Here is a 132,602-nt window from a genome sequence, read left to right as displayed (position 1 = left end):
CTTTTGAGTAGCCATCAAACTGTCACCATAATGGTCCTGCATTCCCATTTGTGTCCTTTAGGGTTTGTCTGGCCTAGATTATAAACCCATAAAGGACCATTGTAGTCATCTAGTTTGATTTAAAAGTGTGTTGTTAGAACATAGAATCATATAGGACTGCAAGGGACCTCAAGAGGTCATTTAGTCCAGTCCCCTGCACTCCTGGTAGGACTAAGTATTATCTGGACCAGGGGGGGGGTCTCAAACTCAATTTGGGATAGCTCAGTGGTTTGAGTATTGGCCTGCTAAACCCAGGGTTGTGAGTTCAATCCTTGAGAAGGCTACTTAGGGATCTGGGGCAAAAATTGGTCCTGCCTAGTGAAGGCAGGGGGGTGGACTTGATGACCTTTCAAGGTCCCTTCCAGTTCTAGGAGACTAGTATATCTCCAATTATTACCTTAGGACCGGTGCCAGTCCTCAAATCCTCCCAGTGGGCCAATAATGTCACTCATGCTACCCAGAACCTACTCCACCCCCCACCTGGTTCTGGGATAGGGTGACCAAATGTCCCATTTTTATAGGGACAGTCCTGTTTTTTGGGACTTTTTTTTCTATAGGCACCTATTACCCCCAACCCCTGTCCCATTTTTTCACAGTTGCTATCTGGTCACCCTACTCTGGGAGTGAGTTTGGGTTGGGGAGGAGGTCTGGGGTAGGGGATTGGGGTGCAGGGTTCAGGCTCTGGGAGGGAGTTTGGGTCTGGGTGGGGGAGGGGGCCTGGGGTGCAGGCTCTGGGAGGGAGTTTGGGTGCTGGGTGCAGGCTCTGTGATGGGGCAGGGGGTGCAGGAGGAGGATGGGGTGGGGTTGCAGGCTCTGGGAGGGAGTTTAGGAGCAGGAGGGGTGCAGGCTCTGGGAGGGAATCTGGGGGCTGGAGGGGGTGTGTGGGAAAGGGGAGGAGGTGCAGGCTCCTGGAGGGGGTCAGGGTGTGTGGCATTTACCTGGGGCTCCAAGGCAGGGTGGGCCAGGCTGGGGGGCCTCCGCAAGCTGCTGCCCCCAAACACCACCCCCACAGCTTCCCATTGGCCGCAGAGGCACTCAGGGTGGGGGCAGCACACAGAGGCGCAGCCTCAGGGCCGCAGGGAAGGGCTGGCAGATACGTGCAGTGAGCAGGCAGAAGCCACTCAGCTCCGCTGCGCTGCGGGTGGTGAGTGGGGCCCTGGGCCATTTTAAATCACTGAGGGAGCGCCCCGGGATGGCAGGTGGGGCCAAGGGAGAGACCTGGCCCCAAAATTGCTGGAGCCCTGCAGGCCACATTGGGGGTTCTCAGGCCACAGATGGCCCACGGGCCGGGAGTTTGAGACCTCTGATTTAGACCATCCCTGTTTGTCTAATCTGCTCTTAAAAATCACCAATGATGGAGATTCCACAACCTCCCTAGGCAATTTATTACATTGCTTAACTACCCTGACAGGAAGTTTTTCCTAGTGTCCAACCTAAACCTCCCATGCTAGCTAATGTGTTATAGGATAGTTTAATGGTTGAAGCACAAGCACAAGCCTAAGGCTTGAAAGACTTGGGATCAATTCTCTGCTCCATCAGAGACTTCCTGTGTAACCTTGAGCAAGTCACTTAGCCTATCTGTGCCTCAGTTCCCCATTTGTAAATGGGGATAATAATACTCCTCTATTTCATGGTGGTGGTGTGAGGATAAAGATGATGAAGTTCTCAGATACTGTAATAATAGGAGCCAGCCTTAGAAAAAAGCCTACTATAAACAAGGCAGAGAAAACTTTAACAGGTGGTAAATTGGTTGCCTTAAAACCAAAGAAGTTGTTTCGGCATATTAGCTAACATACATCTTTAAATCCTAGTTAGACAAAGTCTAGCATTCATACACTGGTAAACTGAGGAGAGTCTAGAGCAGGGGTCGGCAACCTTTCAGAAGTGGTGTGCCGAGTTTTCATTTATTCACTCTAATTTAAGGTTTCGCGTGCCAGTAATACATTTTAACGTTTTTAGAAAGTCTCTTTCTCTAAATCTATAATATATAACTAAACTATTGTTGTGTGAAAAGTAAATACAGTTTTTAAAATGTTTGAGAAGCTTCATTTAAAATTAAATTAAAATGCAAAGCCCCCCAGACCGGTGGCCAAGACCCAGGCAGTGTGAGTGCCACTGAAAATCAGTTTGTGTGCCGCCTTTGGCATACTTGCCATAGGTTGCCTACCCCTGGTCTAGAGGTTGTTTTAGGAGTTGTGCCAATAAGTCCATTTGTATTAAGTCCACTTTCTTCTTTTGGCATTAAATGGACAAGTGAAAATTTTTCAGCCTCTCCTCATTGCCTTGGTCTCCTTGTCTGTTTCCTTCACTCTGATTTTTCTCTCTAGAACCCCAATCTCCCTTCCCCTTCTTTAGGATTTTTTCCCCTTCAGATTAATTCTCAATAAATATTTATCTTCTGTATTTGGGATAAAAAAAAGATGATGCTGTCTCATCATATGGTGATAACACTCTTTCCATTCCACTAGTATTTCTGGAGGGTGTTAAACAGAGGTTAGACATTTTAAAATCTGCAGGTCCAGATAACTTGCTTCCAAGAGTTTTAAAGGTGCTTGCTGAGGAGCTCGCTGGACCAGTACTGATGATTTTCAATCAGTCTGTGAGCACTGAAGAAGTTCCAGATGACTGGAAGAAAGCTAATTTTGTAAAAGGGTCAATGGGATGACCCAGGTAATTAGAGACTGTCAGCCTGACAAGATAATGGAGTGTCTGATACAGGACTTGATTGATAGAGAACTAAGGGAGGGTAATGCTCTGTGTCAGATCCTGCAGAAATTATGAGCTGTATGCTATTCACAGGGGGTGCTCCTGTAACAACCCCACCTGTTGATTCCGTTCTTCCCCCAGCCTTTCTGGGCTACCGTAGCATTGTCCCCCCACTTGTGTGATGAAGTAATAAAGAATGCAGGAATAAGACATGGTGACTTGTTAGTGAGAAATGAGTGGAAGGCAGCCTCCAGCTGCTATGATAGTCCAGACAGGACATTAAGCAGTGTGTAGGAGAGAAGCCCAGCATCCCTCTGCTAGTCCAGGGGCAACTGAATCTTTTCTTTACACATGAAGGGTGGGGGCTGATGGAGCTCAGCCCCCTGTTGCTATGATGACGATGGTTACCAGCCATATTCCACCATCCACCAGAAAAAATTAGGGCCAGGCGCCCTTGATTGACCTGATGGATGCTAGTCAGCATGGTTACTGCCCCATGTGCCAATAGGCTGATGACGAGGACGGTTACCAGTCCTTTTGTACCATCAGCCACCCATGGCAGGGGGGGAGTGAGGATGTTGGTGTTGACGGCTGCAGCATCGTGTCTATCTGCAGCATTCAGTAAAGATAGGGTGACATGTAAAAGAGTCAGAGGATTGTTTTCCCTTTCGCTTCTGGGGGTGGGTGGGGGGGGTGAGTAGATTGCCAAGCTATGCCCTGACCCACCGCGGACACTGTGTTTGACCCTAGAAGCATTTGGAGCTCAGCCAAGAATGCAAATACTTTTCGGAGGCTGCAGGAACTGTGGGATAGCTTCAGTCCTCCAGTCCATGAGCGTCCATTTGATTCTTTGGCTTTCCGTTACGCTTGTCACGCTGCAGTGCGCTGAGTCCCTGCTATGGCGTCTGTCAGGAGATTTTTTAAAAAGGATTCTGAATTTCATCTTCTGTAATGGAGCGCTGATAGAACGGATTTGCCTGCCCTTACAGCGATCACATCCGCATGGTCCGTGCTGGAGCTCTTTTTTTATTTTGATTTCGGACTGCATCGCCACCCATGCTGATCGGAGCTCCACGCTGGGCAAACAGGAAATATTCAAAAGTTCGCGGGGCTTTTCCTGTCTACCTGACCACTGCATCCGAGTTCAGATTGTGGTCCAGAGCGGTCACTGGTGCACTGTGGGATAGCTCCCGGAGGCCAATACCGTCGATCAGCGTCCACACTAACCCTAATCCGATATGTTAATACCGATACTAGCGTTACTCCTCTCGTTAGGGAGGAGTACAGAAACCGGTTTAAAGAGCCATTAAAATCGATATAAGGTGCTTCCTAGTGTGGACGGTTGTGGCGTTAAATCGGTTTTACGCTCCTAAAACCGGTTTAAATGCCTAGTGTAGACCAGGCTTAGGGGAATTTTGAGTAGGGGTAGAGAGGTTATTTTATGTCTGTATTTGGCACTAGTACGACCACTATTAGAATTTTGTGTCCCTTTCTGGTGCCCACAATTCAAGAAGGATGTTAATAAATTGGAGTGAGTTCAGAGAAGAACCATGACAATGATTAAAGGAGTAAAAACATGCCTCATAGTTATAGATTCAAGGAACTCAATCTATTTATCTTAACAAACAGAAAGCTAATTACAGTCTAAGTATGGAGCTCTATCATATATGGATAACAGATATTTAACAATGCGCTCTTCAGTCTATCAGAGAAAGGCATACCATGATCCAATGGCCAGACGTTAAAGATAAACAAATTTAGACTGGAAATAAGGCATACATTTTTAACAATTAAATCCAAAGCAGATTGTGAAGAGTTACAAAGGGATCTCATAAAACTGGGTGACTGGGCAACAAAATGGCAGATTAAATTCAATATTCATAAATGGAAAGTAATGCACATTGGAAAACAATCTCAACTATACATACAAAATTATGGGGTCTAAATGAGATATCACCCAAGAGAAAGATCTTGGGGTCATTTATGATAGTTCTCTGAAAATATCTGCTCAATTTGCAATAGTAGTCAAAAAAGCTAACAGAATCCTAGAAACCATTAGGAGAGAGATAACAAGCCAGAAAATATCATAATACCACTATATAAATCCACTGTACTCCCACATCTTGAATAAGGCACGTAGTTCTGTTCGCCCCATCTCAAAAAATATATATTAGAATTGGAAAAAAGTTTAGAGAAGGGCAACAAAAATGATTAGCAGCATAGATCAGCTTCTCAATTAGGAGAGATTAAAAAGACTTGGACTGTTCAGTTTGGAAAAGATGACTGAGGTGATATATTATAGAGCTCTATAAAACCATGACCGGTGTGGAGAAAGTAAATAAGGAAGTGTTATTTACCCCTTCACATAACACAAGAACCAGGTGTCATCCAATGAAATAAATAGGCTGGGTTAAAACAAATGGAAGTACTTCTTTATACAACACACAGGCCTGGTCTACACTAGGACTTTAAATCGAATTTAGCAGCATTAATTCGAACTAACCGCTCAACCGTCCACACCAGGAAGCCATTTAATTCGAACTAGAGGGCTCTTTAGTTCGAATTTGGTACTCCACCCCGACAGGTGGAGTAACGCTAAATTCGACATGGCTAGTTCGAATTAGGCTAGGTGTGGATGGAAATCGAACTTAGTAGCTCCGGGAGCTATCCCACAGTGCACCACTCTGTTGACGCTCTGGACAGCAGTCCGAGCTTTGATGCTCTGACCAGCCACACAGGAAACGACCCGGGAAAATTTGAATTCCTTTTCCTTTCTGGACAGTTAGAATCTCATTTTGTGGTTGGACATCGGGGCGAGCTCAGCAGCACCGGCAGCAATGCAGAGCTCTCCAGCAGAGGAGTTCATGTAATCTCTGAATAGAAAGAGGGACCCGGCATAGACTGACCGGGAACTCTTCGATCTGATCGGTGTGGGGGGCGAGTAGTCTGTGCTTTCGGAGCTGCGCTCCAACAAACGGAATGCAAAGACCTACGAGAAGGTCTCCAAAGCCATGATACAGACAGAGGATACAGCCGTCATGCAACGCAGTGCCGCGTGAAAATCAAGGACCCCAGACAAGCCTACCAAAAAATCAAAGCGGCCAACGGATGCTACGGAGCCTGCCACCACTGCCCCACCAGTGACCATGGACTCTGATGATGGGACAGTGTCGACGGACAGTTCCTCGACGATGTTCACGGACGGGGAAGATGAGGAAGGGTTTGTGGAGGACGAGGCAGGCGACAGCGCTTACAACGCTGGTGTCCCCGACAGCCAGGATCTCTTCATCACCGTCACGGAGATCCCCTACCAACCCTCCCCGGCCATGAACCCGGATCCTGAATCAGGGGTAGGAGCAGTCGGTAAGTGCTTTAACCATGTTAACTTTTATTCTTAATATAACAGCAATCTGAAGTGTGTGAAAAGGAGGTCTCTGTATATATGGTGATAGAACAGAAATCCTCCTGGGAGATCTCCACGAAGCTCTCCTGCCGTTAATCGATAAGCATCAGCAGAAGGTTCCTGGGGAGAGCTGCCTTATTGGGTGCTCCGTGATAGCACACTTTTCCGTGCGAGGCTTTCATGCGGTATTCAGGGAGCACTGCCTCCCAGAGCACGGCTGCATAGGTCCGTGGTTCGTGCTAGATTTCACGCAGCATGCGCTCTCTATCTCCTTCAGTGCCCGTCCTCACGGTTATCTCGCTCGGAGACTCCTGCATCTAAGTAGGGGAATTACTGTAATGTTACGCCTGGTCCAAAGTATTTTTAAAATATCTCCGGACAGACGGCATAGCACAGACTCAGCACGCAGCTGCGTGACGAGCGTAACGGAAAGCCAAAGAATCAAATGGACGCTCATGGAGGGAGGGGGGAACGAGGACGCAAGGTATCCCACAGTTCCTGCTGTCTCCGAAAAGCATTTGCATTCTTGGCTGATCTCCAAATGCTTCTAGGGTCAAACACAGTGTCCGCGGTGGGTCGGGGCATAGCTCGGCAATTTACGCACCCCCCCCGACCCCCAGAAGTTAAAGGGAAAACAATCCTCTGTTGACTCTTTTACATGTCACCGTATCTGTACTGAATGCTGCAGATAGACGCGCTGCTGCAGCACTCAACAACAACATCCTTCCTCCCACCCCGCCATGGGTGGCTGATGGTACAATAGGACTGCTACCCGTCCTCATCATCAGCCTATTGGCACATGGGGCAGTGCAAAAAGACTGGTAACCATACCAACTTGCTTGGGACAGGTCGATCAAGGTCGCCTGGTCCTAATTTTTCATGGTAGATGGTGCAGTATGGCTGGTAACCGTCCTCATCATTGCAACAGGGGGCTGAGCTCCATCAGCCCCCACCCTTCATTGTAAAGAAAAGATTCAATTGCCCCTGGACTAGCAGAGGGATGATTGGCTCCCTCCTCCACACCCCTTAATGTCATCTCTGGACTATCATTGCAGCTGGAGGCTTCCTTCCACTCATTTCTCACAAACGACTACCTGTGTCTTATTCATGCATTCTATATTACTTCATCACACAAGTGGGGGGACAATGGTATTGGAACCAAGGAAGGCTGGGGGAAGAACGGAATGAACAGCTGGGGTTGTTTCAGGAGCACACCCTGTGAATAGCATTCAGCTCAAAATTTATGCATGATTGGCTAGAGAGCAGCTGTGCTCTCTGGTTCTATGATACAGTGGTTCTCTAGTACAGTTGCCCATATTCTAGGCAGGACTGATTCTATTTTTAGATACCCAAAAAGGAGGGATTGACTCGGGGAATCATTCCCAAATTTTGCTTTTGCGCCCCTGGCTGATCGGCCAGGGGCACTTATGACAGCACCAAATGGCGCAGTGCAAAAGGACAGGTAACCATGACCATCTTATTACCGTCTTCTTACCAGTTCATGGTATGGTAGACGGTGCAGTATGCCTGGTAACCATCGCTGCTGTCATGCAAAAGCAAAAGCATGCTGCTGTGTAGCGCTGCTGGTCCGCCTCTGTCAGCGGCATCTAGTACACATACGGTGACATACACAAAAGGCAAAATAGGGTCCATTGTTGCCACGCTATGGCGTGTGCCAGGGCATTTCATGGAAAACGTGCTCGAAATGATTGTCTGCCGTTGCTTTCCCGGAGGAAGGAATGACTGGCGACATTTACCCAGAATCCACCGCGCAAATGATTTGTGCAACAGCAGGCACAGGGGTCTCAACAAAAAATTACAGAGACAGCCTAGACTCAGTTAATTGTTCGCAAAAAAGTATCTTTGCAAGGAATTCACTAACTGTTTCCCATCTCACAGCTTCCACTGTCTCCAGACCTTCCACAGCATCCCCCTCGCAGAGGCTGGCGAAGATTAGGCGGCGAAAGAAAAAGACAAGGGACACGATTTTCGATGAATGTGTGGGCTGCTACCTAGCCGAGGCGGACCAGCAGAGGCAGTGGAGGGAGAAAGTCTCTCTGTACCAGCGCTCACACAGCGAATGGGAGGAGAGGTGGCGTGAGGAACACAAGCAGGCGACTCAAGCAATGCTTGTACTAGTGAGGGAGCAAACGGACACGCTCCGGCGACTTGTGTATGTTCTGCAGGACCGCTGCAGGACAGAGCCCCCGGCAGTATCTCTGCAACCGCCCTCCCCCGCCACAAAGTCACATACCCCCCTCACCCTAAATAACCAGGAGGATGCCCGCCCTGGGCCGTGAATACTGTCACTGCACCCCAGCAGAGTGCTCAAGTAACCAAAAGCTCTCATACCCTACGTTTGCATAAGTCCTTCCCTTCCGGACTCAAACAAGTCCCAATCCCAGTCCCATCCCATAACTGTGTACTTAAGTAATAAAAATACTTTGCTGTTAAGTACTGTTTCCGTCATGTTTTTTCACTGAAGACTGTGTTTGAATGGGGTGCGTGGGGAAGTGCGTTGCTAATTGCATAGGACAGGCACCTTTCCCAGGGTACAGACACGGGGGCCGGATCAGCAGCGGGTCACACACACAGTGCAGTCAGTAGGCACCGTGGTCGGTATGGGAGGCGGTTTCCAGGATCTGTGTGGGCGGGGGAGATGTGAGTTTGCAGCGGGGGAGGGCGGTTACAGATCTTATACAGCGGTCCTTGTCCTGGACCGCTGAGTCACGCAGCAGAGGAATCTGTATCCGTCCTCCTCCGCCACAAGGCCACATAGCCCCCCGCACACAGAATCCCAAAAAGGAGGGATGGCAGGCTCCGTTGAAACAAGCAGTCCGGCAATGCGGACCGCTGTAGGAGCAGGAGCCTGTCATTCCTTGAGTTTAGAGGCGGTCTTTACATCAGCGCACACCCTACCCACCACATTCTGCGTTCCAGTTTCAACCCTTTAACGAAAAGTCATGAATAAAGAAACCTCTCCTCAGTAACAGTGTGACATGTATTTTATTTTTACACGTGTCTTGGAAGTGGGGGAGGGGAAACGGGGAGAACGGGGTATTTAACCGAAGAGGAGAGTCAACAGTAACTGGGTAAAGAAACAGGGGCAGGTTCAGCTTCTCTGTAAAGAAACTGAACAGTCACAGGTCACGCTGCTCGCTGGTATTTGAAGAGTTCCTTGTCGCTGTCCCAGGCGCCTGTATAGGGCTTCATGAGCAAGTGCATTAGCGGGCAGGCTGGGTCACCGAGGATCACTATAGGCAAATGCACATCCACAACAGTTATTTCGTGGTACGGGAAGAAACTACCTTCCAGCAGGCGTCTGAGCAGCCCACAGTTCCTGAGAACACACGCATCAGGAACCTTGCCCGGCCATCCGACGTTCATGTTGGTAAAACGTCCCCTATGGTCCCCCAGTGCTTGCAGAACCATTGAAAAGTAGCCCAATTTCTCAGCAGCTGAATGTGGAAGAGGTGGACGATAAAGTGCGAGGAGGAGAAAACGGCGAGGATCGCAGCGGGCTCCATGCTTGCAGTGCTGTGGCGTCCATGCTGTCACTGACCAGAAAAGTGCACGAACAGATTGCCCGCAGGCGCTTTCAGGGAGGGAGGGAGTGAGGGCGTGATTGACGGTTCAATGACGACAGTTACCCAAAACCACCCTCGACACATTTTTTCCCCCAGCAGGCATTGGGGGCTCTACCCAGCATTCCAATGGGCAGCGGGGACTGCGGGAACTGTGGGATAGCTTCCCACGGTGCACCGCTTCCAAAGTCGACACTGGCCCCGTGAATGTGGACTCAGAAATTCGAATTAGTGTATTTAGTATGGATACACAAATTCGACTTCATAAGGTCGAATCCACAAATTCGAACTAAGTTGATTCGAAATAGTCTTGTAGTGTAGACAAGGCCACAGTCAACCTGTGGAACTCATTGCCAGGAGATGTTGTTAAGGGCAAAAGTATAACTGAGTTAAAAAAAAAATAGATACATTATAGAGGATAAGTCCAACAGTGGCTACTAGCCAAGATGGTCAAGGATGTAATCCATGCTCTGGGTGTCCATAAACCTCGGACTGCTAGAAGCAGGGACTGGATGATGGGGGTTGATCACTCAATAAATTGCCCTGTTCTGTTCACTCCCTCTGAAGTGTCTGGTACCCGGCATGGGCATCCTCAGAAGACAGGATACTGGTCTAGCTGGACCATCAGTCTGACGTGGTATGGTCGTTCTTATGTCGATGATCACAATGATCCGTTTTGGCCTTAGAATCTTTGAACAAATTTGTCCTTCTCTCCCCTTTCTGCGTTAACCCCTGTCCTCCCCTGATCTTTCATGGAATTCCGCCTTCCCTTTCCTCTCAGGTCTTTCTTCCCCGTCCCTAATCTCACCTTCCTGTCCTCCCTCTTTCCACAGGTAGCGCACACTCGTGGCCAATAAAACCACCAGACACCCTTGCATTCAAGGGCCCCAGCTACTCGTGCACCCGCTGGATGGGTTACCCCACCCCCAACACACGCACACTCGCCGTGCCGCCTACTCCCTGCTCCCACACGGCACACACCCCTCACAAAGGGCGGTCAGGACCCTGCTGCCCATCGCAGGCTGCCGCGCTGGGAGGCGACAGGGGGTTCGCGGGGCTGCGTGGCCGCGCCGGGAGGCTCTTGGGAGAAGGCCCGTGGGCTGGGCAGTGCGGGGGTGGGCGAGGACGCGATGCCGTGCTGGGGGAGCCAGCCCGGGAGCGAGTCACTTTCTTTCCCGAGCCCCGCCCCGGCGCTTACACTCCGCTCCCGCCCGGCAGCGCTTTTCGATCTGCTCCGGAAGCGGAAGGGGCATTAGCAAGATGGCGGCGGCGGCGGCAGCCGAGGTGGCGCCGGCAGGAGCCGGCCCCGAGTCTCCGGCCCCGCCGGTGTGCGTGCTGGTGCTGGGCATGGCGGGCTCTGGGAAAACCACCCTGGTGCAGGTGATGAGCTTAGACCCGGGGGAGGGGCCCCCTCTCGGGCCCGGGGGGCAGGTGTCTGCGGGGGGGGAGGGGAAGCGAGGTCTCCTCCTCTTCTTTACTTTCTCCTCTTCTCCTCAGCGGCTCACTGCTCACTTGCACAGCCAGAATTCCCCGCCCTACGTCATCAACCTGGACCCCGCTGTGCACGAGCTCCCCTTTCCAGCCAACATCGGTGAGTAGCTCGCGCTGCGCTGCGCTCTCTGGCCCGTGCGGCAGATGCGCTTCTGTGACTCTCTGGTGATTCCCTTTCATGCGACCCTGAGTCAGGGCTAATAATTGCTGGCTGAATATACAGACTCCTCTGACTACTGAGCCCATTTGTTCATCCCAGTCACGTTTCTAAGGCAAGTCTAGCACCTCGCAGTTCATAATGTCACATGCAGTTGAGGGCTGAGCAGAATGAGCTCTTTCTCTTTCTTTCCTTACCCATGAAAGACTTATCTAGTAGTGCTGTCTCTGTGCCTGGTCCGATTGAGAGGGCGCTGGGTTGTAGGCAGGTTGTGATGAATACTGAGTTTGCTAGTTAAAAACATAGATACAAAACTTACTAGATGTGTAATTCACTGTAGTCTCTATGGATCAGAGGGGTAGCCGTGTTAGTCTGGATCTGTAAAAGCAGCAAAGAATCCTGTGGCACCTTATAGACTAACAGACATTTGTTTGTCTGTTAGTCTATAAGGTGCCACAGGATTCTTTGCTGTATTCTCTATACTTTTGTAGTTTTTGTATATCTTTGTTCAGAAATGGGAAGTTGGATGCTGTGAGGTAGTTGGCTAGGTGGGTTGTATCTCCTGTTGGAAGAGTCTGAATGCTAACGTGGGGGTTTATTTAGGGTAGACTAACGGGGTATAACTAGGGAGAAAAGGGTTGGTTTATTTTTTACATTCCACTAGCAACTAAAGGCTCTAGTTAGGATTGGAGTCCCATTGTTCTGGGCATGGTACAGATGCTTAGGTAAACAGCCCCTGATTTGGAAAGTTTGCTGTCTAATTTGGAAGATGCTGCAACAAACAATGGAGAGAATGAGGAATGAAGGATAAGAGTAGTAGTAATATGAGGTGGTTCTGAAGCATTTGAAAGCTTTCTCCTTTATTTATAAATATTAGCTATTGGCAGTTGCCACTTAGTCTAGCCATTTTCAATTTGTGACTTCCTTTGTGGATCACAGAAGGAGACTTGATAGAGGAAGCTGAAGGACAAGACTAATACCCTTTCAGAATAGTTCAAAGAAGAGCATTCTATTTTTAAGGGATGGCATGGAAGGAATTGCAGAAGGGGACAAATTAGTGAACAAGATTTTCAACTTTGAAACTGGAAAAGCAAAAAATATAAACTGCCTATCAAGAAGCACTTGATGAGAGGAGGTTATTTCAGAGTTTGGTATGCCCTTCATTTGTGATATTCAGATTGGACTAAACAGCATTGGAGGATATTTAATCCCAGGTTGCCCTCTACAGTGTAAGGGAGTGAAGTTTTCAGACTTCCCTTTCCTGGTTTGAGTAAGGGAATACTACATACCAGCTCTCCCTTCTATTTCAGTCTGTTTTAATCACTGGGAACAGCCATGTTCTATCTTAGGCATATGGACTAGATGTTGTTTCCATAGCACTCAGAACCCAGAGATATAATAGATGTTGCTGGCTTGAAGAATTTAAAATCTAAATAGGTTTAAGTGAACCAAAGAAACCACATAAGTTATTAAAAAAAAAAAATGTAGGTGGGTGGGGGAAGGATGCCCATGGTTCCAGTAAAAGCAAGTGGCTGCTTAGATAGTTGTCTTGACCGATTGTGTTGTATCGTATTCACTTATTTAAAAAGTAAATTTTTGGGTGGCTCTTGGGGTTTAATTTTTACTTTCTGCACAGCACATAGCCTCAAAAATATTTTGTGTCAAAGAGTTTAATAGATTAGGATTAATTAAAAAAAGGATTATATCTATATGAATAATGTGCACATTCAAAATCATACTAGGACAAAAAAGGGATAGAAACTTTCCTACTTCAGGGCATAAAACAACCACCAGCTGCCTGAGGTTAGGAAGAAACTTCCCCCTGTGCATATTATTCCATAACTGTCAACTATGGGGTGTCGTGTATATTTCTGTAAAGTATTTGGCATTGACTACAGGCAGATGTGGGTGACTGGACTAAAATAAACTATTGGTCTGATCCATCCTGGTAATTCCTATATTTCTGTGAAATGGGGAAGGGATGATATTGTGGTAACAAAAGAATGTGAACAGGAGAGTACAGGGGGTGGATGATGGATGGCTGAAAAATGAAAAGAGAGGTTAGAAAAAGAGAGTGAGAAATAGTGGGCAAAGGGAGGGAGCGTTGATAGCAAAGGGTTTGCAGTGCTAGATGACAGGTGGATTTAGAGGATTACAAGCGAACAGTGCAGTAGAGAAATATAAATTATTGCTTTCCAGCAATGGTTCTCAAACTGTGGGTCGGGACCCCGTTTTAATGGGGTCACCAGGACTGGCTTAGACTTTCTGGGGTCTGGGGCTAAAGCCGAAGCCCAAGCCCCACTGCCCGGGGCTGAAGCCAAAACTCAAATACTTCAGCCCTGGGTCTCAGGTTACAGTCTCCCTGCCTGGGGCTGAAGCCTCTGGGCGTTGCCCCCCACCCCCACAGAGGTGGCAGCGGAGCTTGGTTGGGCTCAAGCTTTAGTTCCTTCTCCTGGTGTTGTGTAGTAGTTTTTGTTGTCAGAAGGGGGTTATGGTGCAATGAAGTTTGAGAACCCCGCTTTACAGCTCTCAAGAGTGTTGGAGTTGCAGCTAGCCGGAGATGTTAGGAGTAACAAGAAGGGTTTCTTTAGGTATGTTAGCAACAGGAAGAAAGTCAAGGAAAGTGTGGGCCCCTTGCTGAATGAGGGAGGGAACCTAGTGACAGAGGATGTGGAGAAAGCTAGTGTACTCAATGCTTTTTTTGCCTCTGTCTTCACAGACAAGGTCAGCTCCCAGACAACTGCACTCTGCAGCACGGTATGGGGAGGAGGTGACCAGCTCTCTGTGGAGAAAGAAGTAGTTCGGGGCTATTTAGGAAAGCTGGACGAGCACAAGTCCATGGGGCCGGATGCGCTGCATCCGAGGGTGCTAAAGGAGTTGGCCGATGAGATTGCAGAGCCATTGGCCGTTATCTTTGAAAACTCATGGCGATCGGGGGAGGTCCCGGATGACTGGAAAAAAGCTAATGTAGTGCCCATCTTTAAAAAAGGGAAGAAGGAAGATCCAGGGAACTACAGGCCAGTCAGTCTCACCTCAGTCCCTGGAAAAATCATGGAACAGGTCCTCAAGGAATCAATCCTGAACCACTTAAAGGAGGGGAAAGTGATCAGGAACAGTCAGCATGGATTCACCAAGGGCAAGTCATGCCTGACTAACCTAATTGCCTTCTATGACGAGATAACCGGCTCTGTGGATGAGGGGAAAGCAGTGGATGTACTATTTCTGGATTTTAGCAAAGCTTTTGATACAGTCTCCCACAGTATTCTTGCCAGCAAGTTAAAGAAGTCTGGGCTGGATGAATGGACGGTAAGGTGGATAGAAAACTGGCTAGATGGTCGGGCTCAACGGGTAGTGATCAATGGTTCCATGTCTAGATGGCAGCCGGTATCAAGTGGAGTGCCCCAAGGGTCGGTGCTGGGGCCGGTTTTGTTCAATATCTTCATTAACGATCTGGAGGATGGTGTGGACTGCACCCTTAGCAAGTTTGCAGATGACACTAAACTGGGAGGAGTGGTTGATACGCTGGAGGGTAGGGATAGGATACAGAGGGACCTAGACAAATTAGAGGATTGGGCCAAAAGAAATATGATGAGGTTCAACAAGGACAAGTGCAGAGTCCTGCACTTAGGACGGAAGAATCCCATGCACTGCTACAGACTAGGGACCGAATGGCTGGGTAGCAGTTCTGCAGAAAAGGACCTAGGGGTTACGGTGGACGAAAAGCTGAATATGAGTCAACAGTGTGCCCTTGTTGCCAAGAAGGCTAATGGCATTTTGGGTTGTATAAGTAGGGGCATTTCCAGCAGATCAAGGGATGTGATCATCCCCCTCTACTCAGCACTGGTGAGGCCTCATTTGGAGTACTGTGTCCAGTTTTGGGCCCCACACTACAAGAAGGATGTGGATAAATTGGAGAGAGTCCAGTGGAGGGCAACAAAAATGATTAGGGGGCTGGAGCACATGACTTATGAGGAGAGGCTGAGGGAACTGGGATTGTTTAGTCTGCAGAAGAGAAGAATGAGGGGGGATTTGATAGCTGCTTTCAACTACCTGAAAGGGGGTTCCAAAGAGGATGGATCTAGACTGTTCTCAGTGGTAGAAGATGACAGAACAAGGAGTAATGGTCTCAAGTTGCAGAGGGGGAGGTTTAGGTTGGATATTAGGAAAAACTTTTTCACTAGTAGGGTGGTGAAGCACTGAAATGGGTTACCTAGGGAGGTAGTGGAATCTCCTTCCTTAGAGGTTTTTAAGGTCAGGCTTGACAAAGCCCTGGCTGGGATGATTTAGTTGGGTTTGGTCCTGCTTTGAGCAGGGGGTTGGACTAGATGACCTCCTGAGGTCCCTTCCAACCCTGAGATTCTATGATTCTATGATTCTATGATCCCTCACTGTTCAGATAAATACAATGGTGAACAAAACGTGCATCTGGATCTAGCCCTGCTGATAGCAAATCTAATCCAAACAGTGATTATCAAACATGTAAACTATTTGAAGGTCTCGTGTATCGATCTGATGTTTTACAGGTATGGTGGGGGTGGCTAGTGTTGATGAAGCATTAAAGTCCTCTATGAAACTAGTCCCACATGTACTGGCTTCCTTCATTGAGGCAGGGAGGGTAGGAGGAATTCTTACACCTGGGGAGCTGTCTTTCCCCGCTCATCAAATTACTATAATTTATTCAGTTGTGACTGTATCACTTTATTCTTTTCTAGATATCAGAGACACAGTGAAGTACAAAGAAGTCATGAAACAGTATCCTTTTCCTTTGCTTAAGATCACCTCTTCATACTCAACTCCTACAGACTACCATCTCTGTACACTGGGGAAAACAGAGAGGGTTGCTCATGGGTAAAATGTAGCCAGAGACAGTGAGAATTTAAGCCAGGATACTGGTTGGCCTGGGTAGGTTGGAAAACAAGGGCTTTGGTTTGCTTGTTGGCTGCTCCTGTGATGGAATAGGTTCAGAAAAAGACAACAAAAATTATAAGGGGTATTGAACAGCTTCCATATGAGAGAGATTAATAAGAATGGGACTTCTCATCTTGGAAAAGAGATGAGTAAGGGAGGATATGATAGATGTCTATAAAATCATGACTGGTGTGGAGAAAGTAAATAAGGAAGTGTTATTTGCTGCTTCTCGTAACACAAGAACTAGGGTCACCAAGTGAAATTAATAGGCAACAGGTTTAAAACAAACAAGAGGAAGTATTTTTTCACCCAACACACAGTCAACCTATGGAACTCCAGAGGATGTAGGCCAGGGGTAGGCAACCTATGGCACATGTGCTGAAGGCAGCACGCAAGCTGATTTTCAGTGGCACTCACACTGCCCAGGTAATAAAGGTAATAATTGGAGATATACCAATCTCCTAGAGCTGGAAGGAACCTTGAAAGGTCATCAAGTCCAGCCCCCTGCCTTCACTAGCAGGACCAGTTTTTGCCCCAGATCCCTAAGTGGCCCCCTCAAGGATTGAACTCTCAACCCTGGGTTTAGCAGGCCAATGCTCAAACCACTGAGCTATCCCTCCCCCTGGCCACTGGTCCAGGGGGCTGTACATTTTAATTTAATTTTAAATGAAGCTTCTTAAACATTTTAAAAACCTTATTTACTTTACATACAAGAATAGTTTAGTTATATATTATAGACTTATAGAAAGAGACCTTCTAAAAATGTTAAAATGTATGACTGGCACGCAAAACCTTAAATTTACTTGTTACTGTTAGTCCAAGAGTATGCCAGACATCTATGTAAACAAGCAAGTAGTACCAGGTTTGGGGGAAAAAGCCTATTAACATTTCTGTAACCTGCTTTCCTGAGCTGTGTGTCCAGATATGGTCTGGGCCCAAATGGTGGAATAGTGACTTCTCTCAATCTCTTTGCCACAAGATTTGATCAGGTACCAAGCTCTTTGTGCTTATTATATGAGCCTGTGCTGTATGTTAGTAAGAGGCAGCATGTAACTTACAAGCCATTTTCACACACTTCCACATGTGGAATTGCAGAGGGCATATTTTCACTGAGAAGAAAAATTAGAAGCTGCAGTAAAAAGTAATTGCTTTGAGGCAGGGCAAGTGCAGTCTGCTGCATTGAACCACATACCTAGTAAATTGACTGAGTAATGTTAAATTGAGTTTGATCCAGGGATTTGCTGCTGTGAGAGTAAAATGTCTCAGGGATACAGAGTGGAAGGGCGCAAGCAAATGGCACCTCTCCCTGCTCCACTTGGCAAATAGAAAGCAACAATACTGCCAGCAATGTGTTTCTCCCTAACTTTTGATGACCTGGTTTAAAGTAGGAGGGGAAAACGTTATGGAGAGATAATAGTTGCATTTGCAGCCATGTCCTCTGATTATTATGGTGGTTATGGTTATCATTAATGATGTTTATTATGGTAATGCCAAAGTGCTAATCGAGAATGGGAGCTCATAATGCTAGGCACTGTACAAACACAGAGTAGCAGACAGTCTAAGCCCTGCATTCTCTTATCTTGTAACTTTACCTGGGAAATGTATTTTTGTGCTTGCTCCCTTTTAAAATTATTTTTTGGATGTTTGAAGGCAATTCACCTAACCATATTTGTTTGGTTAAAAATTCTACCATTTTCAAAATTTTCCTTGAAGAGTCTTTGAATCCTGTAGCTAAAACAATGTGAAGTTTTGAATGTTTACAGTAATACAGTTAAACATGATTAATATCTGGAACATGGGCTAATAAAACAAGAATTGTCTTTATTTAGTAAAGAGAAAGTTGCCTTATGAAGTTTGAATGGTTTGACAAGTACTTCATAAATTCTATGCAGAGTAAGAAAAACAGGAGAAATGAGAACACTGCTGTTTGTATATAAATTCTACAAAGCAATATGAAGCAGAGGAAAATTGGGGATACTGCAGCTCATTAGCTTCGTAGGGCTGTGTGGTCTAGCAAGAGCCAGGATAGGGTGGCACTCCTAAGCCTTGAATTTTTTTTTTAACCTCCAACAAAATACTACCTTTAAGTTAAAGATCTTTATGATGTTGCTATATCACAATGAACTTCATTAAGATGAAGTTAAGTTTGCAGGCATATATCAGTGGTTTGAGTTTATTACCTTTCCAGAATGTTGGGTACATTCTAACTCTAACATTTAGAAACCCAGGATATTCAGAGTTAAGACTAAAGATACAAAAACCCCAAACTTTTGAAAATGTGGAGGTTCCATGGTAAAGTAGCCAGTCTGCCTTAGCTCTACTCCCGTAGAGATGCCAGCTTCTTGTTGTGTGTAGAGTATTGAAAATGTGCACCACAGAACATCAGTTGTGTCATTTTTCATACATACTTGTCTTTGATATTATGTGTTCTGCTTTGACACCATTCTGATTTCTGTCCTTTTCATGTATGTGCTCTGATTTCTGGGCATCTGAGGCTTGTATATGGAGACTTGCTAGCTCTGTCTAATGACACTTGAAAACTGGCTTCCGTCTGGAATCACAGGGCCTGATCTAGTGAAATGCTGAGGACCTTTGATGAGGCATTGAACCAAACCACATCACACAAGATGAGACTCTTCATGAAGAGTGGGAAATTATTGCCTTCCTTGTACAATTTCTCTAATCAGGATATGGGCAGAGTTAAGGTTGACTTTATTATATGCAATGATTGAGTACTTACCCAATTTCTCTTAACAGTTAATTTCTATATTTTTTTAAATGCTTGGGTTTTTAACTTTAGCATTCCTTGGTGTACATATATAGTAAAAAAAAAAAAAAAAATTGAAGTTAAAGCTTATCCCTTAATAAAGAGCATAGTCTTTGCTTTGTACTGGATCTAAATAAAAAGTCTATTATTGATTCCTTTTCTTTCCAATCAGGTGATGAAGTTTATTGAAAAGCGACAGAACACATCTCAGTGAGTAAATTCCAGAAGAATATACTATTCTGAAATCCCTCTAGGAAAGCCACTTGAAAGAGTTCCAGTACAGGGTCTTTACTTGAGCAAAGCTGTCTGAAATTACCAGTCTTGTGCTGGGAAAGATTTGTATATATCCAGTTGTAGGAACTGTCTGCTACTTAGATGTGTGGTGCTTGAGAAAAGAGCTACAGCTGGAAGCAGAACCACAAGTTTCCAGTAACTAGAGCAGAGTAATTTGGAGACACAAATGCAAGAAGCCTGGGGAACAAGCAGGGAGAACTAGAAGTCCTGGCACAGTCAAGGAATTATGATGTAATTGGAATAACAGAGACTTGGTGGGATTATTCACATGATTGGAGTACTGTCATGGATAGATATAAACTGTTCAGGATGGATAGGCAGGGCAGAAAAGGTGGGGGAGTTGTGTTGTATGTAAGAGAGCAGTATGACTGCTCAGAGCTCCAGTATGAAACTGCAGAAAAACCTGAGAGTCTCTGGATTAAATTTAGAAGTATGAACAACAAGGGTGATGTCGTGGTGGGAGTCTGCTACAGACCACCAGACCAGGGGGATGAGGTGGACGAGGCTTTCTTCCAGCAACTAACAGAAGTTGCTAGATCACAGGCCCTGGTTCTCATGGGTGACTTTAATCACCCTGATATCTGCTGGGAGAGCAATACAGCAGTGCACAGACAATCCAGGAAGTTTCTGGAAAGTGTAGGGGACAATTTCCTGGTGCAAGTGCTGGAGGAACCAACTAGGGGAAAAGCTCTTCTTGACCTGCTGCTCACAAACAGGGAAGAAATAGTAGAGGAAGCAATAGTGGATGGGAACCTGGGAGGCAGTGACCATGAGATGGTCGAGTTCAGGATCCTGACACAAGGAAGAAAGGAGAGCAGTAGAACAGAGACCCTGGACTTCAGAAAAGCAGACTTCGACTCCCTCAGGGAACTGATGGGCAAGGTCCCCTGGGAGAATAACATGACGGGGAAAGGAGTCGAGGAAAGCTGGCTGTATTTTAAAGAATTGTTATTGAGGTTGCAGGAACAAACCATCCCGATGTGTAGGAAGAAAAGTAAATATGGCAGGCGACCAGCTTGGTTTAACAGTGAAATCCTTGCTCGTCTTAAACACAAAAAAACAGCTTACAAGAAGTGGAAGATTGGACAAATAACCAGGGAGGAGTATAAAAGTATTGCTCAGGCATGCAGGAGTGAAATTAGGAAGGCCAAATCACACTTGGAGTTGCAGTTAGCTGGAGATGTTAGGAGTAACAAGGAGGGTTTCTTCAGGTATGTTAGCAACAAGAAGAAAGTCAAGGAAAGTGTGGGCCCCTTGCTGAATGAGGGAGGGAACCTAGTGACAGAGGATGTGGAGAAAGCTAGTGTACTCAATGCTTTTTTTGCCTCTGTCTTCACAGACAAGGTCAGCTCCCAGACAGCTGCACTCTGCAGCACGGTATGGGGAGGAGGTGACCAGCTCTCTGTGGAGAAAGAAGTAGTTCGGGACTATTTAGAAAAGCTGGACGAGCACAAGTCCATGGGGCCGGATGCACTGCATCCGAGGGTGCTAAAGGAGTTGGCTGATGAGATTGCAGAGCCATTGGCCATTATCTTTGAAAACTCATGGCGATCGGGGGAGGTCCCGGATGACTGGAAAAAGGCTAATGTAGTGCCCATCTTTAAAAAAGGGAAGAAGGAAGATCCAGGGAACTACAGGCCAGTCAGTCTCACCTCAGTCCCTGGAAAAATCATGGAACAGGTCCTCAAGGAATCAATTCTGAACCACTTAAAGGAGGGGAAAGTGATCAGGAACAGTCAGCATGGATTCACCAAGGGCAAGTCATGCCTGACTAACCTAATTGCCTTCTATGATGAGATAACCGGCTCTGTGGATGAGGGGAAAGCAGTGGATGTGCTATTTCTGGACTTTAGCAAAGCTTTTGATACAGTCTCCCACAGTATTCTTGCCAGCAAGTTAAAGAAGTTTGGGCTGGATGAATGGACGGTAAGGTGGATAGAAAACTGGCTAGATGGTCGGGCTCAACGGGTAGTGATCAATGGTTCCGTGTCTAGTTGGCAGCCGGTATCAAGTGGAGTGCCCCAAGGGTCGGTGCTGGGGCCGGTTTTATTCAATATCTTCATTAACGATCTGGAGGATGGTGTGGACTGCACCCTTAGCAAGTTTGCAGATGACACTAAACTGGGAGGAGCGGTTGATACACTGGAGGGTAGGGCTAGGATACAGAGGGACCTAGACAAATTAGAGGATTGGGCCAAAAGAAATATGATGAGGTTCAACAAGGACAAGTGCAGAGTCCTGCATTTAGGATGGAAGAATCCCATGCACTGCTATAGACTAGGGACCAAATGGCTGGGCAGCAGTTCTGCAGAAAGGGACCTAGGGGTTACAGTGGACGAAAAGCTGAATATGAGTCAACTGTGTGCCCTTGTTGCCAAGAAGGCTAATGGCATTTTGGGTTGTATAAGTAGGGGCATTTCCAGCAGATCGAGGGATGTGATCATTCCCCTCTATTCAGCACTGGTGAGGCCTCATTTGGAGTACTGTGTCCAGTTTTGGGCCCCACACTACAAGAAGGATGTGGATAAATTGGAGAGAGTCCAGCGGAGGGCAACAAAAATGATTAGGGGGCTGGAGCACATGACTTATGAGGAGTGGCTGAGGGAACTGGGATTGTTTAGTCTGCAGAAGAGAAGAATGAGGGGGGATTTGATAGCTGCTTTCAACTACCTGAAAGGGGGTTCCAAAGAGGATGGATCTAGGCTGTTCTCAGTGGTAGAAGATGACAGAACAAGGAGTAATGGTCTCAAGTTGCAGAGGGGGAGGTTTAGGTTGGACATTAGGAAAAACTTTTTCACTGGTAGGGTGGTGAAGAACTGGAATGGGTTACCTAGGGAGGTGGTGGAATCTCCTTCCTTAGAGGTTTTTAAGGTCAGTCTTGACAAAGCCCTGGCTGGGATGATTTAGTTGGGTTTGGTCCTGCTTTGAGCAGGGGGTTGGACTAGATGACCTCCTGAGGTCCCTTCCAACCCTGAGATTCTATGATTCTATGATTCTGACTCATTCTCCTGGTCTCACACCTCTCTTGTGCTTTTCCAATACAAGACTGGTGATTTTATCTATTTTTCTTCTGTAAGGTTCATGGGGCGGGAGGGGAGTTTAGTGCCACCTACTTGTTGGTTTTTCCCTTAGCCTCAATATTGACGATATCTAAACAGAAGACTTGGAATTTGATGGATAATTAAATTAATGTCCTCTATGATATAGTCCAAATGCTAACAGTTTGAAGTTGTTAGAGGATGGGTCTGTTGATTGCAAAGCTCCCTTAATACAATTCATATAAACCCCATTGTTTTATGTGAGGTGTAAAAACTGATTCACTGTGTTTGTTCTAAAGAGCTTACAGTCTAAGTCAGGGGTCTCAAACTCAAATGACCATGAGGGCCATATGAGAGCTAGTTCATTGGCCCGAGGGCCGCATCATTGACACCCCCCCACCTTGCTGCCCCGGCCCTGCCCCCATTCCACCCCTTCCATGAGGCCCTGCCTCTTCCCACCCCTTCCCTGCCCCCATTCCAACTCCTTCCCTGAAGTCCCCACCCCAACTCCACCCTCTCCTTGCCCCCAGAGGGTGCATGAGGGGCGTGGCAGGGGCTCAGGGCAGGGAGGTGAGGTGCAGCAGGGGGCTCGGTGCAGAAGGGGTGTGCGGAGCAGCAGGGGGCTCAGGGCAGGGAGTTGGGGTGCAAAGGAGTGTGGGATGCAGCAGGGGGCTCAGGGCAGGGAGTTGGGGTGCAAAGGAGTGTGGGATGCAGCAGGGGGCTCAGGGCAGGGGGTTGAGGTGCAGGCAGAGGGCTCAGGGCAGGGGGTTGAGGTGTGGGGTGCAGCAGGGGCTCAGGCAGAGGATTGGGGTGCAGAAGGGGTATGGGGTGCAGCAGAGGACTCAGGGCACGGGGTTGGGGTGTGGGGTGCAGCAGGGGGCTCAGAGCACGGGGTTGGGGTGTGGGGTGCAGCAGGGGGCTCAGGGCATGGGGTTGGGGTGCGGGGTGCTGGAGGGCTCCGGGGTGGCAGCGGTGCACACTGGGGCCAGGGCAGGCTGCCGGCCCCAGCCCTGGCTCCACTGCGCTCTGGGAAGTAGCTGGAACTATGTCCCTGCGGCCGCTGGGGGAGGGGGATGCAGGGCTCTGCGCACTGCTTGCCGCGCCTCCAGGCACCTCATCCAAAGCTCCCATTGGCCACAGTTCCCTGTTCCTGGCCAGTGGGAGCTGCGGGGGATGTGTGTGCCTGGAACCAGGGCAACACATGGACGGAGCTCTCTGCTGCAGACACACCCCCACCCCCTGGCCGCAGGGACATGATGCCAGCTGCTTCAGGGGGTGGTGTGGGGCTCGAGGGGAGGCAATCCTGCAGCTGTAGTTTGCCCACCCCTGGCCTGGAGGTAGGCCAGGGGGGCGGATGCGGGCCGCTTGGCAAGCCTCAGGAAATAGCCCCACAGGCCACTGTGGGACGCGTTTTTGAGAACCCTGGTCTAAGTAGCTGCTATGTCGATGCTTTTGACTTTATCATTTAAATGTAATCTGCAGAGAACAGTAATGACCTTTTACTGGCACCTTCAGTGCAGGAGATTTTCAGGTCCTTGCCTAAGGGTATATCTACACTGGCAAGCTTCTTGCGCCTCAAGTTACACCACTTTTATTAAAACGCTGGAATTAAACCGCTGTTGCATGTCCATGCTGTGCTCCTTGTGACGCTAGAGCGCATCCACATTAGCAGCTCTTGCAAAGGCAAAGAGCAGTGCATTGTGGTAGCTATCCCACTGTGCAGGGTGCTTTGGAAAGGGTTTGCAATGCCTCATGAGGCAGGCATAGTATCACATGGTGCAGGTTTCCCAATCCCATTGTTCCATGGTGTGATGAAGTGGGTTTTTTTTTTCATCTTGCCATGTTGCATGAGAGTCTTACACTGTGTACTCCACCAATACTTAGGTGGTGGGAATTGAGTGTGTGATTTTGCTGAGGCCCTCAGGGCAGGTGAGACTGCCCAGCTATTTGCAGCTATTTAACCTGAGACCCAAGATGGGGGTGCGTCCACCTTTGGCCTGGAAAGTGAGAGAAGGAGGAGGGGCTGGAGGCTGGCAGTCTGCTTGGGGGAACTGGAAGAGAGGGAATCCAGGGCATCTGGCCCAGGATTCCCAAGATGGACTTGGCTGAAAGTCACTGATGTCTGTAATAGGAAGCTCTGTTCTATGTTGTGGTCCCAGGGGAGGGATAGCTCAGTGGTTTGAGCATTGGCCTTCTAAACAAAGGGTTGTGAGTTCAATCCTTGGGGGGGCCACTAAGGGATCTGGGGCGAAATCAGCACTTGGTCCTGCTAGTGAAGGCAGGGGGCTGGACTCAATGATCTTTTGGGGTCCCTTTCAGTTCTATGAGATAAGTGTGTGTGTGTGTGTATATATTTATTTTTGAAAATGTAGAAAACATCCAAAAATATGTAAATAAATAGTATTCCATTGTTTAACTGTGTGATTAATCTCACTATTAATCACAACTAATTTTTTAAATCTCTTGACAGCCCTACTTTTGACTAATTTTTTCTTTGTTTGTGGGGGTTTTCTTCTTCACAGATATGTTCTTATTGATACACCAGGACAGATTGAGGTGTTCACCTGGTCGGCCTCAGGCACTATCATCACTGAGGCACTGGTAAGTGTGTTTTGCAGGACATCAGAGTGAGGCTGGCTGGTTGCAGAATGGCATGTTTTACTTAATTAAAACTTGTTTCATCCTATTCTTTCAGGCTTCCACTTTTCCTTCAGTTGTCGTTTATGTGATGGACACATCTCGCAGCACCAGCCCTATCACCTTTATGTCTAACATGTTGTATGCTTGCAGGTAAGAAATTGTAGGTTCAGAAATCAAATATATATCTTTTCAAAATGCTGTCTGTCTTATCCTCACAAAGAAATGAGAGAGCCCACGTTTCTTGAAAAGATCTTTAAATTGGAACAAAGTTATTGGATTTGGTTGAGAGGTGCTACATGAAATCAGTTGTTTGCAGTGTTGTAATATCTGTGTTGGTCCCAGGATATGAGAGACACAAGGTAGGTGAGGTAATATCTTTTGTTGGACCAGCTTCTGTTGATGGAAGGGATAAGCTTTCAAGCTACACAGAGCTTTTCCTCACATCTGGAGAACGTACTCAGAGTGTCTGATGAAATCAGTGCAGTTTGAGAGTTCTTAATGTCTGCAAGATCAGTATCTTGATGAAGAGCAAACTCAGCCCAGGCAAGAGTCCTATACTAATGGTGGGAGGGCAGAAATATTTTGTTTGCTAGCCAGGATACTGAGTAGATCTTTCATTAAAGGCATCTGCTCTGCCTTTTGTCAAGGTCATTGATATTTGAGTATTACTGGTAATCTTGGACAAAGTGGCAAAGAAATTGTTGCATCTACAGACATCTTGTCAGGATGCTTCATTTTTGCCCCTTGGAGGAGTATGTAGCTATAGCAGTTCACACATTTGTCACCTCCTGGAGGAGCTATTTGAAATACCATGTTGTCTTCCTCTTTAGTTCCAGACACAGGAAAGTTCGGTTTGTGCAGGATCCCGTCTGCTTAGCTACATAAGCCACCAAGAGCACATCACAGTGGCATGCTGCACCCTCCACTGAGTCCTGTTTTCTTCAACACAAATTCAGTTTCTGTTCTGACCTTTTTTTAAATTAATGGAGATATCCTATCTCCTAGAACTGGAAGGGACCTTGAAAGGTCATTGAGTCCAGCCCCCCTGCCTTTACTAGCAGGATCAAGTGCTGTTTTTGCCCCAGATCCCTAAGTGGCCCCCTCAAGGATTGAACTCACAATCCTGGGTTTAGCAGGCCAATGCTCAAACCACTGAGCTATCTCCTCCTCCCTTTGCAGCTTGGGTTTTCCAGGTTTTTATACACAGGCTAGCACTTTCTTAGCCTGGGACCATCACTTCTCCCTGTTTAGTCTTTATTTCTCCGATATTTTCAGCTGTGTTGTAGGGAGAGCAAGGTCCCTTTTATGATGTCGTTTTTTCCCTTTTATATCTTTTATTCACTTGTTGGAAAGCTCTTTTGCTGTGACCTGGGTCAAACAGTTCCCATTGTGTAGTGCTATCTCAGAGAGGTTTTTATTGTTCTTGTGTGCATTTCCTTAATAAGCCATTAACATTGTTTGGCCTTTTTACGGTTGTACCTGAAAGGCTGCTTGTGGGTGTTTTCAACCTCACAACGTGTTTTAGTAACACATACACAGCCAAACTTTATAACTTCACATACAATGATAGCACATACAATTCAATGACATATTGATGTCTAGCAGATTAAGACTTTTTTAGAATGATACCTCACAAGGCATACTTTGTACAAAAACAGGTTTCAGAGTAGCAGCCATGTTAGTCTGTATCCGCAAAAAGAACAGGAGTACTTGTGGCACCTTAGAGACTAACAAATTTATTTCAGCATGAGCTTTCGTGAGCTACAGCTCACTTCTTCGGATGCATAGAATGGAACACACAGACAGGATATATTTATACATACAGAGAACATGAAAAGGTGGAAGTATGCATACCAACAGGAAGAGTCTAATCAATTGAGATGAGCTATCATCAGCAGGAGAAAAAAAAACTTTTGAAGTGATAATTAAGATGACCCATAGAAGGTGTGAGGAGAACTTAACATAGGGAAATAGGTTCAATTAGTGTAATGACCCAACCATTCCCAGTCTCTGTTTAGGCCTGAGTTAATTGTGTCTAATTTGCATATTAATTCAAGTTCAGCAGTCTGTCTTTGGAGTCTGTTTTTGAAGTTTTTTTGTTGCAAAATTGCCACCTTCAAGTCTGTCACTGAATGGTTAGAGAGGTTGAAGTGTTCTCCCACAAGTACTCCTGTTCTTTTTGTACAAAAAATGTCACACCCACCTTTTTCTGAACATGTTGCAAGATTCCCCTTTTTGCAAAAGTTTTTCTTGTAATGACTGAAAATAAGACATTAACATGGAAATAAAAATCAAACAACCACAGTAAACAGAAGTTGCTGAACCTGGAATCCAAAGCAGATTCCATTAAGGACAACTCTAAACAAATCTTACATGAGAACCATAGACTTATTAGGGGGGCTGGTTTGTCTTTTAGGTTAACTGGCTGATATCCACTCCAGGGCTACTTTTGCATGCAACATGTAATCAAGCTGTGTAGCTTACTGCTAGAGGAAGTCATTGAGGCTAAGAATTTAACAACATTCAAAAAGGGATTGGTTATTTATATGGATAATAAGAATATTCAGAATTTTTGTTATAACAATACAAATTTTGAAAGGAATATTAAACCTTGTTTTTCAGGTCTTAAGCCAATCTCTAACTATTAGAGATGAGGATGAGTTTTATATGGGGGATAGATTATTCTATCCACATAAGCCTGCTGCACTGTTCTTATGTCATCCTCTGAAGTGTCTGGTTCTGGCCACTGTTGGAGACAGTATATTAAACTGGGTAGACCTGAGGTGTGATGCAGTTTAGCAATTCTGTATTCCTAAACAGAGAACTTACCCTTTCTAGTAACTATACCTCAAAGTTCATGGATCCAAAAATATGTCTGGTTGGGTCTGCAGGTCTGTATGTATTTTGAGGTCATAGGTCAGTCCACAGATATCATCTCAACCATGCTAAAAGTCCTGAGTCAAAATAGAAAAAAAAGAAAAAAGGAAGGTTAATAACAAGTAGAGCTGAAATAATAGAAAAACATCAGTCAAGCTCAGCTATGCACACAGGACAATTGCTGTTCTACAGAGAGATGCTTATAACCTCTTTTTATATTTTGGCCCTTAGTGATCTGAGCGAAAGATTACACTTTAATTTGGTCAGAGTAAAATGTCCTTTCCTACTAAAATCACAATTTTGGGGTTTGTTTTTTATATGCAGGCCTATCTGTCTCATGCTTAATGTGGAAAGATGTTAATCTATGTCTTATTGAAGTCTAGGTGACTTTTCTGACTGCTCCTCTTCTCTCCTTTCAGTATCCTGTACAAAACAAAACTACCTTTTATTTTGGCCATGAACAAGGTAAGTAGAATCTGTTGTCAGTGTCCAAGTGAACAAAATGCTTGTTAGACTTCTCTTATAATAGTGTCATCACCTCTCCTCAGCAAGAACATCATTGCCTCGGAGATGGATGAAGGAATACTGGCTACTAAAGGGCTCTAATTTAGTGGAGAATGGCATAACAAGAACCAATGGCCAGAAGTCAAAGCCAGATAAATTCTAATTAGAAATAAGGCACAGATTTTTAACAGTGAGGGCAATTAACCATTGGAAAGCAGGGATGTGGTGAATTCTCTATCACTTGGAGTGTGTAAATCAAAACTAGATGCATTTCTGGAAGATCTATTTTAGCCAAACACAAGCAATTTGGCCTCAATACAAGGTAATCGGGTGAAATTCTGTGACCTCTGTTATACAGAAAGTCAAACTAGATAATCAAGTGGTTGCTTCTGTTCTTAAAAATCTATGAATAGGAGGCTTATTTTTGATGTGGAAAAGATAAAGGCAGTGAAGCTTAGCCATAAGGTAACTGACAGGAGTGATCAAATCTAGGAAAGTGAAGGTAGCATTTCAATTTGATAACCCATTAAATATTTTTGAAGGATGCTAGTTGTGTCATCATGTCTGGTATCAAAATGGAAGAGTAGGACTGAGGAATAGAGAAGAGCTTTGTTCTACAGAAAAGCGACAAAGAATCGCATGCGTCTGACGAAGTGGGTATTCACCCACGAAAGCTCATGCTCCAATACTTCTGTTAGTCTATAAGGTGCCACAGGACTCTTTGTCGCTTTTCACAGATCCAGACTAACACGGCTACCCCCCTCTGATACATTCTACAGAAAATTGTCTCTAAATTGGAGAAACTGCCAGACTCCTTCCTTTTCCTCTTATGTTTCCCTCTCTTTCTTATATCAAGCTGTCAAACTTTGCTGTGAAACCTCAGTCTAGAGAGACCCTAATTTTGTGGGGTTCTGCCTGGATGCTAGGTTTTCAAAAGCATGTATGTGACTTAGAACCACAAATCCCATTGAGAGTGACCTATGCTCCTAAATCACTTAAAATTTAAAAAATGACCCTTGCCTCACAGAGGTTAGAATCTAAATATAAGATGAGACACAACAGGCAAGTTTGACGAGCAACAGGAGGGAGAAAGGGGAAGGCAGGGCCAGGGTAACACAGCTAAGACTCTTCAGCTACGGAGGTAGCTAGTGCACAACGTGATTTTTGATTCAGATGAAAAGTTCTGCCATTTAAAAAAATACTTTTAAAACTTTCTGTTGCTGTTCTTGTGTATGCCCACACACAAATGATCACCCTCAATTCTGCCCTCCCCGTGCCCTTTCCAGGGTTTAAGGGCTGCCATCTCCAGCAGACAGCTTTGCCTTTAAAAAAAAACAAATCATTGGGGCTTCTGAGGGAATGAAGATCTTTGCCCCTGCTGCTCCTCCTCACTTCTCTGGACCTGCCAGGAGAACTAGCTTCACATGCCTGGATGAGGGCCCCAGTTAGTCTCTCCTCATCTGCAGAGAGTTGCAGGGCTACTCTAGTTGGGACTTCCTGTTTCCAGCTGCTACACCTTTCCTTTGACTCCAGTCTTCTCCTTTTTACACTGATTTTACATGCCATCTTCACTGACAAAGACCACATTTCTGCCATCTTTCACTTATACTGGATACCTTAACCCTTCAACTAGAGGTGTGGTTTAGTACCTATGTTCATATCTACCCCCATAGTCTTGCCCTGCCCTAGTAAGGTAGGGAGAATTTTCTAAACCTACCACTTCTCAATAATGGGCTGAGTTTCCTTGCCCAACAGAAAAAGCACAAATGGAGTCCTGTAAACAAATTCCTTTCTATTGCCCAAGTTCCTTTTTCTTAAGGCGAGAGTCCTCTGTGCTGTAATGGGCATCCTTTGGCAAAGCCTGTTGGTGTCGATAGTTGACACTACTAAACTGGACACTTGGCAGATACCAGTCATCCTAAGGATGTGTTTCCATTCCTTTTTATGTATACTCTTAAAGGAATGCTGTCAGCTTGAAGCCTAGTCCACTTTTACAAATGTGATAGTTATTTCAGATGCCAACAAAAGTACAGTGTAGACATAGCCTGAGTTAGGCCTTTTTTACACTACAGTTTCATCATCAAAAGGTAGCTTTTCTCAATAAAATAGTGGAGGTGTACACACGACATTGTTCCTCCCACCAATGTTACTCCTGCTTTGCTGACAAAATAAAACTACCATGCCAAGAGGCACAGAGCTTGTTGCGGCAAAGTTAGATCAACAAAGTGTCCGTTTAGACACAGCGTTTATTACATCGCCGTAACTGGCCTCCGGGGGTATCGCACAATGCTCCACTGTCCTGCATCCAGCTACACAGGCATTTGCCCCTCTCCTTTCAAAGCCCCAGGAAATTTTGGAATTCCTCAGTGTGGAGAGCTCACATGGCACACTCAGCTGGGCAGTAACTGGCTCCCGCATCACACACACTTCTGCTTGCACTACAGGGAAAGGGATTGATCTCCTTGGGCTGTGGGGAGAGGAGGCTGTGGGAGAATATGTTGAACAGCACAGGTCCAGTATAGATCTTTGGGGTACCCTGCTATTTACCCCTCTCCATTGTGAAGACTGGCCACTTATTCCTACCCTTTGTTTCCTGTCTTTTAACCAGTTACTGATTCATAGATTTTAAGGTCAGAAGGGACCATTATGATCATCTAGTCTGACCTCCTGCACAATGCAGGCCACAGAATCTCACCCCCCACTCCTGTAACAAACCCCTAACCTATGTCTGAGTTATTAAAGTCCTCAAATCGTGGCTTAAGGACCTCAAGGTGCAGAGAATCCTCCAGCAAGTGACCTGTGCACCACGCTGCAGAAAAAGGCAAAAAACCTCCAGGGCCTCTGCCAATCTGCCCTGGAGGAAAGTTCCTTCCCGACCCCAAATATGGCGATCAGTTAAACCCTGAGCATGTGGGCAAGACTCACCAGCCAGCACCCAGGAAAGAATTCTCTATAGTAACTCAGATCCCACCCCATCTAACATCCCATCACAGACCATTGGGCATATTTACCTGCTAATAAAGATAAATTAATTGCCAAAATTAAGCTATCCCATCATACCATCCCCTCCATAAACTTATCAAGCTTAGTCTTGAAGCCAAATATGTCTTTTGCCCCCACTGCTCCCCTTGGAAGGCTGTTCCAGAACTTCACTCCTCTAATGGTTAGAGTACCTTCCCTCTAATCCCATGACTGCCTTGTTTGTTTAAAAGCCTGTGGTGAGGGACCTTGTCAAAGGCTTTCTGAAAGTCCAAGAATACTTCAGCCACTCGATTACCCTTGTCCACGTGCTTGTTGACACCCTCAAATAATTCTAATAGACTGGTGAGGCATGATTTTCCTTTACAAAAGCCCTGTTGACTCTTCCCCAACAAATTATGTCCATCTATGTGCCTGATAATTCTGTTCTTTTCTATAGTTCCAACCAATTTGCCTGTTACTGAAGTTAGGCTTACTGGCCTGGAAGTGCCAGGACTGCCTCTGGAGCCTCTTTTTTTTTTTTTTTAAATCAGCATTAAATTAGCTACCCTTCTGATATAGAGGCTGATTTAAGTGATAGGTTGCATACTACAACAGCAGTTCAATTTAGTATGAATTCCTTCAGAACATTTGGGTGAATACCATGTGGTCTTATTGACTTATTACTGTTTGTATCAATCTGTTCCAAAGCCTCCTCTATGGACACCTCAATCTGGAACAGTTCCTCAGATTTGACAACTAAAAAGAATGACTCTGGTGCTGGAATCTCCCCCCACATCTTCTGCAGTGAAGACCAATGCAAAGAATTCATTTAGCTTCTCCCCAATGGCCTTGTCTTCCTTGAGTGCTCTCGGTATAATAAACTATATACTCCCCACTTCGCTGCTGGACTTCTGTCTGCATTATTTTTACTCTTGCAGGTTTTCTTTTTGGCTGGGGCCGGTGAGTGATTAAAATGGCCCAAGTTTAGAGTATTTTTGTTAGGTGTATCTGCTTCACTCACTCCCTCACAAAACTCCTGTTTGCTGCTGTATTCGCTGCTTTCTCTGGCTGCTTAGGAGCTGGCTTTTTAAGCCCCCATTTTTCCTGAGTTATCCCTGCCTCTTGTCAAGGGACCCAAAAGGATTTAAGTATCAAAGGATAGTAGGCTAGAGCCTCATTAGTTAACTCTCAGCCTAGCCTAGCACTTGGCTTAGCACGCAACCCCCAAAACAGACCACACTATAATCTTCACTATAAGGAATCACACAGCAGGCAGGCAAGCAAGCACAGAACAAACTGACAGACAGGCTCACCCAGTCTTTCCTCCTTCACTTGTAAAAGTCCCTTGCAAATCTCCCCTTTACTGCTCCTGTTCTTTTGTTTTCCCTATTCTCCCCCAAATCAATTTATCTTGCATTAAAAATTATATTGTAAGTTCTATGGGGGCAGGGAGTGCTGTACTATATGTTTGCATAGCTCTTATTGCTGTGGTGCTCGGTGAGTAGTGTTTAGTCACTAATTAAAAAACTAAAGTTTTTCAAGCCAACCAACAGTGTGTGAGGTCATAAGTGAGGACTCAACTTGCCTAGATCCCAATAGTGCAATCTCATACACACTGGCAGGGCCCCATTGGCCTCAGTGGGACTGCACGCAGACCTACGAGTCCTCCCGTGTTGATCAAATTGCAGTAGCAATGCCTTAAACTCTAAACATGCCTTTTAAAAATTGAAATAGTGTTGGAGTTTGTACCTTTTTCAAATTGAAACAGCTGAACTGACAAAACAAAGCATGGGATATTTCAGGCCAAGGAGTGAATGTTTTGGAAAGTTATGAGCATTTGATAATGGAGTTAGAATGAAAACTGTTTACTAGCCTTAACTCTCAGGTACTATTGAGTGCCCATGCTAATACAGAACCAACCAACCACCATCATCTCTGAAAACTGACTTCTCATTTCCTTATACATTCCAGACAGATATCATTGATCACAGTTTTGCAGTAGAATGGATGCAGGATTTTGAGATCTTCCAAGATGCCTTGAATCAAGAGACAACATATGTTAGTAACCTGACTCGTTCCATGAGCCTGGTGTTGGATGAGTTTTACAGCTCACTCAAGGTAAGCCTCCTCCCCTATTCACTACCCCCTACAGAGGGATCTCTCTTCACTGCTCTCAGCCTTGATTCCCTTGCTGAGTCCTGCACTCTGGGGCATAGAGGGGACTGATTTCTCTGCGTCATTCTTCAGAGAATAAGGGGCAAATGCTTTGGATTACATTATCCTGCCTCAGGGGAGGAGGGGTGTGCAAGCTGGCAGAGGGAGTAATTTTAAAATTAAATTGCAAATAAATCACCAGAGAAAGCAAAGAATGAAGTAGTCGTGTTCCTAAGAAAGCAGTGGAGTGGATGGTGTCATTTCAGAGTCTCTCATTTGAAATGCCTTGTACTCTAGCAGGGTCAGCTAAGCCCTTCATTCTTTTTAAAGGAGTCCGATTCAGCTCTGTACCACTTACTGAAGGAGGTTGTTTTGGTCATGACCATAGAAACAAAGATCTAGCCCATATGGTAAATGGGAAGATATCTTTTCCTACCCCAGTGGGATTGGGAGGCTAAACCCATTACTATAAAGAACTTAAATAATCCAGTAATGAGTGCCATTGAAAAGTCTATATAACAGGGAGTGCAAGTGATCCCATAGCTATTTCACTGGGGTTTGCATGGTATCCCTCCCGTAATGTCCCCTTGCTGCAGAATTGTGCTCCCCATTAGCTTTCAGTTTTAAAAAAGTGTTAAAATTTTTAATTTTTACCATTGTGCTTTCACCCATGTTGCCCCACACGCTTGGCAGATGTTTCCTGTAAACATCCACAAAGGTACCTCATTATCCACCTTGAACTACCTCTTCAAAACTGTCCTTTGCCACAGTGCCTACAAAAAACTTGACAATAGTTAGGCTGTTGGTGTGCAAAGACTATTGCCTATAATGCAGAACCATACTGTCTCCTTGTTCACTTGTACCCCTCCATCTGCCCATATCCATCTGTAGTCTCTTGCCTCATACTTGATTTTAATCTCTGTGGTTCAGGTACTGTCTTTTTGCCCTGTATCTGTATAGCAGGGGTCGGCAACCTACTGGGTCCCGGCTGCCGGCCCCACTCAGCCTGCTACCGGATGAGCGACTGGAACCCCAGGCCGGCAGGAGGCTGAGCGGGACCAGCGGCCGGGACCCCAGACCGGCGGCAGGTGCGCCCCCCGGTTCCCCCTCACCGTGCTTGGGTTCTGCGGCTCCCGGAAGTGTGAGCCGCCAGGGCACGGGACCCTGAGCCTGCTGCAGGAGGGGCAGCGGCGGCTCTCACTCCTGGGAGCCGCAGAGCCTGAGCGTGGCGAGTGGGGAGCCAGGGGGCGCACAGGGACCGCCGCCCGCATGCATCCGCTCCCTGGCTCCTCCCTCACCACGCTCAGGTTCTGCGGCTCCTGGGAGGGGGAGGGTTGTATGGGTCAGGAGTCCCAGGGGTCTGTCTGGGGGTAGGGGTGTGGATAAGGGTTGGGGCAGTCAGGGAACAGGTAGTGGGCAGTGTCCTAGGGGGGCAGTTAGGGTGGGGGGGTCTCAGGAGGGGGCAGTCAGGGGACAAGGAGCAGGGGGGGTTGGGGGTTCTGACCGGGGCAATCGGGGTGGGAAGTGGGAGGGAGTGGATGGGGGCGGGGCTAGGGCAGGGCTCGCCCCTCTTTTTTGATTGTTGAAATATGGTAACCCTAGGCAGTGGGGGAGCCGGGGGGGGCGCATAGGGGCTGGCGCCTGCATACATCCACTGCAGCCTGCAGGAGCCCCTGGGGGGGCACTGGACCACAGCCTGGGCGGGGGGGGGGGGCGGGGCACAGCTGCTCCCTGCTAGCAGCACTGCCGCCTTTGCAGGGCTGCTGTCCCCCTGCACCGTGCTGCCTCCTCCATGGCTGGGGCTTGCTGCTGCTGCAAGCGGGACACTCTGGCTCTGATGCCTCCGGAATGCAGCTGCTCCCTGCTGAGCTGCTGCAGCGGCCCAAGCCCGGCAAAGCCAGTGAGTGGACTCGGGACAGGGGCCACTGGGGTTGGGTGGGGAGGGCTCGCGGGCAGGGGGACGCTGTGCACCCTCCAGGGGAGTTCAGGGGGTGGGGAGAGGGGAACCTGGTCTGGGGAGCAGCCCCTGGGCATGGCTGGCCCCTGGGGTCTATAAAGGCTCATTGGGATTTGCCCTTCAGTGAACCGATGGGGGGCGGGGGGAGGGCAGAGCAAGGTAGAAGTTTCACCTAGGGCATAAAATATCCTTGTACCGGCCCTGCCCCAGGGGGTGTGTGCACCCCAGGTTAAGAACCACTGCACTAAACTGATAAGATCTGCATTTTAATTTAATTTTAAATGAAGCTTCTTAAACATTTTTAAAAACTTGTTTACTTTACATACAACAATAGTTTATAGACTTAGATAGAGAGACCTTCTAAAAACGTTAAAATGTATTACCGGCACGCGAAACCTTAAATTAGAGTGAATAAATGAAGACTCGGCACACCACGTCTGAAAGGTTGCTGACCTCTGCTGTTTAGCATCCAGCACGATCAGGTCCTGGCACCTAGGCATGGTGGTAAAGCTACAGATGATAATGATTAAGTGGACAGAGTGTAAGCTGTTGCTGTATTTTCTTCCTGAAACATTAGCTCTGTGTGAACTGCCCCATTCATCGTAACACGATGGTGACTTTGAGACATAATTTAAAATGTCAACTCAAGTGTTTCACTGATAATTTTAGTAGAAACATCCAGCTAATGAGTTTATTCCATAATTCCAAATGGCTTCCTCTGTCTCCCTAGCTGCTAAAAGTATCAGCAGCCTGCTCCCACTATGTAGCTGTAAAAACCCTTCTGCTTTCCTCCCTGAGAGTTCTGTGATGCAGTTAGGCGTTGTCAGTACGCAAATCTACACATGTTGACATCTGAAAATGTGTGGACAACAACGCTGAATTCAATATCAAAATAAATAACACCAGCTGCTGAATCAATAATGTTATTTCTTATATAGCACTTGTCATCAGTATATCCCAAAGTGCTTCCTAATCTTTAATGAAGTTGTCCTCACAACATCTTGTTGTCAGTAGCTACCGGTGTGGTGCTCTGCTCTTGTTCGATGATAACAGTCAGCTGCGTGCATGTTCCCTCTGTGTGCTGCCCCAGTTCTGCACAGATAGCTGATACAGCAAACCCTGAGAGAACCCCCAAAGACCATTGTCAAACGAAGCACGGTAGTAGTTTCCTATAGACTCTACAGGACATACTACGAATTTGTGCCCCTTGGCAATGGACCGGCTCAGTCAGTGGTGGGACTTTCTACTCCCCCCTAGGCTGGACAAAGATGCGCACTCCGGGACCTACTTTTATACAGTTACAGGACAGATTACTCATCCCTACTGACATATTGAAGTACAGCCCCTTGACTCATTGGGGTCTGTCTCCCTCTTTGATCATGTCGGTTCAAACAAATCTATCCATCATGTTGTCTTTTTAACCCTGTCTTTAATATGCACCTGCCTGTTCCTTGTTATCTCTGTGGAGTGTTCTGATGCTATCTTGGCACAAGTTCCTCTTATTAGCACTTATATGTGGATGCACCTGCTTCTAGCAGCCCTCTTCTTGCCAACTTCTGTGAGTGGGGCCTGCCCCTGGCTCACAGCCCAGCTTTTGCTTAGCAATGGCTGGAAGTACTTTGGTTCAGGCTTCAGGCCTCAGACTGGACCTCTGACACAAGAGTTTGTTTCAGGGCCTCATCTTACTACACACCTGTTGTTTAGGGAGGGGTGCTATCCCCATTTTACAGATGGAGAACTGAAACAGAGAGAGGCTAAGTAACTTTCCCAAGGTCATACAGGAAGTCTGTGGTGGAGAAGGGAATTGAACCCAGTTTTCCCATGTCTTAAACCAGTGTCCTGCATGGATCCTTTGGCCAGAGCATGACTTACAAATATACTCTGCTGATTGCATGATTTGTTTTCATACCTAATTCAATAAAATTCTGCTGTTTTGTATGTAAACAAATGAGTGTCTCAGATTTTCTGGTCTGTATCACTAGAGAACCACAGAAATCAGGTGGGTTTTACCACATACTTTAGGCCTTGATTATATTGCAAATGTTCTTGTACTTTATAAAAATTACTGCATACCCTGGATGTTTGTTATTTGTATTATGGTAGCATCAAAAGGCCCACGGTCTGGGCTGCATTGTGCTACACAGACAGAGGAAGACACTGCCCCTGCTCCAAAAGCCTTGTAATCTCAAGACCAAAATTAGATGAGATGGCACAACATATAAACAAAGTGATCAGGGTCATGACAGGCCATGTCTTGTATTTCTATCCAGGGAAATGGTGCACGGGGTCTAAATGACTTGCCCAAGGTCACACAGTAAGTCTGTAGCAGACCACAGAATTGAACCCCAGTTTCCCAAGTTCCAGGCTAGCCCCTGGCCTATCCTCCCTTTCTAGAAAGCTCTGGGATGCTTTGTTTTCCATTGTTATCTGTAAGCTCCTCAGGACAGGGACCTTGTTATCTGTCCTGTCTATAACCTTGTGCTCCTGCTCAGTTGTCTCATCATTCCTTCTGCTTGCCCTTTCATTCGCACCATCCCCCTTTCCGATTCACTTCTCCACTCCATGCAGCACCCCAAATTATGATAAGCCTTAGATTTAAAAAAAAAAGGCTGTTTAGGTCAGAGCAGGGACTATGTCTTCTTTGTTTTTAAAGCCCCTTGAATCATAGAAATGTAGGACTGAAAGGGAGCCCAAGAGGTTATCTAGTCCACCCTACTTCCCTGTTCTGAGTCGGGATCAGTTAAACCTAGATTGTCCTTGACAGCTATTTATCCAACCTGTTCATAAAAAATCTCCAGTAATGAAAATTCCACAACCTCCCTTAGTAACCTATTCCACAACGTAACTAACTTTATAGTTAGAAAGTTTTTCTTAATATCTAACCTAAATCTCCCTTGTTCCAGATTAAGACAATTCCTGTCCTACCTTCAGTGGACATGGAGATCAGTTGATAATTATCTTCTTTGTAACAGCCCTTAATGCATTTAAAGACTATCATCAGGCCCCTCTTCCCTTCTACTGACTAAAAAGGCCCAGTTTTTTAACTCTTCCTCATAGGTCAGGCTTTCTGAACCTTTTATAATTTTTCTTGTTCTCTTCTGCACTCCCTCTGATTTGTCCACAATTTTCATAGTGTGGCACCCAGAACTGGACACAGTACTCCTGCCGAGGGCTCACCAGTACCATATAGAGCGGAACAGTGGCCTTCCATGTCTCACATATGACATCCCTGTTAATACATCCCAGAATATTGGTCTTTGTTGGCTCATATTCAGTTTGCCATCCACTGTAACACCCAGATCCTTTTCAGCAGTACTACCACCTTGCAGTTATTCTCTATTTTGTAGTTGTGCATTTGATTTTTTCCTTTTTAAGTGTAGTACTTTGCACTTGTCTTTACTGAATTTAATCTTGTTAAATTCAGACCAGTTCTCTAATTTGTCAAGATCACTTTGAATTTTAATTGGCATCACATTAGCTATCTGCCAGTCATCTAGTACAGAAGCTGATTTAAGTGAGAGGTTATATACCACAGTTAGTAGTTCTTCAGTTTCAGATTAGAGTTCCTTCAGAACCATTGAGTGAATGTCATCTGGTCCTGGTGATTTATTACTGTTTAATTTATCAATTTGTTCCAAAACCTCCTCTAATGACACCTCAATCTGGGACAGTTTTCAGAATGGAGAGAGGTAAGTAAGTGTCCCCCCAGCGATCTGTACTGGGACCTGTGCTGATCAACATGTTCGCAGATTATCTGGAAAGAGGGGTAAACAGTGAAGTGGCAAAGTTTGCAGATACAAAATTGCTCGAGATAGTTAAGTCCAACACAGACTGCGAAGGGTTACAAAGGATTTCACAAAACTGGTTCACAAAATGGCAAATGAAATTATATTTATATATAAAATAAAAAGCCATAATCCCAACTGTACATACAAAATGATGGGGTCTAAATTAGCTTTTAGCACTCAGGAAAGAGATCTGAGAGCCATAGCAAGTAGTTCTCTGAAAACATCTGTTCAATGTGCTGTGGCAGTCAAAAAAGCTAACAGTGTTAAGAACCATTAGGAAAGAGGAAATAAGACAAACTCTCCATCTTAATGGTACTCCCACACCTTGAATACTGTGTGAAGTTCTGGTCGCCCCATCTCAAAAGAGAGATTTTGGAAAAAGAACAGAAAGATCAACAAAAATGATTAAGGATATGGAACATCTTCCCTATGAGGAGAGATTAAAAAGATTGGTACTATTTAGCTTGGAAAAGAGACTACTTGGGGGGGAATGTGATAGAGGTCTATAAAACCATGAATGGTGTGGACAGAGTTAATAGGGAAGTGTGGTTTACCAATCACATAACTCAACAACCAGAGCTCACTCAATTAAATTAATAGGTGGCAGGTTTAAAACAAACAAAAGGAGGTACTACTTCACACAATGCACAGTCAACCTGTGGAACGCATTGCCTGGGGACGTTGTGAAGGCCAAAAATATAACTGGATTAAAACAAGAATTAGATAAATTCATGGAGAATAGGTCCATCAATGGCTATTAGCCAAGATGGTCAGGGATTCAATCCCTGCCTTGGGTGTCCCTAAGTCTCTGAATGCCAGACACGGGATGGATCACTTGATTACCCTGTTTTGTTCTTTCCCTTTGAAGCATCTGGCATTGGTTGCTGCCAGAAGACAAGATACTGGACTCGGTGGACCATATGATCGTACCCATATGGCCATTCTTATGTATTAGGAAACAAAGGGTAGGAATAAATAGTCAGGGAGAGAGGTAAATAGTGATGTCTCCAGGGGGTCTGTACTGGGACCAGTCCTATTCAGCATATTCATAAATGATTTGCAGATGTCGTTACCCCATCTCAAAAAAGATATATTGGACTTGGAAAAGGTACAGAGAAGGGCAACCAAACTGATTAGGGGTATGGAACAGCTTCTGTATGAGGAGAGATTAATAAGATTGTGACTTTTCAGCTTGGAAAATAGACGACTATGGGGGGATATAATAGAGGTTTATAAAATCATGATTGGTGTGGAGAAGGTAAATAAAGAAGTGTTATTTACTCACAAGAACTAGAGGTCACCAAATGAAATTAATAGGCAGCAGGTTTAAAACAAACAAAAGGAAGTATTTCTTCACACAACACAGTTATCCGGTGGAACTCTTTGCCAGGGGATGTTGTGTAGGCCAAGACTCACAGGGTTCAAAAAAGAACTAGATAAATTCATGGAGGATAGGTCCATCAATGGCTGTTAGCCAGGATGGGCAGGGATGGTGTCCTTAGCCTCTGCCAGAAGCTGGGAATGGGTGACGGGGATGGATCGCTTGATGATTCCCTGTTCTGTCCATTCCCTCTGGGGCAACTGGCATTGGCCACTGTCAGGATGGAAGACAGGATACTGGGCTAGATGGACCTTTGGTCTGACCCAATATGGCTGTTCTTATGTTTAATCCTGTCCTCCAAAGTGCTTGCAACCCATCCCAGTTTGGTGTCATCCACACATTTTATAAGTATGCTCTCCACTCCATTATGCAAATTATTAATGAAAATATGAATAGTACCTAGACCCAGGGCTGACCCCTGCGGGACCCCACTAGATATGCCCACTCTTTGACAGTAAAGCCACTTTATAGTAATTTCATCTAGACTACATTTCCCTGGTTTGTATATCATAATGTCAAGTAGGAATGTTGTCAGATGTCACTGGTGTGGTGCTCTGCTCTGTTCAATTATAACAGTTGTCTGCGTGCGTGTGTTCCCTCTGTGTGCTGCCCCAGCTCTGTGCAGATAGCTGACACAGTAGACCCCGAAAAAACCCCAAATGACCACAGACTCTAATAAGGTACGAAGGCACCCAGCCAGGTTTATTTCAAAATGAAACACAGTCTTTGCCTCCCCGGATCAGATGTCTACAGTTCTGCTAGTATGTATGTGCTCCCTGACGATGGACCAGCTTACTCAGTAGCGGGATTTGCCACTGCCCCCTAGGCCAGACCAAGACATCCACTCAGGGTGCATTCTTATACACAGGTACAAACAGGTTACACATCACTCCTGACATATTGAGGTACAACCCCTCTACGCATTAGCGTGCTGCCTCTCCCCTGGTACAGGTTGGTTCAAATAAACAAGTCTATCCCTCATATTGTCCTTCTGACCCTGTCTTTAGGATGGGTCTGCTTATTCCTTGTTATCTCTGAGGAGTGTGTTCATACCGGGATGTTCTGGTGCCATCCTGGCACACGTTCATCTTATTAGTGCTTATATGTGTATACGTGCTTTTAGCAGCCGCCTTCTTGCCAACTTTGTGAGCAGGGCCTGCCTCTGGCTCACAGCTTAACTTTACTTTATGTTAGCAAAGTCTTGACCATTACTTCAGTTCAGGCCTCAGGCCTCATACCGGGCCTCTGATACCAAGGGTTTATGTCTCAGGGCCTGTCATAAACAGGTAGTTAAGGGTTAAGGTATTTGTCTACCTGTAAAGGGTTAACAAGCAGTACCTGTGGACACCTGACCAGAGGACCAATCAGGGACAAGATATTTTCAAATCCCTGTGGAGGTTTTTTTTTTCTGTTCTTTGTTTTCTTAGAGTCTCTCTTGGGTATTAAGAGAGTCCAGACATCTTAATCAAGTCCTCCCAGGTTTCTGCAACAAATTCTTCTATTCAAGCTAGTGAGTATTAGCAAGGAACTAGTATTCTTATACTTTTACTTCTGTATTTGCAATTCTGTGGTTTGCTATAGAATTTCTTTAAGTCTGTACTGTGATTGCTTTTACTGAGAAAGAAAGGAGGAGGAATTATCTCCAGAGATTGATAAGTTTAGACCCTGTATTGTTTCATTTGGTTACAGAGAGTGACTTTTCTTTTTATTCTTTAATAAATTCTTTTCTTTGGACTTGGTTAATTCCTTCTCTTGCGGAAATTCAGGGGAAGGGGAGGGGGGAAGAGAGAGTTCCTCCTGGGTTTGATTCAAGCAGTTTGAATCAGGTATCTCTTTCCAGGACTAGGGAAGGGGAGGGGGAGGTAAGTCCCTCTTTGTGTTGAGTCAAGGATTTGACTCGGTGTATATCTCTCCAGAGTGGCTAGGAGAGAGGGAGGGGGGAAGTGGGCTGCTTCCCTGTGTGTAGAGATTCAGGGACATTGAATCTGTGTTCCCCAGGGAAAGTTGGGGGAACAGGCAGTGTGTCAGACACTTGAATCTGACTGGTGGCAGCGTAGTAGATCTAAACTAGGATTTTAGTTTAGAGGGAAACTAAGGCAGGTCCCCACATTGGAACCCAACAGCTCCAAGTGGGGGTGAGACCTATGACAGGGCCTCATCTTACTATAGGGTCTATGTCAAAAGCCTACTAAAAGCAAGATATATTACACCTAATGCTTCCCCTCTTTCTACTAGGCCAGTAACCTTGTCAAAGAAGGAAATTAAATTGGCTTGGCATGATTTGCTCTTGACTATCCATGCTGGGTATTTCTTATTACCCTATTGTCCTTTAGGTGCTTAAAAATTGATTGTTTAATCATTTGTTCCAGTATTTTCCAGATGTTGAGGTCAGGCTGACTGGTCAATAATTCCCTGGGTTCTCTTTTTAAAGATGGATACTATGTTTGCCCTTCTCCAGCCCTGCAGGGCATCACCCGTCCTCCATGAGTTCCTGAATGTAATCGGCAAAGGGTCCAAGATTGCTTCAGCTATTTTCTTAAGTACCTTAGGGTGAATTTCATTCTGATTTATCTAAATATTCTTTATTCCCTATTCTGGCTTGTGTTTCTTCCCCCTTGTCAATTTTAATTGTGTTAAGCATCTGGCAAATCATGGCATCATATAAATCATTAAAATAGTGCTATGCATACTTATCATGCTAAATAATTAATTGTACTGAGCTGCTTTATAATACAAGACCTAAACTCTGAATGGTAACTTTCTGCATAGATTTTGAGGCCAGGAGAGACCAATAGACAGTTCCATGACTAAAGTGTGGATGCCCTTTGGTGTAACAGAGGGTATTGAGTATCAGAGGGGTAGCCTTGTTAGTCTGGATCTGTAAAAGCAGCAAAGAGTCCTGTGGCACCTTATAGACTAACAGATGTTTTGGAGCATGAGCTTTCGTGGGTGATCCGACGAAGTGGGTATTCACCCACGAAAGCTCATGCTCCAAAACGTCTGTTAGTCTATAAGGTGCCACAGGACTCTTTGCTGCTTTTACAGAGGGTATTGAGGTGCAAGGTAGGCTCCACCAGGGGTCAATGCTTAGTCCCTCACTATTCATAATTGTGATGAATTTCATCAAGAAAATAAAAAATGGAATATTTTACTAAGTTGATCTGTGTAGACAATATTGCTCTAATGCCCACTGCTGAGGAAGATTTGGTCCAAGCAACTGATGCCTGGAACAGGGAACTAACAAATTGTAACCTCAGAATGAGTAAAGCAAAGACTAAAATCGTGTGGGTGGCTTGGGTGGAACCAAGATAGACGAATACCAACATTGAGAGCCAGCACCTAACTCAGGCTTCTGCGTGTAAGTTTCTTTTGGGCTGATTAACGGCAAATAGCAAAATCAACCGAGAACTACAGGCAAGGCTGTTGAGTGCAGGAGAAGTCTGGTGCAGCGGAAGTGTAGTGTTTTATGATAAATGGATGTCCTTGCAACTTAAGGGACAACTACACAAACCATGGTAAAATCAGCTCTTCTGTACAGATCAAAGACGTGGGTGACCAAAGAGAGGCACTTGAGAAGACTTGGAGCTATTGAAGTGACATGTTTGAAGGCATTGAAGGAGTGACATTGCTGGATCTCATGTGGAATGAAGTTCTCAGGAGTGAGACCAAGATCTGTGTTGTTGGAGCTGAGATGTTTGGGCATGTACGAAGGATGAATGAAGAGAATCCTGTTAGGGAGATGTTTGAAACTAGAGTTCATAGGCAGAGAATAAGAGGACCCCCGAGAAAATTTTGGATAGATTGTGTATAGGCTCACAAAGTGGGTATGGATTGAGCATTGGACTGGCAATCCTGTCACAGACTGATCCAGCGACTCAACTCCAGCTAGCTGGGAAAACAGAAAGAAGAAGAGACACCAATAGTACTAGTCTTACCTGTATAAATACAAGGTTCCCTTCTGGCCTTAGGAATGTATGCATTTGCCTCAGTATCCCTCTAGGAGCCCATAACATATATGTTTAAAAGATGAGTTTTTAGTTTCTGTCCCAGAATGAGAGGGTTGCTCTATGCCCCACGATAACCCATCTTTTCTTTAATTAGAAAACAGCCTTGATATTTTTTCCCCTGCACTTGCCCATCTTCTCTACTATATACAAGGAATTCATTATTTTCATGCATTGGATTGTGTTGCCCATGTTTTTTTACTAGGATTCAGCTGAACATTATGAATGTAAAGATACTATATTCTCAGTGTCGCATTGTCTTTATTTATGCTGTGGCAGTGCTTAAAAGCCCCAATGAGGACTGGAGCCCTGTTGTGCCAGGCACTACACACATGTATAGGAAGGAGCCAGTCTTTGCCCCCAAAGAACTTAGTCTAAAGACAAGACAAAATAAGTGAGGCCTTGTCTACACTACAAGACTATTTCGAATCAACTTAGTTCGAATTTGTGGATTCGACCTTATGAAGTCGAATTTGTGTATCCATACTAAATACACTAATTCGAATTTCTGAGTCCACATTCACGGGGCCAGCGTCGACTTTGGAAGCGGTGCACTGTGGGAAGCTATCCCACAGTTCCCGCAGTCCCCGCTGCCCATTGGAATGCTGGGTAGAGCCCCCAATGCCTGCTGGGGGGAGAAATGTGTCGAGGGTGGTTTTGGGTAAGTGTCGTCATTGAACCGTCAATCACAACCTCCCTCCCTCCCTCCTTGAAAGCGCCTGCGGGCAATCTGTTCGTGCACGTTTCTGGTCAGTGACAGCGCGGACGCCACAGCACTGCAAGCATGGAGCCCGCTGCGATCATCGCCGTTTTCTCCTCCTCGCACTTTATCGTCCACCTCTTCCACAGTCAGCTGATGAGAAATTGGGCTACTTTACAATGGTGCTGCAAGCACTGGGGGACCATAGGGGACGTTTTGCAAACATCAACGTCGGGTGGCCGGGCAAGGTTCATGATGCGTGTGTTTTCAGGAACTGTGGGCTGCTCAGACGCCTGCAGGAAGGTAGTTTCTTCCCGGACCACGAAATAACTGTTGTGGATGAGCAGATTCCTAAAGTCATCCTCGGGGACCCAGCCTGCCCGCTAATGCACTTGCTCATGAAGCCCTATACAGGCGCCTGGGACAGCGACAAGGAACTCTTCAAATACCAGCGAGCAGCGTGACCTGTGACTGTTCAGTTTCTTTACAGAGAAGCTGAACCTGCCCCTGTTTCTTTACCCACTGACTGTTGACTCTCCTCTTCGGTTACATACCCCGTTCACCCCGTTTCCCCCACTTCCAACACACGTGTAAAAATAAAATACATGTCCCATTGTTACTGAAGAAAGGTTTCTTTATTCATGACTTTGCGTTAAAGGGTTGAAACTGGGAGGCAGACTGTGCTAGGTAGGGTGTGCGGTGATGTAAAGACCGCCTCTAAACTCAACGAATGACAGGCTCCTGCTCCTAGAGCGGTCCGCAGTGCCGGAATGCTTCTTTCAACGGAGCCTGCCATCCCTCTTTTTCGAATTCTGTGTGCAGGGGGATATGTGACCTTGTGGCGGAGGAGTACGGATACAGATTCCTCTGCTGCGTGACTCAGCGGTCCAGGACAAGGACCGCTGTATAAGATCTGTAACCGCCCTCCCCCGCTACAAAGTCACATCCCCCCCGCCCACACAGAATCTGGAAACCACCTCCCATACCGACCATGGTGCCTACTGACTGCACTGTGTGTGTGACCCGCTGCTGATCCTGCCCCCGTGTCTGTACCCTGGGAAAGGTGACTGTCCTATGCAATTAACAACCCCCTTCCCCACGCCCCCCATTCAAACACAGTCTTCTTTGAAAAAACATGACGGAAACAGTAATTAACAGCAAAGTATTTTTATTACTTAAGTAGACACTTAGGGGATGGAACTGGGATTGGGACTTGTGTGAGTCCGGAAGGGAACGACTTCTGCAAATGTAGGGTATCAGAGCTTTTGGGTACTTGAGCACTCTGCTGGGGTGCAGTGACAGTTTACACGGCCTCTGGCGCCCCTCCTTCTGGTTATTTTGGGTGAGGGGGGTATGGGACTTTGTGGCGGGGGAGGGCGGTTGCAGATACACTGCAGGGGGGCTCTGTCCTCCTGCGGTCCTGCAGAACATCCACAAGGCGCCTGAGCGTGTCTGTTTGCTCCCTCACTAGTCCAAACATTGTTTGAGTCGCCTGCTTGTCTTCCTCACGCCACCTCTCCTCCCGTTCGCTGTGTGAGCGCTGGTACAGAGAGACGGTCTCCCTCCACTGGCTCTGCTGGTCCGCCTCGGCTAAGTAGCAGCCCCTACGTTCATCGAACATCTTGTCCCTTGTCTTTTTCTTTCTCCGCCTAATCTTTGCCAGCCTCTGCGAGGGGGATGCTGTGGCAGGTCTGGAGACAGTGGAAGCTGTGAGATGGGAAACGGAGTGAATTCCTTGCAAAGATACATTTTTGCGAACAATTAACTGAGTCTAGGCTGTCTCTGTGAATTCTGGGTTGAGACCCCTGTGCCTGCTGGGGCAGAAATCATTTTCGCGGTGGATTCTGGGTAAATGTCGCCAGTCATTCCTTCCTCCGGGAAAGCAACGGCAGACAATCATTTCAAGCCCGTTTTCCCAGAATTGCCCTGGCATACGCCATAGCGTGGCAACCATGGACACTGTTTTGCCTTTTGTGTATGTCACCGTATGTGTACTAGATGCCGCTGACAGAGGCGGTCCAGCAGCGCTACACAGCAGCATGCTTTTGCTTTTGCATGACAGCAGAGATGGTTACCAGCCATATTGTACCATCTACCATACCATAAATTGGTAATAAGATGGTAATAAGATGGGCATGGTTACCTGTCCTTTTGCACTGCACCATTTGGTGCTGTCATAAGTGCCCCTGGCCAAGCAGCCGGGGGCGCAAAAGCAAAAATTGGGAATGACTCCCTGAGTCAATCCCTCCTTTTTGGTATCTAAAAATAGAATCAGTCCTGCCTAGATTACGGGCAAGTGTACTAGAGAACCACTGTATCATAGAACCAGATAGCACAGCTGCTCTGTGTCCGATCCTGCATAAATTTGGAGCTGTATGCTATTCACAGGGGGTGCTCCTGCAACAACACCACCTGTTCATTCCGGCCTTCCCACAGCCTTCCTGGGCTACCATACCATTGTCCCACCACTTGTGTGATGAAGTAATAAAGAATGCAGGAATAAGACACAGTGACTTGTTTGTGAGAAATGAGTGGAAGGAAGCCTCCAGCTGCAATGATAGTCCAGGCAGGACATTAATTACTGTGGATGAAGGAGCCCATCATCCCTCTGCTAGTCCAGGGGCAATTCAATCTTTTCTTTACACAGGAAGGGTGGGGGCTGATGGAGCTCAGCCCCCTGTTGCAATGATGAGGACGGTTACCAGCCATACTGCACCATCTACCATGAAAAATTAGGGCCAGGCGCCCTTGATCGACCTCACAGATGCTAGTACGCATGGTTACCAGTCCTTTTGCACTGCCCCATGTGCCAATAGGCTGATAATGAGGACGGATACCAGTCGTTTTGTACCATCAGCCATCCATAGCGTGGGGGGAGCAAGGATGTTGGTGTTGAGTGCTGCACCATCGCGTCTATCTGCAGCATTCAGTAAAGATAGGGTGACATGTAAAAGAGTCAACAGAGGATTGTTTTCACTTCTGGTGGTGGGTGGGGTGTGTGCGCAAATTGCCGAACTATGCCCTGACCCACCGCAGACACTGTGTTTGACCCTAGAAGCATTTGGAGCTCATCCAAGAATGCAAATACTTTTCGGAGACAGCAGGAACTGTGGGATACCTTGCGTCCTCATTCCCCCCTCCCTCCATGAGCGTCCATTATATTCTTTGGCTTTCCGTTACGCTCGTCACGCAGCTGCGTGCTGAGTCTGTGCTATGCCGTCTGTCCGTGGATTTATTAAAAATACTTTGGACCAGGCGCACCATAACAGTAATTCCACTACTTAGATGCATGAGTCTCCTAGCGAGATCACCATGAGGACGGGCACTGAAGGAGATAGAGAGCGCATGCTGCATGAAATCTATCACGAACCACGGACCGATGCAGCCGTGCTCGGGGAGGCAATGCTCCCTGAATACCGCATGAAAGCCTCGCGCGGAAAAGGGTGCTATCACGGAGCACCCAATAAGGCAGCTCTCCCCAGGAACCTCCTGCTGATGCTTATCGATTAACGGAAGGAGAGTTTCGTGGAGATCTCCCAGGAGGATTTCTGTTCTATCACCATATATAGAGAGACCTCCTTCTCACACACTTCAGATTCCTGTTATATTAAGAATAAAAGTTAACATGGTTAAAGCACTTACCGACTGCTCCTTCCCCTGATTCAGGATCCGGGTTCATGGCCGGGAAGGGTTGGTAGGGGATCTCCGTGACGGTGATGAATAGATCCTGGCTGTCGGGTAAACCAGCGTTGTAAGCGCTCTCGCCTGCCTCGTCCTCCACAAACACTTCCTCATCTTCCCCGTCCGTGAACATCGTCGAGGAACTGTCCGTCGACACTGTCCCATCATCAGAGTCCATGGTCACTGGTGGGGCAGTGGTGGCAGGCTCCGTAGCGTCCGTTTGCCGCTTTGATTTTTTGGTAGCCTTGTCTGGGGTCCTTGGTTTTCACGCGGCGATGCGTTGCATGAGGGCTGTATCCTCTGTCTGGATCATGGCTTTGGAGACCTTCTCGTAGGTCTTTGCATTCCGTTTGTTGGAGCGCAGCTCCGAAAGCACAGACTCCTCGCCCCACACACCGATCAGATCCAAGAGTTCCCGGTCAGTCTATGCCGGGTCCCTCTTTCTATTCAGAGATTACATGAACTCCTCTGCTGGAGAGCTCTGCATTGCTGCCGGTGCTGCTGAGCTCGCCCCGATGTCCAACCACGAAATGAGATTCTAACTGTCCAGAAAGGAAAAGGAATTCAAATTTTCCCGGGTCGTTTCCTGTGTGGCTGCTCAGAGCATCGAAGCTCGGACTGCTGTCCAGAGCGTCAACAGAGTGGTGCACTGTGGGATAGCTCCCGGAGCTACTAAGTTCGATTTGCATCCACACCTAGCCTAATTCGAGCTAGCCATGTCGAATTTAGCGTTACTCCACCTGTCGGGGTGGAGTACCAAATTCGAACTAAAGAGCCCTCTAGTTCGAATTAAATGGCTTCCTGGTGTGGACGGTTGAGTGGTTAGTTCGAATTAACGCTGCTAAATTCGATTTAAAGTCCTAGTGTAGACCAGGCCTGAGTGTAACAAACTGAATGAGTGAGGAAGGAGATGATGAATGTAGCAATGACAGGAACGTAGGCTGTTAACACAGCTTGATGGTTCTGGATCATTTGAAGGATTGTAGTTATAATTAAATTTAAATTGATAGCAGTCCCAATGGGTCATTTCCCTAGTCATTGTCTTTGATTGGTAACTCTAGAATTCATCTCCCATAAGGGTTATTTATAATCCTTTGTATGAATTGTCTCATTTAGTTTCTGGAACATACATTTCTTTTGCAGGTGGTTGGTGTTTCTGCCGTGCTGGGTACAGGACTGGATGAATTTTTTGTGAAAGTCTCTGAAGCTGTAGATGAATATGAGAGGTGAGGTGGTTATTTTCAGTGTGAGGGAAAGTGTCCTTGATCTAAAGAATGCTGCTCAGCTTCCAATTCATGGGCTTGTTCCTTTGCTTGAATGTGTGCTGATCTTTTGCAGCTCAGTTGGCCTAGAGCAGTGGTCCCCGAACTGTGGGGTGTGCCCCCTAGAGGGATATGGAGGAATGTTTAGGAGGGTGCGGTGGGGCCCAGACCAGCCCCTACAGGGGATGGTGAGGGAGTGCTGTTCAGCCCAGCCACTGCTCCGCTCCTGTCTATGACTCTGGCCCCATTCCTTGCTCCCAAGCATGGCTCTGGGAGTGTGTGGGGGGGAGGAGGGGCAACAACCAAAAAGGTTTGGGGACCACTGACCTAGAGTATTTGTTATAAAACACTTGTCCTGTGTATGCTAGAGTACACAAATAAGACATTCAAACACGCAAACTGTCCAGACATAAATTTCAAAATTGGTAACTGCTCAATAGAAAATTCAGAAAACACCAGTACAGATAACCCCTTCAACCCACCTCCTCCTTAGATGCCTCAGGATAGACTAGGTTTGCATTGTGCCCTGAAAGCAAACACAACAGGGCTCTGGCAGACTCAGTGGTGAGCAAATTCAAAGAACCTTCACAGAAAACATCCTGCCAGCAAGCCCTCTCCTGTTTAAACTGGTGAAGCTCCAGGTCAGGCATATCTGCAGATTGCAGTTGTGCTTCTCCCCTCATGGAATACTGCCAGATTGTTTGGTTGCCTTATACCAGTGGTCCCCAACCTTTTCGTCTGGCGGGCCCCAGACGAAGGACCACGGCGAAAGTGGAGCATCCGCCGAAATGCCGCCGAATTTCTGCGGCATTTCGGCGGCGACGCGCCTCGATGATGTCGCTTGTCGGCATTTCGGCAGATGCTTCACCGCCGTTCAGCACACGGGCGCATTTAGATGCCCCCGCGGGCGCCGTGTTGGGGACCCCTGCCTTATACAGTTAAACTCAACACTTGGAACTTCAACTTGACACCTGTGAGTAGATTGTAGGTCATGGATCGCTGGTGAGAGGTGCTGCCTATGTGAAACCCTAATTAATAAGTAGCATTCTGCAATAGCTTTAGCTTCCAAATAATCCCATGGTGTAGCACCATGTAAAGTGTGCCAGAGTAGTGTAATCGTGAGATGACAAAGTCTTGGAAAACTGTAACAAGTCTTGCATCCGAAGAAGTGGGTATTCACCCACGAAAGCTCATGCTGCAAAACATCTGTTAGTCTATAAGGTGCCACAGGATTCTTTGCTGCTTCTACAGAACCAGACTAACACGGCTACCCCTCTGATACTGTAACAAGTCCTGCATCTGTGAGAGGTAAATCTCTCTCTTTTTTTTTTTTTTAATTTTTTAACTGGGTACAGATGCAAAAAGTACTCTAGGCTAGTGAGTGCTGCCAGGAATTAGCCCTTCTAATCAGGCCCCCAAATTGCAAACCTGTGAGATACTTGTCCCTACTCCTAACCCTAGTTGTCACCTACCACCCCACACTGGAACCCCTATGGAGTATTATGAAACAACTGCAACCCATACTCGATAGGACACCCCACCCCCCAATACAGCTTTCAAGATCAAGGGTCCTACACATCTCTATCACAACATGTGGTATATCTCATCCAGTACATTGTAAATGTCCCAATAACAGCTGTGTGGGTGAAACCAGACAATCACTATGCTCTTAAATCAGGAGTTCTCAAACTGGGGGTTGGGACCCCTCAGGGGGTTGTGAGGTTATTACATGGGGGGTCATGAGCTGTGAGCCTCCACCCCAAACCCTGCTTTGCCTCCAGCATTTATAATGGTATTATAAATTAAAACCACTTTTTTGTATATTTAAGGGGGGTTGCACTCAGAGGCTTGCTGTGTGAAAGGGGTTACTAGTGCAAAAGTTTGAGAATCACTGTCTTAAATGAACTCTGAGGAAAATCATAAGACAAAAACACCCTATCACCTGTGGGTGAACACTTTTCACAAAGCAATCACTCCATGTCTGACCTATCAGTTTCAAAAGATGAGTATGGGAGCTTAAATTCATGAGTTTGTTAGACACTAAAAATCATGGTCTTAATAAAGACATTGGATTTATGGCTTATTACAACAGTCTGTAACCCATGGACCCCCTTTTTTGTCCTATGACCACAGCAGTGTTAATGGGCCACTTCACCTTGAATGGTAGGGCTAGTCTACACTAGAAGCACTTTAGAGAATCATAGACTATCAGGGTTGGAAGGGACCTCAGGAGGTATCTAGTCCAACCCCATGCTCAAAGCAGGACCAACCCCAACTAAATCCCCAAATCCCTAAATGGCCCCCTCGGGGATTGAGCTCACAACCCTGGATTTAGCAGGTCAATGCTCAAATCTCTGGGATATACCCCCCCCCCCCCCCCCAATCATCAGTGCAGCTGCACTGCTTTAGCATGTCTGGTGAAGATGTTCTATGCCAGTGGTCTCCAACCTTTTTATGCCCAAAATTACTTTTTGAATTTAAAGGCAACCCAGGATCTACCCTGCCCCTTCCCTGAGGCCCTTCCCCTTCCCCAAAGCCCTGCCCCGCTCACTCTATCCAGCCCTCTCTTAGTTGCTCACTCTCGCTCACCCTCACTCACTTTCACCGGGCTGAGGTAGGGAGTTTGGGCTTGGGAGAGGGTGCGGGCTCTGGGCTGGGGCCAAGGGTTTCACAGTGTGAGAGGGGGCTCCGGGTTGAGCCTGGGGAAGGGGGTTGGGGTGCAAGAGGGGGTGTGGGCTCTGGGAGGGAGTTTGGGTGCAGGAGGGAGCTCCAGGCTGGGGCAGTGTGTTGGGGTGCTGGCTCGGAGGGGGGGTGCAGGAGGTGGTGCAGTGCTGGCTCTAAGAGGGGGTCAGGGCAGGGGGTTGGGGTGCAGGAGGGAGTTCAGGAGGGGTTATGGGATGCTGACTCTGAGAGGGGGCTCAGGGCTGGGGGTTGGGGTGCGGCATCCCACAGGGTGGCACTTACCTAAGGCAACTCCTGGTTGGCAGTGCAACGACGCTAAGGCAGGCTCCCTGCCTACCCTGGCCCCACGCTGCTCCTGGAAGGGGCCAACGTGCCTCTGGTCCCTGGTGGGGCACAGGGGGCACGTGGCTCTGCATGCTGCCCCTCTCTGCAAGCACCACCCCTGCAGCTTCCATTGGCCACAGCTCCCTGTTCCTGGCTAATGAGAGCTTCAGGGGTGGTGCTTCCAGGTGGGAGCTGTGTGTGGAGGGAGACCTTCACCCACGGGGCTGCACTGGCCGCTTCCGGGAGCAGCGCGGGGCCGGGTCAGGCAGGCAGGGAACCTGACTTAGCAGCAGCTCCGTTACATCGCCAAAGATCGCAATCAACTGGGAGATTCTCTAGGATCGACCAATCGATCACTACTGCTCTATGCCGAAGGGAGAGCATTAATTACTCCACCTCCGTGAGAGGCGGAAGCTATGTCGGCGGGAGAGTATCTCCTGATAACATAGTGCCGTTGTGGACCTCGCTTAGGTCACTATAACTTGCGTTGTTCAGAGGGCTGGCGGCTTTTTCAAAATCCTGAGCGACGTAAGTTATATCAACTTAAGCAGTAGTTTAGACCTGCCCTTAGAATATGTACTATCTCTTTGACCTTGTATTTAGCTGCGACACTCTTGAGTACCTTTCCTTGACCTGAGGAAGAGCTCTATTGAGTTCAAAAGCTTGTATCTCTCACCAACAGAAGTTGGTCCAATAAAAGATATTACCTCACTCATCTTGTCTGTCTAATATCCCGGGACCAACATGGCTACACCAACACTGTATACAATGTCATCCTCACCAATTCTGGCAGTTTCCCTCATCATAGCAGCCTTACCTCAGTCATCTTTGGGTTGAGTCTCTGCCGACTTGCTTGTGTGAGCAACAGCTGCAGTTTTTGTATTTGTCCTTAGCTTCTCATCTTCTGCCTTAAGAGGGACAGCCCATGTATTGGTCAACATTCCTATATGCTTTTTGAAAAAAAAATCTCCCTTGAAAAAGGCACCATTTGTTCACTCAATGTCTGGTTTATTATGGGTAATTGAAAATTCAGGGTCTGTTCTAGATGCAGCTATAATGTTAAATGTTGTCTTAATTGTTGGATTAATGGAAATATGCTCAGAGGCTTAGGTAATGGACAGATGTTGTTTATAAGTAAATGTTCAAAATGTTTCTCTTTTCAGGGAGTATCGTCCAGAATATGAGCGTCTGAGAAAATCATTGGTAAAGATTTACAAGTATTTCACACACAGGCAGTGTATTCTGGGGTCAGAGTGCCAACTAGTCTGCTCCAGCTTTCCTTCAGGACCCCAGCTTCTCAAAGTATAGTCTGGTTATTTTCCTTAAAAGACGTATCCAATCTGGATTTAAATTTCCACTGCACTGCAGAGGCCCATTATTTAATTTACTAATCACACTTACGGTGAAAAGCCCTTTCCCAAGACCCATCCTCAGTCTCTCCTTTGCTAGATTTGGTATGGTGCGGTTTTATTTTGTACAGCAGTCTTTTCTACAAACCATGCATCCTCCAAATGCTTTAGTTCTAGTAATTTTGTGTGTCTTATGGCTTGGACAGAGTGTCTGTCTGAGAGCCATGAGGAAGGCAAATAAGATGTAGGGTGTGTACGGTGGGGAATAGAGTCTAAAGCAAGAAGCGAATAATTCTACTACACAAGCTGTAGAGAAATTACTCTTGGAATCCTGGGCATGGTTATAGTCACTTAGCTTCAAGGGGTATCTAATTTAGAAGGATTCATGTACCTTGAAGGGTGGAGGACACCATTTGTTATGACCTTCCAAAGTGACTTTTTAGGTCTTTGTATATACCACCGCATTGGCTTACATGAAGATATCAAGTATGTTAATAAAGTAGAAGACAGAGATGTAACTTTCATGTTAGAGATGAAAAATGTCTTCTGACTACCCTGTTTTATGCAAAGTTTGGATTCTAGCTCCAGTCTGGTAGGTTACTGTACCCTTTTTTCTCTTCCTCTGGGCTGTTCTTTGCCATCCTGAACTTTTCTGTTACCATGGAATAGAATCATAGGACTGGAAGGGACCTCGAGAGGTCATCTAGTCCAGTCCCCTGCACTCATGGCAGAACTAAGTATTATCTAGACCAGGGGTAGGCAACCTATGGCACGCATGCTGAAGGCAGCGCATGAGCTGATTTTCAGTGGCACTCACACTGCCCGGGTCCTGGCCACCAGTCCGGGGGGGCTCTGCATTTTAGTTTAATTTTAAATGAAGCTTCTTAAACATTTAAAAAACCTTATTTTTACATTTTCATACAACAATAGTTTAGTTACATATTATAGACTTATAGAAAGAGACCTTCTAAAAATGTTAATGTATTACTGGCACGCGAAACCTTAAATTAGAGTGAATAAATGAAGACTATGCACACCACTTCTGAAAGGTTCTAGACATCCTTGATCTAGACATCCCTGATAGGTGTTTGTCTAACCTGCTTTTAAAAATGTTCATGGATAGAGATTCCACAACCTCCCTATGCAATTTATTCCAGTGCTTAACCACCCTGACAGGAAGTTTTTCCTTAATGTCCAACTTAAATCTCCCTGGCTGCAATTTAAGCCCATTGCTTCTTGTCCTATCCTCAGAGATTAAGAACAACAATTTTTCTCCCTCTTCCTTGTAACAATCTTTTATGTACTTGAAAACTGTTATTATGTCCCCTCTCAGTTCTCGTCCAGACTAAATAAACACAATTTTTTTCCCTCATAGGTCATGTTTTCCTGACCTTTAATCATTTTTGTTGCTCTTTGGACTGTCTCCAGTTTGTCCACATCTTTCCTGAAATGTGGCACCCAGAACTGGGCACAATACTCCAGTTGAGGCCTAATCAGTGCGGAGTAGAGCGGAAGAATTATTTCTCATGTCTTGCTTACAACACTCCTGCTAATATGTCTCAGAATGATGTTCGCTCTTTTTTTTTTTTTTTGGCCACAGCGTTACACTGTTGACTCATATTTAGCTTGTGGTCCACTATGACCCCCAGATCCCTTTCCACAGTACTCCTTCCTAGGCAGTCATTTCCCATTTTGTATGTGTGCAACTGATTGTTCCTTCCTAAGTGGAGTTCTTTGCATTTGTCCTTATTGAATTTCATCCTATTTCCTTCAAACCACTTCTCCAGTTTGTCCAGATCATTTTGAATTATAATCCTATCCTCCAAAGCACTTGCAACCCCTCCCAGTTTGGTATCATATACAGACTTAATAAGTGTAATCTCTATGCCATTATCTAAATCATTGATGAAGATATTGAACAGAACCGGACCCAGAACTAACATAGATTGTTGATCAGTTGAGCATTTTTGACTCTGGAACTTACTGTGCCGGTTCTCCAAAGACTCTGCTGGCTTTCTGTTCAGTGTATTCCACTGAAACAAAACAGATTGTACCTCTACATGCTTTGAGTCCTGGCTATCCAAGAGACACCTCTCAATGCACTAGTGTGACAGTTGAGACTGGATAGCTTAAAGTGCTTCTGGTGGAGGTCTCTCAGCTCTGGAATTCATTTTCCTCCTCTGGTCCAACAAATTCTGCTGTAAAGTCCATTTATTGACTCATACCTTTACCCAACGTTTGGGTAGTCCTCTCTTCTAGAGCGGAAATATTGTTTTACTTGTATTACTTGAACTGTGTCCAGAGACCCTATGGTGGGTGTTATATTAATCACACTAAAATGTTCCCGTGTGTAGGCGAAAGCCCAGAGCAAGCAGCAGAAAGAGCAGCTGGAACGTTTGCAGAAAGACATGGGCTCTGTGGCTATGGAGAGCAACCCACTTGCAGGTAATGAAAGGGTTTTGTGTGGTGGAGTAATTTAAAGGTAATAATTGGAGATATACCAATCTCCTAGAACTGGAAGAGACCTTGAAAGGTCATCGAGTCCAGCCCCCTGCCTTCACTAGCAGGACCAATTTTTGCCCCAGATCCCTAAGTGGCCCCCTCAAGGATTGAACTCCAACCCTGGGTTTAGCAGGCTAATGCTCAAACCACTGAGCTATCCCTCCCCGTTCAGAAGAGTCTCTGTAGAGTTTGCCTTGAAAATTCTCTGTCGTTTTTCTCTCTGCCACAAAAGTATAAAAGAAACTTAGTCCCAGTGAAGGGCACAGACCATTTCCCTGTTGGAGGGTCTCATCTTCTATGCCAGTGGTTCTCAAACTTTATTTTCTATGGACCACTTGAAAATTGCTGAGGGTCTCGGCGGACCACTTAGTGATCTTTCCAAATGTTGTTTGTACCGTTAGCTAACTATTGTAAAGCGCTTTGGGTAAAAGTGCTATATTAAAAAAAACCTTAATAATAATTAACATTTTTTGTTCTACAAATAAAAGCACACAACTCATATTTTAATATCAATAGTCTTATCTTTCCAATGCGATGGATGTGCCCTCTCCCCCTCCCTTCACTCCCCCAGCAGCCACAGAGCTGAGGTGGGAAGGAGGGCTGTCTTTCCCTGGCAGCCGCAGCCCTGGAGCTGGGGAAAGTCACCTCTTTCTCTGGCCGCTGCGGCCCTGCACATTCCAAATTCCTGCATGTTCCAAATTCCTGCACATCTCAAATTCCCCCACCCCCTCTTCTCACCCCACTGTCCCTCCCACCTACACCCTATTCCCCCAAGGCCACCACCTCACCTTACATGTGCGTCTTCTCCAGGGTCCAGGCACCTAATTAGTGGAGCCACACTTGCGCGGCTCCACTAATTAGGTGGGTGGGCCTTCATTGTGTCATGTGCGGCCGCCCAGGCGCACACTTTAGAGGGAACTGTCCGTGCACCACCTGAATGGAGCTCTCAGACCACTGGTGGTCCACGGACCACAGTTTGAGAACCTCTGTTCTATGTGTTAGCCCCAGCAGAAGATCAGGGAAAGAAGAAACTCTGGTGCCTAGCCGATAGGAGAGTGGGCATGCTAGAAATAAATAGATTGCGTTGATAAAACATTCCAGGCAGGGTGACATAGCAATTAAACTGGCATCGAACAAGAGTTCAACAATATGGGTGGGGTTGTAATCTGTGGGGTTCTACAGGGAACATGCTGCTGTGTAGCATCTCACATTCTAGTGCATGTATTGTGTCTATGGGGGCCATGGGGTGTGGTCCATACTTGTAGGGTAGGTACCAGTAGCTGGGGTTGCTGTGTGCAGATGCTTACGTTATGAAATATTAGGGAATTAGGTTGTTGTCAGTATGAGACTTTGTCTTTAGAAGCTTCTATTTCTCACTAGATTCTTCTGACACTTCTGCATTGGGCCCCTCTCACTTGATCATGACACGAGGCACTTTGGATGAGGAAGATGAAGAAAGAGAGAGTGATACTGATGATATTGACCATCAAGGTAAGGGAAAGCGAGGCTGCCTGTGGCTTGGAATTACACAACATGCCCCTTGAGAGGGGAGATCGGAGGCCAAGTGCATGACTGTTATGGTGAGTGAGAGAGCTGATTCAGTGTTGAAAGTCAAATGAGGTGGGAGGCCAGGGATCAGACAGGTCATCAGTGTAGCCATTGGAGACACCAAGGGTGGGAAATTGTGAAGAGAGCAAGAGCGAGAGCTATGAACCCAAAATTGGAGAGGAAGGTGAATGGGTCAGAGTCAGGGAGAGGCAGGTAACTGTGATGTGGAAGGGGAGAGTCAGATGGAGTCATTCTTCAAAAGAATGGGGTGAAGGAGGAGAGGTTGGAAATGACAAGAGTGGAAGAGAAACCTGTGCCTACCATGTGGGACAGTTCAGAGCAACTGCACCTCTTTTTCCCCTCAGTGGTCCATCAAGGACACGTAACTCTCATGCTTTCAGCTCTTCAGCAATTGCATTTCTTCAGCACTCCCTTCCGACTCAGGTATTCCCATGCTGCACAGTTCCCTGCCTTCACTGTATTATTCCCAGCAGAGGCAGGCTGCCCAAGCACAGCTGCATGCTTTCTCTTCAGACAAGGAAAACAATGCGACTGTCCACAGTTATAGTTAGTTACAGCACAGCTCTTTTTATGCAAGCCCATTTTATTCTTAAGGTAAAAACACTACAAAGGAAAACATATTAAAAACAATAAAGAACCTACACAGTTGCTAATAAGCTTACCAGAGATCACCCCAACCTTAACATGGGCTCTGGCAGGAGCAGTCCTTCAACATCCCATCTAAGGGATTTCCTTGTGGATTCATGTTCATCACAGCTCCAGTGTAGACCAAGCACATGGTCTTATGGTGTCAAGTATCAGAGGGGTAGCCGTGTTAGTCTGGATCTGTAAAAGCAGTAAAGAGTCCTGTGGCACCTTATAGACTAACAGACATATTGGAGCATAAGCTTTTGTGGTTGAATACCCACTTCGTCAGATGCTTGTAGTGGAAATTTCCAGAGGCAAAACTTCCACTACATGCATCCAACGAAGTGGGTATTCACCCACGAAAGCTCATGCTCCAATATGTCTGTTAGTCTATAAGGTGCCACAGGACTCTTTGATGGTCTTATGGGTACTCAGTAGGCCTAGTCCTTCCAATCCTTCCCTAAGGATTAGGGCCGTTTGTGGACTTGGGGTCCTGTCTGTTTGCTGGATCAGGAAGAAGGCCCAGAGATTATTTAAAACCAGGGTATTTATTCAAAAAATCCTTTTTGTCTGTTGGTCCATGGAGAATCCTTGACGTTAGCAAAGCTTTTGTTATGGTCTCCCACGGTATTCTTGCGAACAAGTTAAAGTCGTATGGGCTGGATGAATGGACTATAAGGTAGATAGAAAGCTGGCTGGATCATCGGGTTCAACGGGTAGTGATCAATGGCTCCATGTCTAGTTGACAGCCGGTATCAAGCGGAGTGCCCCAAGGGTTGGTCCTGGGGCTGGTTTTGTTCAATATCTTCATTAATGATCTGGAGGATGGCGTGGATTGCACACCATCCTCCAGATCGTTAATGAAGATATTGAACAAAACCGGCCCCAGCACCGACCCTTGGGGCACTCCACTTGATACCGGCTGCCAACTAGACATGGAACCATTGATCACTACCTGTTGAGCCCGACCATCTAGCCAGTTTTCTATCCACCTTACCTTCCATTCATCCAGCCCAGACTTCTTTAACTTGCTGGCAAGAATACTGTGGGAGACTGTATCAAAAGCTTTGCTAAAGTCCACAAATAGCACATCCATTGCTTTCCCCTCATCCACAGAGCCGGTTATCTCATCATAGAAGGCAATTAGGTTAGTCAGGCATGACTTGCCCTTGGTGAATCCATGCTGACTGTTCCTGATCACTTTCCCCTCCTTTAAGTGGTTCAGAATTGATTCCTTGAGGACCTGTTCCATGATTTTTCCAGGGACTGAGGTGAGACTGACTGGCCTGTAGTTCCCTGGATCTTCCTTCTTCCCTTTTTTAAAGATGGGCACTACATTAGCGTTTTTCCCGTCATCCGGGACCTCCCCCGATCACCATGATTTTTCAAAGATAATGGCCAATGGCTCTGCAATCTCATCGGCCAACTCCTTTAGCACCCTCGGATGCAGTGCATCCAGCCCCATGGACTTGTGCTCGTCCAGCTTTTCTAAATAGTTCCGAACTACTTCTTTCTCCACAGAGAGCTGGTCACCTCCTCCCCATACCGTGCTGCAGAGTGCAGCTGTCTGGGAGCTGACCTTGTCTGTGAAGACAGAGGCAAAAAAAGCATTGAGTACACTAGCTTTCTCCACATCCTCTGTCACTAGGTTCCCTCCCTCATTCAGCAAGGGGCCCACACTTTCCTTGACTTTCTTCTTGTTGCTAACATACCTGAAGAAACCCTTCTTGTTACTCCTAACATCTCCAGCTAGCTGCAACTCCAAGTGTGATTTGGCCTTCCTAATTTCACTCCTGCATGCCTGAGCAATACTTTTATACTCCTCCCTGGTTATTTGTCCAATCTTCCACTCCACCCATGGCACCAAGCCTGGTCCAGGATCCACCACTGACTCCTGTGAGCAGTTGGGGCACCCTACACTTGTGAGCCCATTGACGCTGGAGGCATTCCAGGTGGCAAGAGACCTAATGTCGCTCCCAGTGCCACCCAAGAACCTCAACTTGCGGAATCATCGATGGCAGCCCCCACCAGAGAGAAACCCTCTATGGGTCCACTTCAGTGGTCTCCAGCTTTGGTGCACCGGTCGCCGGATTCCCGGTCGCCAGCTTCACGGCACCGATCCCCAGCTTTGTGACACCTATCTCCAGTCCCATGACAACCATCGCCTACTCCATTGCTCTGATCTCCAGCTTCCTGGCACCACTCCCTGGTTCCCCATCACAGCCAATAGGCGGAAATGGCAACAGCTCCACCATTGTCTCTGAGGGAAGAGTCCTCGTCAGAGTACAGGTGTGACTCCATCCCTCCCCCAAGGAGACACTGGTATCAGTTTGTACACACTGAACTTCGGTGCCGGACCTTCTGCAGGCGCTTGGCCACCAGGGCAGTGGCCAGTGCACTGGCAATATTGGAACCCTGGGGGTGGTGAGGGTGTTTCCCATCAATGCTGGGACCTTAGTCCCAGATGTCGTCCTTGGTGGGATCTGAGAGGCGAACCACAGCACCGCCCCAGCCAGTGCCGAACCTTGACTCGGACCCCAATATTGAGACCCAAGCAGTGGTCCAAGTGGAGGCAGCTCCGGTGGTGGAGGAGGAGCCAGCTCCTCCTATGGTGGTGGCCTCTTCCTCATCGTCCCCAGACCAGGTGGTTGTGGGTCCGGCCAATCCCCTTCCACCAGATGTCTTCAGGGATCACCAAGAGCTCCTCAAGCGGGTTGCCACAAACTTGGGGCTGGAGGAGGAGGAGCTCGAGCCCATGGACAGCCTGTTTGACATTTTAGCTTCAGTGGCCCCCTCCAAAGTGGCCCTACCAGTTCACAAAAGGGTGTTGAAGCTGATTAGGGTGCTGTGATAGACCTCATCTTTCCTGCCCCGACCTCAAAAAGGGCAGCGAAGAAATATTATGTCCCAGCCAAGGGGTGTGAATATATGTATGAGCAAATGAGCAGGACAGACAGGGGCAGGCAACTGCCTCCCTTAAAAATAAGGGTGCAAAGAGACTCCGTTTGTTTGGTTGGAAGGTATATTCAACAGTCAGCCTATAGCTTCGTATCTCCAAACAGTAGACATTACTGGGAGGTACGATTTTAATATCTAGAACTCGATGGCCAGATTCAAAGACTCCCTGCCACAGGGATCAAGGCAGGAATTCTTGGCCATCCTGGAGGAAGGCAAGTTGGTGGCCGGGGCCTCGCTTCAGGCTGCCTTGGATGTGACCAACTCAACAGCCAGATCAATGGTGGCCAGGCAACACAGCTCATGGCTGCAATTATCAGATCTTTCTCACGAGGTGCAGCAATCAGTCCAAGACCTCCCAGGTTGCATTCTTCTTGGAACAGATGAACACCAAGGACTGAAGGACTCTAGGGCCATGTTGTGCTCCTTGGGCTTGTACACATCCCTGGCCTCCAGGGGACATTTCCGGCTGCAGCTGCCTCTCAGGTTCTCAGGACATCCCAGGGATGATCCCTATAAGAAAAAAAGGGAAAGGTTATAAGTGCCAGCTCCTGCACTGTCCACCTCTGCCTCTGTCAAACTCAGGAAGGTACCCTAGTCGCTTGAGGCAGACCTTTTGAGGGTGCACCCAAAGACGGTCTTCTGGACTTGACCCAGGATCCATCCCCTCTCTTGTTTTTGGACCATTTGTTTCCTTTTGATACTGCATGGTCCCTAATAACTTTGAACCGTTGGGTACTCAACACCATGGCAGTTGGGTATACCCTGCAGTTTTTGTCCATCTCCCCCTCCTACTCCTCAACCCTGTTCCTCTTCAGGGACCCTTCTCACAAGCAACTCCTTATCCAGGAGGTGGAAGCTCTCCTACGCGTGAGGGCCATAGAGGAAGTTCCTCAAGATTTGAGGGGCAAAGGGTTTTATTCATGATATTTCCTAATTCCGAAGGCCAAAGGGGGCCTCGGCCCATCCTGGACCTGCATTGCTTCAACAAACATCTCAGGAAGTTGAAGTTCCACATGCTCTCCCTGGCCTCCATCATCCTCTCCTTGGATCCGGGAGACTGGTACGCTGCCCTCGATTTAAAGGATCCATATTTCAATATCTCCATCTTCCATGGACACAGGAGATTCCTCTGGCTCGTGGTGGGGCAGCACCATTATCAACTAACTGTACTCCCCTTTGGTCTCTCATCAGCCCCAAGGGTTTTCACAAAGTGCATGGTGGTGGTTGCAGCTTACCTGAGACATCCAGGTGTGCAGATTTACCCATACCTCAATGACTGGTTAATCAAGGGCCGCTCACAAGCTCAGGTCCAACACAGCGTCAACGTTATATGGGCCATGTGTTGGGAGCTGGGTCTGGTTATAAATGAGCAGAAATCAACTTTGATCCTGGTTCAAAGAATGGAGTTTATAGGAGCAGTACTTGACTCCACTCAGGCCAGGGCATACCTGCTGGAGGCCCAGTTCCAGGTGACGTCAGACCTAATCACCCATGTCAGGGCCCACCAACTCATGACCACTCAGATATGCCTCAAGCTGCTGGAATACATGGCAGTGTGTACTTACCTGGTGCAGTATGTGCAGCTGCGTCTCAGACCTCTGCAGATGTGGCTAGTGTCAGGCTACTTTCCCGGCAGGCACCACTTGGACCTAATTCTCACAATCCTGCTGACTGTTTTAGCATCACTGACTTGGTGGACAGAACCGTGCATGATGAACAGAGTCCCCTTTGCTGCCCTGTACCCGTCAGTGGCATTGATCTCAGATGCTTCAGACCTGGGGTGGGGGGCTCATACTCTCCTGCACATAAATGTCAGGGAACTTAAGGTGATATGCTTGGCCTGCCAGATGTTCTGTCCCTACCTGTCAGGCAGGATAATGCAGGTCTTGACGGACAACACGGCCGTGATGTTTTACATCAACAATCAAGTCAGGGTTCACTCCTCGGACCTGTGGCAGGAGGCTCTTCAATTGTGGGACTTCTGTGTGGAACATGCCATTCATGTCAAGGCATCACACCTCCTGGGGGCCCAGAATGCACTGGCGGTTCTCCTCAGCAGGTCATTTTCCTCTCGCTGTGAGTGGTCTGTTCATCCAGAGGCCGTCAGCGTTATCTTCCAGAGGTCAGGGACTCCCCAGGTGGACCTGTTTGCCTCCAGACAGAACAGGAAATGGCAGCAGTTTTGCTGGATGCGTGGGCTCAGTGAGGGCTCCCTGTCTGATGCCTTCCTGCTTTCATGGGTGGGGGAGACTATTGTACGCCTTCCCACTCACATGCTTGGTCCACAAGGTCCTCTTAAAGATCAAGAGAGACAAGGCGAGGATTATCCTCATAGCCCCAGCGTGGCCACACCCGCATTGATATGGCACACTTCTGGACCTTTCGGTAGCAGCCCTGTCACAGCTCCCGACTTGATCTCGCAGAACCAAAGTTGGTTGCTTCACGTGAACTTCGCGTCTCTGCATCTGACAGCTTGGCTGCTGTGTGGCTGAACCCTGAGGAACAGGCCTGCTCAGAGCAGGTCCAGCAAGTCTTATTGGGTAGCAGGAAACCCTCTACCAAAGCGACCTACTTGGCCAAGTGGAAGCACTTCACTTGTTGGGCCTCTGATTGGGGTCTTCCCCGTCTCAGTCCAAGATGGACTGCATAGATGACTATCTGCTCCACCTGAAGCACCAGGGTCTGGCCCTATCATCGGTCAAGGTACACATGGTCGCCATCTTGGCCTTTCATCCTCCGGTCCAGGGTAAATTAGTCTTCTCACACGAGATGACAGTCAGGTTCCATAAAGGCTTGGGAAGACTTTATCCACAGGTTCGTGACCTGATTCCCCCGTAGGACTTGAATCTGATATTGTCGAAGCTCATGGGGGGGCCCCCTTTGAGCCATTGGCATTTTGTTCCCTGCTACTACTGTCATGGAAAGCGGCCTTCTTGGTGGCAGTTGGGTTGGCCAGAAGGGTCTCTGAAATCAGAGCCCTGACTTCAGAACCCCTTATATGGTGTTTTTCAAAGATGAGGTCTGGCTGCATCCCCACCCAACCTTCCTGCCAAAGGTGGTTTCACAGTTCCATAACAACCAGGACACTTTCTGCTCATCTTCTTTCCAAAGCTTCACGGATCAGATGAGGATCATCGACTACATACCTTAGATGTTAGCACTGGCCTTCTACATCGAAAGGACTAACCCTTTCTGCAAATCAGCGCAGCTCTTTATAGTGGTGGTGAACAGGATGAAAGGTCTGCCAGTATCATATGACGATCTGGATAACTGCCTGCATCTGGGCATGCTATGAGCAAGTGAAAGTTCCGCTATCGGCCATTGTGACAGTCCACTGTACAAGGGCCCAGGCTTCATCAGCAGCATTCCTTGTGCAGATTCCAGTCCAGGACATCTGCAGGGCTGCAATGTGGTCATCGATCCATACCTTCATATCCCACTACACCATCATCCAGCAGGCCCGTGACAATGCCAGTTTTGGGAGAGCAGTGTTGCAGTCGACACCTCTGTGAACCCCAAGCCCACTGCCAGGGATACTGCTTGTGAGTCACCTAGAATGGAATTGACATGATCAAGCACTCGAAGAAAAAACGGTTACTAGCCTTCTGTAACTGCTGTTTTTTGAGATGTGTTGCTCATGTCCATTCCATGGCTTGCCCTCCTATCCCTCTGTCGGAGTTGCTAGCAAGAAGCAACTGAGGGTGTGGGGCTGGCGGCGCCCCTCATATGGGCATGTAAGTGTGGGGCTCCAGGGTGCGCTAGGGCTGTCCCCACAGATACCACTAAGGGGAAAATCTCCAGCAATTGTGCCTGTGATGTGTGCACAACTAGTATGGAATGAACATGAGCGACACATCTCGAACAACCGTTATGGAAGGTTAGTAACTTTTTTTGTGGAGCAGTGCCCCATTGTGCAAGGTGCTGTACGAACACAGAACGGAAAGACAGTACTTACCTAAATATAGGACAAAGAGATAACAAATGGACGGAGGAGTACATGGTGTCAGCATGATGAACAGTGGTCTTAGCTCACCGGTAGCCTAACCATTGTCAACATTTCTGTAGGCATCATGGCAAAGAGTTTTGAGGAGGGATTTGAAAGTGGAGAATGAGATAGCTTTGTGGAAGTTTGAGGGAACACCTCCCAAGTGTGAGGAGCAGCATTGGAGAAAATGCTTGTTTGAAAGTGTAACAAGTGTGCAGTGGAGGCTGCCACCACGGGTAGATCAGAGGCAAGCATCAACAGCTCATTAGCAGATGAGATGATTGGTAAAGTGGGGATTGACTGTGAAGGGCCTTGAAAACAAATGCAAGCAGGTTTATGTTTGATGTGATAGAGAAGGGAGAGCCAGAAGAGGCATGCAAGAGATGGGTGACCTGGTCAAGAGAGAGGCTAGGAAAATTCCTTGCAGCCAGCATTCTGAATGGATACAAGCAAGGCAAGATTGCATTTGTCAAGGCTAGCGAGAAGAATGTTTCAGTAATTGAGATGTGAGACTTGGATGAGAGTTTTAGCTGTGTGGATGGATAGGAAAGGCTATATCTACACTGCAGAGTTTTATCGCCAAAAGTTATGCTGTTTTAATTAAAGCACTTCAATTAAACCACTGTTGCATGTCCACATTATGCTCCTTGTGTTGGCAGAGTGCATCCACACTAACAGCTCTTGCATCGACACTGAGAGCGGTTCACTGTGGGTAGCTATCCCACTGTGCAACTGGCCGCAGGGTGCTTTGGGAAGGGTTTGCAATGCCTCATGAGGCAGGTACAGTGTCATATGATGTAGGTTTTTCAATCCCATTGTTCCATGGGGATCCTACTAGATTGTCAGCCACTTTTCAACTAAAGTGTGTGTGTGTGGGGAGACAGGGAGCGTGTGAGGGAGAGGCAGAGACTGAATGTGTGTTCCCCTTCCCTGTCCAATTCTCTCTAGCTTCTCGTATTCCTCTCCTGGGAATTTCTAGGACTTGAGTGGGCCAAGGAGAAGGGAATTGCAAGTAGATGAAGACCTAGACAGACATTTTCCATCTTACTCTAAGTGTTCCCAGTAGCCTTACTCCTGCCTTAACTCAGAACCTTAAGCAGGGTAGGAGCTGGCTTAGTACTGAATTATGTTTTGTTTTTTGCCCCTCCAGTCACTGAGGAAAGCCACGAAGAACCAGCCTTCAGAAACTTCATGCAGGAAACAAGGATGAAGTACCAGAATAGAAGCAGCCACTAAGAGAGACTTTCAGAAGCAAAGCGCTGCAAACCCTTCAACTGGCGAGAACAGCAAGAGCAAACTGTCCACCACCTTCTGTGCTGTGAAGACACCAGTGCAGCCTTGTATGCAATCTAACTTCTGTGAAGCACTTTCTCTGATACTTAAATATCTGTACTTGCAAAATCAGTTGGTTACTGTGAGCTGGAGTTCTGACTTCAGGTGTTTAACCTTTTGCCATTGTGACTTTTAAAACAAAATAAGGATTGCGCTTTTCCCTTTTCTCCAAATAGTTTTGCTCTGCCTTGTTGGGAACTTGAATTCCTGGTGTGTCAGCATTATTGTCTGGAGTTTTGGTCCACCCCTGGGAGTTCAACACCATCCCCACATTTAAAGCTCATGGTTTCTCTTGGGCGCAGGGGATGGGTGAGACCTCTGCTGGAAGGCTCTTCTGAGAATTGTCTCCATTTAGTTATGGTGGTGGCTCAAATTAAGAGGGTTGGGGCAATAGTCTTGTGTGATAACAGCCAGAGCCTCAATTTTAAATATATTCCCTATTAAATTCTGCAGCTAAAATTTGATCAGAGGCTAGAAAGGTCTTTTCATGAACTTGTTTCTGAATGGAGTTTTCTCTGAGTGACTGAAACAGGGTAACTGAAATGTCACTGCAATCCCATGTTTGACATTTTATTTTGTTCTGTAATTTATTATAAAGTATTTTTTGCTATTGACAAATGGCTTAGTGGTGATTGGGAATGACAGAGTTGGACTCTTTCTTGCTATGAGCGGTTCATTGAATAAGCTTGCTCTGCATGCTTGCAGCACACCCAGAAGCACAACACTGGGAGTGAGCTGCGTGCCTGAAGCCATAGTATCTTGAGCTGTGAAGCTAAATGGCATTTCATCTGGTGACCAGAGACACTGAAAACGCAGGTGCTACAGGAAGTGTTGTGAGTGATTCAGTAGCTGGTGCTCTTCCCTCTGAGTCAGAAATGAACCAATACCCTGCATAGTGTTGTGGGCACTGTGCTGCCCACCTACAATTACTCATCCGTTTCATTCTTATTCTAAATAGTTCTAAAACTTTTTGGCCCCAAAGACAAGCAAAATGAAGGGTGCTATCCAAGTCGGGAAGGGAAATCTTCCCATTACCTACAGTTACACTTATTTCCTATATACATTATCCATCATCAGGAGGTTTTTTCCTTAGATTTTAAAGCCAGAAAGGATCATTAATATCATGTAGTCCAACCACCTACATGCACAGGCCATAAAATCGCACTCAGTAATTACTACATCAGTCCTATAATTTCTTTTTTGAGCTATATCATATATTTTAGAAAGATATTCAGTCTTGATTTTAAGCTTCAAGTGAGAGAATCCACTGTGTTTCTAGGTACGTTGTTCCAATGGTTAATTATAATCACTATTAAAAATGTGCTCCTTATTTCTATTTTGTTTGCAGTATTGTAGCTGTGCTGGTCCCAGGATATTAGAGAGACATGGTGGTTGAGGTAATATTGATTGGACCAACTCCTGTTGGTGAAAGAGACAAGCTTTTGAGATACATAGAGCTCTTCTTCAGGTCTGGGAAACTATTCAAGGTGAAGTGGCCCATTAACACCTCTGTAGTCATAGGACAAAAAAGGGGGTTTGTTGGTTACAGATTGTTGTAAAAAGCCATATCATAGGAGCGAACACTTTTTTCACAAAACAACCACTCCATATCTGACTTCATTTCCCATCCACCTGGGATACTTGCACCCCACCTTAAAAAACGAGCCTGGGAGCTTAATTTAATAATTTAGCTGGATGCTAAAAATCGTGGTTTTATTAATGACACTGGATTTATGGCTTGTTACAACAATTGGTAACCCACTAACCCCCCTTTTTTGTCCTATGACTGCAGAGCTGCACACCCTTCAACAAGCTAGAACGCCATTCTGGCTTCCGCCTCCTCTGCCTCAGTCAAGGTTATGGGGTGTCCCCCACTCCAGGTCCTACAGAAAGAAGGAAAAAGACAAGGAGTTTAGGCAACGGCACACTTCGTCTTCCTGCTCTTCTGCCCAGCCTATCCCCTCTAGAGACCTGGAAAGCCAGAAACATGCATTTTGAGGATGCGTGCAAGGATGGCACCCCAGCCACTGCCCAGGATCCACCACTTGCTTTTTCCTCAACTGTCTATGCCCCTTCCGGTCAGCCTGGTCACAGGTGACTTCGGACTGTTGGGTGCTCAACACAATTTCTTTGGGCTACATCCTGCAATTTGTGGCACCCCCTCTTCAAGCCTCTGGCTTTCAGTTCTCTCCTCTTCCTTTCTTGGAAGGTTGCGTTCTTGGTCGCAATAAGTTCAGCCCACAGGGTCTCTGAGATCAGAGCACTTACTGTGGAATCACCCTATACAGTCTTTTATAAGGACAAGGTCCAACTGCATCCACACCCGGCTTTCCTGCCCAAGGTGGCCTCCCAGTTTCATATGGGCCAGGACATTTATCTGCCTATATTTTTTCCAAAGCCACATAAGCTGGAGGAGGAGAGTTGGCTGCATTCCCTAGATGTCAGAAGGGTGCTAGCCTTCTACATTGAACGGACCAAACCGTTTAGGAAATCGACACAGCTGTTTGCCGCGGTGGCTGACAGGATGAAAGGTCGTCCGGTGTCCGCTCAAAGACTTTCTTCTAGGATCACCGCCTGCATTTCCTACTGCTATGACCAGATGAAGGTGCCACCTCCAGTGATTGTCACTGCCCACTCAACCAGAGTGCAGGCCTCTTCAGCAGCTTTCCTAGCCCAAGTGTCTATCCAGGACATCTGTATGGTGGCCATCTGGTCATCTGTCCACACCCCATTACGTGCGTACCCAACAGGCCTGGGACAATGCTGGCTTTGGTAGAGCAGTACTGCAAGCAGCTAGACTGTGAACTCTGAGCCCACCTCCAAGGATGCTGTTTGAGTTGCCTAGAATGTAATAGTAATAATTGGAGATATACCAATCTCCTAGAACTGGAAGGGACCTTGAAAGGTCATCAAGTCCAGCCCCCTGCCTTCACTAGCAGGACCAATTTTTGCCCCAGATCCCTAAGTGGCCCCCTCAAGGATTGAACTCACAACCCTGGGTTTAGCAGGCCAATGCTCAAACCACTGAGCTATCCCTCCCCCCCATGTTTGAATCAACATGAACAAGTACTCAAAGAAGAAAAAACAGTTACCTTCTTTTCATAACTGTTGTTCTTTGAGATGTTTTGCTCACATCCATTCCATTACCTGCCCTCCTGCCCCTATGTTGGAGTTGCCAGCAAGAAGGAACTGAGAAGATAGTTGGCGCCTGATATACCGACGCATGACCGCAGCACTCAAGGGGGCGTCGCAGATGACCCTGTGGATACCACTAAGGTAAAAGTCTCCGACGACTGTGCATACACACCTAGAATGGAATGGACATGAGCAACACATCTTGAAGAACAACAGTTACAAAAGGTAGGTAACCATTTCTTCTTTGTCCTTCTGAAAATTTAGTCACCTCCATGAGTGATATGTCCAACTCGCAACTCAAAGCTTCTTTTCCTACTTGTATCCCCTAAATGTACAGTAGAACCTCTGAGTTGTGAACTGACCAGTCAATCACACACCTCATTTGGAACTGGAAGTACACAATCAATCAGCAGCAGAGACCAAAAAAACGCAAATACAGTACAGCACTGTGTTAAACATAAACTACTAAAAAAAAAAAAGTCTGATTAATCTATTGGAATTCTTTGAGAGGGTCAACAAGCATGTGGCAAGGGTGATCCAGTGGATATAGTGTTCTTGGACTTTCATGGATCAGTAACTGGTTAACAGATAGGAAACAATGGGTAGGAATAAATAGTTTTCACAGTGGAGAGGTAAATAGCAGGGTCCCCTAAGGATCTGTATTATGGCTACTGTTGTTCAACGTATTCATAAATGATCTGGAAAAAGGGGTGAACAGCAAGGTGGCAAAATTTGCAGATGATACAAAACTACTCAAGATAGTTAAATACAAAGGTGACTCTGAAGAGTTACAAAAGAATCTCACAAAATTAGATGACCAGGCAACACAATGGCAGATGAAATTCAATGTTCATAAACATGAAGTAATTCACATTGGAAAACATAATCCCAATTATACATACAAAAGAATGGGGTCTGAATTAGCTGTTACCACTCCAGAACGAGACCTTGGAGTCATTGTGGATTGTTCTCTGAAAACATCTGCTCAGTGTGTAGCAGCAGTCAAAACAAGCTAACAATGTTAGGAACCATTAGAAAAGGGATAGATACTAAGACAGAAAATATTGTAATAACTATAGAAATCCATGATATGCCCACATCTTGAATACTATGTGCAATTCTGGTCTTCCCCATCTCAAAAAAATATATTAGAATTGGCAAAAGTACTGAGAAGGGCAACAAAAATTATTGGGGTATGGAACAGTTTCCATAGGACGAGAGAATAAAGATGGAAAAGAGATGACTGAGGAGGGGATATGATAGAGGTCTATAAAATCATGAATGGTCTGGAGAAAGTGAATAGGGAAGTGTTATTTACCCCTTCATATAACACACAAACCAGCAGTCACCCAGTTAAATTAATGGGCAGCAGATTTAAAACAAACATAAGGGAATACGTTTTCACACAATGTACAATCAGCCTGTGGCAATTGTTGCTAGGGAATGTAGAGAAGGCCAAAAGCATAACTGGGTTCAAAAAAGAATGAGAAGTTCATGGAGGATGGGTCCATCAAAGGCTATTTGCCAAGATGATTGCAGTTGCAGAGCAGTTTTTAAACTAGGAGATGGGGGAAAGCTGACTGCTGCAGAGGAGTGTGTGGATGGGACAGAGACTTCTCTTAGAGGAGATTCTGTTGATAGAAATTCTCTAGGTTATAGTCAGGAGCAGAGGATGGAAGAGGATAATGTAAGGGCCAGATCAGATGAGAAACATTCACATAAAGAATCGGACACATGAGAAAAAGGCAGACAAATAAACAGTGACAAGTTTTTAAAGTGCTCTAGCGGGGAGGGATAGCTCAGTGGTTTGAGCATTGACCTGCTAAACCCAGGGTTGTGAGTTCAATCCTTGAGGAGGCCACTTAGGGATCTGTGGCAAAAGTTGGTCCTGCTAGTGAAGGCAGGGGGCTGGACTTGATGACCTTTCAAGGTCCCTTCCAGTTCTAGGAGGTTGGTATATCTCCTATTATTACCTAAATGCTAGAAGTCTAAATAATAAGATGGGTGAACTAGAGTGCCTCGTGATAAAGGAAGATATTGATATAATAGGCATCACAGAAACCTGATGGACTGAGGACAATCAATGGGACACAATCATTCCGGGGTACAAAATATATCGGAAGGACAGAACAGGTTGGAGGGAGGAGTGGCGCTATATGTGAAAGAAAATGTAGAATCAAATGAAGTAAAAATCTTAAGTGAATCCACATGTTCCATAGAATCTCTGTGGATAGTAATTTCATGCTCTAATAAGAAAATAACATTAGGGATCTATTATCGATCACCTGCCCAGGACAGTGATAGTGATGATGAAATGCTAAGGGAAATTAGAGAGGCTATCAAAATTAAGAACTCAATAATAGTGGGGGATTTCAATTATCCCCATATTGACTGGGAACATGTCACCTCAGGATGAAATGCAGAGACAAAATTTCTCGATACTTTAAATGACTGCTTCTTGGAGCAGCTGGTACAGGAACCCACAAGGGGAGAGGCAACTCTACATTTAGTCCTGAGTGGAGAGTAGGAGCTGGTCCAAGAGGTAACTATAACAGGACCGCTTGGAAACAGTGACCGTAATATAATAACATTTAACATCCCTGTGGTGGGGAGAACATCTCAACAGCCCAATGCTGTGGCATTTAATTTAAAAAAAGGGGAAGTATGCAAAAATGAGGGGGTTAGTTAATCAGAAATTAAAAGGTACAGTGACTAAAGTGAAATCCCTGCAAGCTGCATGGGCGCTTTTTAAAGACACCATAATAGAGGCCCAACTTAAATGTATACCCCAAATTAAGAAACAATAAAAGAACTAAAAAAGAGCCACCGTGGCTTAACCATGTAAAAGAAGCAGTGAGAGATAAAAAGACTTCCTTTAAAAAGTGGAAGTCAAATACTAGTGTGGTAAATAGAAAGGAGCATAAACACTGCCAAATTAAGTGTAAAAATGTAATAAGAAAAGCCAAAGAGGAGTTTGAAGAACGGCTAGCCAAAAACTCCAAAGGTAATAACAAAATGTTTTTTAAGTTCATCAGAAGCAGGAAGCTGCTAAACAACCAGGGGCCCCTGGATGATCAAGATACAAAAGGAGCGCTTAAAGACGATAAAGTCATTGCGGAGAAACTAAACGAATTCTTTGCTTCAGTCTTCACGGCTGAGGATGTTAGGGAGATTCCCAAACCTGAGCCGGCTTTTGTAGGTGACAAATCTGAGGAACTGTCACAGACTGAAGTGTTACTAGAGGAGGTTTTAGAATTAATTGATAAACTTAACATTAACAAGTCACCGGGACCGGATGGCATTCACCCAAGAGTTCTGGAGAAAGGGGTAAACAGTGAGGTGGCAAAGTTTGCAGATGATACTAAACTGGTCAAGATAGTTAAGACCAAAGCAGACCGTGAAGAACTTCAAAAAGATCTCACAAAACTAAGTGATTGGGCAACAAAATGGCAAATGAAATGTAATGTGGATTTATGGCTTGTTACAACAATGTAATGTGGATAAATGCAAAGTAATGCACATTGGAAGAAATAACCCCAACTATACATACAATATGATGGGGGCTAATTTAGCTACAACGAATCAGGAAAAAGATCTTGGAGTCATCGTAGATTAGTTCTCTGAAGATGTCCACGCAGTGTGCAGAGGTGGTCAAAAAAGCAAACAGGATGTTAGGAATCATTAAAAAGGGGATAGAGAATAAGAAGGAGAATATAGTATTGCCCTTATATAAATCGATGGTACGCCCACATCTTGAATACTGCGTACAGATGTGGTCTCATCTCAAAAAAGATATACTGGCATTAGAAAAGGTTCAGAGAAGGGCAACTAAAATGATTAGGGGTTTGGAATGGGTCCCATATGAGGAGAGATTAAAGAGGCCAGGACTTTTCAGCTTGGAAAAGAGGAGACTAAGGGGGGATATGATAGAGGTATATAAAATCATGAGTGATATGGAGAAAGTAGATAAGGAAAAGTTATTTTACTTATTCCCATAATACAAGAACTAGGGATCACCAAATGAAATTAATAGGCAGCAGGTTTAAAACAAATACAAGGAAGTTCTTCACACAGCGCACAGTCAACTTGTGGAGCTCCTTACCTGAGGAGGTTGTGAAGGCTAGGACTATAACAGCGTTTAAAAGAGAACTGGATAAATTCATGGAGCTTAAGTCCATTAATGGCTATTAACCAGGATGGGTAAGGAATGGTGTCCCTAGCCTCTGTCAGAGGGTGGAGATGGATGGCAGGAGAGAGATCACTTGATCATTACCTGCTAGGTTCACTCCCTCTGGGGCACCTGGCATTGGCCACTGTCGGTAGACAGGATACTGGGCTAGATGGACTTTTGGTCTGACCCTTTACGACCGTTCTTATATTCTTATGGGTACAACCCATGCTCTGGGTGTCCCTAAACCTCTGACTGCCAGAAGCTGGGACTGGACAATGGGATGGATCACTTAATTGCCCTGTTCTGTTCTTTCCCTCTGAGGCACTGGCCACTGTTGGAAGACAAGATATTGAGCTAAATGCACCATTGGTCTGATTCTGTATGGCCATTTTTATGTTATGTATTCAAGTTGTTCGGGAACCACTTCCAGCTTATTCTCCAGTGTTTGATAATTTCTGACACTCTCTTGGAAACGGAGTATGTTCCACCAGTTGTTCCTGTTGATATAGTGACTCAGGGACTCTGACATCACTTTGTCTGATAATGTGGACTTGTCATCTGTAGCTCCTCTCCCTAACCACAATGACTTTTAGTAATTCCATGATCAAGTTGAAGACAGCTGACTCCCTGTTACATGGCCCACAGAGAATGCTCAGGCACTTTAAGCTCCAAGGGTGGAAGTATCCTTTAGATTTTTCAGGTCCTGAGGTCACAGCTGAGAATTCTTGTAGCAAGCTCTAATTATACTATAGTAACTGGGAGAGTGGGGGCATAAGGGAGAGAAGGGTCCTAGCTGTGCAGACAATCTAGATGGATCTTCCCCATGGAGGGCCGGAAGTCCCAGATCTTCTGCCTCCTTTTGATTACTGGGGCTGTATTTGCTGAAAGCTCAGGTCATTATTGGTGATGGGAATATGAGGATAGCTCTTTACCTGGGTCATTAACATCAGTAATTTATTTTGGGTCATATTGACTGTATTTCCTCAACTGAGCAGTGATAGTATGTCATTTCTGAGAAAGTTAGTCTCCAACAATCAAATGGATTCTAACAAACATTAACCCAAAGCTTTCCTGATGAGGCCTGGGAATCCTCTGGCCTCTTTCTGTGGGTTCCAGGCCCTTATTTGGACTAGAGGTTTGGAACTAGAGACTTTCAGCAGAAAAGTGTGGGCTGGTCATAGACTTAAAGCTTCCAGAGAAGATCCCCAAAGTGTGATACTACTGTGCATGTGTAGAATGGCTGGTGTTCACCTCCCTATGGTGGGTGCAGTGATCCTGTTTGTACCTGAGAAGCACAAGGAGATCCTTTCTGTCTAGCTTTTGTCTGTGGTCACTTGTTTTGTGGGGTGCCAGAATGAGTGAGGTTTCCCCTTCCTCCTGCCTCTGCAGGGTTTGTTCATGTTCCAATTCCAACCCGAAATATCCTCCCATTACAAAGGGCTAATGCTCAACCAGTATTATCAAGGCACCCACAAAGAGAGAACAAGAACCAGCTCATCTATGGGAAGGAAAATGAGATGGGTAAGTGCCTGAAGGGCATCCTCCATCCCCACCCAATGCTCTACATGGGGGCAGTAACTCGGTCTTTGGAGCCCCATAGTCTCCACCCCCTTGTCTGGCCCCAGCACCTACATTTTGTGTAGAGATGATTAATAATGATCTTTGTTGTACCTTAGTTTATGTCTTCATCCGCATTAACAGTGCAGGGACAGTCCTGCCCTGCTCCTCTGAACAGCTGGGGACAAAGACGTGGATGGATCAAGTTTACAAATGGACTAAGGACACTGGGCAGGAAATTCAAGGTGCTGTAAGCTCTCCAACCTCCCTCCTAGTACTGAAGCTCTCTGTTAATTCCTCTTCCTCCTCTTACTTGTAAGAGTTGAGTACATCAGCCTTACTTGCTGTTACAAATGCTTTGAGCACACTTTGTGTCAGTTTAGCCTGTTGTCAGTCACCAGCACAAGGAACTAGTCCAGCTTCTAGTGTTGTCGTGTTGGGACCAGCATCTCCAGCTCACTTTTTCACCTTTAGGGTGAAATTTACCCCAGGACATAAAGCCTAAGAGCACCTGAATCTTCCAAGACTTGTCCTGATCTTTTCATGTGTGCTAATTCACCCATAGTTCTCAAATGTTGCTAAGATGTATTGTCATCTGGCACCTTCGTTTAGGACAGAATCATGGATTCTAAGGACAGAAGCCAACCATTGTAATTATTTAGTCCAACCTCCTGCATAGCACAGGTCAGAGCATTTCATCCAGTGTATCCTGTATCAAGCCCAATAACTAATCTTTGTACAAGTGAACGGCCCCATGATACTTGTAAGACTTTGGCACCTATTTCCAATGGAGCTGCAGCCAGCTCCTCAATTTGGTTTTAATTAGGGCTGTCGATTAATCGCAGTTAACTCACGCAATTAACTAAAAAAATTGTGATTAAAAAAAATTAATCGCAATTAATCGCAGTTTTAATTGCACTGTTAAACAATAGAACACCAAGTAAAATTTACTAAATATTTTGGATGTTTTTCTACATTTTCATATCTATTGTATTCTGTGTTGTAATTGAAATCAGTATATATTATTTTTATTATAAATATTTGCACTGTAAAAATGATAAAAGAAATTGTATTTTTCTATTCACCTCATACAAGTACTGTAGTGCAATCTCAGTCATGAAAGTGCAACTTACAAAGGTAGATTTTTTTTTTGTTACATAACTGCATTCAAAAACAAAACAATGTAAAACTTCAGAGCCTACAGGTCTAATCAGTCCTACTTCTTGTTCAGCCAATCCCTAAGACAAATAGTTTGTTTACATTTACAGGAGATAATGCTGCCCTCTTCTTATTTACAATGTCACCAGAAAGTGAGAACAGACGTTTGCATGGCACTTTTGTAGCCGGCATTGCCAGGTATTTACGTGCCAGATATGCTAAACATTCGTATGCCCCTTTATGCTTCGGCCACCATTCCAGAGGACATGCTTCCATGCTGATGACGCTCATTAAAAAATGTGTTAATTAAATTTGTGACTGAACTCCTTAAGGGGAGAATTGTATGTCTCCTATTCTGTTTTACCCGCATTCTGCCATATACTTGTTATAGTGGTCTCAGATGATGACCCAACACACGTTCATTTTAAGAACATTTTCACTGCAGATTTCACAAAAATCAAAGAAGATACCAATGTGAGATTTCTAAAGATAGCTACAGCACTTGATCCAAGGTTTAAGAATCTGAAGTGCCATCCAAAATCTGAGAGGGACAAGGTAGAGAGCCTGCTTTCAGAAGTTATAAAAGAGCAACACTCTGATGCGGAAACTACAGAACTTGAACCACCAAAAAAGAAAATCAACCTTCTGCTGGTGGCATCTGACTCAGATGATGAAAACAAACATGCATTGGTCCGCACTGCTTTGGATTGTTATCGAGCAGAACCCATCATCAGCATGGACGCATGTCTTCTGGAATGATGGTTGAAGCTGGCTACAACTATGCCATGAGAACGCCTGTTCTCACTTCAGGTGACATTGTAAACAAGAAGCAGGCAGCATTATCTCCTGCAAATCTAAACACACTTGTTTGTCTAAGCAATTGGCTGAACAAGAAGTAGGACTCAGTGGACTTGTGGGCTCTAAAATTTCACATTGTTTATTTTTGAATGCAGGTTTTTTGTACATAATTCTACATTTGTAAGTTCAACTTTCATGATAGAGATTGCACTACAGTACTCGTATTAGGTGAATTGAAAAATACTATTTCTTTTGTTTTTTACAGTGCAAATACTTGTAATCAAAGGTAAATATAAAGTGAGCACTGTACGCTTTGTATTCTGTTATAATTGAAATCAATATATTTGAAAATGTAGAAAAAAATCCCCAAATATTTAAATAAATGGTATTCTATTATAGTTTAACAGCACGATTAATCATGTGAATAATTGCGATTAATTTTTTAAATTGCATGATTAATCATGATTAGCTTTTATAATTGGTTGACAGCCCTAGTTTTAATGGGTTTATCCTTCATCCAGGGCACCTGAGTCTCCCAAGCTGAAAGGAGTCAGGGCACCAGGCTTGTACATGAGCATTTAGGGCATGAAATTGTGCCTTAAATTTTTAGTACATGTAGAGCCCTGCAGTTATGTGTGCACAACTGATGTTTAGACAGTTTGCTTGTAATCATGTAATTTGTTTGCATGATCAAGGAACTTCTGCAGATGAAAGTGAAGCCCCTTCAAAATGTGCTACTTAATTGTAGACTGATAAACTCTGGATAATGTACAGGAGAGGAAGAAGTTGAGAGTAGATGATGTAGAAGGCCTTTTCCGTCTGTCTTACTTTTCTGATCCTGTAATATAGACGAGACTTCAAAGAAAAAAACAAGGGATGGAAGAATCTACCATGTACTCAGTCATTTTGATGCCAGTGCCCCAACATGACCCCAGACGGGGCTGTACTGCAGGAAGCAGTGTTGGTGACATAGTAGGGTGTGCTCTCCCTTGAGCCAGTACTGACCCCAATGCCTCAGAATTGTGCTGGGAGTGGGGCTGTGCTGCTGGAAGTGCCATTTTGGTCCATATTTAAAACTGAAGACCTGTGAAAATTCCATTTTTGTTTCCCTAAATTATTGCCTCCTCCCTATAGCTTCAGTTGGATGTAGGGTTCATCTTTACTTCTTGTCTTAAACTGTTGTGCATTAGGGATGCTTGACTGTTAAACATCTGCTATATAACACCCCAGAGATGGCTGCATTTTTCAGTGGTGGAGGAATAGATCATATATGTGTGAGTTTTTTAAATTGCCTGTTAGCCAATATATGTTAGGTGTAGTATACACCACATTAATGGGTATTATGCACACATTATTTATATAATTAGTCTATAATTAGACTATATATATTATATAAATAAAGTGCTGGGAAGTTTTGTTAACAGAATTATGGGAAGAGCATAATACATTCAGTTCACCCATGTCAGGCATCGCACAACACTGTCCAAAGCTGAAGTCAGCTTTGATATTAGAAAACAGGAAACTTGTCAAGGCAAAGATGCATGGATACTTTGTATGAAATATGGTTAGGAAGTACTTTTGTGGCTCATCAATGGTTGGAATGTTGTATTCAAAACAAGAAAGTGTAGGGAAGTACTAATGGCAAGCTGGCACAAACTAGTGGGTTAAACTTAAACTTCTAGTGATGCATAACTTGTAAAATCATACTATCTGAAATGAGTGTCTTCGAAACACACTTGTGTAATGTGAACATGCTGCAAGAGTTTGCTTCCTGGAAGGAGAGTATGTATGTCTCTCTTTCATATTGTACTGCTTTGTCTTTGGACAATAAATTTGGCCAAAATTAGTTATTTGGTTTCTTGAACCTTTATAAGAATGAACTGAGAGTTTAGTCAATGTGCCCCAGGATGTGTGGTTAATCCACTGGATTTGGAGTTCTGTGACTGGAACAGAAGACCACAATCTATAATCTCTCTATCTCTTCTAGATTCCAAATATTGCTCCATACTGGAGAATGGATCCCTAGCCTTCAAGGACTTCGGCCCACAGCAGTCTGGAATCTACAAATGCAGTGTCTCCTATTCCAGAGAGGGCAAGCGCTACACACGGCACTTCCATTTCTTTGTCAGGGGTACGGTATGTAGTAAAGCTGCCCGATGTGCAGAGAGGTGCAGGATTGCCATGACCAAAGAGGGGAGCATTATCTCCTATACTGGAGAGACCCAGGGAGTCTGGGTATTGATGGAGGTTAGAGTGTTGAGGAGAGTGCCAGTGGGAATAACTGGGGGTCACTAAGGGTATGTCTACACTGAGATTAAGAAAACCCATGGCACAGCCCCAAAGCTAAGGGGGAGCATGAGCAGGCACTGCCCCCCCCCCCGTACATGTGTTTGCTCCTGTAAATAAGATGTTCCAGTTTTTCTTCCTCAGTTTCTTATTCTGAGTTTCCTCAGATGAGTGATTGTAGTACTAAAGCCACAAAGTAGTAGTCACAATTCTAGTAGCCCTTGGGGGTAGGATGTGTTAGTGACCCTGTTTCAGCTAAATGAAGTGTGGTGCCTGCATTACATTGCTGCCATAATAAAAGATGTGCAAGAAAGTCTCTGCAAAGTGGGGACACATGGTTTATGCTTGAGTTTCTGTGACCAGACCCTGTCTGCCTGTTTGGACGGGAGGCAAGAATTCCTTTCAGACAGAGAGAGGCTATTTGATCTCTTGTGATAGCTTTTTCCATAAACAACACTTATTCTGAAGTTATGGTATTAAAAGGCAGACCTTCAATGAAAAGATCAGATTTATAAGAGTCAAAGTGGTTGTCTTTAGCCTTATTATTCTTCCAGAACAAGATATACTGGACTCAACATTTGTTTAAGGCTAAGTTGGCCACACACAGTGAATGTTGGACAACCAAACAGCCACATAACAACCTTTCATACATCCTCTATACCAGCGGTTCTCAAACTGGGGTCCACGGACCCCCTGGGGCTCCGTGAGGGTACTCCCCGGTGTCCGCAAGTCATGTCTGGCTCTAGGCGGTCCACGAGTCATGTCCGGGGCCAGTGGCCCTGCTGATCAACTCCTCCCCCTCCCTCCCAGTGCCTCCTGCATGCCGCAGAACAGCTGTTGAAAACTCCCCCGAGCGGGGGGGGGAATTAAAAGCTGGCTTGGGGATCTGCAAAAATGTGTAAATCAAAATGGGGGTCCTCAGCTTGCTAAAGTTTGAGAACTGCTGTTCTATACTTCTCCAAAAATGCATGTGTTTTGAAACATCATAATCAGTGCTGTCTCAAAAAATTTTCTCTCTTTCTCCAAGCTTGTGTACTTTTAGGGGTGCTGGATGAGTTGGTTTTACCAATTAACATTAAGAAATGGATTGTGGTATCTAGTGAAATCTGTGACTTCCAAAGACCTCTGTGACTTCAGCCAGCTGCCGGCTGGGAGCTGCAGGGTCCCGCCGCCATATGTGGCAGCCGGGAGCTGCAGGGTACCCCTGCCACCTGAGGTGGTGGGGCCTTCCGAGCTCCTGTGGGTGGCAGGGGTATCCCAGAGCTCGCAGGTGCGGGGGACCCCACAGCTCACTGCTGCTGCCCCACAGCTCCTGCCTGCTGCTGGGGGGCAGGAGTACCGTGCTGCTCCTCACCACCATGGATGCCTGGGGGCTCCGAGCCACTGCAGGGGACCCCGCAGCTGCTGGCCACCTCTGCGGCTCTGAGCTGTGAGGGGAGGGGGACCCTGGAACTCTGAGCCCACACAGATGGCAGGAACCCCCTGGAGCTCCCAGCCGACCCCCACAGTGACTCCCCATTTTGTCATGGATACTTTTTGTAAATGCCAGGGACAGGCCATGGGTTTCCATGAATTTTTCTTTATTAACCTGTCCCTCACATTTACTAAAAATATCCATGACAAAATTTTAGCCTTAGTTATGGTGTCACTTATTTATCTCTTTAATCATTTGAATAATTGATGCCCTTGCATGACTTCTATGGGTTCAGTTTTATTTTTTGTTCGTTTTTGTATTTATTTTTTTTAGGTTTTACAAATATTTAACATTGAATTCTGTTATTTGTATTGTATTTCTATCATGTGAATGTATTTATATTATATGTTTATAGCTTATCTACAAAAAATACACCCATTTTAAGTTTTACCTTCTCAATATCTAATCCAAGCAAGTCAATCAAAGGACACAGTGATTCCAATTTCAAGAAGTCTGGAGAGCTGGTAGAATAGATTGCTGAAAAGCTTTTTTATAACTTGGTGGTGTTCTCAACAAATTTCCTTTGCAATTCACCATTGGTTTCCTTGATCAGTTTATGATAAGCTTGGGACTACTGATGCCCATTTACACTTTTGAACCCTGGCAAGTGGGAAGAATTGTCTCCTTTCTTAATTTTCCATTACTAAGATTTTGTTTCCTGTTTTCAAGATGCTTCACTGTTTTCCCAATAATTTTAATGGTCCATCATTGCCTTTGCTGGGTTGTACAATGCTGGTACTTGGAACTTGTCTCATCTGTTTGGGGAACCACTTAAAGGAGGGGAAAGTGATCAGGAACAGTCAGCATGGATTCACCAAGGGCAAGTCATGCCTGACTAACCTAATTGCCTTCTATGACGAGATAACCGGCTCTGTGGATGAGGGGAAAGCAGTGGATGTGCTATTTCTGGACTTTAGCAAAGCTTTTGATACAGTCTCCCACAGTATTCTTGCCAGCAAGTTAAAGAAGTCTGGGCTGGATGAATGGACGGTAAGGTGGATAGAAAACTGGCTAGATGGTCGGGCTCAATGGGTAGTGATCAATGGTTCCATGTCTAGTTGGCAGCCGGTATCAAGTGGAGTGCCCCAAGGGTCGGTGCTGGGGCCGGTTTTATTCAATATCTTCATTAACGATCTGGAGGATGGTGTGGACTGCACCCTTAGCAAGTTTGCAGATGACACTAAACTGGGAGGAGTGGTTGATACGCTGGAGGGTAGGGATAGGATACAGAGGGACCTAGACAAATTAGAGGATTGGGCCAAAAGAAATATGATGAAGTTCAACAAGGACAAGTGCAGAGTCCTGCACTTAGGACGGAAGAATCCCATGCACTGCTATAGACTAGGGACCGAATGGCTGGGCAGCAGTTCTGCAGAAAGGGACCTAGGGGTTACAGTGGACGAGAAGCTGAATATGAGTCAACAGTGTGCCCTTGTTGCCAAGAAGGCTAACAGCATTTTGGGCTGTATAAGTAGGGGCATTTCCAGCAGATTGAGGGATGTGATCATTCCCCTCTATTCAGCACTGGTGAGGCCTCATTTGGAGTACTGTGTCCAGTTCTGGGCCCCACACTACAAGAAGGATGTGGATAAATTGGAGAGAGTCCAGCGGAGGGCAACAAAAATGATTAGGGGGCTGGAGCACATGACTTATGAGGAGAGGCTGAGGGAACTGAGATTGTTTAGCCTGCAGAAGAGAAGAATGAGGGGGGATTTGATAGCTGCTTTCAACTACCTGAAAGGGGGTTCCAAAGAGGATGGATCTAGACTGTTCTCAGTGGTAGAAGATGACAGAACAAGGAGTAATGGTCTCAAGTTGCAGAGGGGGAGGTTTAGGTTGGACATTAGGAAAACCTTTTTCACTAGTAGGGTGGTGAAGAACTGGAATGGGTTCCCTAGGGAGGTGGTGGAATCTCCTTCCTTAGAGGTTTTTAAGGTCAGGCTGGACAAAGCCCTGGCTGGGATGATTTAGTTGGGGATTGGTCCTGCTTTGAGCAGGGGGTTGGACTAGATGACCTCCTGAGGTCCCTTCCAACCCTGAGATTCTATGATTCTATGATAGGTGGCCCCTCCCTGTCTGATAGTTTTATTTCCCTGTAGTGAGGTGGAGCTTAATGTTGTAGCAAAAATTATGAACACAGTTTTATGTATACAAATACATAAAGTCACAATCTATGTACATAACAATTAATAGCCATCAGGTTCAGAACATTACAAGCTTTAACCCTGTGGTCAGTCAATCTAGGAGTTCCCCTTCCTTGACTCTGCAGTAGTGTCCCAGCCCCCCTGGGCAGACCATATAAGGTTTCTTATGGACTCTAGAGGTGTGTTCCAGTTTTAATCAGCCCACACTCTTTCTACTCCTGGGGGAATTCTGCGCCACTGTGCAATGCAGAATTTTGCAGAAATTACCATTGCACATGCAGAATTTCCTTCCTCCCACAGAAATGGGCTGCAGTGCTGCTAGCCACCACTAGGGGCTGCTGGACCCGGCAGAGCCCAGCTCACACAGAGACACTGCAGTGGGGAGGGAGCTAGAGGGTTCCTGGCAGCTGCATGTGGCACGCAGGAAACTCAACACAAGCCTGGGACCCAGCATCAGAGAACCTATGTACCCACAATGCAGATAGAGGTGTGAAACCGTTTTCAGGCTCTCTGCACAGATACTGCTGTGGAGGATTTGGAATAGCCCTCTGAGGGAAGGTATCAGAAGGAGACCCCATTGGCCGGAAGGCACGGGATGCATTGTCCTAACGATGGGGGTTCCATGACCACCACTCCCAAGAGGAGGAGACGGGTGGTGGTGGTTGGGGACTCCCCTCTAAGGGGGACGGAGTCATCCATTTGCCGACCAGACTAGGAGACTTCAGAAGTGTGCTGCTTGTCTGGAGCTAGAATCCAGGATGTGACGGAGTGTTTGCCGAGACTGATCAAGACCTCGAACTGTTACCCCTTCCTACTTCTCCATGTGGGCACCAATGATACTGCCAAGAATGACCTTGAGTGGGCCACTGCAGACTACTTGGCTCTGGGAAGAAGGATAAAGGAGTTTGAGGCACAAGTCGTGTTCTCGTCCATCCTCCCTGTTGAAGAAAAAGGCCCAGGTAGGGACCGTCAAATTGTGAAGGTGAATGCGTGGTTACGCAGGTGGTGTCGGAGAGAGGGCTTTGGATTCTTCGACCATGGGATGGTGTTCCGTGAAGAAGGATTACTAGGAAGAGATGGGATCCAACTAATGAAGAGAGGGAAGAGCATCTTCGCAGGCAGGCTTGCTAACCTAGTAAGGAGGGCTTTAAACTAGGTTATTCCAGAGAGGTAGGAGAAGAGAATTAATGAGATCAGATGCTTTAATCATCATAATGATTTGCGAGATGCCCCATGTAGATGCAAGATTGGATTTTTCTTTGAGTGTGGGAAGCCTCTTAAGGTGTATATAAAAGATGAGAGGGAATCAAATTGCATAGCTAGGCTTTTTTTCAGTGTCAAACAAGGCTGAATAAAGAGCTACTGGAGGGAAAACACCTTACAATAGGATGCATTTGTAATGCTAGATCATATAAACACAAATCTGGCAACCCCATACCTCCAGTTGCCCAGGATTTTTTAAGGGTCTTGTGTGACAAACAAGGCTGTTTTTTTTACCCATATAAATTGCATGGTAAGTCTATTTATTCGAGAAAAGAGCAAGGGAGAGAACTTGAAAGGCAATAGGCTAATAATAAATCTAAATACAAAATGTAAATGTGAAAAACACAGTAATATATAAAACAAATCATTCATAGTATATCAAATGCCCTGCAAAAATGAATAACTAGTATGATTTAAGATTTAGGTTATAGTCTGCTTTACATGTCAGGGGTGTTGACTGTTCCAAGGATTAGTGGTTATTGTAACACAATCCATCGGAGGCAAATCTGGTGAAGAGAATCTGTCTGCCAATGCAAATTGTGATGATTAGTGCACATAATACTTCCATCTGTAGATGGCGCTGTATACCCCAGTTTACTGTTAAACTATTTCTCTGTGCATTGCAGTGCTACACAATTGTCTTTACTATTTGGTTCTAAAGGAGATCAATAGAAGAGTTCAGTACAGCTAGTTATCTGCTTGGGGGATGGGATAGCTCAGTGGTTTGAGCATTGGCCTGCTAAACTAAACCCAGGGTTGTGAGCTCAATCCTTGAGGGGGCCACTTAGGGAACTGGGGTAAAAATCTGTCTGGGGATTGGTCCTGCTTTGAGCAGGGGGTTGGACTAGATGATCTCCTGAGGTCCCTTCCAACCCTTATATTCTATGATTATATAAGTCAATACCATATCTACAAGGATACATAGGAAAACCATACTGATTTTTAAACTTGTTGAAGTATGCTTTTTATGATTAAAAAAAAACACTCTCGTACTATTGGTCAAATCTGATCTGTCTTAGGAATGTCTGCCAACCTTCAGAGGGGGTTTTGCAAAAATCTTGTAGAGCCTGCTTAATCCATACAGAAGGTGGATAGGTACTTGATGCTGTATCTGACATTGGTCCCCTTCAGGATTTGTTTTATGCCATTGAATGCAGCCTTCTTTTTGTTAAACGCAGCTGAGAAGTCAGGAAAAAAGAGAAATTTTGTGGCCTTAGTACATAAGGGTTTCAGCTTTTCTGGCAGCATTCATTAGCGTTACTTTGTCACTGAACTTCAGCAGCTTGATGATGATGAGATTCCTGCTTTCTAGTACGAGGCATTTGATGAGCCCTTTCAATAGCTAATGGGAGCAGCTGGGGTCCAATTTAAATAGGTCAGGGGGCAGCTTCTGAAGAAAGATGATAATATCCATCCCCTCAAAGCCCTCAGCAGTGTCCAAGTGGCAAAAGTTGTTTTTTCAAAATCTGTTTTTTAAATCACCCTGATTTTTTTCCAGTTTGTCTAATCTGAGCTTTAAGAAGTCAGTTTCTTCTTTAATTTCACTGTTTCAATGGTAGTCTTTTGTAGCTCATTTTCCAAGTGAGCCATTCAGGAATTTACATCACATATATTTTTAGAGAGGCCATGAATATCTTTCAATATTGAATCTAGTCAGTCTCTGAGGAATTCTTTCAGTGTCGCAATATCCTGGGTTAGGGTCTGCTGTGGCCTTGCATTCTCCCACTTCAGCTGTTGAGGTGATTCAGGCTTAGCTCTTTTGTTGCCTCTCATTTTGTCATTGGAATCCATAGTCAACAGTTTGAAGTTTATCCAGGGGCTTAATTTAAACTTTTATGACAGAAAGTTATCGGCAGTTTGCTAGGAAAGTAATTATTAGAGACGACTTGATATGTGGGGAGTGAGAAGTCTGGGACTAGGCAGCCATCTTCTTCGCAGGTAACATGTGACACCCACCCACCCCCAATGGGTGTATTTAAACCACTGATAGGTTAAAAAAAAATTGCAAAGAATTTTGAAGAAGTTCTAGGTGCTGCCAAGGACTTAAATGAGGCTTTCCCGTGTATTTTTGAAATGTCTATAGTGGTCTTATTATTTGGAGCATCATGTGAGAATTCCTTTTCTTGTTTGAAAATGATTTTATCACACCTAAGGATGAGCATGACCCATGAAAGAAAGAGAAACAATTCTCCTGTCCATATGAAAGTGATCTGACTTGAAAACTGAACTTTGCATGTCTTTGTGGAGGAATTAAGGCACTATTATCCAAGAAGACTTCAGCTTTAGTGTCATGAACAGTATTTACGTCACACAGCACTTTCATGTTCAGATCTATACTTTTATATTTCTGAATCTTTGAATTTTTGTGCATGCTTGAATATTTGCGATGCTGAACAATCACATAAACATGCATTTTATTTTATCTTATTTCATAAAAATAGTTTTAAAAGGCTTCTGATTAAAACTGTGTTTTTCACTCAGTACATGAACTTATGAAGGCAAACCTCAGTCTGCCTCCCAGAGTCAATATCCTAGCTGCAGGGAGTGGCACCAAGTCTCAGAGCCTGGGTCGCTGGGTTTCTAGAGCTTGGGCTGGAGGGCTAAAATGTAGACATTTGGGCTTGGGCTGTAGGTAGCCCATGCTCTGAGACTCTACCCTCTTGCTGGGTGTCAGAGCTCAGACTCCTGCCTAGCTCGAACATCTACACTGCAGTTTTATAGCCCCGCAAGATCAATCCCCATAAACCTGAGTCAGCTGACCTAGGCCAGCTGTGGCCATGCCATAGGTCTTTTATCACAGTATAGACATACCCTAAAAGGATTAGCTCCCCCACAGGATAGATGGGGAGGATGCTGCTTGTGCAGCACTATGGGGATTAGCAAACTGTATGCAAATTGAGTGTTTAATAGAGTTAACGCTGTCCTTTCCCTTTAGCTTATCACAGGCCAGACAGGAGTGTGGAGATCCAGTCTGCCTTTTACTCTCCTCTCTGCAGCTCAGCAACCAACAGCATCTACATCCACAGCTTTCTGGAGCATTTGAATGGGCTAGTGAGGAATCTCAGTTGTGAGGTCTTTGAAAAATACACTAAGTGCATCTGGCCCTCGCAGGAAAGGAACCACTCTGAAGTGCGGATGACTGTGCTGAGTAAGAGCAGAGCTTGTTACTTAACCCTTAGTGTGTTTACAAATAGGAAATTACACCCATGATCTTGCTGGCCCTTCTCATCACCATTGCTTCTGGACATGTATTTAATCACAGTTTGCATTTCCAAGCCTCCTTCAGACAGCCAAAGCCACTCACCAAAGGTGACATGAATAGAGTGGTGGAAACCCAAGATCAGACTACAAACCAGGCTTCAAGCTGCTGCAAAACTGATCAGGTAACAAAATAACACAAGGGCCCCTTTCCTCTCGCAGTGGCATAAGTCAGGTGTCACTCTGCTGACATCAAGAGAGTTATGACTGGGTAAGCAAGAGGAGAGTTTGGCCCAAACAGTTTATGTCGTCAGCTTACTAAACTAATATTTATTGGAGAAGCCTGGAGCTGGGTTACATGTCTTCAGGATTGCAGCTGTCTGCAGGAGGCTCGGAAATGGCTATGGGAATTGTACATTCAGACATATTGCATATTGTTTTCCGACAGGGGCATGCTACTTAAAACCAGTACTGTTGAATATGGATGCAAGTAACAGGCTTATTTGTCTTGTTCCTGAGAGAAAAGTCAGTTCCCAGTGTCCAGGATGGAATCAAGGCTAGAACCCAGAGCCAAGCCTGAGGCATACAGATGCTTCTCAGAAATGACAGCAACTTCTTTCTAGCTATGCTTTGTGGATTGTGTACAGTGTCTGGAATGATCTGGACATGAGTAGCCATTTACAGTTGTGAAATGCTAACATACGAGGATGGATGGATAAATACTATGAGACTGTGCAGGAGCTGTCAGTGACCATGTTTGCTTTGTTATTTCAACACAGTGTTTCCTTATGGAGTCATGTGGGAAATTCATTGCCCGCCAGAAAGTATGAGCAAAAACTGTGAACAAGACATCGAGGATCGCTCTAAAGAGGTAATGTATCTGCTGTAATTGGTACCAGATTCCAAATCCGTATCAGAGTCCTAGCTCAAAAAGCAAAATTGTCTATAAAACACACCATAGAGGAGTTGCAGATCATTATGGTTGGAAAGCTGGGGCAGTGTCCCAGGTTCCTGATCATTCATAGATTCCAAGGCAAGAAGGAGCCATTGTGATCATCTAGTCTGACTTTCTGTAAAGAAAGGCCAGAGAAATCCCCCAAAATAATTCCGAGAGCATATCTTGTAGAAAACGTTCCAATCTTGATCTAAAAGTTGTCAGTAACGGAGATTCCTTCATGACCCTTGGTAAATTGTTTCAGTGATTAATTACCCTTGATTGTAAAAGTGTAGGCCTTATTTCCAATGTGAATTTGTCTAGTGTCAACTTCCAGCCATTGGATCATGTTAGATCTTTCTCTGCTAGTCTGAAAAACACATTGTGAAATGTATTTCCTGTGTAAATGCTTTTAGACTGTAATCAAGTCACCCCTTAACTTTCTCTTTGTTAAGATAAATAGATTGACCTCTTTAAGCCTATCACTATAAGGCATGTTATATAATCCTTTATTCATTCTCATGGCTTTTTTCTGAACTATCTCAAATTTATCAACCTCCTCCTCGAATTGTGGGCACCAGAACTGAACACAGGATACAGAGGTAAAATAACTTTTCTCCGCTACTCAAAATCCCCCTGTTTATACATCCTATGATTGCATTAGCTCTCTTGGCCCCAGTGTCACACTGGAAGCTCATGTTCAGCTGATGGTCCACCATGACCCCCAAATCTTTCTCAGAGTCACTGAGTCCCCCATCTTGTAAGTATGCTCTACCTTCTTTGTTCCTATCACCTTATCTGGAGGTGAACACTTTTCACAAAACAATCTGTATCTGAACAACCAGTCCTCAAAGGAAACCTGCACAAGACTTTCAAAAGATGAGCCTGGGAGCTTAAATTCATTAATCTGCTATGTACTAACTACTTATGCTAAAATAACAAGGAGTTCTTGTGGCACCTTCGAGAATAACAAATTTATCTGGGCATAAGCTTTCGTGGGCTAGAACCCATCACCAAATCATCTGCTTTGGATGATCTGTTGTTGGTTTTAAAAAAACAACTCCTCATCCATCTCTTCTCCATAGTTAGGTGGTATATAGTAGACCCCCTGCCATGACATCACCCTTTTTAAACCCCTTTTATCCTTATCCAGAGACTTTCAAATGATCTGCTTCCGCTTCTATCTCAACCTCAGTATAAGAACATAAGAACATAAGAAAGGCCGTACCGGGTCAGACCAAAGGTCCATCTAGCCCAGTATCTGTCTACCGACAGTGGCCAATGCCAGGTGCCCCTGAGGGAGTGAACCTAAAAGGCAACGATCAAGTGATCTCTCTCCTGCCATCCATCTCCATCCTCTGACGAACAGAGGCTAGGGACACCATTCTTACCCATCCTGGCTAATAGCCATTTATGGACTTAGCCACCATGAATTTATCCAGTCCCCTTTTAAACATTGTTATAGTCCTAGCCTTCACAACCTCCTCAGGTAAGGAGTTCCACAAGTTGACTGTGCGCTGCGTGAAGAAGAAGAACTTCCTTTTATTTGTTTTAAACCTGCTGCCTATTAATTTCGTTTGGTGACCCCTAGTTCTTGTATTATGGGAATAAGTAAATAACTTTTCCTTATCCACTTTCTCAACATCACTCATGATTTTATATACCTCTATCATGTCCCCCCTTAGTCTTCTCTTTTCCAAACTGAAGAGTCCTAGCCTCTTTAATCTTTCCTCATATGGGACCCTCTCTAAACCCCTAATCATTTTAGTTGCTCTTTTCTGAACCTTTTTCTAGTGCTAGAATATCTTTTTTGAGGTGAGGAGACCACATCTGTACACAGTATTCGAGATGTGGGCGTACCATGGATTTATATAAGGGCAATAATATATTCTCAGTCTTATTCTCTATCCCCTTTTTAATGATTCCTAACATCCTGTTTGCTTTTTTGACCGCCTCTGCCACACTGCAGTGGACATCTTCAGAGAACTATCCACGATAACTCCAAGATCTTTTTCCTGACTCGTTGTAGCTAAATTAGCCCCCATCATGTTGTATGTATAGTTGGGGTTATTTTTTCCAATGTGCATTACTTTACATTTATCCACATTAAATTTCATTTGCCATTTTGTTGCCCAATCACTTAGTTTTGTGAGATCTTTTTGAAGTTCTTCACAATCTGCTTTGGTCTTAACTATCTTGAGTAGTTTAGTATCATCTGCAAACTTTGCCACCTCACTGTTTACCCCTTTCTCCAGATCATTTATGAATACATTGAATAGGATTGGTCCTAGGACTGACCCTTGGGGAACACCACTAGTTACCCCTCTCCATTCTGAGAATTTACCATTAATTCCTACCCTTTGTTCCCTGTCCATTAACCAGTTCTCAATCCATGAAAGGACCTTTCCTTTTATCCCATGACAGCTTAATTTACGTAAGAGCCTTTGGTGAGGGACCTTGTCAAAGGCTTTCTGGAAATCTAAGTACACTATGTCCACCGGATCCCCCTTGTCCACATGTTTGTTGACCCCTTCAAAGAACTCTAATAGATAAGACACGATTTCCCTTTACAGAAACCATGTTGACTATTGCTCAAGAGTTTATGTTTTTCTATGTGTCTGACAATTTTATTCTTTACTATTGTTTCAACTAATTTGCCCGGTACCGACGTTAGACTTACCGGTCTGTAATTGCCGGGATCACCCCTAGAGCCCTTTTTAAATATTGGCGTTACATTAGCTAACTTCCAGTCATTGGGTACCGAAGCCGATTTAAAGGACAGGTTACAAACCTTAGTTAATAGTTCCGCAACTTCACATTTGAGTTCTTTCAGAACTCTTGGGTGAATGCCATCTGGTCCCGGTGACTTGTTAATGTTGAGTTTATCAATTAATTCCAAAACCTCCTCTAGTGACACTTCAATCTGTGACAGTTCCTCAGATTTGTCACCTACAAAAGCCAGCTCAGGTTTGGGAATCTCCCTAACATCCTCAGCCGTGAAGACTGAAGCAAAGAATCCATTTAGTTTCTCCGCAATGACTTTATCATCTTTAAGCGCTCCTTTTGAATTTTGATCATCAAGGGGGCCCACTGGTTGTTTAGCAGGCTTCCTGCTTCTGATGTACTTAAAAAACATTTTGTTATTACCTTTGGAGTTTTTGGCTAGCCGTTCTTCAAACTCCTCTTTGGCTTTTCTTATTACACTCTTGCACTTAAGTTGGCAGTGTTTGTGCTCCTTTCTATTTGCCTCACTAGGATTTGACTCAGTGCAAGTGTATACATTTTTTATATACAAGGTAACACCGAACACCTCCCATTTTTCCCTGCCTGCCATTCCTGAAAAAGCTTCTTCTATACCAATATTCCAGCCATGTGAATTATCCCACCAAGACTCTGTGATGCCAGTTATGTCATAATTGTGATTATTCACTGGTATTTTTAGTTCTTCCTGTTTATTCCTCCTACTTCTTGCATTAGTATACAGACATGTAAGATGTTCATTCAATTTCCCCTCTATATTCCCTCCTGTCTCCTTTGCCCTGCTATGATCGCCCATGTTCCTCCCAGATTCCAACCCTTCACCCAGGACCCTATGTTTTGGACCTATCTGTGGGCTTTTGTCTCCTGCCCCATCTAACCTACTTTAAAGTCTTCCTCACTAGATTAGCCAGTCTGTATCCAAAGATACTAGTCCCCTTTCTTGATAGGAGAACCCCATCTCTACTCAGCATCCTTCTTCTCAGAACAACATCACATGGTGGAGGAAGCCAAAGCTGTCCTGTTGACCCATCTGCACAGCCATGCAGCCACCTCCAGGATGTGTCTGTCATTGCCTGTGCCCCTACCATTGACTAGAAGGATAGATGAGAACACCACCTGTGCCTCCAACTCCTTTACCATGACTCCCAGATCCCTGTAGTCACTTCTGATCTGCTCAGGGTCATACCTCGCAGTATTATTAGTGTCCACATGGATGAGCAGCATGGGGTAGTGGCAAGAGAGCCGTATGATCCTCAGCAATCCTTCTGTAATGTCTCACATACAGGCCCCTGGCAGGCAGCACATCTGTCCGCCTGGCAGATGGATGCATCCTTCCCGATTAGAAGGGAGTTACCAACCACCACCATCCTTGGTTTTCTCTTGGGTGTGGGGTCCATAATCCTCCCAGTCTTGGGGCTACATGGCATCTCCTCCTCCATCTTTGGGGGAGATTCTTCATCCCTCATTGCCAGGGCAGCATACTGTTTTTTTATCTCTGTGGATGGTGGGATCCGGGGGAAGTGGGAAATATAGATGTTATTGACCTGATAAATATTGCTAATTGTTTTCTTGACTCCTCACAGGCCTATGAGAGAATTCATCACTCCATCGAGGTGTTGAATGAGTTTCAGATCCGTGAGGGGAATCTGCCTCCTTTACACTACAAAGCTGGGTCACTTCTGGCCTATAAGGTGGATCACTGTAAGCCAGGGTTTGGTAAAAGTAACACTACAGACGGGTGTTCCAACTGTTGCAGTAAGTCAATTTTCAAAAATCTTTCCACCCAAACCCATCAGTGGGGCACAATCCTCACTGGGGATTGTTCCTATCACAGACTTCACACTGGAGCCACTTTTTATACTAATGTCTAGAAATGGAGATGAAGATGCAGTTATTCTTAAACACACCATGTAAAAATTAATTACAGGTATATAGAGATTGTAGGAAAATGTTGTACACACAAAACATTTCTTTTCTTGATGAGCCATGAGATATCCATTAATAAGATGCTATTTCCTGCACCGGCTCCATCACTCTAATCTTTAATCCTGATAGGAATCCTCAGTCTGAGTGTCTGACCCTGACTCTAAATGTCACTGCATCTCTTCTTTTAATGGTTTTACAGTTGCTTGTTCCCCAGGGCTGTACAGCTCACTGAATACAGTCACATGTGCCACTTGCCCCCTGGGTTCTTACAATGAGCATTATGGGAAGACAGAGTGTGAGACCTGCACAAGGAGCTTGGTGACCTATCACAAAGGGGCTACGTCCAGTGAAGACTGCGGTAAGTAGTGAGGGCTTTCCTAGTCCAGCAAGTAACGCTTCTGTGGTGACGGTAAAGCATGTTTACCAACAGGAAGTAGGCCTGTGCAGCTCAGACAGGAGGAATCATTCCCAGCTGATAGCATCTTAGCACAGCTTCTGCTGTCTCTGTGGCTCATCTGTTAGAGTGATACAGCAACCTAGGAGTTGCAAGATATGGTGACGTAGAGAGTGCAGCTTCTGAGCTCTGCTCATGTTTGGTGTCTGGATCCCAGTTGTCATACATCATCAGACAATGCTGGGAGCTCCAGCTCCAAGTTCCTGTCTGTGAGATTACCTTTTCCATGCTGGTCCCAGCAGCTAGGCTAGGTAGAGCCTACAGAAACCCAAGCCACTTAGTCTGTTCACCCTCACCTTTGACAAGTCTCCCCAGCTAGTCTTCCATGCATTGAGGGTTGCAGAAATCCATCAGGCATTGATCTCCACTTCAAGTAATGCTGCTGTATCTATTTCAGTCCCTGACATCTCACGTCTGGTGCTGCTGCTGTGTGTATTCACCTTTGGAGTCACACCATCCATCCTCTTCGTTTCAGTGTACATGTAGGTCTGTTTTTAGATTCTTTAAATAAAAATAGGTAGCAAGGTAGAACATTCCCCAGTTCCCTTCCCTCATTAATGCTTTAGTGGGCAGCCTGACTATTGGGTGAAGCTGAATCTGGAACACAGATGCAGCATGGGGCACCCCCTGCAGTGTTGAATGGATGAACCCATTCTTAAGGAACATAGCTGCCTGAAAGAGCTGCTGCAATGAGAATTTGAGACTGAACTAGGGAACGTTGCTCGGTGTGTCTGTAGTGCCCAGTGCATTGCACCCCGCCCCACCCTGACCCTTGCGATTCTGAATGGGGCCTTTATAGACTATAAAGTATTTCTGAGGCTCCCTCCTGCAGTAGGGACTTGGTGCTACCATAATGAGCCAGGCCTTAACTGAACCCCATGGGTGCGAGGAGCGATGCTATAGAACTACTGTCCTCATAGCTGGTGTTACACAAAATGGAGCTGATGTGCTTCCCACTTCTTCCACTAATATTTTTTCTCCAGTGTCATGCGACTGTTTTTTCCTCGGACAAAGTTGGGCAAAGCTCTGCTCCACAAGGAGCTGGAGTTCCTGCACAAACTGACTCTGTGTGATGGGGATACATCTAAGAAGCCAGGCGAAGAATCCAAGAGACCAAGGAAGGGGGAAAATTCGTTCCAACCTCTCCAAGCTGCCCCAAATGCTGTGGGGCCATTGGCTGGGCCAGAAGCTCCACCACCAGAGATTTAAGCCTCACTTTGGTCCTAGGCACAGTTATGTGTCTTTGCAGGAAATTGAAACAAAATTTTCAAAAGTGTAGAGAAATTTTAGGCCAAATAAATCTAAAGAAAATCATTAAGAAGGGCGGGTCCTGAAGCTGACTGTGCAAGGTGTGCAGTGCAAGCTTATAAACAAATGACTTTAGAAGAGAGTCACTTGCTCCTATCGCATGTGTCTTTTCACAGCAGATATTGAAATAACTAACTGCCTGAGGCCATAGGCGCCAACTTTCCCCAGCACCGGTCCTTGCTCACGCCCCCCAGCCCTGCCCCAACTCCCCCCACCCCCACCCCTGCCCCACCCCCATTCCAACCCCTTCCCCAAATCCCCGGCCCGGCCCCGCCTCTTCCCCGAGTGTGCCTCATTCCGCCTCCTCCTAGCCGCACGAAACAGCTGTTTTGCGACACAAGCACTGGGAGCTGGGGGGGGAAAGCGGGCATGCGGCATGCTCAGGGGAGGAGGTGGAGGTGAGCTGGGGGTGGGGAGCTGCCGGTGGGTGATGAGCACCCACCAATTTTTCCCCCTGGGTGCTCATTGGAGTCAGCACCTATGCCTGAGGCAAGCCAGGAGCGGCGCCAGGGTTTTTGGCGCCCTAGGCGCAGGGCCGGCTCTACCCATTTCGCCGCCGGTCCCGCGGCTCTGGTGAACCTCCCGCAGGCGTCCCTGCGGAGGGTCCGCTGGTCCCGGGGCTCCGGTGGACCTGCCGCAGGCGTGCCTGCTGATGCTCCACTGGAGCCGCGGGACCAGCGGACCCTCCGCAGGCATGCCTGCGGGAGGTCCACCGGAGCCGCCTGCCGCCCTCCCGGCAAAATGCCGCCCCCCCCAAATCCTGGCGCCCTAGGTGACTGCCTAGGTCACCTAAATGGAAGCGCCGGCCCTGAGGCAACCCCTTGTTGTGCAAGTTAGTGAGAATATCCAGTGAGAGCAGCAGAAACAGCCCTAGGCACCAGCTTCCAAAACATAAACCAATTTAATTTAGTTTAACGAGAGTTTAGAGAGCCATAGAGTCTAAATCCAGAAGGCACTACTAGATCATCTAATCTGACCTCACCACTCAGCACCCTCACACTAAACCCAACAACCAAAATGAGATCAAAGTATTACAGCTCACAGGAGACTAATGTGCCACAGGCATAGACTAGGAGGGACCGAGGTGTGCCATGCATGAGGGGCCTGCAATGGCAAGGAAATGATTAAGTGAGATATACCCAGATAATCCTGGCACATGACCCCACCCACATGCTGCAGAGAAAGGCAAAAAAACCAAATCAAAACAAACAAACAAACTAAGGTCACTGCCAATCTGATCTCTCCCTCTGGCACATAATATTCTAGTCTCCTATGGTCTGCAATACTTGGTTTAATTTCAGTTGCTGGGTTTAGTATGTGGGTGCTGAGTGGTGTTGGTAGCCTGTGATATCCAGGAGGTCAGACTCGAGCAGGGGTTCTCAAACTGGGGGTTGGGACCCCTCAGGGGGTCACAAGGTTCTTACATGGGGGGTCGCAAGCTGTCAGCCTCCACCCCAAACCCCGCTTTGCCTCCAGCATTTATAATGGTGTTAAATATATAAAATGTTTTTGATTTATAAGAAGGGGTCGCACTGAGAGGCTTTCTATGTGAAAGGGTTCACCAGTACAAAAGTTTGAGAACCACTGGACTAGATGATTTGGTGGACCCTTCAGCCTTAAAATTTATGTCTATGCATTAGACCTTGAGCATGTAAGCAGGGTCTGAATGAGCTCTCTCTCGACATCTAGTGATGAACTAGGGGGAAAAGAGTTCAGGAGCATACAGTATTTGCATAGACACAACTGTGCTGCCTAGGTGCTCAGCAGATGGAGCTGCTTTGCTAAAGAGATCAATTTTGACTGGATTTGGGTTACGTTCACTGTAGTATTGAATGTAGGGATAATTATTGTATGAGTAAAGGGCAGCAGAGCTGTACTTTAGCATGCCCTGCTTGAGGGGTCACCCTAAACTGAAACTCACTTGCCAAGCACAAGTAGGAATGCCAAATGCCAGGGGAAAAGAGGGTGGAGTGTTGCAGTCTGGTGGTGTAGAGTCTGAGTGATGAGTTCTAGAGACAGTGTTTGATTTTCTTCTCCCTCCTTGGTGTTTAATGACAGAGTTTATTAAACATCCTTTTTTCTGTCCTGAGATTAGAAGAGGTTAATCACTGATAAACAAGTCAAGTGGTTAAGTGTTGCAGTAAAAAACAGCTCAGAAGCTGTACTGGTAGTGAGGGTCCCTACTTTCTGGTGAAATCACTAAGAGCTGGCCTAAGTGATGGAACCTCAGAACATGGTATCAAATCCACTGGATTGATATTATGGCCCCACCTTGGAAACCCCTTCAGTGTGCTAGCCTCCCTAGGCATCTCACCCTTCCTCCAGGATAAGCCATGCAGCTTAGACTAGCCCTCTGGGCCTTCAGCACTCCTGCTTCACACCGTATGCTCTGTTCAGCTAGTCCAACTGAGATAGGCTCCTGATGGAGATTTGTACACTATTCAGGAATTAATTCATCTCACCCAGCATTTGCAGTGTCACTCAAACAGCGTTCTCAAAATAGTTGGCTTTATTAGTTAACTGGAACTCAGCATAGGAAGTCATTTGGGTAGCACAGAGAAATAAAGGTTAAAGTATAGTCCATTCTGGTTAGCCTGGAGCCCAACCAAGCTCTGTCCAGCTCTTTGTCTGACCTCCTTCCTTAGACTCCTGGTGAGAGCCCTGACACCTTCCAGCAGCCAATTCTTATTCCCCACCTCATACCTTTCCACTGCTCTGATCGCAACCTGTGGGTGGTTGTTCAGCATCCCTAAGGAGAGGAAGGGAAGTTCATAGCCCTCTGGGTCATTGATTGCTAGGTGCAAATGTCCTGGAACTTGGCTGCACCATTTTCTTCTCAGATGCTCCATTAATATTGAGACTAAGGCCTGGTCTACACTACAATGTTAGGTTGATAGAAGCCACCATAAGACAACCAAATAATGTGTGTGTACACTACTTCCGCCAACCTAAGTTGCCTGTAATGTTTACTTCTGTACTCCACCCCTGTGAGAGGCACATCGCTTAATTTGATATTCACAAGCCAACACAGAGGTAGTGTAGACATTGCATTGAATAATTGACCTCCCAAAGGTGTCCACAATGATCTGCTGTGACTGCTCTGGAGAGTGTTTTCAACTCTACTGCATGGTCTCCTGGTACAGAGAAGCAGCCCCGCCCCTGGTAAAGCCCTGTGAACTTTTTGAATTTTCATTTCCTGTTTGATCAGCATGGATAGCTCACCAGCACAGCTAATCATGGAGACTAAATGCCCCAAAGGCACTCCAGCCTGGAGTACACAGGATGTGGTTGATCTTATTGCTGTGTGGGGAGAAGACTCTGTGCAGACACAGCTCCGATGCAGCAGAAGAAACTGACATCTATGCAAAGATCATGTGGGGCAAGGAGGAGAAGGCCTGCAGCAGGGGGACACAGTAATGCCATGTGAAAATAAAAGAACTTTGGCAAGTGTACCAGAAGACAAGGGAGGTGAACAGTCTTTCTGGCTATGCCCAACAGACATGGCATTTTTACAATGAGCTGCATATGATTCTTGGCAGTGACTCAACCAGTAGCCCAAAATGCAGCATGAATACCTCCCGGGATCCTGAATCCTGAGCCACCTCAGGCAACAATGAGGAGGACATTGTGGATAAGGAAGAGCAGTATGAGGAGAATGGGAGACAGGTGAGTGGTGGATCCATTCTCCCCGACACCCAGGATCTGATTTTAACCCTGGATCCCAGCCAGTCTCAGGACAGAGAGGTGGTCAACTGTGATGCCAGGGAAGTCACAAATATCTATAGTCACAAACTCATTTGCAAGCAGCTCAATAGTGTTGTTAAAGTCCATTCCATGTTCTTCTTTCCACTTTCTTTTGCACAGCAAGTCTATGTCATTACATCTCAATTGAGCATGTCCTCAGTTGGCTGAGGTAGGTTAATTTCAGGTGAGTATCCCTTTCTTGCAAGGCTGGATTTGAATCAACAGGGAGTGCCCAGAGCCAGGGGGGAGAGGGCATTCACCTGACCTGAGCTTGGCGCTGCAAGGAGCCAAGAAAGTAGATTTCAAAACAAAAATCCACTAGCTGGACCTATTAGTCTGTATACTGTGACAAAGTTCCTCCTCTACCTTGGTGGGTCCTGTGCTTATTGGCAGATTTGCTCGCCTCATAGATTCACCCTGTGGGTTGGAAAACAGCCCAGAGACCTTCCCCTCTGGTAGAAGCCACAGTCCAGGTCAATTCCTCCTGTGTCTGATCAGGAGTTGGGAGGCTTGGGGGGAACCCAGGCCCACCCTCTACTCTGGGTTCCAGCCCAGGGCCCTGTGGATTGCAGCTGTCTATAGTGCCTCCTGTAACAGCTGCATGACAGCTACAACTCCCTGGGCTACTTCCCCATGGCCTCCTCCAAACACCTTCTTTATCCTCACCACAGGACCTTCCTCCTGGTGTCTGATAACGCTTGTACTCCTTAGTCCTCCAGCAGTACGTCCTCTCACTCCCAGCTCCTTGCATCTCTTGCTCCCAGCTCCTCACATGTGCACCACAAACTGAAGAGAGCTGCTTTTGAAACCCAGGTGCCCTGATTAGCCTGCCTTAATTGATTCTAGCAGCTTCTTGATTGGCTGCAGGTGTTCTAATCAGCCTGTCTGCCTTAATTGTTTCCCGAAAGTTCCTGATTGTTCTGGAACCTTCCCTGTTACCTTACCCAGGGAAAGGGGACCTACTTAACCTGGGGCTAATATATCTGCCTTCTATCACTCTCCTGTAGCCATTTGGCCTGACCTTGTCACATATCCCCCCCTCCTCTGCTCAACACCACGGGGTTGGGCAACTTGGGATGTCAGGCAGTGTACCCATGACAAGCCATCTGCATTGCCATGGTGGCATCCAGCCTGGTGGTGTATGGTGAATTGGAAAGGTTGTAGGGACAGGAACCATCTGGTCACCCTTGCGTTCTTCTCTTTATTTCACTGCATCCTCTGGAGGGGTGCATGGTCGATCACAAGGGTAAACCGACGTCCCAGAAGGTAATAACGTAGTGTTTCCATGGCCCATTTCACAGCTAGGCACTCTCTCTCAACCATGGCATACTTCTGCTCTCTCGGGAGGAGTTTCCTGCTGAGGTAGAGGATTGGGTGTTCTTCATCTCCGACCATCTGCGATAGGACAGCTCCCAATCCTACTTCAGATGCATCTGTTTGTAAAATGAATTCTTTGTTGAAGTCTGGGGCTATAAGCACAGGGTTACTGCAGAGGGCTGGCCGTAGATCCATGAATGCTTTCTCTGTGGCATCTGTTCACTTCACCATGTCTGGACCCCGGGCTTTTATCAGGTCTGTCAGGGGACTCACTCTGGTAGCAAAATGGGGAATAAATCGTCGGTAGTACCCCACCACACCCAGGAATGCCCAGACTTGCTTTTTCTGATTTGGCCAAGGCCAATTTTGGATAGTCTCTAGTTTTGTTTAGTTGGGGCCTGACCATGCCCCTTCCTACAATGTAGCCAAAGGTATTTAGCCTCAGCTAGCCCTAATGCACACTTGGCTGGGTTGGCTGTGAGGCCAGCCCGTCTTAGCGTGTCCAAAACCACTTCCACCTTTTCCAAGTGGGTCTCCCAGCCCGGGGTGTGAATAATCACATCATCCAGGTACGCCGCTGCATAACTGGTATGGGGCCGTAGGAGCTTGTCCACAAGACACTGTAAGGTGGCAGGTGCCCCATGCAGTCCAAAAGGAAGAACAGTATATTGAAACAGACCTTCTGGGGTAGAGAATGCCGTCTTTTCTTTCGCATCTTTGGCAAGGGGAATCTGCCAGTATCCCTTTGTTAAATCAAGGGTGGTCAAAAATCGGGCATTGCCCAGGCGGTCAACTAACTCATCGATATGGGGTATGGAGTAGGCATCAAATTTGGATATCTCATTCAGCCGGCGAAAGTCATTACAAAACCTTGTGGTGCTATCGGGTTTGGGCACCAACACAATCGGGCTTGACCACCGACTGTGGGACTCTTCGATGACTCCCAGCTCCAACATTCTTTTTACTTCTGCCTTGATCTCCTCCCTTTTTGCTGCTGGGACCTGATATGGTCTTAAAGTTACCTTTGCCCCAGGGTCTGTGATAATGTGGTGATATGCTTCGGTGGTCCGACCAGGTTTGGTTGAAAACATGTCCTGGTATCGGTTGATCATCTCAGTTACCTCCTTCTTCTGGTTTGGTGTCAAATCAGTGAATATCCTGATCTGCTCCTGCATGTTATTTCCTTGGATCAGGGTCTCCTGGGCCACTATTAAAAATATATAAATATATATAGGAGATATTCCAATCTCCTAGAACTGGAAGGGACTTTGAAAGGTCATCTAGTCCAGCTCCCTGCCTTCACTAGCAGGACCAAGTACTGATTTTTGCCCTAGATTCCTAAGTGGCCCCCTTGAGGATTGAACTCATAACCCTGGGTTTAGCAGGCCAATACTCAAACCACTGAGCTATCCCTCCCCCTACACAGGCCTCTTGTTGGTGCCAAGGCTTTAAGAGGTTAATGTCATAAATTTGTTCTTGTTTCCAGCATCCTGGCTGCCACACTTTGTAGGTTACTTCCCCCACGGGTTCAACCACCTCATAGGGTCCCTGCCATTGGGCCAAAAGCTTGTTTTCTGCTGTGGGTACCAACACCATCACCCGATCCCTTGGTTGGAACTGTCAGACTTTTGCCTGGCAATTGTAATGGGTTCACTGGGCCTTGCGCCTTTTCCAAATGTTCCTGTACAATAAGGGTGACCCGGGCTATCCGTTCTCGCATCTGCAACAAATGGTCAGTTATATTTCTCCCGTCATTGGGTTCCTCTTCCCAGATTTCTTTTGCGATATCTAGTATGCCATGGGGGTGGCGTCCATATAATAACTCAAAGGGGGAAAATCCAGTTGAGGCCTGAGGTACCTCCCAGATTGCAAACATAAGGTAGGGTAGTAGGGTGTCCCAACCCTTCCCGTCCCGACGTACCACTTTCCTTATCATTGCCTTGAGGGTTCGGTTAAACCTTTCTACCAGCCCATCGGTCTGCGGATGATAGACTGAAGTTCTCAGGGTATGTATATGGAGCAGCGTACAGAGGTCCTTCATTAGCTTTGACATAAAGGGGGTATCTTGGTCTGTTAATATCTCCTTTGGTAGCCCCACTCGGGCAAAGATCCCCACCAACTCCTTAGCTATCATTTTAGAGGCAGTGTTCCGCAGGGAGGCGGCTTCTGGGTAGCGAGTAGCATAATCCAGAACAACAAGTATATATTGGTGGCCCTGGGCTGTCTTCTCCAGGGGTCCCACTAGGCCCATGACTATTCACTCGAAGGGGTCCTCTATGATGGGAAGGGATACCAAAGGTGCCCTCAAGTGGGGACGGGGACTGTGCAGCTGACACTCTGGGCAGGACACACAGTACCTCCGCACTTCTTCATGTACTCCGGGCCAGAAGAATCGTCGCAGGACCTGTGCCAGGGTCTTTTCTACCCCCAAATGCCCCCAAAAAAGATGACTATGGGCAAGACTTAATACAGCATTCTGGTGTTTTTGAGGTACTAGGATCTGCTGTACCTTCTGCCCCTGTACTGGAACAACCCAGTATAAGAGATTCTTCTTCATTATGAAGTAGGGTCCGGGTCCCTGTGGAAGGGACCCCAACTATTTCGGTCACTTCCTTCCTAATGTTGTCGTACCTTGGGTCTTCTGCCTGGTCCCATCCAAAATTTCCTCTCCCGGGGCTAATCTGCCTGAGATCTAGGGGGCCAGTTTCTGTTGCCTCTACTGGTTCAGAGGCGTTAGGGTGTGGGTCAGACTCGGGTGCTTCTCCCTCCTGCGTGGCCTCCTTTTCAGCTGCTCGGGTCCACCTATCTACGAGAGTGACCCTCTGGCTTTGAGTCAGTATTTGGGTTCCCAAGGCCTTAGCTGCCCTCCTTTCCCTTTTTGACTTTCTACCCTGTCTGGGAGTGGAGAACAAATCTGGGGATATTTCAGAGAAGACTGGGGGATTGACAGTCTACTGTGGATGCCTCACTATCTTCAGGGTTTCCCCCTTTTTCCAATTCCCCTACCGGGATTAAGTCTCCAAACCATGGGAAGTCCCTCCCTATAAGCACCGGGTCTGGCAAGTACACAGGACTTGTACCTTTTGACAGTAGGCTGGGGCTGAGTATCCTGTGCTCTCCCCCGCATGGGGTTTAGGAATAACTCTGCCCCTGCCTGGGGCCCAGAAGCACACAGTGCCCGCTCCCTCATGCTGGCTACCTGAGGTCCCGGTACATGCTAGAGTAGACCCAGGTGCCCCCGATGCGGCTGGATGCCTCAAACACCACGGCAGGTGCAAAGGACTCGGGGCGGGCAGCAATGTGGAGAGCCGCACATAGCCTGGTTGCTCCTTTCCCGATCACCACCACCTGCAGTTTCCCTGGGGTCATTATCCCACCGCGCAGCTGAGAACAGGCAAAGCAAATGGGATGAGAGCTGGGGCCTAGGCCTCTCTCAGTCCCATCCCCCACTACCCAAAAACTCCCTGCAAATCATAGAATCTCAGGGTTGGAAGGGACCTCAGGAGGGCATCTAGTCCAACCCCCTGCTCAAAGCAGGACCAAACCCAACTAAATCATCCCAAAATGCCACAACCCCCCAAAGTTCTCCATTGCCCCATACCCCTAAAACTCCCCCAGCGACTCCCTCCAAACCCTGTCCTCACCCACACCTCCATAAATGCCCCCCTATTTTCTTCCCCCTGTCTCCTCAATAGGACAGGCTCCTACCCCGTTCTCGGGCACAGAAACACAACCAAAACTTGCACAGACTTTGTCTGCATTTCACAGACACTCAGCGGATTCCCACCGGCCGTTGTGTTGGCTTAGTCACCGGGGAAAAGTTTTATAGTCTGGCACCCATTTCCCCAGCACCTTCCTATCACTGATCAGAAACAAACTAGTTACACAAACAGGGACCCCTTGCCAAGTGCTGAGGTACAGCCTCTGGGGTGGGCACAGAGGCTGTTTATACAGAAAGAACAATGAAAGCATTTTGAGAGTTATGTTTAAAATAATATTTTAGTGCTGCCCTTCAGTCCTTCAAAAATGGTGTCTACTAATAACTAGTACGCTTTTACAATGAATCAAATGTTTCTCTAGAAACACAAGTTTCTTCTGTTTCTGTATGATAATGTCAGGTCATTTCTGAGCCCACAGGATACAATCTTCCTCTTTGGTTACAACAATATTGATGTGTTCTATTGTCAACATTATATATTTTTGTTCTTGTTTGCCAAAAAAATACATGTAAGTGCTTTAGTGTGCAGCAGATTCAGCCCCAATACTAGGTATATTTGTCATTATTTTTTTAATCAAAACTAAATAATTTATACTTATTTCAGAAATATACTAAACAGGATTTTGTTATGTGCTAACTAAATTATACATAATATTTGTCTGATTCTTAAAGAAATAAATAAAGTTTAATTTTGATAAGCAAGTAACTACTGCAGATACTTCAATTTTTCCCATTTTAATTTTTCCCATGCCTTCAAACTTTCCAGCTATTTTACACTCCAGCTGTTTATACAGGAACCCCGCAGTCAGTGCTGAGAGGTGGCCGCCTCTGGGGTGGGACATGGGGGCTGATTATACAGGAACCCTTCACCTGGTCCTGAGATGCTGCTGACTCTGGGGTGGGGTGGGTTGCAGGGGGCTATTTATACAAGGACCCCTCGCCTGGTTCTGAGATGAAGCCACCTCTGGGGTGAGGTATGGCCGGGGGACATTTATACAGGGACCCCCTCGCCCAACCCTAAGATGCAGCCGCCTCAGGGGTGGAGTGTGCCGGCTGTTTAACAGCCAAACAGCAACACCACACAAGCATTTCGGACAGGAAGTGAAAGATAATCCTGCTTCCAGCTGACACTGCAGGGGATATTCCTCCCTGTGGGACCAGGACACTAGAGGGGAGCTGCCTGGGGCTCTCTACCAGCACAACAAGATGGAGGATGGAGGTCTCATTCCCTTACCCTCAGGTGGCGGTTGCCCCCCAGCTGTGCCCTGGGGCTCTGGCAGAAGGGATGCCCCACACACACCCCAACCCCAATCCCACTCCTGGCTCTTCACTTCCTCATCTGAACTTCAGTGGGAGGTCAGGATCCTGGGTTTCTTGTGTCTGCTTCTCCTGGCAGAGGCGATGCTCGATCTGCACCACCTCTCTCGCTAACAGCCCTTCAGCTGGTGAACGAAGGCTGGAATCTGAAAGGACGGGGAGCTCTGGGTCAGCGATATACAGAGGGGTCCTCCTCCTACAAGCAGCTCATAGGTGGGCTAGGAAGGGTATAGCTGGATCCCCTCTATCCCAACTGGACTGCAGGGCTGAAGCTGAACAGGTGTCATCTCCCTGTGCAGGGAAAAGGCCTGGGTAGGGATTGTCAAATTGTGGAAGTCAACGAATGGCTACGCAGGTGGTGTCAGAGAGAAGGCTTTGGATTCTTCGACCATGGGATGGTGTTCCAAGAAGGAGGAGTGCTAAGCAGAGACGGGCTCCACCTAACAAAGAGAGGGAAGAGCATCTTCGCAAGCAGGCTGGCTAACCTAGTGAGGAGGGCTTTAAACTAGGTTCACTGGGGGAAGGAGACCAAAGCCCTGAGGTAAGTGGGGAAATAGGATACCGGGAGGAAGCATGAGCAGGAGAGTGCAAGAGCGGAGGACTCCTGTCTCAGGCCGAGAAAGCGGGACAATCAGCGAGTTATCTTAAGTGCCTATACACAAATGCAAGAAGCATGGGAAACAAGCAGGGAGAACTGGAAGTCCTGGCACAGTCAAGGAACTATGATGTGACTGGAATAACAGAGACTTGGTGGGATAATTCACATGACTGGAGCACTGTCATGGATGGATATAAACTCTTCAGGAAGGACAGGCAGGGCAGAAAAGGTGGAGGAGTTGCATTGTATGTAAGAGAGCAGTATGACTGCTCAGAGCTCCGGTATGAAACTACAGAAAAACCTGAGAGTCTCTGGATTAAGTTTTAGAAGTATGAGCAACAAAGGTGATGTGGTGGTGGGAGTCTGCTAGAGACCACCAAACCAAGGGGATGAGGCTTTCTTCCGGCAACTAGCAGAAGTTACTAGATCGCAGGCCCTGGTTCTCATGGGAGACTTTAATCACCCTAATATCTGCTGGGAGAGCAATACAGTGGTGCACAGACAATCCAGGAAGTTTTTGGACAGTGTAGGGGACAATTTCCTGGTCCAAGTGCTGGAGGAACCAACTGGGGCAGAGCTCTTCTTGACCTGCTGCTCACAAACAGAGAAGAGTTAGTAGGGGAAGCAAAAGTGGATGGGAACCTGGGAGGCAGTGACCATGAGATGGTCGAGTTCAGGATCCTGACACAAGGAAGAAAGGAGAGCAGCAGAATACAGACCCTGGACTTCAGAAAAGCAGACTTTGACTCCCTCAGGGAGCTGATGGGCAGGATCCCTTGGGAAAATAACATGAGGGGGAAAGGAGTCCAGGAGAGCTGGCTGTATTTTAAAGAATCCTTATTGAGGTTGCAGGAAAAAAACATCCCGATGTGTAGGAAGAATAGTAAATATGGCAGGCGACCAGCTTGGCTTAACAGTGAAATCCTTTCTGATCTTAAACACAAAAAAGATTACAAGAAGTGGAAGATTGGACAAATGACCAGGGAGGAGTATAAAAATATTGCTCAGGCATGCAGGAGTGAAATCAGGAAGGCCAAATCACACTTGGAGTTATAGAATCATAGATAATTAGGGTTGGAAGGGACCTCAAGAGATCATCTAGTCCAACCCCCTGCTCAAAGCAGGACCAGTTCCCAAATGGGAACTCACAACCCTGAGTTTTGCATGCTCAAACCACTGAGCTACCCCCCCAACTTCTAAGGGAGCACCTGGAGTTGCAGCTAGCAAGAGATGTTAAGAGTAACAAGAAGGGTTTTTTCAGGTATGTTAGCAACAAGAAGAAAGTCAAGGAAAGTGTGGGCCCCTTACTGAATGAGGGAGGCAACCTAGTGACAGAGGATGTGGAAAAAGCTAATATACTCAAATGATTTTTTTGCCTCTGTCTTCACAAACAAGGTCAGCTCCCAGACTGCTGCACTGGGCAGCACAGTATGGGGAGAAGGTGACCAGCTCTCTGTGGAGAGAGAAGTGGTTCGGGACTATTTAGAAAAACTGGACGAGCACAAGTCCATGGGGCCGAATGCGCTGCATCCAAGGGGGCTAAAGGAGTTGGCGGATGTGATTGCAGAGCCATTGCCATTATCTTTGAAAACTCATGGCGAACGGAGGAGGTCCCAGATGACTGGAAAAAGGCTACTGTAGTGCCCATCTTTAAAAAAGGGAAGGAGGAGGATCCGGGGAACTACAGGCCAGTCAGCCTCACCTCAGTCCCTGGAAAAATCATGGAGCAGGTCCTCAAGGAATCAAATCTGAAGCACTTAGAGGAGAGGAAAGTGATCAGGAACAGTCAGCATGGATTCACCAAGGGCAAGTCATGCCTGACTAACCTAATTGCCTTCTATGAGGAGATAACTGGGTCTGTGGTTGAAGAGAAAGCAGTGGATGTGTTATTCCTTGACTTTAGCAAAGCTTTTGATACGGTCTCCCACAGTATTCTTGCTAGCAAGTTAAAGACGTATGGGCTGGATGATTGGACTATAAGGTGGTGTGACAGACCCAAACCAGTGAGGTACAGGAGTCTTGTAGAGGGCAAATATACTGGTCACTGGGTGAGTAGTTTTCTGTTCCCTGAGTGACCAGAGCAGGGGCTGCACTAGAGTAATCAGGAACTTGCTAGAACCAATTAAGGCAGACAGGCTGATTAAAACACCTGCAGCCAATCAAGGCAGGCTAATCAGGGCACCTGGGTTTAAAAAGAAGCTCACTGTCAGAGGAGAGGAAGTGTGTGAGAGGAGCTGGAAGCAAGAGGCACAAGGAGCTGAGAGTGAGAGGGTGTGCTGCTGGAGGACTAAGGAATACAAGCGTTATCAGACACCAGGAGGAAGGTCCTGTGGTGAAGATAAAGAAGGTGTTTGGAGGAGGCCATGGGGAAGTAGCCCAGGGAGTTGTAGCTGTCATGCAGCTGTTACAGGAGGCACTATAGACAGCCGCAATCCACAGGGCCCTGGGCTGGAACCCGGAGTAGAGGGTGGGCCTGGGTTTCCCCCAAACCTCCCAACTCCTGATCAGACACAGGAGGAGTTGACCCAGACTGTGGGGAAGATCATTGAGGTGAGCAAATCTGCCAATAAGCGCAGGACCCACCAATGTAGAGGAGGAACTTTGTCACAGTGGATAGAAAGCTGGCTAGATCGTCGGGCTCAATGGGTAGTGATCAACGGCTCCAAGTCTAGCTGGCAGCCGGTATCAAGCGGAGTGCCCAAAGGGTCGGTCCTGGGGCCGGTTTTGTTCAATATCTTCATTAATGATCTGGAGGATGGCGTGGACTGCACTCTCAGCAAGTTTGCAGATGACACTAAACTTGGAGGAGTGGTAGATACGCTGGAGGGTAGGGATAGGATACAGAGGGACCTAGACAGATTAGAGGACTGGGCCAAAAGAAACCTGATGAGTTTCAACAAGGACAAGTGCAGAGTCCTGCACTTAGGACGGAAGAAGCCCATTCACTGTTACAGACTAGGGACCAAATGGCTAAGAAGCAGTTCTGCAGAAAAGGACCTAGGGGTTACAGTGAATGAGAAGCTGGATATGAGTCAACAGTGTGCCCTTGTTGCCAAGAAGGCTAACAGCATTTTGGGCTGTATAAGTAGGGGAATTGCCAGCAGATCGAGGGCGGTGATCATTCCCCTCTATTCGACATTGGTGAGGCCTCGTCTGGAGTAGTGTGTCCAGTTTTGGGCCCCACACTACAAGAAGGATGTGGAAAAATTGGAAAGTCCAGCGGAGGGCAACAAAAATGATTAGGGGGCTGGAGCACATGACTTATGAGGAGAGGCTGAGGGAACTGGCATTGTTTAGTCTGCAGAAGAGAAGAATGAGGGGGGATTTGATAGCTGCTTTCAACTACCTGAAAGGGGGTTCCAAAGAGGATGGATCTAGACTGTTCTCAGTGGTAGAAGATGACAGAACAAGGAGTAATGGTCTCAAATTGCAGTCGGGGAGGTTTAGGTCGGATATTAGAAAAAACACTTTCACTCAGACAGTGGGGAAGCACTGGAATGGATTACCTAGGGAGGTGGTGGAATCTCCTTCCTTAGAGGTTTTTAAGGTCAGGGTTGACAAAGCCTTGGCTGGGATGATTTAGTTGGGCATTGGTCCTGCTTTGAGAAGGGGGTTGGACTAGATGTCGTCCTGAGGTCCCTTCTAACCCTGATATTTTATGATTCTATGATCTCCACTTCTCCCCAGATGTGTGCTGGGTGCTAGCCCTGTGAGTTAGTGGGATGACTGTGCAAAAGGATCGTACATTGTGAGCAGGGCCTAGAGATTTTTAGGCCTGAGAAGCTGAGGGAGGAGATGGCTGCTCCCAGGTATCAGGGAGATTAAATGCAGTTGAGAAAGCCTGTGCCGGGGAGCAGCTCAGGGTGGACATTAATGGCCAGGGGAGATAAGAGCAATAAATCATCCCCCGGAGTCCTCAGATTGGGAAACCCCTGAGCAGCAGGAACTGAAAAGGCCAATGCCCTCTCTGCTGCTGCCCTGGTCGTCCAGGGCCAACGAAGCTGGTCATAGGAGAGGAGCCATAGGGCAGCACTGGGCTTTTCCACCACAAACTGGGCAGTTGAGGGGGAGCTGGAGGACAGTGCTATGGCAGCCTCTCCCCACAAGCCGGGCAGAGGATGGGATTCCCATCTCGCCTGTTAGCAGGGCGGGTGCTCTACTCCTTCCTCTGACCCTGGTCTGATCACAGACACCAGCCTGGCTGAGACCGGACCCTGACCCGATACCCTGTGTGTAGCCCCCCCCCCATTGATCTAGTGACCCCTGGTGGCCAGGTGGGACAGTGCCCTGTGTGTATCCCCCAGCTTCCCCTCTCACACACACAGGGGGGGAGGAGGGGGGCAGTGATCCCTGGCATCCACACATTTAGAGAGAGAGAGAGTGTGTGTATGCACAGTGACCCCTAGTGGCTAAGTGAGGCAGTGCCCTCTGGTTATTCCCTCCCACACACACTGAGGCAGCGACTCCTGCTGGCTAGCTGGGGCACTACCCTATGTCTAGCGCCACCAATTAGAGTAGTTACCCATACCCCCCCCTTGGTGGTCAGGTGTGGCAGTGCCCTATTTATATCCCCACCATTGCAGCAGTGACTCCTGCTGCCCAGCTAAGACAACGCATGCTGTGTGACCTCTGGTGACCAGTTTGGACAGTGGCCTGTGAGTAGGAATTAATGGTAAATTCTCAGAATGGAGAGGGGTAACTAGTGGTGTTCCCCAAGGGTCAGTCCTAGGACCAAGCCTATTCAATTTATTCATAAATGATCTGGAGAAAGGGGTAAACAGTGAGGTGGCAAAGTTTGCAGATGATACTAAACTACTCAAGATAGTTAAGACCAAAGCAGATTGTGAAGAACTTCAAAAAGATCTCACAAAACTAAGTGATTGGGCAACAAAATGGCAAATGAAATTTAATGTGGATAAATGTAAAGTAATGCACGTTGGAAAAAATAACCCCAACTATACATACAACATGATGGGGGCAAATTTAGCTACAACGAGTCAGGAAAAAGATCTTGGAGTTATCGTGGATAGTTCTCTGAAGATGTCCACGCAGTGTGCAGAGGCGGTCAAAAAAGCAAACAGGATGTTAGGAATCATTAAAAAGGGGATAGAGAATAAGACTGAGAATATATTATTGCCCTTATATAAATCCATGGTACGCCCACATCTCGAATACTGTGTACAGATGTGGTTTCCTCACCTCAAAAAAGATATTCTAGCACTAGAAAAGGTTCAGAAAAGAGCAACTAAAATGATTAGGGGTTTAGAGAGGGTCCCATATGAGGAAAGATTAAAGAGGCTAGGACTCTTCAGTTTGGAAAAGAGAAGACTAAGGGGGGACATGATAGAGGTATATAAAATCATGAGTGATGTTGAGAAAGTGGATAAGCAAAAGTTATTTACTTATTCCCATAATACAAGAACTAGGGGTCACCAAATGAAATTAATAGGCAGCAGGTTTAAAACAAATAAAAGGAAGTTCTTCTTCACGCAGCGCACAGTCAACTTGTGGAACTCCTTACCTGAGGAGGTTGTGAAGGCTAGGACTATAACAATGTTTAAAAGGGGACTGGATAAATTCATGGTGGCTAAGTCCATAAATGGCTATTAGCCAGGATGGGTAAGAATGGTGTCCGTAGCCTTTGTTCGTCAGAGGATGGAGATGGATGGCAGGAGAGAGATCACTTGATCATTGCCTGTTAGGTTCACTCCCTCAGGGGCACCTGGCATTGGCCACTGTCGGTAGACAGATACTGGGCTAGATGGACCTTTGGTCTGACCCGGTACGGCCTTTCTTATGTTCTTATGTTATGTTCTGTGTGAACCCACTATCCATCACCACCATTGTGGCAGTGCCATAATGTACCTTACAAATGGGATCAGGGTCTCTTGGTGGCCACGTGGGGCAATGCCCTTCGTGTAGCTCCCTATTGGAGTAGTGACCTGCTGGTGGCCAGGCGAGGGCGTGCCCTGCATGTATCCTCCCCCATTACTGCAGCGACTCCTGGTGGTCAGGTTGGGTAGTGGCCTGTGTGTCTCCCTTTTGGGGCAGTGACCTCTGGTGGCCTGGTGCTAAGATACAGCCACCTCTGGGTTAGGCACTAGGGATGAGCCCAGGCAATTCCCAGCAGGACTGGGATGTCTGGTCTTCTGGGCAGAGGATTCCACCCTGTATTTAGCTGTGAGGCTCCAGGTACCTTTCCCAGACGTCAAGAGGAGCGCTGTGTAAGCTGGAAGATGTACTGCCAGCTGCTTGACACCCCTGCACAGTCAGTTTCCGCCCCCTGCGCAGACTCTGCCCACCCCACTCCCTGAACAACAGCGTTTAATGCCAAGTCAGGACAGAGTGAGGGCAGCAGCTTCAGCAGATGCCACTGAGCACGCGCCGTCGGTTGACGCGCGCATGCTCAGTCCCAGCCAAGCCGCTGACGCAAGGCACGGTGCAGGCTGAGTCAGCGAAGCTGAACCTGCCTACGGGTTCGGAGCAGCGAGGCGTTCCCGCGGCCGCGGCATAGACACCGATCACAGGCGGACCTAGGTACAGAGACGGGTGGGGGGAGGATTTCTACGAGACGGGTGGATGGGGAAAGGGATGACAGTTTGATGGGGTGGGGGGGTCAGATTGACCCCAAGGCTGGCCCAGAGAAGACGGAAGCGCCCCCGGGGCAGGCTGGGAGGTGTAGTCCCTGATGCTCATCTGACGGGAAGTGACGTTGGCCCCAGCGCAGGAAGCGGAAGTGGTCCATCTGCCCTGGCCCCTTGCCGGGGCACGCTGGGAGACGTAGTTCTCTCTCTCGGCCTTCTATTGGCGGAGGGGTAGCATGCGCATCAGTGCGCCGGGCCCGCTCCCTGATTGGCGGCCGCTCGTCTCCCCGTCTGGTGGCGGGGTAGGGGAGGTGGTATATGCCGGAGGTGTGGGGGACCCTGAGCTTGGCTCCAGGCAAGGAGCCTACAAGGGCCTAACGTTGTCCACGGCCTCCTCTGTAGTGAGTGGCCCTGTCCCTCTAGCGATCCCACAATAACTGACAATCCTCTCCAGTTTCTGCGTGGGCTCATGGCCTGCACAATGGAGAGAAAATCCTGGCGGGCGTTTTGCCCCTTTTCGCTCCATCTAGTAATGCTGTGACAGTCACTCAGGTTTCACCTCTTTCTTACCAGCTAGGGACCCTACTGCTAGAAACCCCCCCCCCCCAACCCTCACATTGTCCCACTTCCCTCTCTCGCTTGTGAAAACTCATCCGAAATGCTCCACGTTTCCACCTTTCTCTCTGTAATGACCAAACAGCAAATGCAACCGTGTCAGATTTTCCCCTTTTCCCCTGTGTAATTATCAAATGTCTGTTTAAAAAGTGTTGTATTCCCATGTTGAGTTGCAGCAACTTCTCCATTTCTAGAGGGAATTTGTTGCCTTGAGCCATTCTCTATCCTGGTGGTTGCATGGGGCTAAATAATCAACTTTCCCCTCTTGTTTGAGACTCATTTCCCTCTATCTCCATTAAAATGTTGGCTGATGAAAGTGACTTGCCCCATATTTAATACACATCAAAGCCAGAGGCCTCCCCATGTTTGGGAGAATGGTGTCTCCCAGCTGCTGACAGGACAGTTGGCTGAATCCTTTTCTTTTCCACAGAGGGCACAGGATGAGGGGTTCACTCTGTGATGGGCTCCTTGCTGCCTCAGGCAGTCCCCAGGTTAGCTGAGAATCTCCGTGCTACTGTGTTAACCCCTCACCACAGTCACCAGTAGTACAGTATCTCCAAAAACCCCCCACCCATGTTGAATGGTCTCCATGAGGGGTTCTTCCTGTAGTACTGCTCGGGGTGGGTCTATGGTAGCCATTATTTTCCAGTCACAGGACCTGGAAATGTCTTAAAATTTTTGGCTCCTTCATGGTGTCCATTCTCCTGTTAAAGAAGCATCATCCAGGGCTACCGACACCTTTGTGAATGGCTGGCAAGGGCTCCTGATAAATGGATAGAAAGTTATCAAATGTTGATATGAAACCACCACAGATTTTGCTTCCCTCCCGCCTTTCAAAAGTGCAGCAACAGCAGGTTTTGGAGGGAAAACTGTTGCTGTGAATCCCTCTCAGAATATGGGGAGTGAGGGAGAATGGAAGGAGTTTTTAACCCCCTTCTGCAATGATCTGTTTAAAAGGATTCTGGCCTCATCCCTCTTAAACCATGTTTCTGGTCTCGCTGAGATGAGTGTTAATCCAGACTCATTTTAAGGAAGAACAAGGAGTGACTCCAAATTAACATGGGGGTGAATAAGATCTGTCCCTGTGGGGAGGGGTTTCAGTTGTTGCTAAAGGGAGGAAAGATACTCAGTTTCTCTCTGTCTCTTTCTCTGCTCAGGATATTAGGGTGGAGCTTCCTGGGTCAAATGCTGCTGCCTCCATTGTGATCTCGGAGCCTAGGCTGAGCAGCTCCTGTTCCCTGGTGGGATCAGGGCTGGGGAGTGACTGTGAGTAAAGCTTCCTCTGTGCTCAGCCAAGGTGAGGACTTTCTCCAGCTGCAATTAGTCTCATAGGTAGGGCCTACCAAATTCATGGTCCAAGGATTTTAAAAATCGTAAACTGAAATTTCACGGTGTTGTAATTGTAGGGGTCCTGACCAAAAAAGAAGTGGGGGGGGGTCACAAGGTTATTGTAGGGAGGTTGCAGTACTGCTACCCTTATTTCTGCATTGCTGCTGATGGTGGCGCTGCCTTCAGAGCTGGGCAGCTAGATAGCAGCAGCTACTGGCCGAGAGCCTAGCTGTGTAGGCAGAGCCACTGCCAGCAGCAGCGCAGAAGTAAGGATGGCATGGTATGGTATTGCCACTCATACTTCTGCGCTGCTGCTGGCAGGGCACTGCCTTCAGAGCTGGGTGCCTGGCCAACATCTGTTACTTTTCAGACAGAAGTAAGGGTGGCAATACTACAACCCCTGTAAAATAACCTTGCAACCCCCACTGCAACTCTCTTTTTGGTCAGGACCCCCAATTTGAGAAACACTGGTCTTCTCCCGTGAAATCTGTATGGTATAGGGTAAAAGCACACAAGACCAGATTTCACGGGGGGAGACCAGATCTGTGATCACGGGGGGTCTGTGACACGTTTATCATGTCTGTCAATTTGGTAGGGCCCTACCCATAGGTCAACCGTTAGGCTCTGCCCACATCAACATCTGAGCCAGGGACTCCAGGTGATTGATAGAGACCTCAGGGAATGTGCTGGGGGTGGGCATGAAAGTGACTCTGCACAAACAGAGGAGGGTCTGAATTACTTGCCCCAAAGTTGCAGACTTAACTGAAAGCACCTTACAGAAGTGTTCTTGTCTTTAACACTCAGATGCCCAACTCCCAATGGGATCTGTAACCCAAATAAATCCATTTTACCTTGTATAAAGCTTATACAGAGTAAACTCATAAATTGTTCGCCCTCTATAACACTGATAGATATGCACAGCTGTTTGCCACCCCCTCCCAGGTATTAATACATACTCTGGGTTAACTAATAAGTAAAAAGTGATTTTATTAAATACAGAAAGTAGGATTTAAGTGGTTTCAAGTAGTAACAGACAGAACAAAGTGAATTGCCAAGTAAAATAAAATAAAACATGCCAATCTGTCTAAAACAGTAAGAAACTGAATACAGATAAGAGCCTCACCAGTTCCAGAATGCTTTCTTTTACAGACTAATCTCCTTTTAGTCTGGGTCTGGCAATCACTCACACCCCTTGCAGTCACTGTCCTTTGTTCCAATTTCTTTCTGGTATCTTTGGGGATGGAGAGGCTTTCTCTTTAGCCAGCTGAAGATAAAATGGAGGGGTCTCCCCGGGCATAAATAGACTTTCTTTTGTGGGTGGAGACCCCCTACTCTCTCCTATGCAAAGTCCAGCTACAAAATGAAGTTTTGGAGTCACCTGGGCAAGTCACATGTCCATGCATGACTGAGTTCCTTACCAGCCAAGCCACATTCCTGGGAAAGTCTTGATGGGGCACTTACTGATAATAGTCTTTTCCCAGGAAGCTGACCAACTGCTTCACTTCAGCCTACTTAGACTTTGGCTACACTTGCCTACGTGTAGTCAAAGTGCCAGCGCTGGGAGAGAGCTCTCCCAGCGCTGTCCGTACTCCACCTCCCTGTGGGGAATAACGTACAGCGCTGGGAGCTCCCAGCGCTGGGGTTTTGACCACACTGGCGCTTTGCAGCACCGCAATTTGCAGCGCTGGAGAGGGTGTGTTTTCACACCCTGCTGCAGCGCTGCAAATTTGCAAGTGTAGCCAAGGCCTTAGAATCAAACAAGTATGCAGCCAATATTCATAACTTTGAATACAAAAATGATACATTCGTACAAATAGGATTAATAGATTCAGTAGATTATGACCTTTACAGAGATATGTTACCTGATATATGTAGCATAAAACACATTCTAGTTATGTTTATATAAAATACATTCATAAGCATATTTCCATAAAGCCTTATGGGTGGTGTTGTCAGATGCTACCAACGTGGTGCTCTGCTCTGTTCAATGTTGATATCAATCGGCTGCGTGCGTGTGTTCCCTCTGTGTGCTGTCCCAGCTCTGCGCAGATAGCTGACACAGCAGATCCCGAGAGAACCCCCAATGACCACAGAGTCTAATAAGGTACGAAGGCACTTTGGCCAGGTTTATTGTCAAACGAAGCACAATGATAGTTCCCTCTAGATTTTACTCTACAGGACATACTACGAGTATGTGCCCCCTGGCAATGGACTCAGCTTAGTCAGTGGCGGGACTTTCCACTGCCCCCTAGGTTGGACAAAGACACTGCCCCAGGGATGCATTCTTATACACAGGTACAAACAAGTTACACATCACTCCTGACATATTGAGGTGCAGCCCTTCTACGTAGCAAGGTACAACCCCTCTATGCAGTAAGGTGCTGCCTCTCACCTTGTACAAGTTGGTTCGAACAAAACAACTCTATCCATCATATTACCCTTTTGGCCCTGTCATTGGGATGGGTCGGCTTGTTCCTTGTTATCTGTGTGGAATGTACAAGTATGCAAATGTTCTGTTATCTGGTATCCAGTACCTTTTAGGTATGTCTCTTTTTGCAGCACCAGCCCTTTCCTTGCCAGATTCTGTGAGCAGGGCCTGCCTCTGGTTCACAGCTTAACTTTGCTTTATGTTAGCAAAGTCTTGACCATTACTTTAGTTCAGGCCTTAGGCCTCATACCGGGCCTCTGATACCAAGGTTTATATCTCGGTGCCACCTGTAGTAAGAGGAGGCCCTATCACACACTCATTTTGTTCTGCTCTTCTCTCCCATTTGGTTCCCAAAGTTTGTTACTGGGACAGTTTCAAAATGACTCAATGATTTAGTCCTGGTGGGAAGGGCTGGGTCAGTGCTATAATAAAGTGACCAAACATTTCCCCAGCATAGGATTGTGGAAATGTAGGGCTGGAATGGATCTTGAGAGGTCCTCTAGTCCAGCCCCCAGCACTGAGATGTTTGTCCAACCTGTTCTTAAAAACCACCAATGATGGAGATTCCACTACCTCTCTTGCTAATTTAGTCCAGTGCTTAATTAGTTTTTTTCACAATTGAATCACATAATTGACTTAGCTTCAATTTGTGATTCACTATAACCCCTGATCATTTTCAGTAGTACTAGCCCCTAGCCAGTTATTCCCCAATTTTTAGTTGTGCATTTGACTTTCCTTCCCTAAGCCTAGTACTTTTCACTTGTCTTTATTGATTTTAATCTTTTCATTCAGCCCACTTCTGCAGTTTGTAAATGTTATATTGAATGTAGAGGATGTAGAAAAAGCTAATGTACTCAATGATTTTTTTTTTTTTGCCCCTGTCTTCACAAACAAGGTCAGCTCCCAGACTGCTGCACTGGGCAGCACAGTATGGGGAGAAGGTGACCGGAGCCCTCTGTGGAGAAAGAAGTGGTTCGGGACTATTTAGGAAAACTGGACGAGCACAAGTCCATGGGGCTGGATGCGCTGCATCCGAGGGTGCTAAAGGAGTTGGCGGATGTGACTGCAGAGCCGTTGGCCATTATCTTTGAAAACTCATGGCGAACGGGGGAGGTCCCGGATGACTGGAAAAAGGCTACTGTAGTGCCCATCTTTAAAAAAGGGAAGGAGGAGGATCCGGGGAACTACAGGCCAGTCAGCCTCACCTCAGTCCCTGGAAAAATCATGGAGCAGGTCCTCAAGGAATCAATTCTGAAGCACTTAGAGGAGAGGAAAGTGATCAGGAACAGTCAGCATGGATTCACCAAGGGCAAGTCATGCCTGACTAACCTAATTGCCTTCTATGAGGAAATAACTGGGTCTGTGGATGAGGGGAAAGCAGTGGATGTGTTATTCCTTGACTTTAGCAAAGCTTTTGATACGGTCTCCCACAGTATTCTTGCCAGCAAGTTAAAGAAGTATGGGCTGGATGATTGGACTATAAGATGGATAGAAAGCTGGCTAGATTGTCGGGCTCAGCGGGTAGTGATCAATGGCTCCATGTCTAGTTGGCAGCCGGTTTCAAGTGGAGTGCCCCAAGGGTCGGTCCTGGGGCCGGTTTTGTTCAATATCTTCATTAATGATCTGGAGGATGGTGTGAACTGCACTCTCAGCAAGTTTGCAGATGACACTAAACTGAGAGGAGTGGTAGATACGCTGGAGGGTAGGGATAGGATACAGAGAGACCTAGACAAATTAGAGGACTAGGCCAAAAGAAACCTGATGAGGTTTAACAAGGACAAGTGCAGAGTCCTTCACTTCGGATCGAAGAATCCCATTCACTGTTACAGACTAGGGACCGAGTGGCTAGGCAGAAGTTCTGCAGAAAAGGACCTAGGGGTTAAAGTGGACGAGAAGCTGGATATGAGTCAACAGTGTGCCCTTGTTGCCAAGAAGGCTAGCAGCATTTTGGGCTGTATAAGTAGGGGCATTGCAAGCAGATCGAGGGATGTGATCATTCCCCTCTATTCGACATTGGTAAGGCCTCATCTGGAGTACTGTGTCCAGTTTTGGGCCCCACACTACAAGAAAGATGTGGAAAAATTGGGAAGAGTCCAGCGGAGGGCAACAAAAATGATTAGGGGGCTGGAGCACATGACTTATGAGGAGAGGCTGAGGGAACTGGGATTGTTTAGTCTGCAGAAGAGAAGAATGAGGGGGGATTTGATAGCTGCTTTCAACTACCTGAAAGGGGGTTCCAAAGAGGATGGATCTAGACTGTTTTCAGTGGTAGCAGATGACAGAACAAGGAGTAATGGTCTCAAGTTGCAGTGGGGGAGGTTTAAGTTGGATATTAGGAAAAACTTTTTCACTCAGACAGTGGTGAAGCACTGGAATGGGTTCCCTAGGGAGGTGGTGGAATCTCCTTCCTTGGAGGTTTTTTAAGGTCAGGGTTGACAAAGCCCTGGCTGGGATGATTTAGTTGGGAATTGGTCCTGCTTTGAGGAGGGGGTTGGATTAGATGACCTCCTGAGGTCCCTTCCAACCCTGATATTCTATGAATTCTAATCCTGTCCTCCAACATGCTTGCAATCCCTCACAGCTTGTGTTATCTGCTTATTTAGAAGGCATGATCTCCAGTCTGTTATCCAAGTAATAACTGAAAATATTGAACAGTGTCAGATCCAGAACTGGCCCCTGTAGACCGCCTTATATACATCCTCCCAGTTGGACAGTGTTATGGAAATGTCGGGTTCGCCTAGCTGAGAGCCAATGACAGCGAGACCGGGATAAGGAAAGGTTGCTTTATTCTGCAGAAGAAAGAGTTTTGTACCTTGCTACAAAGACTCTACTCCATACAAAAACCAAGAATCTTTTATACACACTCACACACAGGCTTCGGTTGTGTTAGCATTTGATTGGTGGTTAGCAAACCCTGCACTTCTGCAATCTGCTCGACAAAAACCGGCTTAGGACCAGTTTCAATTGCCTCAAGACCGATAAGGGAAGACAGTTCAAAAGTTCAGGCTACTGTGTCTGTGAGGGGTCCAATTTCCCCTAATGGTTGCCAGCTATTATAAGGCTACTAGCTGTTCGGGGGTCGCTGCTGACTGTCGCAACAGTGAACCATTAATGATTACTGTTTGAGTACAGCTGTTCAACAAAATTTTCACCCATTTTATAGTACTTTCATGTACACCACATTTCCCTAGTTCGCTATGAGAATAACATGGAGGCCTATCTCAAAAGCCTAACTAAAATCAAGATATGTCCTGTCTACAATGTCCCCCAGATCCATAAGCCCAGTACCCCCTGAAAGCAGAAAATTAGCTTTACTTGACATGATTTGTTTTTGAAAATCCATGCTGGCTATAACTTATCATCTTACTATCCTCTGAGTCTAGGTGCTTAGAAATTAATTGTTTAATAATTTGTTCATTCCAGATACCTACATGAGGCTTGACTTGTCTTTATTCCCTAGGCTTCTTTGTTCCCCTTTTTAAAGATAGGTACTATGTCTGCCCTTTTCCAGTCTTCTGTAACCTCACTATCTTTCAGGAGTTCTCAAAGATAATTGTGAATGGTTCTGAGTTTGCTTCAGCTAATACCTTGAGTACCCTAAGATGAATTTCATCAGGTCTCACTGACTTTAATACATCTAATTTATCTAAATATTTTTTAACTTGTTCTTTCCCTATTATGGTTTGTTTCTTCCTCCTCTTGGATAATATTAATTAAGACCCTACCTGAATTGCAGGATTATCTTCAAATAATTGCAGCTGTGTTGCGGAGAAGACTTGAAAAATTGTGGAAAAGAAATAATGGATCTATATTAATTGCAGTAATTTGGAAAAGCCACAGTGGACCTATTTGTTTAAGAAAAATCTGCTGGAACAATATAAACACTTTGCCCCCCAGATCCCTTTCTGCAGTACTCTGTCCTAGGCAGTCATTTCCCATTTTGCATGTGTGCAACTGATTGTTCCTTCCTAAGTGGAGGACTTTCCATTTGTCCTTATTGAATTTCATCCTATTTACTTCAGACCATTTCTCCAGTTTGTCTAGATCATTTTGAATTTTAATCCATTGTCCTTATTTTCCTGCTCTAACGCTTTCCTTCTCTTAGAATCATGAAATCATCATTTCATGAACACTTTCATCCATATTGCTTTCCACCTTCAGTTTCCTAACTAACTCCTGCCTGTTAGTCAGAATCAACCCTAAAATGCCTGTCCCTCTGGTTACTACTTCCATCTTCTGAAGCAAACAGGTGTCCCCAACACATTTCAAAAATTTATTGGACACTTTGTGTTTGGTTGAATTCCTTTTCTAACAGGTGCCTGGGTAGTTAAAGTCCCCCCCCCCATTACTAATTGTGTTTTGAATTGTGTCTTTAATTGAATTGTGTTATTACTAATTGTGTTATTTGCGTGACAGAGTCTAGAACATCAGTCTGTGGGGAAAGAGCCGGGGGGAATTGTGATGTGATGTTACTGTTCTGACATGTCCCCAATTGCCCTGACAGGCTGCAGTGTAACATCCTATCCTTTTGGAGGACAGGGAAGGGAAATGGCTGCCGTGGAGCCAGTGCAGGTAGGGATTATCAGGTAGTTGCTGGTGGGTTCCTGTTGGTGGGAAAAGGGCAGTAAATACATAGGAGGTGGGCACTTCTGGAGGAGGTGGTGGTCTGGAGGGAGAAGGGGGCAGGAAATACAGAGTGTGGAGAAGGGGAGTGGGACAGGTTGTGACAAACCTGCTGGGATTTGTTTACTGTAGGGTCTGGATCCTAGCAACAGACCCAGGGGGGTTGTGGAAGTTCCCTAACTTGTGGAACAGGAAACAGCCCCCCTGGACTGGGCTGGGGAAACTCCAAGTGCTGGAGCCTGAACCTACTAACTAGAGGATGCTATAAGATACGAAGGGGCACCCACCAGGGAAGCCCCTCTCATCTGGCTGCTGGCAATGGGGAGGGTGTTGAGATTGCCACCCGGGAGTTGTCTCTGGGCCCTGCTGGGGGCTCGATCTCCTGAAACAGCCTCTGGCTAGTAGGTGAGTGATGAATGTGAAGACCCCTGCCATCTCTGTCTGCTAGAACGGATGAGGGGTGCTCTCTCTCTTTCCTCTCACCTTGATGCTTCCTGGCCGCTCTGATGCGGTGAGGGTGGGACTCTGCTGTCTGCCTGCCTCCATTGCTTCCATGTGATTGGCTCTCCTCTCCTGTGAACAATGGGGTTGTCACTGGGCAGCAGGTACTGAGTGTGGGGCTCTTCTTTCAGGAGCCGGTGACCTTCGAGGAGGTGGCTGTGTATTTCACCAAGGAAGAGTGGGCTCTGCTGGACCCTGCTCAGAGAGCCCTCTACAGAGACATCATGCAGGAGAATTATGAGAATGTGACCTTGTTGGGTAAGAATTCCTGTCCCCTCGGTGTGACGAACTGGGAATGTTCTTAATGTTTTCTCTGAGTACTGTGTTGGTGCCTCAGTGTCCCCTAGCCAGTTCTTAATTATCTAGGTGGTGGAATAAGGGTGTGAGATTGCTCCAGAGCAAAGGGCCAGTGCACCTAAATGCCTGACACTGTCTCCTAGCAACTGATGGCCTGGGCCCCTCCTCTGCAAAGGTGCCAACTGAAGGTATTGGAGACAAAGGGATCAGGTGACCTCCTGGCCTGGGAAAGGAACTAAGCAGAGGAAGAGGGGTTGGAGTCTGGAGCTGGCTGGGGACGAGGAGTGAAGTCCAGACGTGGGGGTCTGGCTCACTGCCCCCCAGAATGGACCCAGACGAGGGGTCCCGTTCGCTGTACCTACAAGCTCTGTTTTAGACCGTGTTCCTGTCTTCTAATAAACCTCTGTTTTACTGGCTGGCTGAGAGTCACATCTGACTGCAAAGTTGGGGTGCAGGACCCTGTGGCTTCCCCAGGACCCCGCTGGGGCGGACTCGCTGTGGGAAGTGCACGGAGGGGCAGAGGATGCTGAATGCTCCAAGGAGAGACCCAGGAGGTGAAGACATGTGAGCTTCTTGCCCTGAAAACAGTCTGCTCCAAGGGAGGGGAGGCTCCCCAAAGTCCTGACTGGCTTTGTGGGGAGCAGTTCCAGAGCATCGCCCAGGGACTCCGTGACACTCAATTATTAGAAGGAGAAATGAAGCGTTAAGGCTCACAACACCCCACAATTCAGTCTCAACTCTGCCCTGTTTCAGCAACACCACATCAGGCCAGTGACACATAGACTAGCACTCTACTCTCCTCCCTACAGAACGCTTTGGGAACAGAAGCTACCTATCCCTGGCCTGCACTCAAACACTGAGCCTACTGCACACAGTCCATCTCTGACTTTCATAATGTCACCACCCCTTTACCTTTGCAGTGAGGATTCCTTCTGAGGCACTGCCTTCACTTACCCCTCACTGAGGCCTGGAGACCATGAGCATCTATGTCACCAAACAGCTGACAACCCTCGTGGCAAGAACACACCCTTGTGCACCTTTATTGACACTACCTACAACACTCAGCACTGAAATGAGCTACTATCCAAGGCAAAAGGACTGAGACTAGGAGACAGAGAGAGGGAGAGATGAAATTGCGAAGGCTTTGGAAAAGCCAGGCAGATTTACTCTGCCAAAATGAATGTTACCAAAATGTCACCAAACAGCTGACAACCCTCGTGGCAAGAACACACCCTTGTGCACCTTTATTGACACTACCTACAACACTCAGCACTGAAATGAGCTACTATCCAAGGCAAAAGGACTGAGACTAGGAGACAGAGAGAGGGAGAGATGAAATCGAGAAGGCTTTGGAAAAGCCAGGCAGATTTACTCTGCCAAAATGAATGTAGAGTTCAGTTTTGCTTTCCCAGAGTGACCAAGGGATCTGTAAACCCTGTGTTCCAGTTGCCTAAGCAGTGCGGTCTTGTTCTGAAAAAGCTCTATTGTGTTGCTGCAAATACCTACTGGCTGCAGCACCCCAAAAGAGACAGTGTTTATGAGGAGTCTGAAATCATTGGGATTCACTGAAGTGCCATCATGACACAAAGGGGTGTTACCTCCAGAACGGCCTGTCTCAAGAGTGGTGGAGCCTGGGGATCACGCTTGCAAAAAGCAAAGCCTAGGAAGTAGCACAATATGGGTTTGTCTACATTGCCTTTGGGAGAGATCATCCCAGCCTGGGTCCCCAGACTTGTGCTGGAAGGCTATATATAATTGTATAGATGTTTCACATTGGGCTGGAGCTTGGTCTCGCAAGCCGGGGTGGGCTTGGGAGCCTGAGCTCAGGCCTGAGTTGCAATATCTACACAGCTTTTGTTAATGTGCTAGCACGAGCATCAGTGGCTGAAAGGCTTGCTCCCCTAACCCTAAGCCAGGAGAGCCTGTATAAAGGCTAGAGTCATCTAAGACCCTATAAAACCATTTCACATTCCTAAGTAAGTACTAAGTATTATTAGACCAGGGGTCTCAAACATGCGGCCCGCGGGCCACATGCGGCCCTCGGAGCTCTTCCCTGCGGCCCGCGGAGCTCCCCCAGTTACTTCCTGTCGCCGCCAAACTCCCCTCACCCCCGCCCCCCTCCCCGAGTTATTTTCTGTGCCTAAGCTCCCCGCGCGCTGCTCCCCAATGTTTGGGGCCGGGTCTCTCCCCTGGCCCCACCTGCCGCCCCCACGCGCCTCCCCCCAGTGTCTCCCAGCCCCCACTTGCTGCCCCCTCACCACCCGGGAGCCTGCCCGGGAGCTCACGCTGACTCCACTCCTCCGCTATGCCGGCTTCCGGCATCACCTGCTGCCGCAGGGTCCTAGCGCCCCCCTGCACTAGGGCCAGGGCAGGCTGCCCTTCCCCTGCCCTTCTGCCCTAGTCCTGAGACTCTCCAATGCCCCGAAGCCTCTCCAATGCCTCAAACCCCTCACCCCCACAGCCCTCACCCCTGCACCCCCTCCTATCCCCAAACTCCGTCCCAAAGCCTGCACCCCCACCCCCTGCCGCAGCCTGGAGCCTGCACCGAGCACAGAGCCTGCACTCCAGACCCCCTCCCCCACCCAAACTCCAGCCCAGGGCCTGTACTCCAGACCCCCTCCCCCACCCAAACTCCCTCCCAGAGCCTTAGGCAGTAAATCTAAGTGCGTGTTTTGTCCTTTGAGTGAGGTGCATTACTGAGTGTATATATTTATTAAAACTGCTTGGAAATGACTTCGTCAAAAAAAAGAACACTCATGGAAGAAAAGAGAGTTTTCCAAGACAAATGGGAGAATTTATATTTTTTCACAGAGGTAAAAGATAAAATTCAATGCCTTATTTGTCAGCAAACGATTGCTGTTCCCAAGGAGTATAACGTGCGTCGGCACTATGACACGATGCACCGTGAAAAATATGATGCATTCACCGGAAAAATCCGAGAGGAAAAAGTTCAGTAACTTAAAGCAGCATTTGCCAAGCAAAGAAATTTATTTTCAGGGATTAACAAGTCTAGCGAAGATTCAGTAAGAGCAAGTTTTGTGATAAGCGAAATGATAGCTAAATCATCGCGACCTTTTACAGAAGGCTTATTCATAAAAGAATGTCTTATGAAGGCCAGTGAAATTTTATGTCCTGATAGGAAGAAAGTTTTTGAAGGCATAAGCTTGTCTGCAAATACAGTTGCCTGCAGGATCACGGATTTAGCTGATAATGTGCAAAAACAATTGATTCAAATGGCAAAAGACTTTGAAGTATTTTCAATTGCTCTTGATGAGAGTACAGATGTATCAGATACCGCACAGTGTGCAGTGTTCATTAGAGGTGTGGACTGCAATTTGAATATAACTGAAGAATTGCTAGACTTAATGTCACTGAAGGGTACCACAACGGGACATGACATATTTCAAGGATTGGAAGAGTGCATTGAAAAAGCTGCGCTGCCATGGAACAAACTCGTATCTTTGGCTACGGACAGTGTGCCAGCAATGTGCTCTGAAAACATTGGTGTGGTTGGATTATTGAAGACCAAACTGAACAGCCTCAATATACCAGGAATTAGCTTCACCAGTATACATTGTATTTTGCACCAAGAAGCCCTGTGTAGTAAAAGTCTACAAATGAAAGAAGTTATGGATGTAGTTGTTAAAACTGTTAATTTTATACGTGCACGAGGGCTGAATCACAGACAGTTCACTTCTTTTCTAGCAAGTATGGACAGTGAATATGGGGAACTTCTGTATCTGTATCACACTCAAGTTAGATGGCTGAGTCGTGGAAATGTTTTGAAGCGTTTTTTTGCACTTAAAGAGGAGATTGATTCCTTCATGAAAATGAAAAACAAGGAGGTTCCACAGCTTGCTGATTCCACTTTTATCTGCAACCTTGCTTTTCTAACAGATGTAACTGATCACCTGAATGCACTGAACTTGAAACTTCAGGATAGAAAACAGGTGATAACACAGATGTATGACAGTATTAAGTCATTCAAAGTCAAGCTTACTTTATGGGGGAAACAGCTGACTGCTGGCAATTTGGTCCATTTCTCAACTCTGAATTCCTTAGGAAAAGTTGAACCCAAATCCTTGAAAGAATATGCAGAGATCATTTCTAACTTACACAAACAGTTTGATGTGCGGTTTAAAGATTTCAAGGCACTTGAACCACATTTTCAACTTTTTTCCACACCATTTGCTGTTGAAATTGACAATGTTGCAGAGGAAATGCAGATGGAGTTAGTGGAGCTTCAGTGTGACATGATTTTGAAGCAGAAGTATACAGATGTTGGAATTCCAGAATTCTACAGGTTTCTTTCACAAGAAAGATTTCCCATGTTATTCTCTGCTTCTGCAAGGATAATGGCAATGTTTGGAAGTACATATATATGTGAACAGTTTTTCTCTTCCATGAAGATTAACAAATCTGTGTTAAGGTCAAGGCTCACTGATGAACATTTGCAAGCAACACTGAGATTGGTTTCGTCTCAGGATATCAAACCTAATATTGATGCTCTGGTTGATGCAAAACGCTGCCAGCTAAGTGGCCAAAAATGAAATGACTGTCAAAATTAGCACTGACGTTTCACATTACAGTTAAAGAAGTTAATAAATTGACTTTTAATAGCATACTATATTTTAATACTATACTACTATATTACTCTTCATTTTTTTTTCTGCCTACCTCCAGGCGCTTCCCGCCGCCAAGCCGCCAAACAGCTGTTGGTGGCGCTTAGCACTTTCCAGGAGGGAGGGGGGAGGAGCGGGGAGCCGTGCGCTTAGGGGAGGAGGTGGAGAAGAGACAGGGCAGGGGCGAGGCCTCATGGAAGGGGTGGATTGGGGGTGGGGCCAGCGGCAGCAAGGGGGCGTGTCAGTGATGCGGCCCTCGGGCCAATGCACTAGTCCTCATGCGGCCCTCGGGGTCATTTGAGTTTGAGACCCCTGATCTAGACCACCTCCTACTGGTGTTTTTCCAACCTGTTCTTAAAAACCTCCAGTGATGGAGATTCCACAACCATCCTAGGTAATTTGTTCCAGTGCTTAACTACCCTGACAGTTTGAAAGTTTTTACTAATGTCTAACCTAAATCTCCCTTGCTGCAATTCAAGCTCATTATTTCTTGTGCTTTCCTCAGTGGATAAAGAGAACAATTTAGCACCCTCCTCTTTCTAATATCTCCATCTTTCCTCGGTAGTCATGTTTTCTAGACTTTTAATCATTTTTGATTTGCTTTCCTCTGGACATTCTCCAATATGTCCACATCTTTCCCAAAGTTTGGTGCCCAGAACAGGATGCAATATTCCAGTTGAGGCTTTATCAGTGCTGAGTAGAGTGAAAGAATGACTTCTTGCATCTTGCTTACAGCACTCCTGCTTATACATGCCAGAATGATGTTTGCGTTTTTTGCAACAGTATTAAATTGTTGAGTCCTATTTAGTTTATGATCCACTCCAACCCCCAGATCCTTTTTCAGCAGTACTCCTCCTTAGGCAGTCTTTTCCCATTTTGTATTTGTGAAACTGATTATTCCTTCCTATGTGTAGTACTTTGCATTTGTCCTTATTGCATTTCATGCTATTTATTTCAGACTGTTTTTCAAGTTTGCCAGGATCATTTTGAATTCTAATGCTGTCCTTCAAAGCGCTTACAGCCCCTCCCATCTTGGTGTTGTCTGCAAACTTTATAAGTGTATTCCCTATGCCGGGATGGGCAAACTTTTTGGCCAGAGGGCCACATCTGGGAATAGAAATTGCATGGTGGGCCATGAATGCTCACAAAATTAGGTTTGGGATATGGGAGGAGGTGAGGGCTCTGGTTGGGGGGTGTGGGCTCTGGGGTGGGTCCAGAAATGAGTTCAGGGTGTGGGAGGGGGCTCCTGGCTGGGGTGGGGGGTGAAGGGTGGAGTGAGGGCTCCGGCTAGGGTTGCGGGCTGTGTTGTGGAGCTGGGAATGAGGAGTTTGGGGTTTAGGAAGGTGCTCTGGGCTGGGATCAAGGGGTAGGGAGGGAGGGGGATTAGGGCTGGGGCAGGAGGTTGGGGTGTGGGAAGGGGTGCAGGCTGTGGCTGGGGGTGAAGGCTCTTGGGTGGGGCTGCTGATGAGGGGTTTGGGGTGTAGGAGGGTGCTCTGGGCTGGGATCGAGGGGTTCAGAGGGCAGGAGGGGGATCAGGGCTGGGGCAGAGGATTGGGGCGCAGGGAGAGGCTCAGGGGTGCAGGCTCCGGGCAGCACTTATCTCTGCAGTTCCTGGCCAATGGGAGCTGCAGGGGCAGCGTTTGGGGTGGGGGCAGCATGCAGAGTGGAGGCCCCTGCGCATAGGAACCGGGGGGCCATACCACTGCTTCCAGGAGCTGCGTGGCATGGCCCCTGACCCTGCTTCCCAGCTGGAACGCCAGAGGGGCCCATGCTGCTGCTTCCAGGAGCCGCGTGGAGCAGCCCCCATCCCTGTGATGTTATTGACATGAACTGTGACCGTATAGATCGTTGCGGCAAACAAGATCCTATAGTTGCACCAAATCTTGCACAAATAAAGTCAAATAAGGTGTCTATGGAAAAGCTGTAATTTGCTGGTTATGATTATGCTGTCTGTATGTGTGTATCATTTTTGTATTTGAAGTTATGAATATTGGTTATGTACTTGTATCTCAGTGTGTTTGATTCTAAGTAGCATCAGTGAAGTATTTGGTCAGCTCTTTGAGAAAGGACTATTCTGACCAAGTGCCCAATCAAGAAACACTTAACTGACAACGCACATCTGAGCTTTCCTGGGAATGTTCAAACTAAACAATGACGTTGGCCTGCAAAAAGCTGAATCATTCATGGACATGTGACTTGCCCAGGTGGCTACAAACTCCATCTTGTTGCTGTGATTTTTGCACAGAAGAACAAAGGGGTTTCCACCCACAAGAGAGAGACTATAAAAGGCCCCGGAAGCCTCTCCATTTTGTCTTCACTTGGCTCAAGAGATGGCCTCTCCACCCCAAAGAGATGCTTGAAAGAAACTGGAACAAAGGACAGTAACAACGGGGGTGTGAGTGATTGCTGGACCCAGGCCATGAACTACAATGTTGGTCTGAAAAGAATTGGGCCCAGACTAGGAAGGAAACTAGTCTGTGAGAGAAGTTTATTGGGACATCTCTGAGGGCGAGATTTACCTGTATTCAGTTTCCTTTGTATTAGGCTTAGACTTGTATGTTTTGTTTTATTTTGCTTGGTAACTTACTTTGTTTTGTCTGTTATTACTTGAAACCATTTAAATCCCACTCTGTATACTTAATAAAATCACTTTTGCTTATTAATTAACTCAATAATTAATACCTGGGAGAGCAAACAGCTGTGCATATCTATCAGTGCTATAGAGGGCGGACAATTTGAGTTTACCCTGTATAAGCTTTATACAGAGTAAAACGGATTCATTTGGGGTTTGGGCCCCCAGAAAGACTGAATACTTGGTGCTGGGAAAGTCCTCCCCACCTCCCCCCTGAGCTAAGTGAATCAAAGGCCTGGTCTACACTGGGGGGGGGGTCGAACTAAGGTACGCAACTTCAGCTACGCAAATAGCGTAGCTGAAGTCGAACTACCTTAGTTCGAACTACTTACCCGTCCTCACGGCGCGGGATCGAAGTCCGCGGCTCCCCCATCGACTCTGCCACCGCCGTTCGCGGTGGTGGAGTTCCGGAGTCGACGGGAGCACGTTCGGAGTTCGATATATCGCGTCTAGATGAGACGCGATATATCGAACTCCGAGAAGTCGATTGCTACCCGCCGATCCGGCGGGTAGTATGGACGTACCCTTAGTTTCTGTGCACTGCAGGGAGGCGTGGCCCAACCTCTTGGTCTGTGGTGTAGCTTACTGGAATGTGTAACTCAGCAAGATGGGAGTGGAGGGAAGCCTTCTCTGGCACGGGGGTTTGCTCTCAGTGGTATCCAGCACATCTAGTGACAGTCTTGAGGGAGTTTCTGTGACCCAACCTGTCACAGTGGCATAGTCGAGCAGGATCTGTGCACAGCTGGTTGCTTTGAGACCCTAATAGTGATTTTAAGTGAGTTTTGGGTGTGGTGGCTGGAGAACAGACAAAATGGTTACTGGTTTGTTATTTTCTGTTTGTTTATTTTGGGTGAGGGAAATAAGCACAAGAAAGCAGGAAAATGACTACGAGTGAGGCAGCCACAAAAGTAGAGCTGGCCAGACTGGAAGCAGAAGAGAAGGCAAAGGACCGCAAGTTTCAAATGAGGCTCAAAGAAGCAGAAGCAGCCAGGGAGGAGGCTGCACACAGAAGGGCTATGGAGGCAAAAGCAGCCAGGGAGGAAGCTGCTCACAAAAGAGCCATGGAATTAAAAGACAAATTGAGGAACAGAAAGCTGCCCAGGAGGAGAAGGAAAGGGAGAGGCAACATGCTCAGGAGGAGAAGGAAAGAGAGAGGCAGCTAGCCTTGGAGTTAAAAGACAGAGAAATACAAGCCCAGATTGAGAGCCAGAAGCATGAACTGACTGTAATGGAGTGGAAGAGACAAAACCCTTCAGCAGCCAAAACCACTTTCCCAAAAATCCATAAATGGGAACAATTATGCCCACAGTATGTTGAATCCAGTGATATTGCTGAATATTTCATCACCTTTGAGAGACTGTGCACCCTCCATGCAATTCCTGAAGATCAAAAGATGACCACATTGGTAGCAAAGTTGACTGGGAGAGCTCTGGACATATTCAATAAGATGCCACTTGATGATGCTTCAAACTGTGGTAAATTTAAGGAACTGGTTTTTGAAACAGTTTCAGATTACACCTGAAACCTACAAGGTTAAATTCAGAAGTCTTAAGAGGGGATCTGGATTGAGTAATGTGGCCTATGTAAATGAAGTGAGAGATTTGTTCGACAACTGGGTGAGGGGAAAAGGCATTACAAGTTTGGAAGAAATGTGTGATTTGGTTACGCAGGAACAATTCCTGAATATGTGCAGTGATGATGTAAAACAGTGTTTGTGGGACAAAAAGGTGAATGCAGTGCAGGAATTAGCTGAGTTTGCAGACTCTTATGAGCATTCATAAGGTGTAATTAAACATAAACTTGTGGCAGAGGGGTACAGGGTTGACGGAAAGCAGAATCACTGTTTTATCCCTGGGAAAATGGAGGCTGGGCATTCACCTCCCCATTCCCCTGTTACTCATCCCAGATCTCCTGTATGTGCAGAGGAGCCCCAAAGGTGCTATCATTGTAAATCCACTGAACACCTGAGAAATAAATGTCCTTGGCTGAATGGAAACAGGCAGCAGGTAACACATGAAGCTGATGCTTCTCAGAGCACAGGGGTATCCCAGGCTGCTGCCTCTTTCCACACAGGATTTGTAAAGGTT

At 46.5% G+C, this 132,602-nt stretch overlaps 2 protein-coding genes and 1 long non-coding RNA gene across 4 annotated transcripts; all 3 read left to right on the top strand.

Annotated features, from left to right (window-relative positions):
- Nucleotides 1-10,951: 10,951 nt before the first annotated feature.
- On the top strand, nucleotides 10,952-68,238 carry GPN1 (GPN-loop GTPase 1). The gene is made up of 14 exons (XM_045010706.1): nucleotides 10,952-11,112; nucleotides 11,230-11,323; nucleotides 16,093-16,132; nucleotides 17,211-17,277; nucleotides 19,228-19,265; nucleotides 24,910-24,988; nucleotides 25,083-25,177; nucleotides 28,324-28,369; nucleotides 33,341-33,487; nucleotides 50,178-50,260; nucleotides 54,466-54,505; nucleotides 57,006-57,096; nucleotides 58,534-58,644; nucleotides 67,443-68,238. Exons 1-14 carry the CDS (start codon nucleotides 10,993-10,995, stop codon nucleotides 67,526-67,528), a joined length of 1,137 nt encoding a protein of 378 aa, XP_044866641.1. The 5' UTR covers nucleotides 10,952-10,992; the 3' UTR covers nucleotides 67,529-68,238.
- Nucleotides 68,239-75,685: 7,447 nt separating this feature from the next.
- Nucleotides 75,686-96,166, top strand: LOC123367302 (zona pellucida-binding protein 2-like). 2 transcript variants are annotated; one of them, XM_045011442.1, is made up of 10 exons: nucleotides 75,686-75,823; nucleotides 76,320-76,451; nucleotides 76,607-76,732; nucleotides 80,431-80,574; nucleotides 88,546-88,758; nucleotides 89,588-89,679; nucleotides 94,086-94,257; nucleotides 94,643-94,786; nucleotides 95,280-95,364; nucleotides 95,866-96,166. In XM_045011442.1, exons 1-10 carry the CDS (start codon nucleotides 75,754-75,756, stop codon nucleotides 96,089-96,091), a joined length of 1,404 nt encoding a protein of 467 aa, XP_044867377.1. In that variant the 5' UTR covers nucleotides 75,686-75,753; the 3' UTR covers nucleotides 96,092-96,166. The 2 variants fall into 2 exon arrangements, with proteins under 2 accessions (XP_044867377.1, XP_044867376.1); XM_045011441.1 differs by having other exon boundaries at nucleotides 94,628-94,786.
- Nucleotides 96,167-113,303: 17,137 nt separating this feature from the next.
- LOC123366007 lies at nucleotides 113,304-123,144 on the top strand. The gene is made up of 4 exons (XR_006577879.1): nucleotides 113,304-113,421; nucleotides 115,241-115,380; nucleotides 122,345-122,412; nucleotides 123,096-123,144. It is a non-coding gene; the product is annotated as an uncharacterized LOC123366007 (long non-coding RNA).
- The last annotated feature ends 9,458 nt before the right edge of the window (nucleotides 123,145-132,602 follow it).

Source organism: Mauremys mutica, chromosome 3, assembly GCF_020497125.1.
Source record: "Mauremys mutica isolate MM-2020 ecotype Southern chromosome 3, ASM2049712v1, whole genome shotgun sequence".
Classification (NCBI taxonomy): Eukaryota; Metazoa; Chordata; order Testudines; family Geoemydidae; genus Mauremys; species Mauremys mutica.
The sequence above is the reverse complement of the archived record's forward strand: the minus strand, read 5'-3'. Positions and strand labels throughout refer to the sequence as shown.

What these genes read in the sequence shown, in the direction of transcription:
- LOC123367302 (XM_045011441.1), top strand. Translation starts at nt 75,754, where the DNA reads ATGGAGGGCCGGAAGTCCCAGATCTTCTGCCTCCTTTTGATTACTGGG. An exon ending in CTTCCATTTCTTTGTCAGGG is followed by an intron (nt 80,575 to 88,545) that starts GTACGGTATGTA and finishes CTTTCCCTTTAG; the next exon opens with CTTATCACAGGCCAGACAGG. An exon ending in CTCTTCGTTTCAGTGTACAT is followed by an intron (nt 95,365 to 95,865) that starts GTAGGTCTGTTT and finishes TTTTTTCTCCAG; the next exon opens with TGTCATGCGACTGTTTTTTC.
- GPN1 (XM_045010706.1), top strand. Translation starts at nt 10,993, where the DNA reads ATGGCGGCGGCGGCGGCAGCCGAGGTGGCGCCGGCAGGAGCCGGCCCC. An exon ending in GGAAAACCACCCTGGTGCAG is followed by an intron (nt 11,113 to 11,229) that starts GTGATGAGCTTA and finishes TCTTCTCCTCAG; the next exon opens with CGGCTCACTGCTCACTTGCA. An exon ending in CCCCTTTCCAGCCAACATCG is followed by an intron (nt 11,324 to 16,092) that starts GTGAGTAGCTCG and finishes ATTCTTTTCTAG; the next exon opens with ATATCAGAGACACAGTGAAG.